The sequence below is a fragment of the Artemia franciscana genome, chromosome 5, assembly GCF_032884065.1.
Source record: "Artemia franciscana chromosome 5, ASM3288406v1, whole genome shotgun sequence".
NCBI classification, from domain to species: domain Eukaryota; kingdom Metazoa; phylum Arthropoda; class Branchiopoda; order Anostraca; family Artemiidae; genus Artemia; species Artemia franciscana.
In genome coordinates, this window is record NC_088867.1 from 28,422,931 (window position 1) to 28,533,975 (window position 111,045).

Consider the following 111,045-nt stretch of genomic DNA (forward strand, 5'->3'; position numbering starts at 1 on the left):
GGGAATTATTTCCTAGTGGAATAGAAACACTTGATCCATTTGTTACGGGAAAAGGGGGAAATGTCATTAAGATCAAGAAGCTTATTCCATAGAATCTATTTCCTAGAACAACAAACAAATATTATTGCCAGCTCAGATGACTAGGGCGTCATTCGTTTGGGAAATCTCTGGTCTTACATTCAATTCCTACACTGGAAAAAAACCTTTGATGACGGACTATAAAATTTCCCTGAATTAAAACACGTCTTGTGTAAGTGGTTTGGGGGATGTCTTGAGGAAGAGTAAGCTCTATCACAACAATTGTGGCTGTTTCAGGAAATTACGACATCCTCATTAACATCCAGGGGTTCCCCACTTGACTAGCAGCCTGTTAGCTCTATCAAAACAGGTATCGTGGACAGGTAAAATTATATTATCCTCAATAAATTTTCATTGGTAAAAAATGAATTATTAATTAACACCCACGTGTGCATAATTGGTGGATAATCAATAATACCAGTTGGTTGCTAGGGCCCAACATGTTGAAGAAGCTTCTGAGGGGGAAAACAAAAGAACCCTGAGGAAAAACCATCTCCTATAGTGTTACGTAACAACCAGATGTGTCTAATAGATCGATAGTCAATCACACTTGTTGGTTGCTAGGCCCGTCGGAACTGGTTGTTAGGGCTTTACATAATTAAACAACAATATCTCCTAAAGTATTACATAGCAACCACCTTTGTGCAATAGATCATTAATCAATAATACCTGCTGGGTATTAGGGCCCGTTGGAATCGGTTACTAGGTCTCCGTTGGAACTTGGTTGCTAGGGCTTTGCATAGGTGAACAATTAAACTATTACAAAGCTAACATGTAAAAAATACATCCCCTATATTATTACATAACAACCAGGTATACACAATCAAAAATACCTACGTCTTGAACGATTAGCAACTTTAGGTATAACCCCTATGTGTCTGGTCAAATAGATTGGGTCTCAACTACTCCATCAGGTCTTCCTGATATTTTTCTGATTAGCCCTTTTCGTAAGCAGCTTCGATATAGTTTGCAGTTATTCTGTCCATACCGTAATACTCTAGGCCTTTTTGGAGACCTAGGATTGAACAATCCCCTTCCTTTCCTATCAACGAGCCCTATGTGTAAACAATGGGCAGTTTGCACATTTTACAGCCCTTGCCCTAGTGACTGTGGGGGACCATGCTATCTCTGTAGGTATAGTTTTTTACCTTTATACTTTATTTGAACGAAATCTGCTACCTTTGAGGGAAATGCAGTTAAAAGAGTTATGGGACTGGCTGCTCTTTGATCACGTTTGACTATTCAAAAGGCTTCAGAACTTTTAATTTCCAACAGAATTAGTTCATTTCAAAATAAATTTATTATGAAATTATAGGCCAAATAAACTGTAAAATTAAATTATAAAACACTACGAAAAGAATATATATTACTGTCTCTTTCACACAAAGTGGCTCTGGAAAAAAAGCTAAAAATAAAACTGTATAAATATAATTAACCAATACAACTAACGACTAATAAATATGCAAAGATGCAAAAGTCATAAAGATACAATTTAAAATAGGCAAATTGCCACGCTTTGCACATGCAAATGAAGTTTATGATTGCCTTTAGATTTACCTTTCCAGAAGTACCTTTGGAAGATGTATATTTCCACAATTGGCCTTTGGTTCCCATTGATGAGATTTTCTAACGCAAAATAACTCACAGACAGCGGATATAGGAAAATCGAAAAAAAATCACACAGAAACCGTTCACTACAACCTTGGTTGACTATGTGAAATCGACAGTATAATTGTTAACTTGTATGTTCTATTTCCTTGAAATATCCCTCAAGCCGCTGAGGATTTAAATTTTGAGTTTAAAAAACATGACCTTCGTGTTCTTTGTCAAATATTAATGAAAAACTTTTGATAAGTATGGTTAGTTTCTCAGTTACTTTCAATTTGCGGTTCTAAAAGGCTTTCAATCAGAATAACGGATGCTTGTTTCAATGGCTCATTAGAAATATTTCAACACAGCCGTTGAACCCTTGTGACGCATAAACTGACAGCTAGTGGTCATGCAAATTGGGTGATCATTAGATTTGTAACATAGTGCATATCCACTTATGCACTAAATATAACTCTAGAGAAAATAAAATATAAATGTCTCCAGAACCATCTAGACCATATCTAGTAAGACTAATAGAACTGAGATGTCCCATTACAAAGCTGCTGCTGCTGCTTGTGACCGCATAAATCTAGTGGTCATGCAAATTGGGTGATCATTAGATTTGTAACATAGTGCATATCCACTTATGCACTAAATATAACTCTAGAGAAAATAAAATGTAAATGTCTCCAGAACCATCTAGACCATATCTAGTAGACTAATAGAACTGAGATTTCCCATTACAAAGCTGCTGCTAAAAGTAAAAAGCTAAGTAAAAGTAAAGCTGCTAAGTAAAAAGCTGCTTTTATGTGACGCATAAAATGAAGGAAATCTGCTGGTTCGCGCAAAATAGTCGTTTTATTGCTCCGTTTTTGTGTAAATTTAAAGTAGGTTAAGGAAGAAGGAGAAAAAGCATTGAGGGTATTTGTGCTTGCAGTTGATGAACAATTTCACCCCTTGCAAAGACAAAGTAAGTAAACCTAGTTGGCAAATTTGACAGGGCCTGATATCAAATAAATATTTGGGTTAAAATGCATCTTTCATTAACATGGACAGATGGCTCCTAATCTTGGACATGATGTTAGATAGTTGGGATCAACTTTATGTTTTGACTTTGCTAGTTATGATTGACTGATTATAGAAAGACTTTTATTTGAACACTTTAACTTGGATATAGTTTTTTTTTTACTTTGTGACTGCTATTTTTTATTTATTTATTCATCCAATAGCTTGTAAGCTTAACATACAAAATGAAAATCAAACATCAAAAGAAAATTTAATGTTGTAACCATTATTTGCTTAGCATTTTTCCTTCAAAAGTGGCAGGCCACTTAATATGTATTAACAATTATTCTGCTTACAGAACTTGCCTTTGTAAATATTAGTGATTGGCCAGCTTTTGAAATAAATAGACTAAACAAATAAGCCAAAAAGTTACACCATAAGATTTTTTCTACTCTATTTTAAAATATCATAGTTGTTTACTGAATTTAAACCCCATCCCCCCTGATGGGTTAAGATATAGGCTAGCTCCATGAATGTGCAGGGTCATAATTTGCTATGAAACAGGGACTTTATTTTGCCTCAATGAGCTTTTAGTTTGAATATGTTTTAAAAGCAGCAGCATGAGCTCTAGGATAGGTGGGGCTCTAGGGTAGAGCTACCTTACCCTACAAGGCTATGGAAGCTGAAACTCCCAACTCTGGTTTATAGAAGAAGATGGAGTGATGCCATTCTGGTTCAAAAACTTATTAATTCAAAGGCAGTTCCCAGTCTTCTTCCTCTGGCATCTCAGGATTCTTGTACAAGGGGACATAACTTGAAGTTATCCTGGCATTTCTCCTTAAAGCAGCAATGCACCCATTTTCTTACCAACCATGTTGCCAACCTCTGGAACAAATTACTGCCAGATACCATTGCTGCCCAAACCACAGACAGCTTTAAGAACCATCTTAACAACAAATTTTCAAAAAAAGAATGGAAGTATAACTGGGAAGCACTTGAATCAGCAACATGAAATTACTAGTCAAGTGTGTGTATTCAACTATGTGTCATGTGTTATCAACTCTGGAGTTTCTATGAGGAAAAATCCTTATATTGCTCCAAGCTGGAATTTAAGGTAAAATGAGCTTTTAAAAAACAGAGCTTTTTGAAAAATGAAAAGCAGAGCCCACTGGTATTTTCAGACAAAATTTGCCAATGAATTTTACTGGGCTGCGAAAACTGCCAAATAGCATTGCTACTATACTACTCCACTTTTTGCATGGTGGAGCACTATTTGTGTTTTGAGAGCTTTTCTTTGAGCAAAAATGATTTTTACATGTAAAAATGGCATTTCTAGACAAAGTCTGCCAACAAATCTAAAACTACCAAGTAGCATTGCTTTTTTTGCATGGTGGTGTCAGCCCACAGGACAATTTTGTTGGCACACTCTTTGTATCTTCCTCCTCAAACTTAAAACCCAAGGTGCACCCCTGCATAACATAAAGTAAGAATTCAGTTGTTTTTGGGGTTTTGTTTAGTATTTCACTCATTTAATGGCTTTACATGTGAAAGTCAGAGGAGGTAGAGTACATTGTCAGAAAAGCCACTATGATATTTGAAAAAAAAAACAACATTTTAATAAATCAGATTATCATGCTTCCTTCTGTTGTTGCCTATATTTGTAAGTTATTTTCAAATAATGCTTTCATCCAATTCTCTTCTATTGAAATTACTTAGGCCAAATACTTTTCACAGATGAGGAATGGTTTTAGCTATCAACAAAGGCATACAATGCATCCCAAGATTTAAAACAACAAAGAAGCACATAATTTAGAGCTTTATATTTATTTATTTATTAATACCAAATACGGTAAGCTTTCAAGCTTGTCGCAATAAATATAATAAATAGAAGTTATGACAACATAATACAACTGACAACATAGTACACACATATAAATCAATGAAAATAACGACTACAACAAACACTGACAAATAATACTATAAATTATTTAAAAATGATTTACTTTGAAAATTTGTTTCTGCTAGTCTTGTTTTGAATTTATTTATGTCATCTGTTAGAAATGTTTTAGGTGGAAGGTCATTCCATGGCTTCCACACCCTGCTGTAAAATGAATGTTGGCCTATTTTCCTTTTTGAAAGTGAGGGGTACAATTTATGTGGGTGATAACGGGTCCTGTTAGTGTCATTAAATGTGAAGAACTGTGATGTACTTATATTATCAATGCCTTTGATTATACGGAATGTGTTATTAATGTCTGCCCTATCCCTTCGGAATTGAAGACTTGACAATCCTAGCCTGTGCAGTCTATTTTCATACGGCAAATGTTTCAAATAAGGTATAAGCTTAGTTGCTCTTTGCTGTATTTTTTCAACCCTTGCTCTGTCATTTTTATTCAATGGATACCATACTGACGAATTGTATTCGAGTATAGGTCAAACTGTTGATTTATAAATGGCAATGAATGAACAGAGATTAAACTTACGGAAATTCTGTCTAAGACATAATAGCTGATAGTTTGCCTTACGAGTTACTTCAGAGACATGCTTGTCAAACCTAAGACTAGAATCAAAATGAACACCAAGGTCACGGACATTTTCAACAGCTAAGATTGAATGTCCAGCAAGATGGTATTGGTAACTTTGTTCTACTTTGCCAAAGTAATGGACAACCCTACACTTATTTTCGTTGACAAACATGGAGTTAGCATTACACCAATTGTGCACTGCATCCAAGTCTTTTTGAAGCAACGAAGCTCCATCTGAATTTGTCAAGGAGCAGTAGAGCCTTACATCATCTGCGAACATTTTAATTGTGGAATGGTGGACAACAAGAGGCAAGTCATTGATGAAAAGGCAGAAAAGTACTGGACCAAGGCAACTACCTTGTGGAACGCCATTTAAAACTATCTCAGCAGAGGACAAAGTATCACCTACAATCACTTTCTGCATCCTGCCTGTTAGATAATCACCAATCCAATTCAACGTTCTGGCACCAAGGTGATATACCTCACACTTTTGAAGTAAAAGCGGAATGGAAATTTTATCAAACGCCTTAGAAAAATCTATATAGATGCAATCAAACCTGAGACCTTCATCTGCCATCCTATGGAAGTCAGTAATTACTTCCAAAAGCTGTGTATTACATGAATGTTTTTTATGGAATCCGTGTTGAGATGGATGCCAAAGAAGATTCGATTCAAAATAATTTTGTATTCTCTTGACAATTAGTTTTTCCATAACTCTGGAAAAAATTGAAGTGTTTGATATTGGCCTATAGTTTTTAAATTGCGTTTTTGTGCCACTTTTATACAGGGGTTTAATTATTGCTTTTTTCCATGCCAAAGGGCAAGTACCAGACGCCAGACACTGATTATACAAATGTGTCAGTGGTTCAGTGAGCTCACACCACAAATGCTTCAAAGGGCCTTCCACATGGTGTGGTTTAGGCTTTGGAACCATTCCTGAAAGTTCTGTTCAACTAACTTGACCACTTTTCAAGATAGCAAAAAGTTACTCATCTATAATGTAACCATATATAAGCAGGGTAAGATCTCCTGGTTGTCATACAGCTAATCACCATTTGAACAGACAAATTGCTGTAAAATCTCTTCTATACCAAGTGGATTGTTTTGTACATGGTTTTCATGAATATTTTCACCATATTTGTTAAAAAAAAATCCAAAAAGAAGTGTTTCAAAGAAAAGTAAGTTCAGAATAAAATATTTGTAATATCATTTGTTTTCAGTAAAGCACCAATGATTCGTAAGGCTTTATACTTTTATGGCTAGGGGAGGGGGGCAGTAGCCAAACACTTGTTTGTAGTGATTTTGTTTGTTTTGAGCTTGATTTGCATATTTAATTTATGTTTTACTCATTTTAAGACTTATCTATTAATTTATATATGTCAACAATAGTAAATGTACATAAGTTAAAACACTTGCCCTGGGGACTATCAGGGAATTTTCCTCCAATAATATTAAAGTAACAATAAGCAACTTACACTCACAGCCCTTGTCCCTGGGGCTGGTGGGGCTCAACCCCAGAGGCATAGTTATTTGGCATTTGAACTATTTTGATCAAAATGGCTGTCTCAAGATTTTGACTGGATGCCTTTGGGGAAAAAGGAGTGGGGGGATGGTTGCCTTTTGATCATTTTGAATCTTAAAGAAAGAACTAGAAACTTCAATTTCCAATCAAATAAGCCCCTCCAAAGTCAATACAACCACCCTTTCCACAAAAACCTTACATGCTAGCAAAGGACAACTTGCATGTTACAACCCTAGCCTTGGGGGCTATGGGGGATTTTTAACCCATAATTTATAGCCATTTGAATTTTGGATTATTTTGAACAAATGGATGCATTTGGGGAAGAAGTGCAAGGGAGGGGAAGCTTACTTTCTGATTTCAACTCCTAGAAAGGGCAAAAAATTTCAAATTCCAATTGAATGAGGCCACCTCCAAAGTTTATACAACCACGCCTTCCATAAAAACATTATTTGTCAACAATGGGTAACTAGCATAATTTATAGCCCTTTCCCCAAGGACTGGAGGGGGAGGGGTTCAAACCTGGAAGTATAGCTATTTGACATTTTGAGCAAAATGGCTATTTCAAAATTTTGATCCAATACATTTAGGAAAAAGAGGGCATGGGGGGGCTAGTTGCCCTCCAGTCACTTTTGACTCTTAAGAAGGAACTAGAACTTTCAATTTTCAATCAAATAATCTTCCTCCAAAGTTTACATAATCATCACTTCCATAAAAACCTGATATGCCCCTGATGCATAAGTTACAGCTCTTGCTCCAGGCTCTGGGGATTATGTCAACTCCAAAGGTGCTGTTATATGATCTTTGGACTATTTTGAACAAAATGGTCATCTCAAGCGTTATATCAGATGCATCTGGGGATATAGGGGCTGGGGGAGCTATTTGCCGTCTGATTTTTTTGGTACTTTATAAATAAGTGGAGCTTCCAATTTCCACCCCAATGGGCCTCCTCCAAAGTTTATGCACCCACCTTTACCATAGAAACCTTATAGGTCCCTGGGCATAACTTACAGCCCATGCCCAAGAGCCCTGGGGGTTGTATCAACCCTGAAGGTATTGTTATATAATCTTTGGACTATTTTGAGCACAATGACTATCTCGAACTTCTGATTGAATTCATTTGAGGAAAAGAGGTCCTAGGAGGCAATGTTGCCCTCTGATTATTTTGACTTTTAAATTGGAACTAGAACTTTCAATTTCCAATCAAATGAGCCTCCTCCAATGTTTATGCAACCATCCCCTTCAACAAAACCATATATATCCCTGGGGAATAACTTGCAACCCTTGACCCCAGGTTTTCCAGGGCTTTGGCAACCTTAGAGGCATTTTTATATGATACATCGACTATCTTGAACAAATGGCTATTACAAAATTTTTATCAGATTCATTTGGGGAGAGGGGGCGTGGGCTATTTGCCCTCTGGTCACTTTTGACTCTTAAAATGGAACTAGAACTTTCAATTTCTAATCAAATGAGCTCCCTCCAAAGATTATGGAACCACCCTTTCCATAAATACCGTACATGCCCCCAGGGCATAGCTTACAATGTTTGTCCCTGGGCTCTGGGAAGTTGTGTTGAGTCCAAAGTTTTTGGTATCTGATATTTGGACTAAATGGAACAAAATGACTATCTTAAAATTTTGGTTGGATGCATTTTAGGAATAGAGGGTGTGGGGGAGGTTTAGTTGCCTACTAGTCCCTTTTGACTCTTAAAAAGGGAGCTAGAACTCTAAATTTCCAATCGAATGAGCCCCCTCCGAAGTTGATATGACCACCCTTTCTATAAAAAACCTTATATGCCCCCAGGGCATAACTTACAATAATTACCCCTTGGTTCTCAGGGGTTGTCTCACCCCTGGATTTTTTTTATACAAGGTTTGAACTATTTTGAACAAAGTGAGAGTCTAAAAATTTTGATCAGATACATTTGGGGAAAAGAGGGTGTGAAGGGGGTCTAGTTGTCCTCCAATCATTTTTGACTCTTAAAAATGGAACTAGAATTTTCCAGTTATAATCAAATGAGCCCTGTCTGAAGTTTATACGGCCACCACTTCCACAAAAATCTTATTTGCCCCTGGGTCATAACTTTCAACACATGCCCCTCGATTCTGGGGGCTTGTGTCAATTACAGATGTTTTGTTGTCTGATGTTTGACCTATTCTGAACAGAACGGTTGTCTCAAAATTTTTATTGGATGCTTTTGAGGAAAGGGGGGGGAGTGGGGCAGAGTCTAGTTGCCATCTGATCAATTCTGAATTTTAAAAAGGGAATTAGAACTTTCAATTTCCAGTCAAATGAGCCCCCTCTGAAGTTTATACAGCCATCCCTTCAATATAAACCTTATATGCCCCCAGGGTATAACTTTCAACATGTGCCCCAGACTCTAGGGGCTTTGATTTTCCCCCGAGTTTTTGCTATCTGATCTTTGAACTATTTTGAACACAAGGCCTTTTTCAAAATTTTGACTTGATACATTTGGGTAGAAGAGGGTGTTGGGTGGGGGGCTAGTGGCCCTCTGACCACTTTTCACTCTTAAAAAGTGCACTAGACCTTCCAATTTCTAATCAAACGAACCCCCTCCGAAGTTTCTGTGACCACTCCTTTACTATAGTCAACGCTATAGCATTGCCTATTATACAACACTATCAAATTTAAATGTTTTGATAGTCAAAAGTGGAGTCTAATATGGAAACCTAATTTAAGCTTGCAAAATCTTGCCCAATCTTTGGCATAATGGGGTCTTAAACTTGGAATGAAGTATCAGTTCAACTGCAGAATTCTGGTTCCTCTATAGGAAGCACTATAAAACAAAAAGTAGTAGCCCACCATGGAAAAAGTGGGGTAGCATAGTAACAATGTTACTTGGCAGTTTTTATGGCTAAGTGACATTTGTTTGCAGGTTTCGAAATTTTGTCAAATTTTGCTACTGGCAGCTTTTGAACTTTCTCCATATATGGTAGTACCATTTCATTCCTTATTTTATGTTCTTAGACTGAAGTCAAAATGATAGCAAATGTGTTTTTTCCCAAGGTTAAAACAGGCATAGGCTAGCCCTATACTTTGTCCAATTTTCTCAGGCTTAAAAATATGGATAGAATAGAGATAAAGCTTGAAAACAGCTTCTTAGGGCATTGCTTTATTTAGGGATAGATAGATAGATAATTTTTTTATTTGCAACAATTACATACATAAATATGACAAACCAGTGCACATGCCTGGTGGCATACTTTAGCACTGACAATGTTACACAACGAAAATAAAAACTAGCACTGACAGTGTTACATACTTTAGCTCTGACAAAATAAAAATAAATCAAGCCAAAGTAAATACAAGCCTACAGCATCAACATAAATATACAAAAAAATAATTCTCGGCAACACATTAAACATAAATCACCTAATCATTTGTTATTTATTTAAATATTTGAAAACCCGTCATAACTTAATATAAATCCGTCATACCTTTAATCCTCGCACCCAATAATTTTGACAAATTTCAACTTTGTGATTATGTTTTGCAATTTTTTGATAAATAGTAAATAAATAGTATGAATTTTTTCCTAAAGTCCCAGTTCCCTAACTCAACTTACCTCAACTTCTCTAACTCAGTTTATATCATTCCTAAAGGCAAATTGCTTCACTTTATCCTCACTACCCTCCTCCCCTAATGAATACATAAATAGTCCATTTTTTATATTGCCATTATATTTTACAGCAGCACTACTCTTTTCTTCTTTAGAGTTTGTACTGTCAATTTTTTTGCTGTTTGCTATTATAAAATGTAATGGTAGTATATTAAGCAGACTGTTTTTCCCCAAGGTTAAAACAGGCATAAGCTAGCCCTATAATTTGTCTAATTTTCTAAGGCTGAAAAATATCGATCGAATAGAGATAAAGCTTGAAAAAAGATATAAAGGCTCTTAGGGCATAGCTTTTTTGGGTATGAATTTATTCCTAAAAGTTCCACTTCTGTAACTCTGCTCACTTCAACTTCCCTAACTCAGTTTTTCTCATTCCTAAAGGCACATTGCTTCACTTTATCCTCACTACCTTCCCCCCCTAATGGATAAATAAATAGTCTCCTTTTTATATTGCCATTATATTTTACAGTAGCACTATTTTTTCTTGGTTCGAGTTTGTACTGTCAATTTTTTTTGCTGTTTGCTATTATAAAATGTAATGGTAGTATATTAAGTAGACTTAATGGTAGTATATTAGTCACTAAACAACATGAAAATCTTCAAAAGAAAATTAGGTTGTTCCAAGCCGCAATTTGGGGTAAAATTAAAACGACTTACCAGCTTGGTCAGCTCCATGAGCAGAGCATTGTTGTGGGTAAAAATATATTTTGAAGAAAGAAGGTAAATAAGCCCATCTTCATGTTTGAAATCTATTAACACCAGAGAGAAATCCAGAGTTTCTAGAAGGGCATTGTGCAAGTCTACTTCAAATGTAAAGCCAGTGTTGCCTGAGATTATTCATCAGCTAATTGGTAACATTCTAATTTTTCAACTAGAAAATTAGCAACACTTAGCCCACATAGCAATTAATATTTTTTTTTAGAATCAGCATTGCTTCATGATATAAAGAATGAACTAACACATTACACATTCATTCATCGAAAGTTGTCTTAACCCTCAAAATGGTCTAGAGCTCTACATCTGCCACCCTAAAAAGTCAGATTGTTTGCCAGTAAAGTTTTATATTTTTTCCCAAATATTACAAAAGATTTGTATAATAAGGTTTTCAGGAGATAATCTCTCAGGAAGGTAATGGTGCTTAGTAACATGATTGATCAATTCATTTCATGTTTATGTTTTGCCTGGATGTTGAGACCACAATATTTAAAAATGCTGCAGGTAGTGATGGCCCATTAGCTATAATGTATTTATTTCATATCTCTTAAAAGGAGTTTAAAAAGTAACAATTCTTATCAAAAATTGTTTGCATGTTAATTTGCTATTTTGTACATTTGAGCTATAGCAGCTTTCAGTTGTTTTGCTACCTTTAAGTAATTCTTTTTTATTTTACTACTAAAATTCATAAATCATCAAGTTTTTTCCTATTTTAGGAAATATTTCCTGTTATCTGTTCAAAAGAAGATGACTGCTATTAGGTCATTTAAATGTGAAGATTTATTCAAGTTTAATAATGTGTAAGTGAAAGCTTTGATTTTTATGTCTAGAATTTAGTTGCTTTAGTACTCATCTGTAGTGAAATAGGTATTACCACAGTAATAAGAATAAAATTAGCTAATATCAAAGCTTTTGTTGTATACATTGGCATAGTGGTCCGAGGGAGGTGACGAGATTCTCAAATACTGGCTCAAAGACCCTCGCACCTCGTGGAAAAGCAATGGCCTTAAAGCAAACTTCCTTTGTTTTTTGAATCCACCTCCAAAGAAAATATTTTGACCCATTCCTCTTAAGTATTTGACCTTCGTATACCAATTTCTGTTGACATGCACATTATTTCAGGATATAATGGGCATAGAGACTTCAAAATTCAGGTTAATTCTTTTCTTTTATCTTTTTCCTTTTTGACATTAAAAGAAATTCTCAACCATATGTACTTAATGATATTGCAGTAAGTATAGACTGCTTGTCAAAATATTCTAGTTTTGGAATTGTCAAATGCTACTATTAAACCCTAGTTTGAAGCTCTGATTGTTCATCAGTCTGGAAGCCTTTTTTTTTTGGTGATCTTTCCCCTAATGGGGAAAGGGGGATAGAGAAATTAATTTCTATCCCAAGGGTCGACTTGAATTGTCTGAACTGATCTAGTACCTTCCTTCCCCTAGCCCCTTTATTTACAGATAAGATATGCTTAAATGGAATGTTTCCAGGAGCGAACATTTTTACCTTTCAGTTTGTTTCAGAGGCAACAGAGCAGCATTGATTTATTTTCGGGCGGAATCACTCTCAGTCCACTGTATGGAAGGGATAATTGTAAAAGCTTTGGAAGGTGCTCTTTTGATCAAAAGCCCTCTCCTGCGCTCTTTTTTCCCGTGGGTATTCCATATTCCTATATGACATCAGATCTAAATTTCCAAAAAGTCATTCTGCCTAGAACTGTCAAAGATCAATAAAAATGTTTTTGAGGATGAACCCATGCAGTACCAGGAGCAAGGGCTCTAATTTAAAAAATCTGTTTTTTCACAGATCGATTTTACGGTAGAAAAGGGTGGGCCTGTTTGCTATTTGCTGTCTGATCAGCATGACGCTTTTAGGGATTGTTCCCTGAGTCAAGGGGATCTCGTACTTGCAATAAGAGGGGAGATAGGGCGCTAAGTGTCTAAAAATAATCAGAGCATGCTGAAGAATAATGCACATTAGTTCTCTTGCAAAGGAAACCCTAATGGACAACCAAATTTAGGCCGTGTGCACACTCGCCACAAAAATAGGCCCCCAAAAAGGGTCAAAAAGCTTCTTGGTCCGGCTAGCTTGAAATTTGAACCATTAGATTTGCGTCAAGCAAATCCGATTGTACAAGACAGGTTTGGGAAAAATAATTTGTCCAAAAATGTGGCCTAAATTTGACCAAAACGCTTTTTTAAAGGCTAGTAACTGCTAAGGCAGATAAGCAAGCATATTGGTCAAATGTAGCCTGTGAAATGGAAAAAGCTGCTGCACGCAATGATTCACGGAAACTCTACCAGCTCCTAGGCGGATCAACCGGGAAAAAGAAGCAAAGATCTACCCCAGTAAGGACAACAAGCTCCTCACGAGCGAAGACGATCATATCGAACGCTAGCGTACTCACTTCCAGGAGCTCCGTCACCCACCAGAAAATGACCATAGCCAGCCCATTCCATCCCACAACAGTTATGAGCCACCATCCGTGTATGAAGATTGCATCATCACCCCTCCAAGTAGAGAAGAAATTATCCATGCCATAAAACTATTAAAAAATAACAAAAGCCCTGGCATTGACGAATTACCAGCTGAACTTCTCCAGGCCCTTCCAGAAGCGGCTATCGATGAGCTCCACAACTTACTTACGGATGCCTGGATCAATGAATACATTCCTGGAGAGTGGAGGACCTCTGTAATAATTCCTGTATTTAAGAAAGGGGATTGAGCCGATTGTACAAATTATAGAGGAATTTCCTTGATACCAGTTTCTGCAAAAGTTTTTACCATAATAGTATCAAATAGGTTCAGAAATATAAGGAACGGTCGGAAGAGGCCCAATCAAGCAGGATTCAGACCTGGTATGGGATGCTGCGATCACATTTTTAGCCTGAGACAGATCCTGGAACACCGCCTTATACACCAGTAGGAAGCAAAACAAGTCTTCATCGACTTTGTAACAGCATTTGACTCGGTGAAGAGAAACGCTATCTGGGATGTAATGAGGGATGATGGAGTGCCGGAAAAAATTGTCCGTTCAATTAAGGGGGACGAGGGCATTTGTTAGTGCAGACGGAGAAATCTCTAAAGGACTATCAATTGAGGAAGGAGCGCGATAGGGTTGTGCAATATCGCCCATTTTATTTAACTTTGTTATCGACCAGATCATGAAGACCCTTGACAAATACAAAGGGTCATGTCCCCATACTAAAAAAATGGGGGCCTAAAAATTGTCGAACTAATTTTTTCAGTTGATATGAAACTTGTACCCTGTATTGTAAGTCCTCGGCCACGCAAACCCTGACGCACAAAAAAATAGAAAAAAACATGATTCCCTTGGCCAAATGGTTGCTAATGTAGAGGTAAAAATTTGCTTGGGGTCTAGGCCTCCCTCCATCTGAAAATTGGGATCGAAAAGAGCAAAAACACTTTCTTTGGTTTTTCATGTGATTTTTCGTGTGGACCACACTTTTTTTTTAGAAGGAATAGGGGGCTATAAGTGCTGACATCCATGGGTCCCTGGGTCAAGGGGAACCTTATGTAAGGAAAATTGTGTTGGGTCAAATGGGGCCCAAAAGGACCAAAACTGTTTTTCGATCACAGATTTGGAAAACCGCTTAGAGGCTCTTCGTGATTATGTTTAAAGTTATGCTTACATAGGGCCGCAAGAACCTTACTGAAGGTTCACTTAACAACAAATTAAGAAAAAGATTGTATGGATTGGTAATGCTAGAAGATAGACACAATATTTGTCTGGGTCTCTCCCAGGGGTGGCTCGAAGGGGGGGATTCAGCCCACTGCTTTTAGTAAAGTCACATAAGTCGTTTATTTTGACCTAGCTGAGATCCAGCTAGGTCAAGCTCAATTCGACACAGTCCAAGTTGTATTTTCCTTCTGCTAGAAATACTTTTGTATGTTTAAACTTCTCGGTTAAGAAATTCTCAGCTTCAGTTGTAGATACCGAATTCACATGTAAATAGGATAGAGTCGTTTTATTTTATCGTTTAACTATAGTTTTTATATTTTTGTTTTTAAACAGAGTCGTTTAAATTGAACCAAGTTTAAAGGGACTGTGCTGTTAGCATTTAGCGCCTTAAATCTACTTATACTCGTGTATGATTTATTTTTGTCTGGTCGTTCAGATCTAGCCGCTTTTTTTGTGAAGTCATATAAGTTGTTGATTTTGAACTCGTCCAGTTCCCAGGTGCTCAATTCAGTCAGAGACAGTCTACGTTGTATTTTCTTTCTCCTGAAAAGACTGGGATTTTAAGTTCCTCAGTAGAGAAATGGTTGATTTTAGCTAGCTTCAGCCGTAGATACTGAAAACAAAATTTTCATGTAAATAATATAGAGTCGTTTTATTTTATTGTTTAATTACTATATATTTCTAATAATTTCGGATTTAAACAGGGTCGTTTCAATTAAACCAGATTTAAAAGAACTGGACTGGTAGCCTAGTAGATCGCCTTATGATTCATTTCTGCCGAATTGCTCAATAGTTCGGGAAAATTTGAGTTAAGTCTGACTAAATAGCGTGAACAAACCAAAAGCAAAAGACTAGGTTACCTGCATGGAGTTTGGGTCGAACTTTGAACTTTGGAAGCATAAAATTTTCAAACACAATGGAAAATTAACCAGAATTCAAAGAAAAGGAGTCTCAGTAAACCCTTTCAAAGCAAGTATATCCAGGACAGGGAAAAACTCGATTGCAAAACAAGGTTCAGACGGATAGAACCCTTTAGAAGGACAAGCAAGATTTTACTATGTATCCAGAATTTGTTTCCCAAGATAGGGGTGCTTTTGAATAGTCTGGATAGCTCATTCAAGTCGGGAGGTAAGTTTTGTCTAGGACTAGAGTAATGAGTTGTGTTGAAACTCATAACAAACAGAAATTAAATAAGAAATCATTTTAAAGTTGTGCCTTCGGCTTTTTACAGTGTTTTTTTCATATCACGCCATCGATCAATACAAATGACGAAAAAGAGTCAAGATAGGGCAAGACCTCTCCGGTCAAAGACCCAACGGGGTATTTTTTACATGTGCTACTATGCTGGAATACATTATACGAGTAGTTGCTAGTTACATTGCCATTGTTAAGACTGTCCAAGAAAATTCTATGTTGAATGCAAGATATATCTTGGTGGAAATACAATCCAGATCATCTTCTGTATTTGAGCTATTTAACAAGCTAACAGTCGATTGCACTGAAGAACTTTTAACATTTAAACAATTAGTGGAGTTGTTGTCAAAAGTTACTGTGACTATTTTGAAAATATAGTTTCCAAGGATCCAGGAATAAGGAAGCCAGTACCATAGGTCACCTTATTTCGTGTGGTCCTAATCAACCAAAACTGGGTGTATTCCCAGATGAACCTTCAAAATCAAAAATGAAACAGCGGGCGTTTTCATCTAGGATGGCATGCGGATTACCAGTTCTTAGAATACAATATCGAGAAAGACTTTTCCTGCTTTGTGTATTTCGTTTTCTCCAATGGACCCGGGAGAGAGCAATTGAAAAAACCTTGGGCGGAAGACGGTGTGTAGCAATGGCACAGAAGAGAAAAGCAAAGTCGAAGAAACAAAAACTGGCAAGTGATTTTTCTTCCGAGTCACACAAAGCAGCTTGGTCTGATTTTTGTCACTTCGTCTATAACAGTGGTCAAGCGGGTTTTCCACTTGATGAAAGAACCCGAACTAAGGTTTTGCAACAAGCAAAAGATAAGAGACAAACAGAAAAATTGAGGAAATTTTTTTTGACGTTGCAAGGGCCCTAGCGAGACAGGGCATTGCCTTTATTAGAACTGAAGAACAAACTGACAACTTTGTTCAAATTGTTCAACTTCTAACGAGATATATGGCTGCTCTTGATCCCAAAATAGACCATAATAATTTGCCTTACGCACAATTTCCAGAACGAGCTCATTTACTTGCTTTCAGCAAAAGTCTAGGAGAAGATCTTCGACAAAGTCTTGGATTCAAATTTCAATCTGTGATGGCGGATAGGACACCCGATTCTTCACATTTTGATAAGCTTGCGATCGCAACCCGCACTATCAGCTCAGAAGGGATGCCTAGAAAAAGACTGCTGTGAGACTAATGACAAAACTGGGCAAGGTATGGCAGGAAGTCTAATAGGAACATTGTCAAGGAGAGGGATTCCTCTGGATAAACTAGCTTTCTAGTCTTATAACTATGCAAGTGCAATGGCTGGTCAATTTAATGGAGCCCAGTAGAAAGTATCTGAACTCCTTGATTGTTGTGTGCCTTGTATTCCCTGCCAGGCCCACAAACTAAAGACTGTTATGGCACATAGTGCAATTCAAGTCTTGGTGGACTGCAATGGCTGAAACCCTACAAGCAGTAGTTACTTCGCTTGAAGCAATCATTTCAGTCATTGACGAATTTAAACAGATACAGAACGCCATTACGGAGTTTTTAAAGGCCAAAAGTAATCTCAACGTAGTCAGTCCCCTTTTCTGCTTATCACCCCTGCAACCTCCAGGATATTGGATCAGAATTTTGAGATAGTCATTTTGTTAAAAAAAAATATTGTAAGATCTAATTGGTATATTCTCTGGGTCAACATCACTTTTACAGCCCAGGGCAATGGCCAAAATAATGCAAATCACTAATTGCTTGCACAAATGATTTTGCTTGAAAAAGTGGCCACACTTGGTCTTGGTTTTCTATCGGCTAGGTACTCTCTAGGTCGTTTTCTAGACCTAATTCTCAGTTTCCCAAGGGTATACTCTGGAAACGAAACGTGTACTTAAGAAAATCAAAAGACGCAAAATGCACCTGAATTTTCAAATTATCTGCAATATCTCGGGAATGGTTTTGGGAGAGGGGGGGTGAACAGGAACTGCCAGGGAATCTTTAGGGTCAGTTGGGCCAATAACTTTAACTCAGAGGAGAATGTAGAGGTAAATCGAAAGTCACTTAGTGTAACCCGGCTATCAATATAGCATATCTGCATCATCTGGAGAATGGCTTGGAGTTCGAACTTAGAACTTACACATAACCTAGTGTTGGGGAGCGGGAGAGAATATGAGCAACGATTGGGTCGCCAATATATGTAAAAATTTTAGCGCTCGGATCCCCTGTTGGACTAGGGTTTAATCTCCAGTGAAGTTGCATTAAAGACCAAAGAAAAAGCACATTTAACTAGGCCATCAAAATAACATACTGTATTATCTCAGGAACACCTTCTGGGATTGACCTGAAATTTTCGGGTGATGTTGGGGGACCAAATGGACTTCAAATTTTGACTTTGAGGGAAGGGTAGAGGTAAATCGAAGGGAAACATGTATCCAGGTTATCCAAATGGCATATCTGTAACATCTTGAGAACGACAAAAGGGTCCAAGCTGAAATTTCTGCCATGTTAGGGGTGGGAAGGGAAGGGCTCTTCATTTTTTGTGTTTAGAAGAAGAGGAGGTGGGGGCCGAAAAATTGATGTTTTCGACCTGCGAGATATTTCTTCTCTCTAATCAGCTTGAAATAACATTCATAAGTTTCCTGGTTAGGTGGGTGCATCAACTTTCTTCACCCGAAAAAGGGCCTGTTTTGTCTCTGATAGGTTTGTAACTTACAGGACATGTAGACAAGGCCAGGCAGGCCCCAGTGAAAAGAATATATTTTGAAGGTTGGTTGTATCTGTGCGTGAAACTTGAAGCTGGGCCAACAATTTTTTTCTTCTCAGATATGCTTAGGCTTACCAGGCATGTATACAGTTACAAGAGGAACTCAATGAAAAAAAAAGTCAAGAAAAAATTGCTATATTGGTTTGTAACACACAAACTGTTATGTCTGTAATCAGCTAGCAATTTACTGGGCAATGTATGCTGGGTCAAGCCTACCTAAGAAGAGAAGAAAATTTTGAAACAAGTAGGTTGGAAACAAATAGAAACAGTAACAAGAGACAGCAACAGAAACAAGTAGATTGATTTTTGAAATTAAATTGGAAATGTTGTTATATCGATTCATAGCGAGAAAAATTCGTCCTTTTTTATGGCACTTGGTATCTACCAAGTGACATATAGCGATCGCAAATTCTGTCGGTCTGTCGGTATGTCTGTCTGTCCCGGTTTTGCTAGTTCAGGCGCTTCCAGGTAAGCTAGAACGATGAAATCTGGCAGGCGTCTCAGAAACCAGACCAGATTAAATTAGAAATTGTTGTTTTCCCGGTTCGACCATCCGGCGAGGAGTTGAAGGACGATTAAATCGGATAAATTAGAAAAAATGAGATATTTTTAACTTACGAACGGGTGATCGGATCTTAATGAAATTGAATATTTAAAAGGATATCATGCCTCAGAGCTCTTATTTTAAATCCCCACCGGATCCGGTGACATTGGTGGAGTTGGGGGGGGGGACCTAAAATCTTGAAAAACGCTTAGACTGGAGGGATCGGGACGAAACTTGGTGGGAAAAATAAGCAGAAGTCCTAGATACGTAATTGACGAAACCAGAACGGATCCGCTCTATTTGGGGGAGTTGGGGGGGGGGTTAATTCTAAAAAATAGAAAAAAATGAGGTTTTTTCAACTCACGAAGGAGTGATCGGAACTTAAAGAAATTTCATATTTAGAAGGAACTCGTAATTCATATCTCTTATTTTAAATCCTGACCGGATCCAGAGTCGTTCGGGGGAGTTGGGGGGACCGGAAATCTCGGAAAACGCTTAAAGTGGAGAGATCAGGATGAAACTTGGTGGGAAGAAGAAGCACAAGTCCAAGATACGTGATTGACATAACCAGACCGGATCCGCTCTCTTTGGTGGAGTTGGGGGGGGGGAGTAATTCGGAAAAATTAGAAAAATGAGGTATCTGTAACTTACGAACGGGTGATCAGATCTTAATAAAATTTGATATTTAGAGGGATCTTGTGATTTAGAGCTCTCATTTTAAATCCCGATATTGGGGGGAGTTGGACGGGGAAACCGGAATTCTTGGAAAACGTGAAAGTTGAGGTATCTTTATCTTACGAATGGTTGATCGGATTTTAATGAAACTTGATATATAGAAGGATCTTATGTCTCAGATGCTCATTTTTAATTCAAATCGGATCCAGGGACGTAGGGGGGCTGGAGGGGGGAAACAGAAATCTTGGAAAACGCTTAGAGTGGAAAGATCGGTATGATACTTGATGGGAAGAATAAGCACAAGTTATAGATACGTGACTGAAATAATTGGAATGGATCTGTTCTCTTTGGGGGAGCTGGGGGTGGCGGTGCTAATTTGGAAAAATAAGAAAAATTGAGGTATTCTTAACTTAAGAACGGGTGACCGGATCTTAATGAAATTTTATATTTAGAAGGAATTCATGTCTCAAAGCTCTTATTTCAAATTCCGACCAGATCTGCTAACATTGGGGGAGGGGGGTTGGAGGGGGAAGCTGGAAATCTTGGAAAACGCTTAGAGTGGAGAGACCAGGATGAAACTTGGCTGGTAGAATAAACAAATGTCGTAGATACGTAATTGACGTAAACATACTGGATCGGATCTCTTTGGGGGAGTTAGGGGATGGGTTTCAGTGCTTTGGCGAATTTGGTGCTTCTGGACGTGCTAGGACGATGAAAGTTGGTAGGCGTGTCAGGGAGCTGCACTAATTGACGTGATAAAGTCGTTTTCCCCGAACTCGACCATCTGGAGGGCTGAAGGGAGAGGAAAAACTAGAAAAAATGAGGTATTTATAACTTACGAGTGGGTGATCGGATCTTAATGAATTTTGATATTTAGAAGGACCTCGTGACTCAGGGCTCGACGGGCATCAAGCCTCTGATTTTGCTTTTAAATCAATATTGATTCTTAGAATATTGCTAGAGCTCATACCATATGAGCTCTTGGCTCTTCCGGCCTCGTCACAAGTGCCATATGAGCTCTTAGCTCTTGTTTACGCTAGTGTGCTGGACAATGTAAGGTCGCGTAGACATTCAATCAAATTTTCAGGACCAAGGGAAGCTCAATTAAGATAAAAATTAACGAAAAAAAAAATCTGGTTGTATTGATGTGTGACATTGTCTTTTTTTAGACAACAAATCCATGTTTTTTGAAAATATATAACCTTGACATGTATTTATTTAAACTAACCAAAAGTTAAAAGAAAATATAACATAAAATGGTTATAATAAAAAATATTGTTAGACAGTGATATTGTTAGACTGTTGTCTTGTTGATGATGATGTGATAAATAAAAAACATTTTCCTCGAGATTCAAATCGTTTTCACTGAAAGGCAAAGGCAAATGGTGGTCTGGCCTTTAGAAGACTTAACAGTTGGTATTCCTACTCCTTTTTGTCGTAATTTCTGTTCGTTTTAAGTTTATTCTTCTAAATACGTGTACATTATAATTTCTGTACGATCATTCTTTTTAATTCCTGTACGTCATTTAATTACCTATAGAAGTATTTTATCTTTATATTTAATGTGATTATTCACTTTGTTTTAAGTTTGATTCCTTATATTGCTATATTTCTGATTTTCTTTGGTTTTAATATGGCGTCTTACCCTTCTTTGAAAAACTTTTTTTTGGAAAACGTCTTTTAAATTAATAATTGGAATGAACTCGCAAATCTAGCTAAGTTGCAGTATAGAATTCAAACAGCTTTGAAAATTAATTCTTTTTATTAGACTAATCTTGGTAAATATTTGTTACAGGAACTTCGACCCTCTGACAGAAACTGTATCCTTTGTATATCATTGATGGTAAACTCGAATGAAAAGTTTGCAATGTGAAGCGACACCGCGCTGCCAACTTGTGTGGGTCATCAGTTTCTATCTCTCATAGAATTGACTTACCAAGTTGAATGCTTGCTATGTTTAAAGTATATTCAGGTACAAATTTAGGGTTATAATCCCCCTCCGTAAGTATTCAATCGTTCCTGAGTTTTCGCTTGTTTAAATCAAATATTGTATCAACAGTTCGCTTTGTCCAGAGCTCAAATATTAGGCCGAGTTTTATTTAATCTAATTACTGACACGTCGGCTCTATGATCATTTGTCTGTCTGTCTCTCATGTCTGTCTGTCTGTCTGTCTGTAGGACTTTTATGGAATTTTCATCAATCCTCTATCTCTCCTTACTTCTCTAATTTAGAAGTGAGACAGTGACTATTGCAAGAAAAATGCATCAGAACTAGAGACAGGGAGTTTAGTTATCTCATAAGCTTCAAACTATTTTTTGGGGATTGAAGTAAGGTGTTGACAGGCTGATTTATCCATAATAATATACAATACGACATTTATTAACAGTGAAATCCTTTTTGGGCCATGCCTATTACAAAAATACACAGCCTCATAAACTTTATAAACAACAACATACCCTTAAATCCAAACTAATGAATAAATATATTAAAGAAAATGGCCCCTATGTGCCATGACTGTGCTTGCCAACTTTACCAACTTCTTAAACCCCCTAAAATTTCGATAGCAATATAAATTCCACTCATTCCTCTCTTTTATACCATCCCAGGAAAATTTTTTCCCTCTGTACATTTAATCCCAAAAAATCCAGAAAATAGATAATATCATCCTCCTAATCTCTAGACGTTGGGTAAAAATAAGACCTATCTTAGATCTCACCCTTTTCAAATACTTTCTTTTATCACTAAGGGCTAAAAATTGCTTTTCTTAATCCTAGCATGCAGGGAAAGAGAGTCTGGGAGGCTGTTCTCTCAAATTACCATTTCTAGATTACTCGGTTCTTTAAATTAATCCATACTTGATGGCACGCCTCATTTTAGCCCTAATCCTTTCCCGTTATTCTACAGCCCAACTTCTCCGAAACTTTTAAAAAATATCTTACTTCGCTAGTTCAAGAAACTTTTCTCCTATTTCTAAAGCACTCTTGGTAAGCCGACTTTAATAGCCTACCCTCTTGTAGAGAAGTGGTTTCTCCAAACAACTTCACTGAATTGTCTATAGCATATTCCCTTTTTAGAATCTTCATATTTCACAACCGTCACTGAACCCTGGTCTCAAATATTTTCTTCACTAACTTATTGTCATCAATAACGCCTGTATTTCTTATACCGCTATTTAGTACAATCCTCGCTCCCCTTTGTCCTCTATTCACAATAAAACCGACATGACAACCCTATCTGCCATTTGATGAAACCTTGCACCCTAGATATGAAGACTTCTAGACTTTTTAATTCATCACCATTCACATTATATATATAAAAAAGAACTTTTTATCTCCAAGTGTAGTAAAAACTAAAAAGCAGTAAGGAATAGTTGACATTTATAAGGGCTAAAAATGAAAGCCTAAGGCAATCATGGTATTTTGTACCTATACAAGAATACCTTTTATGTCATGACTACCCTATGCTTTTTTTAGTCTTAGAAATTTGTTTTTCTTGAAGTAAGATTTTTTGATCATTTTGGAGATATAAGCGTTTTGTTCTTTAACTTAAATTTACTCTTTAGTCTTTTGGTAATACTTTTTTTTTTACCCTTCAAACCTATATAAGAAAATCCTTAATTTTTTACCATTAATAGTGGGACCTGAGATTGATTGATGTTTACAGACGATATAGATACAAACATCTTTACTCGCCCCTAATACTTACAAGAATTTGTACAGTTACTATAAAATATTCTAACATTATGTATCCAGAATTATTCACTTTTCGCAAATTGGGTCTCGGAACCTTAAGAGCAGAAACAGACACTAGTCCCGAAAACAAAAATCACTAGTGCCATCTAGCTTTTAATAGCTTGTTTGACCCAAAACCGCTACATACTTGTCTTTTCAGGCTCTCTGTGCTCCGTGAGAGTTATTGAAGCGTAATTTCCTTTTTCCTTTTCTTTATTGGTAAAGGAGACACAACGAATTGCCTCTCTGTCTCCTTTGTAAAAAAAAGTTATATGTAGGGTTTTTGTTCAATAAAGTCAAGATCAAGTTTAAAAAGCAAGTGAGGGTAAAGCCAGAAAAATTATGCTCACAGCAGGCCTACCGACTTAAAGTCAACTAACCTGCTTAACCCGCCAAGATTTTCTTCAGCTAAACTAAGCCTACTTTAGGCAGACTATATTTTGACTTTAAATAATTCTTGTATATAAAATATTTTGATTGATTTTCGCTTAAAGATCAATTTGAGCTTGAATCCTCTTGCATTGCAGATTAATCTTATCAGACATAAATTTTCGTTGAAAATTTCTATTTTTTAAATAATTAATTATCAGCGGTGCTACTATTCTTTAATCCCCATTTCTCCTGTCAAATCCTCGAATAACTAAGAATCGTCTTCCAAGAATTATCTTCATTATTTGAAAAGAAAAGTGGAAAGAGGAATATTACCAAAGTCCAAAATTAAAGCTCGCAGAATGATGTCGCTAGTAGTTACCACAAATCTATTCAATGGGGACATCAGGCTAAGTATATGTTTCTTATCAAGGACATTCAGTTTCCATCTTGTCAATTTATCAGCTTATTTAAGTTGCAAAACCTTTAGTTACGCCATTATTCCTAGCTTGGCTTCATGGCTTGGTAGAACAGCAGGGAACAGAACAAGAGCAACTACTTACACTTTATTATACGTTAGTCCGCATCTAGCATTCATTCAGTGCAGTCGCATTTCGCTAGCTCTGATAATTTGTGACGTGTGATTTGACCAGTCAACAACTAATTGAATTTAAGCCGGATTAACTCTGTACCTGTTTGGAATAAATAACGAGTGAAATACTTTTGAACTTGTAATTGAAACTTGTTCGATAAATTTATAAACTTGTATACGATTACGGCTTAAGGATTATTTATGGATTGTGGCTGTGAGTTAGTATTCAGCACTACTATCATCTGAGTCGTGCATTGAAATATTCGGATTACTTGCAAATCACTGGATTACTAGCCCCACTCAAAGATAAGTTATTATTTATTCTCATTGCATTCATTTAGCCAGTGCGGATCATTTCATAATTGTGCTTATTGAGAACTTCTCTGTGGATATACCTTTTTCACTTAATTGTTTTTGGACTGATGCCGAGCCGTGAGTGAAATTTGCTTATCATGGACAATTGGAATACCAGTACGCTTTATTATTGCCCAGTTTTGAATTTTGCTCAGCACAATCTCGATGAGGGGTTGGACCATCAGTCTATTGTGAAATACGCTAGTGATTTTTTCCCGTATGAAGATGTTCTTGGAGCTAAGAAACTTTTATATAGCAATTGCTTCCCAGATGAGCCTATACCTCGTCGTTCGGGACCCAGTGCTAAGAATAGTTCATTGCCGGACATTATCGCTACTCTTTCTCGCTGCTCTGCAGAAAATATTGATATTCCAGAGTTCGTGATCAAATCCCTCTCTGAAGTCCCTAGCATTCCGGCGTCAGCTTATTCTATCCTTACCGCCAAAGTCAACCAGTGCCTTGATCAGTTAAAATCGCTTGCTCACCTCAATAGTCCAACAACGTCTATTAATAGTTCTTTGGTCTCAGATAGTAAGGGTACCAATCACAAACCCTCGTACGCCGTTGTTCTTAAATATCCGCCTCCAGAACTAAGAGACCCCGTTTCTCGCAAGGAAAAGCTTGATTCTTTCGCCGGACATGACGGTATTGTGTCGGTAAAGTCCGATCCAGTAAGGAAAAGATGGGTTGTTGTTACGCGGGATAAAGTTTCCGCCAATTCTCTTGCCGCATCTGCTATTGCGAGCTATCCAAATATTCTTGCTAAAGTGATTGATCACAAACCTCTTGGAGTAATTAGGGGACTTCCCGACAGTGTTTCTAGCAGTATACTCATCTCCGTTATTCCTGGTCTTGTTGAGGCCAGCCAGATCGGCTCTTCTCATACATTCCGTTTAGAGTTCCTTGATTCCGCTGCACTAAAATCTGCCATCGCTACAGGTCTGCGCTTGGGTTACGAGTCTTTTAAAATATCGGAATACAAAGAATTGCCCAGACGGTGTCTTAGATGCCAAAGTATCCATCATTCGTTAGCTCACTGCCCATGTGCCCCGAATGAGTTGAAGTGCTCTAAATGTTCTGGATGCCATTCCAATACTAAAGACAATCCTTGCTTAGAGGCTCCGAAATGTGCCAACTGCGGCGATGCTCATGTTTCCTACAGTATGAATTGCCCAGTGATAAAACGCGCTCTGAACTCTGCTCCAAAATGAACCAAGCCACTATTTTAAGTTTTGCTTCTCTTAATATTAACGGCACAAAAGACAAAGACTTGTTAATTAATGAATTATTAGTCCATGACATAGTGTTCTTGCAAGAACATCTTTTGACCAAATCAAACGTTTCTAGCCTGAAGCGATCTTCTGTCCACCATTTCTTTTCGCAAGAGGCCAAGCAAACTAGAGGCCGCCCTTCCGGTGGCCTAGCAATTTTTTTCCGTTCCCCATCAAAGCCCTCTGTGATTCATTGTGATGATAACATCTTAGCGATTCAATGTGACAGTACCGCCTTTATAAACGTTTACTTACCTTGCGATCGACGTTCTATAGCATCGTTCACATCTTTCGCTAAATGTTGCTCCAGTTTAAAGTCTCTACTCGAAAGTCTACGTTTGAAAGACCTAAATTGGGTTTTAGCTGGTGACCTTAACTGTGACATTCTTGGTACCTCCGATAGATCAATCCTCTTGCTAGAATCACTTCCTAGCATATATCACGTCGCAGTTAAGAGCCTCCCATTCACGTATATTCATAACAGAGGCTGTTCAAAATCGAACCTGGATCACGTGATCTCTTCCAGTTTAATATCATCGATTGTCAGGGTGGACGAAGAGAAGATTGACGACGATCACCTTATTCTTAGCTGCAATTTGTCCTGTGAGCTATCTGGCAAAATACTTTCGGCTCAGCCGAAGTGGCATATGAAGTTGAATTGGGATCGTGCTAATGTCCCACTATACCTTGCTAGGCTAACTGCTTTACTCTCGACCATAAAAGCGCCATATCACCTGCTGCAAACGTCAGTTTCCTCGCCTTCAAGTACAGTTGATCTAAATTTCTATTATTGTCAAGTCGTCCATTGCCTTAAATCAGCTTCCAAAGCTGCAGTGCCTGTGGATAAAGTTAGGATTGGTACAAGAAAGCCTAATTGGAACGTTGATCCTGAAGTAAAACGTGCTAAGCAAAAAGCCAAATTTTGGCTACGTATGTGGATATCATGTGACCGACCATCTTCCGGAGCTGTTTTCTCTGTGAAACAAAAGTGTAAACTTGAATATAAGGCCAGTTTGAAGAGGGCACGCTTGAATGCATGGCCAGGCCCCACCGATAAGGCCTCCTGGAATAAGGTTATTAATAGTGAGAAATGTTCCCCATCTACCCTATCTTGTCTCCAGCTAGCTAATTTTGTTGATCATTATAAGCGTGTGTTGAGTGTATTTAATAGTTTTCTTCAGTCTTTTTATTATAAGTTGCTTAAACCGCTTTTACCATACCGTCTCCTGCAGGCTCATGTCCAGCCTGTAGCAATATCTGAAATTCGCCGGGCTTTAAGAAAAATTAAGCGTTCAAATAGCCTTGATGGTGACGGCCTTTCTTACCGATTTTTTGCTTATGATTGTCCTGCTCTACTTAACCATTTACAAATATTTTTCCAGTCTTGCTTAGCACAGTCGCTTGTTCCTGATAGTTTCCTTTGTGGCCGTGTAACGTCTATTCAAAAGCGAGGCAAGGACCCCACGTCATGTATGAATTATCGTCCCATTACAGTATCGTGTTTCTTAAGTAAGTTGCTTGAACATTTGTTACTACCAAAAATTGAGTCGAATTGTGATTTTACGCCTTTTCAATTTGGTTTTCGGAAAAGTTTCGGTTGCTCCCATGCACATCATGTTTTAAGCCGACTCACGAAAGATGCCGTAAAAGCTAAAATGTCTTTATACTGTCTTACTGTTGATATTTCTGGAGCTTTCGACAATATTGTACACTCTCAGGCTCTATTTTCCCTTGCGTCTTCAGGTGTTAATCCTTCCGTACTAAGTTTATTGTCTTCTTGGTATTCAAAGTCTAAAATTCAAGTTACCTGGAATGGCCAAATATCTGACCCGGTAAAAATTAATAAGGGAGTTCGGCAAGGTGCCGTATTGTCTCCTAGTATATTTAAATGCGTGCTTGCATCGTGCCTGCGTCCCCTTAGAAGTTCGGTTTTTTACGGTAATACTGGTTTGTCTTCTATTGCATATGCAGATGACGTTCTTCTTGTTGCCCGGACTCGCCGTGGACTGCTTTCTAATTTTACTATATTAACCAATGAACTAGCTAAGATTGGACTGTCAGTTAATGCGTCTAAATGCGAGTTTATTTGTTTTAATAGCCCTTATGCGGTCGCTCCATTCGTTACTGGGACTGCAGTTCTACCATGTTCTTCTTTAGTTAGGTGGCTTGGTCTGTATTTCGGCATAACACTTTCCGCTACCTGTTCATCCCTAGTGAATCAAGCCGTGAAAAACCTACGCGTCGCTTACGGAAAAATATCCCCAAACAAAAGCCGTTATAACCGCAACGGTTTGTGCATGATTTATAACGCTTATTGCGCCCCTGTGCTTTTGTTTTTATCAGGCATGGCTCATCTGTTTCGTAAGAAAGATCGACATACTCTACGTACGGCTTATTTCAGATATTGCAAATTCCTCCTCCGGCTTCCTAGATGGCACCGAAACAAAAAAATAATTGCTCGATTTGGTTTAGTAGATGTGCCTTCTCGGATTCGGTCTTCCAGTGATGATTTATGTAAAAAGACTGTCAACTTTATTCACGTTTATGACCCTCTGCAGCCTTTTTTCCATATTGATACTGGTTGATTAATCCATATTGTCTTTTATTAGTTTCAATGTTGTATTTCTTCGCTGTTTATCGTATTTGTTTTTGTTTATTTATTCATAATACTCCGTACTTTGTGTTTTTTATACTTTACGGGTAATAAAGTTCATTCATTCATTCATTCATAATGATGAGAGGTACGAAATAAAATAAAGTTATAATTCCAAAACCACGAAGAAATGAAAAATTATTCAAGGTTCAGAGAATTTATTGCTATTATTTCAAAAACCAAAAAAGATTGAAACCTAGAAGCTGACTCAGGAGCTATGTTCCAGATAATATGAGATGTAACTAAGATTTTAGGATTATATTTTACAAACGAAGTAAAAAGGAATTTGAATTTCATAAAAATTTCGTAGAATAAGTGAAGAATCATAAAAAAAAGTGTAGGCTACTTAAAAGCCTTATGGAGCGTACACACAGAGAAGATGCATGATAAAAAGAGCATAAAGTAGTAAAGAGATGAAGTAGCCATTGAGTTACTGATGAGTTCTTGCTTTATGATAAATCTTGGAAAATGGCCTCAGAAAAGAAGAAAAAATTGACATCTATATAATCTGGCACCTGTGAAACAATAAGAGATGGAAATTTTAAGATAAGGTTCTGGTACTGGGTTCATGAAATGGACAAGAAAAGTTCTTCTGAAGTTTGAAAAATTTCATTTGTTTTAGCCTACTAAATTTTTATAAAGAACAAACAAACTGAAATTTTCTAGGTCCAAAAATAAACTTTTTAGGGGTCATATAGCGCCGAACTCCACAGAGCAGGGAAAAATCTCTTCCAGTCCAGAGACTGAAAATTTTGTATTGCTTTAGATGTCTAGGAGATAATTCAAATAAGATTAGTCATCGCTGATAATGTGTGTTTTTTTTTATGAAATTTTTAATTTGGGCTTTCGTATGAATAGAAGACTTGGCCCATAAGTAGACTAAAGCGAGTGTAGTTGTGGCCCAACCCATAGGTTGGGAAAAGGGATGGGTTCCCCAAATCTAATCTTCGGCACATCTGTCAAAAAGGTTGTTTGATTTACTTCAAACTCTGTTGGAGTTTGGTACTCCAACGGAGGGTCAACTGAAGTACACACTAGTGTCATTTGGCTGTCCTGGCACAATCCCACCTCTGCTAAATCCTTATCAGGATATCTTTCAAACAGCATTTTTTTTTATCTTACGAAACTTTGTGAGAAGTCGGACCAAATGTTCTTAATGTGCTTTTGTGGACCCGAACTCGGCTTGGCTTCTTAACGGGTAGAAAGAAGGTGGAGGACGGGGGCATCCTAACTTCCATCGTTATAACGTCTAATAGATAGAAGGTCTGATCTCAACGAAGCTTGGTGGAAGGTGAAAGCAAGTATCTTAGTAGGATTTCTTGGAGGCTCATAAATTCCTGCGATTAGAGCAAATACCAGAAAGTAAAAGTATCTCTTCAACCAGGCGTTGTAAGAGGTAAGGAATAATATCCTTGTTATGTTTTTTCGATATATGTTGTCTATTGCAACCTCTGCTGGAGAGTGATCCCTGAATTCTTATCTTCAGGACATAGGAAAAGGAGTTTCTAGATCTCAACTAAGCTCGGTCAGAGAGAAGAAGGAGTGCTTAGTTCTGTGTTTTTTTAGGGCTGTTGACAGTTTTTACCTTCGTAGGGGAAGGGATCCTTGAATTATTTTTCTCGCAGTATCTACTCAATTTTGAATAGACTCAACTAGTAATTTTGACTCAACCAAACATGGTGGGAAGTAAGAATAAATGTCTTATTTGTTTCCTTTGAGAGTTGTACAGGGTTTGACCTGCGTGTAGGGGAGGGGGTTCCTAAATTCTTATCATTAGGACATTTACCAGAAGCAGTTGTGGGATCTTAAAAAATATTGGCGGAAAGTAAAAGGTAATGTCCGGCACAAAGGCATAAAGATAGGGGAGGCTTTAAATGTAAGTGTTTTAAAGCTTACAAAGTCGCAAGATAGAGCAGTTTCTTTTCCAATGAGCGCTTAAACGCCTCTCTATGATGTTTCATTGCCCTACTTCCAATGACAATAAAAAAAGGAAGCAGAACAAAAAGGAGGCATATCATTACTTCCCGTCTAAAAGTGATTTTTCTTGTTCGTCACGATGGGAGACTAATTTTCCTAAATGAGGTTTTCGGCTACGGTAATTCCAATGGTGCAGTTTTCATTTCGATCTCATATGATTTTTATGGGTTGCTATGACCTTTGGTTCACTCCTGGCTATCCCCGAAGGGGCAACCAGGAGTTCGTTCTTCACTAGTTTACCCCTCGTCTTTTTTTCTTCTTTGGATATGGTAATTGGTTCTTTGCCTTTGAACACCTTAGACCTTATTCAAGGTAGACTATAATGGCTTTTGTGGGTATACTATAGCCTGTCTCCTCACCCACTGTGGCCATGATAATATTTAGGTTCTTTCTTTTGGAACAGCTGAAATCGTGGTCTAGATAGACTCAATAGTTTTGTGGATATAGTTCTTCCCCGCACCCTCTTTGGTTATGTCAATTGTTTCTATGTAGGATTGGTGAAATAAAAAGGAACAATTGATAATAATCGTCAAATTTGTCGAAAACGCTGTTTATTGGTTGGGTCAGGCTCAATACCTTCTAGGAGCTTATGCATTATTTTTTGCTTTTTTACCAAAAGCTATATTTGGTATTGAAGTTTGTTCCTTAATATTTGAAATAGTCATTTTATTATTCTCACGAAAACTTTGTTAGTAACCGTTTTTTGCAATCGCGTTTCTTCAGTCGTCAGTTTTAGGTTACAAACTTATTCAGGGTGTCTCTTAATTTTTATACCAATTTAGGCGGATCAAGAAATGCTTTGATTGCTGCATACCCAATATATTGACTCGTTTATTTGTATTATTTTTTAAAGATGTTCCATTTTACGCTTTGTTTCTAATTCCTTAACCAATCGACTTAAGTATGGACTTTCGTTTTACCTACAATACATGGCACACTGGCCGGAATATTTCTCAGCTGCGGTGGCACCTGGTGGTGAAATAATGGGATATAGTAAGTTTCTTTTCTTTTTTCCACCTTGAACTGTTATCATTTATCGCATAATTTCTAGCTTGTTTCTTATAAAAGACTATGCATTTGCAGTGGCATTTTTGATAAGTCTTTTGTAGCTTTGGTATGTGAATCATGGTGACGAGTTTTATACTAGTCATCAGTGTACAAGTGTTTACTTAACCTTTCTTCCAATGAATTGAAAAAGTAGGCACATATTACTTGTCAAATTATCCACAATGGGTGTATTCATTCGTTCTTGGTTGGTTAGGCTTTGAATTAGCAATTATAGAAGTAAGCATAGTATGGGTAGTAGAATATAAGATATGGTGGAGAATATTAATGGTCAGTATACAGAAAAATTTAAAAGGGTTGAAGTTAGATTGCAGGTAGATCATTGAAACAATTTATAATAATAAGCTTGTTCTTTTGATGTACTGTGTACCGATGTTAGAAAAAACATTCCGTTTTGTAAAAAAAAAATATAAACTGCAGGATTGATGGTTCAGAACCTGCTCGGCATTCCTGATGTAATTGTGTCTGAAAATAGTTTGATTTAACCTAAATACGTTGGTATCTGTATTGATGGATATCGGTCCAAGTCTGTCTGCTGTTAAGACAACGAAGATCTGCTCCATTATATGAATGTTGTTTTTTAGGCTACTTAATTACTTTTCGACTGCTAATATAACATTCTTTTTTTTTACTTTAGTTTTTAAATGAATTAAATCTAATGCTAAAAATAATCTTCCCTGTTGAACATTTCCCCTTCAATAATCATGTCGATCCTTACATTGGGACCGCCTCGAAATTATTGGTCCTGTGCTTCAAAACCCAATCTAACTTTGATATTATGAATTGCAATGGTTTCACATCGGGTAAATGGCTCATCAAGATCGCTTGACGTTTTAGGGGTGTTTACCCCCTTTTTCAAAATTGGGCAAATTCTCTCAGACCTGTAACTTTGACGAGTAAAATTAAACTTAATGCACTTCATGCATTTTGAATCAACATAAAAGTTCAATCAGCACAAAACTCTCTTTTTTAGAGTTTGGTTACTATTGAGCCGTGTTGCTCCTTAGTTTCAGTTCGTTATAACGAATTGATGATTTCTTAAACTTATACTTGTATAAGTTAAAATGCATCAGAATGATTGATTCTGTTCTTTTTCTTTCTGACCACTGATAATCTGATGAGCCCTTGAACATGTATCAGCCTTTGAAATTTTATGCCTGAGTACCTTAGTATGCTTGAGTTTTAATTATCGGTTCTGTCACTTTTTAGCCATGTCGCTAACAAGCCTTCTTTTGTTTAGTAATGGGTAAATCTGAGGGACATGGACAAAATTGGCATGGTCACGTGACGTGTCTGAGTGTAGCTCCTGAATTCAGAAGGATACGGCTTGCTGCTAGATTAATGGCCGAACTAGAAGATGTATCTGAAAAGTAAGTATTGGCCTAATCATTTGTACAATTACCTATGCATTCTGGGGTAATTCATACTGCTGTCAGCTTTTACTTCTCTTGTTAAATTTTTTCCCGTGACCCACTTACAGTCCAAGCGGTATTGCCTCTTTCGAGTCTCTACTTGTGTGCACTGGTGTTAGTAGAGTCTAGAGGGAGTTAAGCACCCCCGGTGGCTGGTTCAGCTTCCTCTAGGAAATTTTTAGGTCCTATGAAAAATTTCTTTTTTGGATCTGCAAAGGCTTCACCAAGTTCCTTTTGATAATTATAATTAAAACATAAAAATGCAGAAACATAAACTGTTAGTTGCGAAAACAAAAATCAGAAACTATCTTTGTACATAACTTGTAGTATTTTGTAGTCACTTGTCATAGCATGGTACAAGTTTTAGTATACCTTCATCTTAAAAAGCTAAATCATGCTGACATATGTTCTTTGATTTCGTTTTTGGCAATGGATTTCTGAGCATCAATAAAGTTTTTCAAGTTTAAAAAGAGATGGAAGTCACTAGGGGTGTGGTCAGGGATGTGTGGAGCGTGGTCAATATGTCATTAGCCAAGTCTTGGTAAAGTTTTCATGTTTGTTTTCTTCACAACCTAAGGTTGTGATTAAGGCATTGATATGCATCAAGACAAAACTTTATGAAAGGTTTTGAAGAATTCTGTGCACCTTGAGAGATTGTATACATAACGACGCAGTTCTTTAAGTTCTTAACGTTTACAATGATTGTTTATCAGATCGGTAAAACAAGATCCTCCATTTAACAGTGATGAAAAGCTCAAAGAATATATACCATGAGCCTCACAACACTAGTGGTAATGTTTATGAAACAGGTAAACAAAACTTGTGCCACAAAATGACAGGTGCCTGCGGAATACACCCGTGTTTCGAAGCACTTGTGTATACAAATCTGTTCTCGTGTTTTTTTCTTGTTTTTTTCTTTTACCCAATGAAATATATTTTGTGGATGCGTCTCTTGTAGAAACTTTTGAAAAAGGTTGGTTCATTTGGTGAGAGGGAATAAAATAACCTCTAAGTTGTATTAATGACTATGCCAATTTTTGCATTGTCTCAAGATATAACTTACTACTGCTAAGACAGACTTCTCATGACTTACATGTATCTTTTGAAAAACAACCCATTTAGTTTAATTTTAAAAACATTTTAAAAAAATGTTCAAACAACGCTAAGAAACGATATTAAAATCTAAAACAAGCAGAATAAAAAGTCACACAATAAGTCAAACTGTAAAAAAACAGAAATAACTATGAATAGATTAAACCTAAAAGTGACGGGTAATTAAATTGAATGATTGAGTCAAATGTAAAACAAATAGAGATTATCATAAACACGGGTGGTACGATCGCCCTCTCAAGCCTCTTAAATGCTAGAGTGTCACTTGAACTTTACTGTACACTTTTTTTATTTTTAACTGTGTACATTTTATCTGTCATGATAGGCAGCGCAATAGCGCTGCCTAAGTAAAGAGCGATGTGGGCGCAATATATTATTTTTCTTTTTTGTTTTGTTTTGGTCTTAGGCAAGGGGCACTTTGTGTCGAAGAACGGGTAATTAAAATGAATGATTGAGTCAAACGTAAAACAAATAGAGATTATCGTAAACAAGGGTGGTACGATCGCCCTCTCAAGCATCTTAAATGCTAGAGTGTCATTTGCCCTTTACTTAATGCCGTTTTTATTTTTAACTGTGTACATTTTATCTGTCTTGATAGGCAGCGCAATAGCGCTGCCTAAGTAAAGAGCGATACGGGCGCAATGTTTCTTTTTTTTTGGTCTTTGGCCAGGTCACTTCATGTCGAAGAACTTGTCGTAGAAACTTCGAAAAGGGCTCATTCGATTGAAAATTGAAACGGATAGTACCCTTTTTAACAGTCAAAAATGATTGGAGGGCAACTAACCCCCCTCCCACGCCCATCATTTCCCTAAACATGTTCAATCAAAATTTGAGATAGCCATTTCGTTCAATGTAGTTAAAAAGTCTGGAGATTATGTATTTGAAGATGACAACTCCCACAGCCCTTGGGGCAAGGGTTGTAAGTTACGCCCTGTGGGCATTAAAGATCTATATAGGAAGGCTGCTTGTATAATCTTCGGAGGGGGCTCATTGGATTGCTGATCAGAAGTTTTAGTACCTTTTTGCGATTCTGGGTGATTGGACGGTGTATACTCCCTCCACACTCATCTCATATTATCCCGGATGCATCTAATAGAAATTTTGAGATGTCCATTTTTTGTCGTAGAAACTTTGAAAAAGACTCATTCGATTGGAAATTGAAAATGCTTGTGGTCTTTTTAGTAGTCAAAAGTGATTGGAGGGCAACGAACCCTCGTCCTACGCCCACCATTTCCTCAGACATATCCAATCAAAATTTTGAGGTAGCCATTTGTTCAGTGTAGATGAAAGGTCCGGAAATTATGTCTTTGACAACCCCCATACCTTCTCAAGACCAGAGCATAATTTGCAATTTACTGAAAAGAAAATGGCTGTGGATTGTCAGTTTAGTGTACACATACTGATATATATTCCTTAAAGTTTTAATAATTTTTAATTTATTAAAGTTAAAAAAATTAAAACATAGTGTTTTGTTTATTTAAATCTTACAATAAATAATCGAGTCAAACTCAAAACGAGCAAAAATCAACATGAGTTGGGCTGACAACCCCCATGCCTTCTCAACAGGACATAATTGGAAACAAAATACATTTAAAGTGTTTTCACTTTGTTTTAACTTGTTTAAATTTTTTACTAGATATATGAAGGGGGAAGTCCTCCCCCTTGCACTCCAATTACAACGCGAGTGTCTGGTGCACTTTTTAAGAGTAACAAGAGCTTGGAGAGCAAGCAGCCCTTCTCTCAAGCCCATTCATTTTCCATGTGCATCCAGTCAAAATTTTGAGATAGCCATTTTGTTCAGTATAGTAGAACGGTCCAGCAATTATGTCTTTACGGATATTAGGCATGTCAACCCCCCCTCCCACAATTATGCGATTAGCCTTTTATGATTAAAACTAAATGTTGCTTTAAAATAAATCAAAAGCCATAGTTTTAAATGGTTGGCAATAAGACACCTCAGTAATATATCAAGAACGACTTGGGGTATTAAGTTGAAACTTTTGGGGATACTACTACTTCTGCTCTTACAATTTAAATAAATAAAAAGAGTGTAAGTGTATCGAGGTTGTCAAAGAGCATAGACAGAATTTTTTGAGAATGATATTCAGTTGTTTTTTTTGTTTTTCAGGTCAACTTCAGAAGCAATAAAACTAAATTCAAAAATACTGTTTGTGTCAGGATTAAAAATTGTTGAAAAAGTTTCTCCAACATACAAATAGCAACCCATACTATGGATTCTTATTTAAGAAAACTGAAAAGACATACAATATATTTTTTTCCATGAAAAAGAAGACAATGTCAATAAAAAAACAAACAGAAGTTAATTTAAAAAAAAATTTGCCACAAGACAGGTTTTTCAAAGAAAAGTAAGGAGCTCCATTAAGCCAAGTATAAGCAAAAATAAAGGCAAATAATCTTCCAAGCGTAAAACTACCACAAATCACTGTCAATAAATAAATGAAACTCAGAACGAACAGAAATTGCAATAAATAGCCGAGTCGATATCAAAACGAGCAAAAATTAACATGAGTAGGGTTGTTAGCCTCTATGTCTTCTCAAGTCCAGAACACAATTTGCGCTTTACTGAAAACCAAATACGTTTTAAATGTTTTCACCTTTCTTACTTTCATAAATGAAAAATTATCAAAACCCTAACGAAGAAATGTCAGTATATGTCAATTTAATAGACAATTCGCGGTCATTTGTTTGCTTTTTGTTCAGTAAAGCGCAAATTGTATTCTGGTCATGAGAAGGCTTTGAGAAGAAGCAGTGGAGTCTCTAAACTCTTGTCGCGAGAATAGTAACCAGTAACGTTTGTCAAATCTCAACCAAACTTAGTCAGGAGTAGTATTTTTTGTGCCATTTTTCCTCTTTGAAACGTGGGACTAAGTTGACACCACTGGAAGGACGAATTGCGACCTTAATATCTTGTAGTCAAGAAGTCTTACAGAACAGGTCATCAGATTTCAGCCAAACTTTGCCAGAAGTAACTTTTGATGTCCTTTTATACATTTTTAGAACCAAGGGTCAATTTATTTGGAACAAGAGGGGCGGGCTTTTCGATTATTTTCTCACCATTAAGATTATTTTCATTCATTAAGATTCTCAGAAATACTCTCTCTCTCTCTCTCTCTCTCTCTCTCTCTCTCTCTCTCTCTCTCTCTCTCTCTCTCTCTCTCTCTCTCTCTCTCTCTCTCTCTCTCTCTTTCTCTCTCTCTTTCTCTCTTTCTTTCTCTCTCTCTCTCTCTCTCATAATCTCTTTGCTTAGAAACTGCTTTTGTCAATAAAGTTATCAATTTTCATTTTCAAGAGAAATACATTAAAGTCTCCGTAGTTGAAAGTCTAAGTCTGACTGTTCATTAGAGACATGATACGTTTAATGATTCTTTTTTCCTAGAAAAAGAGCCTTCTTTGTGGACCTCTTCGTCAGAGTATCTAATTCGGTAGCTATCAACATGTATAAATTGTTGGGATATAGTGTTTACAGAACTGTCCTTGGATACTATTCTGGAGATCCTGATGAAAATGCATACGGTGAATATAACTTGTTTGTTGTTTTCATTTGGGTCAGAGTATCTAATCTTACCTTTTTACCCTTCTTCTTCTTTCTTTCTTTTTTCTCCTTTATTTGTTACTTGAGGTGACCTTACAACTCTCATTTTATTGTTTTCACTATCATTTTCAAGGAGGTAAGGCTTTTACCAAGTGGTATGAATCTGATGTATAATTCTTTTCTAATTTCACATTAAAAGTCCCCTCGTTAAGGGTACTTAATGTACGAATAAAAAAATTTGCTGGGATCCAGGGCCAACATTTTTTTCTAATTGGCTTGGAGCTGCTAAAAAAAAAAAATTCGATCAGCTTTTAACTTATATCCTCAAGTTATAGGGAAAGAAAACCCCAATGCAAAAGAAAAAAGGTTTGCCGGGCAATGGAGCCAAGAAAATCGTCAAAAATGTTTTCTGATAGGTTTGAAGCTGCCATAAAGGACCCGCAGTTCTTCTTTTTTTTTGTCTGATCGGCTTGTGATTTATATCTTTAGATCTTAGGTCCAAGAGACTTCAATGTAAGAGGAGCAATCTAAATAGATATTGGTTTGCTGGGCAAAGAACCCAAAATGACGCAAAACCTGCTTTGTTTCTAAACGGCTCAAAACACATCCATAAGAATCTGGACCAAGGAAAGCTATGTATAGGAACAAAGGTTATTTAATTTGGGGGGTGGGATTAGCCCCTGAAAATGAGAACAAAATTCAGTCGACTTTAAACTAGTTTCTGTAAGTCTTTGGGACAAAGGGACCAAAGTGCATGAAAAAACGTTGGTCTAAAATATTTATTTTCAGCTCTAAATTTTAAGAGATCATTCCTTAGACCAAGGGAATAATTAGTTTTTGTTTGTGTAGGGGGATGATGTTTAGGAGCCTGAAAGTAGGTCCACAAACTTTTTGTCTCTGATTTGTTTGAAACTTATGCATTCAGGTCCCTGGGCCAAGGCACCCTAATTAATTTTTTAGATAACAGTGCCTATTTATTTGAATTTAAAGGAAATGAAAGCACAAATAGGTTGGAGAATGGGCCCCCGGAAATGAGGTGCAAAAATTAAACAATTTTTTTATTTTGTAATCACTCCTTAACAGCATGTTAGTTGGGGATGGGTAAGGGTTTGTTTTCCAAAATCCCCCCTTAGGTTTTAAGAACAAATTGTCTTTTAATTTCTACTTAAAAGGAAATAAAAACATAAAAATGGATGTTCTCTTATCATTCAAAGTATAAGGGAAGCTTTATGTAAAAAAAAACAACAAAAAACATTAGGTTTCGACCAACGTATCTCGAAAATTAAGCCTAGAATTTTTTCCAGTTGATTTGAAACTTGCATCATTGAGCTGAAGGGCCCTATGACTGTATTACTGCTCGCTTACGTTTTAATATTGCTCTAGTTTCTTCAGGAAACTTCTTTGGCAAACATTTTTTTTTTTTTTTGGTAATACAATTTAAAATTGGCAAAGCTTAAAACTTTTATGTTAGAACAAGTAACTTGGCTGTTGATTTTTGGCAATTAATTTTATATCCCAAATATTGCCAAAAAAATGCTTGCTGAGTTTGATATTGTTGACCGCAATATTACAAAGTTAACTCTGGACTCTCTGAAATTGTGTTTTCATTGACAATCTGACCTAAATCTAAATTGAGATTTCAGAATTATCAATGGATATCCCTTTAAGTGTATAACATTGGTTGTGATTCCTTATTAATATTTTATACGGAGAAGCTTGTTTTTTCTCTCTAATACCGTTGTCAGTATATTTTCTTTTATATGTAAAATTAAAGAATGCATTTCTCAAAAAGGTGGTAGTACTTTTTTTTGAAGGTGGGGTGAGGGTGACTAGACGTTTATAGCTATTTGAAAAGCACTTTTCAAAACTGGCTGTTTTTTGCAGCGAAGCAAAGAAAGAAACATGAAGATGTCGAAAAACATTTTAATATATATTGATTTATGTCTATTTTTGTTGTAAATTTATCTCACGAGACTGATTTTTTAAGTGTAGTTTATTTTTGCAATGCTGAACATGGATTTGTACTTTATTATAATGTTCAAAGTGCTACTATTTTGAAACATTGTTTTTGTAACTGGGAGGCTGGAAAAATCGGTGTAAAATTCCTGCGATACAGTTAAACTAAATATGTCCAACTAACAAGCTCTAATTAGTACCCCCTGTAACCGGAATTATGTAATTATTTGCCTTTTGCCGCCTCTTAAGATCCACGATTGAGCCTCAATAAACCGACAAAACGAATTTTAATCAGGCATGATATTGTCAGGCTAAGTGTAAAATTGGCTTACTTTTTAATCAACTAATCTAGCATGTGGATTTGAAATTCATTGTCAAATCTAAGACGATTAAATTATTTTCAAAAAGTACAATTTTAGGGTTGCATTCGAAATGAAAACATGAGGTATTTGACACCCTATGATTTTTAAAAGTCTAATTTATGGCTTTGCTTTCTAAATGAGAATTTTTATAGTATGTGTTAAGAAAAATGTCATAAATTCAATTTTGTAGAACAGATGCACTTTTGTCGTTGCGGTATAATCGCATCTGCATTTTTTTTCTTCGATCTAACAAAACTTGCAATGACTAATATACCGTTATGACTTTCATTGTGTCGTTCCTCAGTACTTTTCTTGAAGAATACATTCTTTTTCAGATATGAGGAAAGCATTGTCAAGGGATATTGAGAAACTTTCCATTATACCGCTAGCTCATCCAGTGAGACCGGAAGATGTTGACTAATATCTCAAACGCCTATGAAGTTTTATTTTTTTTTTAACCTGTGTTATTTAATGCATATTTGACCATTGACAAAGTATTAGTTAGTGTCCTTCTCTGTTACTTTTCTGGAAGGATTAACCTACAAAAATATTATATTGACAACGGGGCACTGTTTTTACATTTGGCATCCCAGTAACTTTTGTCCTGCCTAAATCCCTTACTCTTCCAGAAAAAATCCCAAGCTATGACTGGCTAAGATAATATTTTAACGTCTGAAAGTTTCCTAATTAAGTGATGTAGAAATGCACCTACTTGCACAACTGTCAAATTCTTTCTCGGCTTGATCAATTTGTACACTAGGTTAGTTCTATGTACAATACTCTGTGAAAAAAGTAGCCAAACAGGAATAATGGCTTCCACTATGTTCGATCTATTAAACTTGGCCTAGTCAGTTGTCATGACCTATAGTGTTGTTTAGTAAATTCCTCATAACTGCAAGTTCAAGCCTTTTTCTGACTTTTGTTTCTTAATATAGTATTCCCTAACCATAAAGAAGTATATTGAAAAATAATAAATAAATATTCAGGATATCGAATAATAAAAATTTGTCTTGAAGCCACTGTGCCTAAATCACACCGAAATGTGATCAGCACATTCTCTGTACTCAGACACAATTTCTAGCATACGTCATGTGTTCAAGACTTTTTGCGCTAAATCATTCATATGCTGAAATCTAAGCCAGTAAAACTTGTCATTGAGCTCTCTACATTTTTTTTTCACCACTAAATGAATTTACCCCTGAATTTAATTAAGGGTATAAATTCAATTTAGCTACTTTATTCCTCTATGAGTGTTACAGTTCCCCAGCCTTTTATATCACAAAATATTATTTTAAAGTATTCCTAAGAAGGTGTAATTTAGGAAGGGTAACTACCTTCCAGAAAGCTATGACATTGGTAGACTCCAGGATGAGAATTCGAAGGAAGATTTTCAGAAACAGTTGAATACTAAAGTGGTTAGTCTAAAATTTGACAATGTGGAAAATGGATGGAGTAATTTTAGGAAAGGAGTTTATGAAGTCGCCGATGCTGTCTTTGGGAAGAAAGTTAGAAACGGAGTTAGGAATATTAGTGATAATGATTTATGTTTAATAAGCAGGAGGGGCTTGTACAAGGATTATTTGAGCAATAGATCATGTAAAAACAATCGGAGTGTAAAGAAAGTGGAGAGCATTAATATATTAATTTCGGCATAAAAGTAAAATATTGTACTAGCATGTTAATAAATCGAAAGGGAATAGTCAATCTGGACTTGTCCCAGTAAAAGGTATGAATATGACTACAAATGGGGATAAAAAAATGAGTTAAAGAGAGATGGGCAGAACATTTTGGAAATGTGCTAAACCATTATAGAGTTGCAGGAAAAGATATAGTAAAGAATGAAAAAAAATTTACACTTTTAATGTGAGTGAAGATTTATTTTGTGAGAAAAAATTAGTCACAGTACTAAAAGGATTAAAAATAACAAAGCCCCAAGTGTTGATAGTGTGATATTTTTTTATTTTTTTTTTAATATAGTAGTTATGGAGTTACGGATAAATTACTGAAGATTTGTGAATGGAATTTCTGAAAAAAAGGGAAGTACCTAGCGATTTTTAGGAAAACTATAATTAAACTCCTCTACAAGAAAGGTGGTAAGAGTGAGTTTGGGAATTATAGAGGCATTATCCTGGTTTCTGTAGGTAGAAATTTACGTAGTAAGATGATAATTTTTTAACTTAGAGATGCTGTAGATAAAGTTTTAAGAGAAGAACAGAGGGGTTTTAGGAAGGCGAGCTAATATGAATGAATGATCTTTATTACCCGTAAAAGTATAAAAAACACAAACTACGGAGTATTATAAATAAATAAAAACAAAAATGATAAACAGCGAAGAAAAAAAAATTCTACCTAACAAAAGACAACATGGACTAATTAACCAGTATCAATATGGAAAAAGGGCTGCAGAAGGTCATAAACGTGAATAAAGTTGATAGTCACTCACTTAAGTTGATAGTCACCTGTAGTACTCACTTTTATTGACTATGGGCAAGCGTTTGATTCAGCTGATAGAAAAAATTTAACAAAAATCCTATGCTTGTATGAAATACCAGAAAAGCACATTAAAGTGATTGGTGCTATGTATGAGAATAGAATTGGTGCACTTAAGGTATCAAATGAGGTTAGTAGCTGGTTTTGTATTAAATCAGAAGCTAAGTAGGGTTGCGTCCTATCCCCATTTATATGGATCAGTTTGATGAATTTTTTTCTAAGGAGGACAGCAAAGGCAATTGGAGAACACGGAATCAATCGGGGAATTAAAACTCTCTTAGACTTGGATTATACTGATGATTTAAGCATCCTAGATGAAGTGTTAGCAAACTTAATGATTTTTGGAGGTTTTGAGAGTTCATGGCGTAAAATAGGCTTAAAAACTAATGTTAAGAAGACTAAGTCGCTAAGTATAGGAATAAGTGAAGGTTAGGAAGTGACGCTGAATAATCAGAAGATAGAACAAGTAGAAAACTGCACATACTTAGGTAGTATTATTAGTAAAGAAGTTGAGTGCAGTGGAGATTCCAAATATAGAATAGCCAAGGCCCAAGGTGTCTTTACAGTTAAAAATAGTTTGGAATAATAGGAAGGTAAGTTTGCCAACCAAGATTCGAATTTTGGACGATATTGTGGTGACAGTGGTCAAGTATGGTGCTGAAATGTGGGCGGTCAGAAAGACGGATGGGGATTTGTGGCGTTTTCCAGAGAAATTTCTTACCGGTCGTTTTGGGTACATGACTGACTGTATCTCAAACAGTAAGCTGTAAGAAAAATGTGGTTCAATCTCGCTTTCTAGGGCTACAGTGAGAGAAGTATTGAAATAGCTAGGCCATGTTTTGCGGATGAAGGATGAAAGATTGCTAAAGATGGTCCTTGTCAGTCATACGTCTTGGGCCAAAAGAAAAGCTGGTTGTTCCCGAATGGGATGGGAGGATGTTGCAAGGAAAGATTTAAGGCGAATGGGAACTATTTGAAAGGGTGTATAGAGAGAGGCTTTAAGTAGAATGGGATGGCGGAGGAGCGTGCGTAGCTTTTTTGACCTCAGGCGGCTTGGTGCTGCAGTGAGTTTTTAGCAGTAGAAGTAGCTAAAAAGAAAGTTTGTTATTATTTTTGTAGTTATTTATCTACTATTTTTGTTCCAAGACAACAGATGACATAAAATTATATAAATTTGTATTGCTAGAAGTGCAGAACGGGTCGCAATATAAGCCCCTCTTATATGTTATTAAATAATAGAAAAAAGAGTTTTTTTTTAACTGAAAGTAAGGAGCGACATTAAAACTTAACGCTAACGGAAATTACTCCGTATATGAAAGGGGCTGTTCCCTCCTCAACGCCCCGCTCTTTACGCTAAAGTTTGACTCTTTCTCTCAAATCTACTTTTTAGAACAGTAAAAAAACTTTAGCTTAAAGAGCGGGGCGTTGAGGAGGGAACAGCCTAAGTGAAGAAAAAGATGGCGTTGGGTAACGAAAAGATTGATCAGGTGGATAGTTTCACTTACCTTGGTAGTATTATAAGTAAAGACGGTGGGAGCAGTGAAGAAGTTAAAAGTAGAATAGCAAAGGCTCAGGGTGCTTTTTCACAGATTAAAAAGTTTGGAAAATGTTTTCCAGAGAAATTACCTACGGATTTTTTGGGTACCCGGCTGACTGAAAGTATTTCAAACAGTAGGCTGTACGAAAAATATGGTTCAATCCCGCTTTCTAGGGCTTTAATGAAAGGAATGTTGAGATGGCTTGGCCACGTTCTGCGGATGAAGGATGATAGATTGCCGAAGATTGTCCTTTTTGGCCAACCGTCTAGGGCTAAACGGAAAGCAGGTCGTCCTCGTCTGGAGTGGTGGGATGTCATAAATAAAGATTTAAAGGAAATGAGAACTTTCTGGGAGTGTGTAATGAGGGATATCTTGTATAGATTGGGTTGGAGGTGGATCATTTTGATGGACTTCGTCTTAAGGAGCACAGGAAAGGCAATTGGAGACCATGGAATCAAATGGGGAGGAAGAACGCTCCTGGACTTAGATTATGCTGATGATTTAAGCATATTAGATGAAAGTGTGAGCAAAATGAATGAATTTTTAGAGGTTTTACGAGTTCAGGGTGCTAAAATAGGCTTGAAAATTAATGTTAAGAAGACTAAGTCACTAAGGTTAGGAATAAGTGAAGATGAACAGGTGACCTTAGGTAACGAAAAGATTGATCAGGTTGGGAGCTTCAGTTACCTTGGTAGTATTATTAGTAAAGATGGTGGGAGCAGTGAAGATGTTAAAAGTAGAATAGCTAAAGCTCAGGGTGTTTTTTCACAGTTAAAAAAAGTTTGGAAGAATAGAAAGATAAGCCTACAAACCAAGATTAGAATATTGGAAGCTACAGTGATGACAGTGGTCAAATATGGCTCTGAAGCATGGACACTCCGAAAAGCAGATGAAAATTTACTAGATGTTTTCCAGAGAAATTGCCTACGGATTGTTCTGGGTACCCGGCTGACTGACCGTATTTCAAACAGTAGGTTGTACGAAAAGTGTGGTTCAATCCCGCTTTCTGGGGCTATAATGAAAGAAAGGTTGAGATGGCTAGGCCACGTTCTACGGATGAAGGATGACAGATTACCGAAGATTGTCCTTTTTGGCCAACCGTCTGGGGCTACACGGAAAGCAGGTCGTCCTTGTCTGGGTTGGGAGGATGTCATAAATAAGGATTTAAAGGAAATGGGAACTTCCTGGGAGGGTGTAAAGAGGGAGGCTTCAAATAGATTAGGTTGGAGGAGGAGCGTGCGTAGCTGTGTTGGCCTCAGGCGGCTTGGTGCTGCAGTGAGTTATTAGTAGTAGTAGTAGTAGTAATTGTGTGATGTTGCTTTGAACAACTTGCATAGCCTCCATTATTCTGCTAAAATGTTGACTTTTTAAAAGTGGCTGAAGGCTCAGTCTCTACCTCAAATCATACAATGATTTTGAATTATTTTATCAAAACTACACTAGTTAAACGCGAGCAAATCATTAAACAGGCTTTGCATGTTCATTTTTACCAACCTTCCTTTCTTCCTAGTAGGTTCAAATAGATGGCAATTGAAAAATTTACATTTAAAAAAGTATCAACGCGTCTCTGAAAAATATATAGAAAATGGGCGAGCATGGCAATACTGGTTTTATGCAAAGGCTTTCTTCTACAGTGGAAGATCATAAATGGAAGTTAGCCATGGCATTAGCGGCTGTTGTTGGTGTTGGCTCTGTCTACTATGTTTATAACAAAAACAACCAAAAGGATCCCTCAAGGTCAAGCAGAAAAACAAATGATGAAGGTTAGATTACAAATAAGCTTATTTTATTAGTTTTTACGTACACTACTAGACAAATGGATTTATAATGCATGTAGTAGTTGCTGAGCTACTTGAATACAACTTTCAGGAATGGGACCTGATACTAAACTTTGGTCTTTGAAGCACCTACCCTCTCCAAAGAGCAGTAATTTTTGATGAGATTTGATGAAAATTGGGGTATGAACTTCAGATGAAATTATAGATAATTACCTTAATTTGCACTTTGGAGCAAATTAAGATCTGTAGATCTGTTGAATGCTCCTGAGTTGAGTTGGTGATGTCTCATAGCAGGTATGAGCAGGACGGAATGTCCCACTCATACTTCCAGTCTTTTGTGGCCCACTCTTTATCCAGTGCCTTCTTGAATGCTTTGGGGGTGGGGGCTGAGGCTGTTGCTTCACACAGTTCATTCCAGGGGTTGACGACTCTGTTGGTGAAGAAACTTTTTCTGGCCCTGGTTCTGACTGACTGCTTGAACAGCTTCTTTGAGTGTCCCCTGGTGCACTGTGGGGGGCCTGGGTGGATGGGCAGGATCTTGGCATATGATGAGTTCAGCAATTTGCGGGTCATCATCATGTTGCTACAGTTGCACCTGTACACGAGGGTAGGGAGGTTGAGAGCCTGTAAACGATCTTGATAAGGTTTGTCTCCAAGGTTTGTGATGGCCTTGGTTGCTCTCCTCTGGACTCCCTCAATTAGCCTGACATCTCCTTTGTATGTTGGGAAGGCAGCGCACATGCCAAAATCCAAAGCGGGTCTGACTAGTGCCTTGTAAAGTTTCAGGAAAACTAGTGGGGATCTGCTGGTAACTGTTCTTTTGATCAGACCTAAGTTTGTGTTGGCCTGGGACACGCTCTTGATGGTGTTGGCATGGAACTTGAGAAGGCTGTCAACGATGACCCCAAGGTCACGTTCCTCTGTGCTGGTCTTGATGGGTGGATTGGAGTTGGAGGCATGTTCATGCATATGGTATTGGGCGCATGGGTTTGAGGATCCAAAGTGTAGTGTGCTGCACTTGCTTATATTGAATGATAAGAGCCATTTGTCTGCCCACAGCTGGATTTTCTGGACGTCTGTTTGCAGGGATTTTACATTCACTGCTCCAAATAGCTTTGAGTCGTCAGCATAGAGAGACCAAGTTGTTTTCCACCTCGCTGAATATATCATTGATGTAGATGTTGAACAGTGTAGGACCAAGAACAGTTCCCTGCAGTACTCCACTGATGACATCACAGGGCTCGGAAAAGACCTTTTCACTCCAGCACCAAATAGCCTGACTCTCTGGGTTCATCCTGACAGGAAGTCCATAAGCCAATCAACCAGGTTGGGGTGTAACTGGGCAGCAGTAAGCTTTTCTCTTAGCCTTTTGTGTGGGACTTTATCAAAGGCCTTAGCAAAGTCTAGTAAAACTAGGTCCACTGGCAATCCTTTGTCAAGCAAATCTGTAATGATGTCATATGTTTCCAGTAAATTTGTTTCAACTGACTTTCCTGGTTGAAACCCATGCTGATTAGGGGATAGGATATTGTTGACTTTCAGGTGTTCCAGTATTGTATCATTGACCACTCTTTCAAGGATTTTTGCGACTACTGATGTGAGACTTATAGGTCTGTAGTTTTCTGCTTTAAGTCTGCTGCCTTTTTTGAATATTGGGGTCACAAAAGCAGTTTTCCAATCAGATGGGACAGATTTGGCATTAATAGACTTTTGGAATAGGTCAGACAGTGGTCCTGCGATGATGGTTGCCAGTTCCTTCAGCAGTCTTGGGTGTAAGTGATCTGGTCCAGCCAATTTATTCGTGTCAAGATTTTGAAGCCGTTTGAGGATGTTGGAGGGGTCGATGCTGACTTGCTCCATTGTTGTGGGGGCTTCATAGCCCGGGCAGTTTGGCAGGGGGCCTTCCAGTTCACAGGTGAAAACTGAAGCAAAGTGCCTATTTAGTTCGTTTGCTACATCAGTTATGTTGGTTACAGTAGTGCTACAGGGTTTCACCAGTTTGGAGATAGTTTGACGGGAGTGGTTCTTGCTAGAGACATAATTCCAGAATTTTTTAGGATTTGTCTTACTTTCTTTGGCAAGATTGGACTCCAGATTTTCGTAGAGTTTTTTGATGAGGTTTCTCAGCTTGTTTCGTGTCTTGGTGAATTTTGTGTGTTGCTGCAGGTCTCCTGACTGCCTGAACTTTTTCCATGACCTCTTTTTCCTGTTTATTTCTCTTTTGATGTCTTTTGTCATGTAGGGGAGGGATCTAGGTTTTGGTTTGAAACTGGTCTTTGTGTGGGCATCCTGAGCTTTCAGCAAAACACCCTTGAATTTGGTCCATTGTTCGTCAACTGTGCCACTTAGTACATTCGGCCAGTCTGTAGTGGATAATTCATTTCGAATAGCAATGTAGTCGACAAACACTTTTTTGACTAGCTTGTTCTTAAGTACCTTCACTTTCAGCATGAGCTCTATAGTTAGGTGATCGCTTTTACCAAGGGGTATAAGAGAATGTGATGGAGTTTAAAGAATCCAGACACCAGGAATGAGTTCAAAGCCTAGACTAAATTATGCTCTGAGAAGGTGGTTTCAAGCTACTATATTTTTTCCTTTCATATTTTGAGTACTTAGAAATCTACAGAGAAGACAGGAATAGTTTTTGTGTGCTTCAATTTATTTTATTTTGCTTGGTAAAATATGAACATGGCCAACCAGTTTATCCACCTTTCCATGCTCTTTCCAAATGTTTTGGCCAAATTTTGTCATCAAAAATGGCTTGTAGACCCTAGCCCTGCTATTAAGTTAGATATATGATCCTAGGCAGTAAAACTGTAGTTTGGCCACTTTTCACTAGCCTATCTTAGAAAGACATTAGGTTAGAAAAATGAAACTTTCAGCAATGAATCCAGGGCAAAAAAAATACTCTGAGAAGGTATTTTCAAGCTTCTATGTTAATCTTTTCTGATTTCTAAGCCTACTTGACAGGTCTCTACCTATTGAAATTTTGAAAAAACTACATTTTACTTTAATCTTCTGCTATCATTTTGTTTTTCTTTGGCTTTAGTTCTGGATATACAATTCCTGTTATTTGAGTAGAATTTTAAGCCATATCAATGTTTTTTTTTTCAAAATGTAGGAGATGTATTTGTCCTGAAAGTTTCATTTTCCTAACTTAACTGCTTTCAAAGATAGTGAAAAATAGCTAAACAAGAATTTTACTATCCTAAGCTACATAAAGTTTGTTGATTTTGTAGGTTTGCATTATTTTGAGGCTATGCTAGGTTAAAAATTAGTTCACAGTGCCAAATAAAGCCTAGCCAGTTTAAAACAAGAAGATCTAAGCCCATCTTAGTTATAAAAAAAAGGGTTTTAAAGAAAATTTTTGCTTAAGAATAATAATCTTTTGCTAAATTTTTAAAACACTATTCCAAGGATTTGAATAGGGTAAGACCCCAGTACTCAGCCAGTATCTAATCTTTGCCAGATACTATTATTAAAAATTATGTGTCATAAACATAGACACCAGGCTTCTAATCTCAATGTGTATTGGGCTGAATAGTTGTGATTGGCTGATGATTAGGACTAGACCAGTTGGAATCAGCTGACTGTAATCTTGGAAAACATCTGGTCTTTCAAAGTTTGAATTTGGACAAAAATTGGCTCTTAACTCTAGTTTATATAAATACAAGAAAAATTAAGCAAGAGAAAATGGGTTTTAATTTTGACAAAGAAGTTAACAAAAAATAAAAACAAAACTACACTTTAACTAAAAATATTCAAAATATTTTGGGCCCACATCTGGGAGCCTTTCTCAACAGAAAAAAAAAACACAAAAAAGAAAAAAAAAATTTTTTTTAAACATAACACACACAAAAAAAATAAACAATAAATAAATAAGAACAACTCACATTATAAACAAAGCTCCCAGCACAGCACTGATGATAATAACTTGAGAAAAAACCAAAGCAAACATTTATAAGTGAAACCATGGATCTCTCTTCTCTACACAATCACTGCATAAATGAGAATCTATTAAAAGTGAAGACTATATTTAATTGAAAAAAACAAAAAAAAGGTCACTAAACCCCAGGTCCATCACCCCTAAAGAAGTCTTACAGGTTAATGAACAAATTCATGAATTATAAATTGATGGATTTTTTTTATTTGCTAATTTAACTACAGTCCATTGACTTTTCACAGCATTGATCTCATTCCGACTTTTGTTTCACTTATCACTTGTTTCAGGACAATTATATAAATTGCTACTTGTTGAAGTTTTTACCTTGTCTTTAATTAAAGACCATTTATAAACTCAATTTATAATAGTTTAATTAAAGACCAGGTAAGATATGTCAATGAGTAGTGATTTACATAATTGCTCTGAAACAAGTGATAACCTTGCAAACAAATTCAGAATGAGGTCAATGCTGTGAAAAGTCAACAGACTGCAGCTAAACTAGTAAACAAAAAAAAAATCCATTCAATTTATAATTCATGAATTTGTTAATTAACCTGTAAGACATCTTTGCAATTTATCTTGTTGACAGTGGACACTACATAAGCAGCAATCTCTTCATTGCAGGCAGGAACTTCTTGGGGCTAAAAAATAACAAACTGAGGCAGCTGTCTGTTTTCTTTGGCACAGCAAGTGAACATCTTTGCAATGTCCAGCAAGTTGTCCCTGCCCTTTACATGTTTAGTTACATGTTCTCCTAAGTCTGACTTGCAATAGATAATTTCCTTTGCTTCTAAAATTGCTTCATAGGTGAAAAACTCTTGTCTTTGCCTTGTAAAAACATTTGTTTTCACAACTGCTATCATAGCTCTTGAGATAAAGTTCAGTACTGCATTCCACACTAGGTTATCACCCATCACAAACCAGTTTTACATCAGAAAAATTAAGTGCAACTTCTCTTGTTGAGAGCCAATGCTAGCATAATGTTATATGTGTCTACTGATCTACTGACCTAGTTTCTGGACATTTATTTATAGTGTGCCAAGCCATTTTAGTATAGGCCCACCCCACTTGGCAAGTAGAAGAGGGGCAGTTCCCTGGTGCAAGTGCCATTGTACCTGCTGGGATATTCTTCCTTAAACTGCAGAGATTAGGTGGAATGGGGACTGATGCTTCTCTTGTTTGTTCGGGTACATCCTATATGCAAGTGGAATGAAATGAATCCAAGCACTACAGTGCAATGCATGTATTGTCTAACCCGGAAATTTTTGCAATAATCAGTTAAACAAACTGATTATACATAGGATTTGGTGGTGCGTGCTCAGAAGTTCTTTATTGACCAATTTTTGTTCAATGATTTAAAAAAGGACAGTCACTCTACAATCAGTGCCAATATTTTGCTGGATGATATGTATGAGTGGCTTATAAAAGCTAAAACATAAAAAGTGTTGCAAGTAATTTAACACTAGGCTATTCTAAACTGGAACAAAAGAACATAAAAATGGATAGAGAATGAATTAAAGGGTATCTTTTAGGGTAAGGAGCAGAAGTCATTAGATATTATTAATATTTTTGATTAAGGGTGATATAATGCTATTGTTGTTCTTTTTTCTGAGTATGATCATTACATGCTAATATCTGGTTTTCTGAGCATAAGGTAATGTCTACTTGGGCACTCTTTTGCTCCAACCCTTCATGCCAAAATCATTTTTAGGCCACGAAGGTATGGAGGTATTTGTTTTTATGGAGGTGTGCCATTCCTAAAGACTGAAATGCTGTTGTAGGGTGTTACTATTTTTAAAGGTAGTAATATTTGCCAGCAAAGGCAACCATATGAAAGACAGATGTGCTACCTTAAAAATAGCCTTTGTGTGTTTACTTTGTTTTTTGGGATAATTTAATAATTTGGGTACAATTAATGTTGTCATTGGTAAGCTATAAAATCCAGCTATCACATGTAACTTGAAATTGTGCATTGAGCAATTTCTCTGAAGATTTATTTATTGCAGAATCTTTCTTAATGCATTTAATGTCATTTTTGAATCATTCAACAATCTGACCAAAAGTTGTTTATAACCAACTTTCACTCCAAACTATACATTTTATGGCAGCATTTTATGATGAGGCTAGATTGTCTGTGTATTTTGACGATTTTCAGTCACAAGCTGAGTTTGATTAATATCCTTTCAGGTGCAGGCACAAGCATAGAAGTGGATACAAGCTCATCTTTTTCTGTGGAAAATGTAAGTTAATCTATGTTTACCTTAAAGTACTAGAGTAAAAAATGATAATAATAATAATGCTTGTTTGAACAATTTGGAGGTTTGAAGGAATAAAATGGAGCATTTTTTCTACCAGAAAAAAAAACCTTCGTCTGTATTACAATTTGTAGGTATACCATATCCACTAATTGAGTATAGGTGAATTTAATTCCAGAACATGATTATCTAAAATATTTTCAATATTAATAAAGAGAAGCTGAAATATGTCTGTAATTGAATCTAAAGAAGTCTACTCAATACTTGCTCAACTGCTTGTTGAATTGCCCTACTTTAAGACAAGATCTTTCTTCAAGATGGTACATCAGCTAAAGAAATATAAATATTAAACACTGCTAAATTAAAAATGCAAATATTAAACACTGCTAAATGACATCATATTACCCAACATAATTGGGTCAATCGATATTGGCAATCTATTTTATTTTAAATAGTCTAAATATACAACTCTTTAAAACAGGCATTAATCCAATAATAACACATTCTGTAGGGTAGTATAAATACATATGGAAACAATATTGACTGCTTTTGGTAAAGCAATGCTTCAATTTATATCTTTGAGCTCAAGCTCTTGATGTGAGGATGGGTGCAGACAGTAATTTTAGAAAAATTTGATTCAGGTATTATATAAGAAAGGTGATGAAAATAACTTAGGTAATTATAGAGGCGTTAGCTCCATTTTAGTTGTTTGCAGATTGTTTAGCCTAGTGATACTTTATTACACTATGGAATGCTGTGGTTAAAGTCTTAAGAGAAGTATAGTTTGGTCTTAGGAAAGAGAGATGATGTGTTGAGCATGTTTTTATGCTTAGACTAGTGATTGAGTACCCTATAAAGTATCAAACCCCTTTAGCCCTGATTAGATTACTCTTCGGTTTACACCTTGGTAGGAATTTAAATCCAAAGAAGCGTCTCAATTTGGGAGTGGGGGCAATCATCCGATTTTGGAGTATCCTTCATTTTTGATTTTCATAAGACAAATTGCCCCCTCCCTGCCTATCCCAGAATTTGGAAATATATTTTATCCTAAAAACACAACAAAAGCTGTGGGAGAACGCGGTATCACCTGGGAAGTTAAATCATCCCAGGATTTAGACTGTGCAGATGATCTAGGTATCCTAGTTAAAAGTGTTTCTGAAATAAATGTATTTTTGGAAGTATTGAGAATCCAGGGTACAGGAATAGGTTTGAAAATTAATGAGAAAAAGATCAAATTGCTGAGATGACCAATAGATGGGTGTGCTGTGAGGCAATGAGGAAACTGACCAGACAGATAGCTTTCTTCACTTTGATGATGTTATTTCAGAATAAGCTGCTGTGAAGACATAAAAAATAGAATAGATAAGGTCTGAGATAACTTTTTAATAAATAAGTTTGAAATAAGACACAATTGGGATAGTGACAGTGTTGGCTCAGAATAGTTCTGAAGCTGGGGTTCTTTGAAAGCTAAAGAAAACCAGCTAGCTGTTTTATAGAGAAATTTTCAAAGGATAGCTTGAGGCACCCTTTTGAACATTTTTATATCAAACATGAAGGTCTACAAAAATATGGCTCAATCCTGCTGTCTTATTCTGTAATAATCGAAAGATCTTCTTGGTTAGGACACGTGTTATAGGTGGAGAATGGTGGACTAACTGAAGTTTACTTTTCATAATCAGAGTCAAACAGATGTTGTCAGTTGGGTTAGGATAAGGCTATAAATATAGAACTAGCAGAAAGAACGTATTCCATGGAAGGATTAAAGAGTGAAGCTCTTGGTACAATGGGGTGGGACAAGAGTCGGTTTATTTGTGGTGGTGTCAAGTGTCTTCGTGCGTTGGCAAGTTGCCAGTAGAAATAGTTTGGGGTATTATAGTTACAGATACAGCTAAAGTTCTACTGTATATTCCTAGTGTTTTCCTGTTGAAGATAGACTGGTCAATTAAACTAAATAATGTTACAATATACAATCTGTTTTTGTGTCTACTTTCTCAGTTTTTTTTCGAAATCTGTTTAAGGCTGAAATCATGTAATAGGAAGCCATTGTATTAAAATTTTGGCTTAACCTTTTTCTTAAATTATACTAAATAAAGAGAGATAAGTTTTTTTTTTTTTATTCATATTCCCAATTTAGGTAGTTACAGTGGTTCTGAAGTGTTCCTAGAACTTAAAGAAATAAAGCTACCAAAACGTTTGTTTTTCATTTTCATTCTTATGCTCAGTATTATGCTTTTAGCAACCCCTATGTAATGCCTGTTGCTCTTTTTTCCTGTTTTTTGTAGTGCCATGGAATAAGTTGAACATTTGTAATAGCTATTCCACAATTGTTTATTCAGCTGCCGTCTTCAATAACTAACCAAAAATCTTTGAAAATTAAGCCAGGGAATGCTTGTAAACTTTCAACTGATGTTGGATTTAAATTAAGTTGAATGTTATGGAAATGCATTTTTTCATTTTTCGAACACAAGCTGTTTTTTATTAAATTTGTTGGTACCCTAATATTTTTTTCAGTTTTTAGAGCCCAACGTATTAAGATTAGCAAAGATTAACATAAATGTTAAACAAATTCCGAAATTTGTGGGCAGCTCTATTACTTCTGAGCAAGGAAGTAGTAATTAAATAGGCGACTACAATTTTTTTTGTCTATTTTTGTTTGTCTTAAGTTTACAAACACTCAATTTCAACTGCTAGACTCAAATTTCAGAGGCTCAGATTATCCTTCAATATTAGTTGTGAATTTTACCCTTTTGACACTGATCATGCCTCAACAATGGTGAACTTTCTTGCTGTCACCTTCTTTTAATTACCTGTCTTGAGAGGTACATTTGATGTTTCTTGATTGAAAGCTTACTTTCGGCAGCTTGTTAGAGTGCCCTCCTCTGTAATGATGGGTGGCGGTAAGTGTGTCATTGAAGATGGTAGAGTGTCCTTTTTGAAGTTTGTCAGTCAGCATCACGTCGCCACACTAGCGAACGTATGCAAAGATAGGTAGCTTGAGCTGTTTGAGGTGGTCCTCGTAAAAAGAATCTGCATGATACACCCTGTAATAAAAAAAAAAAAAAAAATCTGGCACATTTTGAAGAACTATCAGAAATTAAAGAAAAAGCATGTCTTTTTTCAAATGATAATAGCCAGAATTTTCCGGCGGAAATTTTCAGCAGGTATGGAATTTTCCGGGGGGGGGTATTTTATGTAGAAGGAACTTTCCATGAATAAATATTTCATCGGGGGGGGGGGATAATACAGAGAGGGAAGAGGTGGCTTTGTCAGCATTATTTGGAAAATGATCAGAAATTAAGTAAAAAAGAATTCTTAACTGAAAATAAGGAGCATCATTAAAACCTAAAACGAACATAAATTATTCCGTATATAAGGGTTGGCCCCTCCTCAATACCTCGTTCTTTACGTTAAAGTTCCAGTTTTTGTTCTAATTCTTTAAGAACGACTCCTGAGACACAAGGGCCTTTAAAATAAAATAAGAAGCTTTTTCAAAGTACTAAAAACCTTTAGCGTTAAGAATTTGGCATAGAGGAGGTGGCAGCCACCCTCATATACGAAAAATTTCTGTTCATTTGAGGTTTCAATGTTACTCCTTACTTTTTAGTTGAAATAAATTATTTATTTTTATTTAATACATTTGGGGGTGAATTCGTCACCAGGTGGCAGTGTAACATCTGAAACTGGAAAGCTATGTAAATAGCTTTTCGATATCTCTAAAACAATTCGCTCTCTCAGAATTTTCACTCAATAGCATCTTGGCCCTAGTATGGCCAAAATAGGTATTTGCAGCAAAAATGACAGGAATTGACACCTTGCTTTGGGGTGATCTCTTGTGTTGTTTAGAGAACGACAAGATGGCCTAGAATATCCGTTCAAGTGGTCCATCCCCCAATTTTCACAATCACCGGCAAAGAGTAAAAAACAAAACAAATTAACAAACGTGTATGACCAACCTTCCCATAAAATATATAATATTCCTTGTTTTTTTTTTTCGTGTTAGAACTTAAAGCCTCCAGTATAAGAAAGTCTTCAACACGTGGAATTTAGCGGCATATTTGATGTAAATTAGCCCTTTATTTGAGGATGTTTTATTCCTCCTTTAAAATATGCTATTTTTTATGATGGTTAACTATAAATTGAATGAATTTATGTATTCGAACTCGCAATTAAAATCGATTTTTTCTATATATACGTTTTAAAATATCTTTATTTTGAGTTTGATATGCTGTTGACATAGTTCACTTATTATATACAGTTTGTTGCCATTACCTGTTTGATTCTGAAAATTTACTTATACCAATAATCTTTGGTGGGTAACATTAAACTTAAATTATTGGAAAATTATTGCCAAATAAACGGGGTTTTAAATCCTGTGGGTTGATCAAGTTATCATTATATATTGTTTCTGAAGTGGCAGTTTCATATCTGTTCTATACATTTCTAAACAAGAAACTCGTACTTTCAAATCAAATGAGAGAAATCGATCTTGATCTTTGGAATTTTAGCATTTGGTCTCCAATTATACATTCTTTTCATTCTAGTCTGATCCTCCGGTTTTCTGCTATTGTAGAATGTATCAATTCCTTTTTGTCTTCTCAGAAAAATTTTTTCTTATCATTTTTTTCTTTTTATCCATTTTTCTCTTCTATAAAATTTCCTCTATTTTACTTCCCTTCTTATTTTTATTTATCATGTTTGTACTTTATCCAATTATTTTAACGTTTCACCTTTTTATATTTTGCGTTTGCGTTAGTGTACGAGACACCTCCCCCCTTCCACTGCTTACGTGCCTAACCAGGGCTATAAATTTCTGCAAATACGTTTTTTAATTAGTTTGGTGATACTAGAATTAGTTTATTGGTTAATAAAAACCTTATTTACCAGTGTCATTTTTATTCAAGGAAAAGAAACCTTTAACAAGTGAAGAATGGAAGGCGAAGGGCAATCATGCTTTCAAGGCTGGTAAATATTCTGATGCTATAGATTATTACACAAAAGCCATCGAAACTGGTAGCGCAGATTCATCAGAGCGTGCAACATACTACCAAAATAGAGCAGCTGCTTTTGAACAATTAGTATGCCATTTTCAGTTTTTATATTATTACTCTTTCTGACTCCATATCCAAGCTGTTTCTGTTTAATGCTGTATCCCAACACTGCAATTAATATCTTTTTTCTACCTTTCATCACATCGTATATTTAATTGCCGTCTCTTTTCCACTATTGTACTTGGGGTTATTCTAGATAGAGGGTCTTAGTTCACCCCTCTACCCCCGGGTCTCTGCTCTAAGTTTTAACTTTTTTTTTTTTAAAAATTCCGTCGAACATGCACTTGTCGAGTTGGAAAAATGTATGCCTTCGGCAGACGTGTGCTTTTGAGGCTTCATGCAATTGGCTTACAAAAGCTGAAAATAATTGGCCTATTAAGTAACGACAACTCGTTTGACACCATCATCCTGGTGTAAAAAAGATAAAAAATTGCCTGCATGGCTCTTCTTCCTGGAAGGTATAAAATTTCACAATTTTGACTATAGAAGCTTGATACGTCCGCGACATCAAGTCGCAGAGGTATCAAGATAACCAAAATAACTTTTCATTGTTAATTTTAAATTTTGAACTTCTATTGGCAAAGGTTACTCTTTACTGACCGTTCATGGTAATGAACGTTCATTTCCGTGTACAGTTTGGCCAAGTTTAAAATGAGCAGAAATTGCTCTCAGTGAAGAAGTGAAACCTAAAACAGAATAAACGAAAAGTAGCAATTAAATAAAGATTTAACGAATAGAAGTCAGCAGAAAAAAGCGTGGTGTTCCCAACTCCCTCAAACCCTCCAAAAGCATGGAGCGTAACTTGAGTTTTGCTGGAACTAATATATATTTTGAATGATTTTGCTTTTTTATTTGTTATGAAAAATATTGATTTGAAAATTCAATTTCCAAATTAATTAAAAACGTTAATTTGAAAATTCAATTGGTGCCCAAACTGGTCAGACTCTAAGGAAAAATAAATCAATCGATACGAATAATGTTCTGACAATAACCTTGTTATATTATTTTTTTTACATCGTTCTATTTAAGTTCACATGTATAATAATTTTGTTAGTTTCATAAGACTTTCAGTGGAACGTCGACGGATAATGTTTGGAGCAGTCTGTTGACTGCTCCGAATAATACAACGAATAATAAAGTCAAACTTTGCACCAAGAGAAGTCACCATATAAGGGTGGATTTGCTGCTGCCTCAAATCCCCTTAAGAATGAGTACTGTTTGTGCTTTAATGAAAATACAAAAACAAAACAGCAAAAAAAACGCAAAAACAAAATCCTGGATGTGTTTTTGATATTGGCTGTATCTTTTTTGGTATACAGATCTTTACTGAAAAAGAAAAAGATTGTATTTGGGAGTCCAGTCTCATCTATTTCTGAATCATTGTCTCCTGCTGTACATTTGGCTTTGGTAACATTGGCCTTTGTGTCTTCATTTTATTGTGAAGTTATCTTCCCCTTTTACTTAAAAGCGTTTGCCAGTAACGAGACAATAGTTGTAAAAGTATGATTAGGTCTTCGGTTGGTTTACCTTTTGGAGTATTTATAGGATAGAATAGAATATATTTATTCACTACAATAGCCGGAGCTAGCATTAGCATGTCATGACAAAAATAATTTATACCTTCTAAAACACCCACAGGAAAATTTAAACAAACATTATATTAATCAAACACATATTAATCAAACATTAAATATTAGTCGCGTCAATATTATTAAAATGACGGGTAAAATATGGAACAAATGATTTGCGATATCCCTCAGTACTATAGGCTGAGCAAGTCAGTAACTGTGGACAATTCTTTTTTATTTGTCGGAGTCTAGTAACTGGTCCTTCGGTTGGGGGGCTCTCAATGTTGGGTAGTAGACGACAATGAGTTGGGGAATTCAAACAATTTAGTCCAAATCTATATGTTAATCCATGTCTACGACTATCAAGTGAGTCCAATTTGAGTTGTTTCAGTGCATCCTCGTAAGTTGAGTAGTTTTGTCCAAGTATAATTTTTACAGCTCTTTTTTGTATCTTCTAAAGTCTATCTGTTTGATCTTTTGTCAATCCAGGATGCCAAGCAGGACATGCATACTCAATAGAAGGTCTAACATAACTGCGATATACAGACTTTAAAACCTCAGTTGGTGTACCAAATATTTTTAGGTTGGAAAATAAATGTAAAAGCGATGCCCCTTTTTTAGTCAGATAGTCAACGTGCGAATTCCATCTTAAATCATCGTCCAAAAGTATCCCAAGTATTTTAACAGTTTTCTTTGTTGGCAGCATGGAATTATGAGAAGAGTGGTTGTTACCCTTTAGGAAGAAAATCTTCATATAAGAGCTCTTAGTTTCACTGACCGTCAGTTTTACCTTTTCTAATTCAGCTTTTAGATCATGATAGATTTCGATTAAGTCAGACTGTTTAGTAGTCGAAGGGCTTAGTCGCAGTGATAAAACAGTTAAATCATCAGCAAATTTAAAACGCTCACGAATTGTTGTTAAAATACGGTTAAAAACAATAAGAAAAGAAAGCGGGCCTAATTTAGTCCCTTGCGGCGAACCACAAAAAATATTTACAAATTCAGGTGGCTCATGATCAGGGAGTTGGACACACTGAGATCTTTCAAAAAGAAAACTAGCGAGCATTCTTACAACAAATGGACGGGCACCCATAACCTTGGCTTCTTCTACAGCTACATTATGATCAAGACTATCAAAAGCCTTAACTATGTCTGCAAATAATGCATCAACATAGGCCCCATTATTTTCTAAGTGCTTAAGGATAGTATCCAACAATGCAACAAGATAATGAACAGTACTATGCCCGGATCTAAATCCAAATTGTTGGGGATCAATATTATCATGTATGTCCTCAAATAAACAATCAAAAATAAAACTTCCAAATACTTTTGAGAGAGCTGGTGTTTTTGAAATCGGCCTCATCTCGGTAATATCTTTAGGTGCCTTGCATTTGGGGATTGGCGTTACATATACCTGTTTAAAAATACATAGTTAAAAATTGCCGTTAAAGGAGTAGATAAAAGATCAGCATACTCAATAATCAATTTAATCGGTATCTCACTAGGATAACTAGATTTACGAGAATCAAGTGCCTACAACTTTTTAGCAACTGAACAAATCTCTAGTATAGGGTTATTTGAAACTGAATCATTCGGTGGTAATTTTCTTAGTTGCGGATGAATTTTACAAATTGATGCAAAAAAATCATTAATTTCACTAGGTAACAGGGGTTTACCATTAACATCTCTCACTTCAACTCTAGTTACTTTTATGCCGATAATGTTTTGAACTAATTCATGGAACTTCCTTGGGTTGGATTTATATATTTTGCTTATTATTTTAGACCCATACTGCTTACGTGAAAATCTTATTTTATATACAATTAAATTTCTTACTCTTTTGAAATCTTTTACGGGTCCAGTTAAATGCAATTCGTCTCTCACTTTTATCAAATTCCGAATCTCTTGAGTAGTCCATGGTTTATCATTAGATTTCACATATATTATTTTTTTGTGGGAAAATTTCACAGTATTTTTCGAACAGTTCCTCACAGAATAAACTTGCCATTTTGTCACTGTCAGACAATGAGAGAATATCAAGCCAGTCACGATCTGTGAGCCAATTCTTGTAGAGATTTACTAGTTCAGGTGTGAAAGGCCTCTACACCACACTATTTATTTGTCTATTTGGGATAAAGTGATTGGGTGTCCAAGCAACACACAGGTGATCACTCAGACCTAATGGGGGTAATGTAACTGGAGTATTATAATATTCAGGACAGTTGCTAAAAATGGGATCCAACATACGGTTACCTCTTGTGGGCACATTGACAACCTGCTTAAGTGATAGTGAATTACTTAGCCATTTGGCATCCAAGTCATTAAAGTCACCACACATTATGATACCAGCATTAGGATACAAGGATCGTACATTGTCGGTGCAATTCTGTAGGTAATTCACAAGGTCTTTACGATAGGGGCCATGGGGTGGATAGTAAACAACACATATCACCAGTGATGCCACTTCCTTGGGAAGCTTCTTAGGCCTGCACCACAACCATAATACTTCAAAACCATGCTTTTTTGGTATATTACTGAAAGTGAGAACTCGATTTCTTATAGACGATCGACAAATAATACCAACACCACCACCATGTGTTACTGTAATATCACTGGGTGTCATTCAAGGTTTGAAATAGGTATCATATCCTTCAATTGCTACAACATCTTCAGTCGCAGACCATGATTCACAGATACAAGCAATATCAACCAGTTCATTCTTCAAACAAAGTTCAACCTCTTCTAATTTGTTCATAAGTGACCGGACATTTGATAATAATATTTTCGGAAATATATAGCGATGAAAGAAGGGCTTTACACTGCGGTCTCGAATCTCCTTGCCAGCACATCGAATCGGTTCCAAGTTTGGATACTCGGAAGACATGGTTTGAGGGGTGGGTGAATCTCTGATTTCTTTGAAATTCCAAACTGGTTGATTGCTAGTACTGGATATACTGTCGGAAGGCTGGTAGATGTTGGTTCTTGCCAGTTTCTCCAAGGTTTGACGAGGAGTGGTTGGTATGAGGGGGGAGAGATCTGCATTGGCTGATTTAAGACAGGTGGTTTGAGCTTCAAGCTCATAAGTGGGACTGTAAATTGTTGTCTTTGGCAACCATGTTTTAACAGAGGTGGAATTTTTCGTTCCCCGTTTTTTGAACTTCGCAATTCAGTATTGGAACGTAGCTTTTTCGTTCTGTGGGAAGTGAGATGCACATTAGGACAATAGTTCATGAAACAAAGGCCATGAGCAAATTTTTTACACAGAGATCTGTGAGGCAGAATACAACACTCATCACGGCAGATGCCTTTGAAATAATCCTCGCAAATATGGAGAAACGTGCAATTCTCCGCCTTTCTACAGCCTCGCCTTATGTGAAATCTGCAGACACGTCGTTCAGCAATATGATCTGTTGTAAGATCCTCTTCATCTGTATGCGGAGACTGAGAATACTCTAGGTCTGTTTGTGTTGTTTGACTAGTAACAAAGCTACTGCATTGAACAGATACATTATTACTGAGAACTTTAGAGCTGGTTATATTACCCTGGTTTAAGCACTTCTCACAGGTAAAAAGAAAGAAACGTCCCGAGGGTTTCTGCAGAGCAAGGACTATGTCTGCATCAATTGCAGCGCAGGCCGCATGCATGCGGTGTAAGCAAAGATGACAATCAAGCGAAGGGCTGTCTTTTGTTGGTTCGTCACATTAGAGGCAGCTCAGATCAGGACCTAAGCAGTCATTTCTTTCCTCGGTGATATTTTCTATAGTATCCATACTTCTCAGTGCACCGCCAGGAATGCCTGGAGATATAGATGACAAGTTTTCTATTGGGAAGATAGTGCTCTTTTTAAGATGAACCTGGATTTTATCGTTATTACTTTGCTGTTTCGGACTATTATTTTTCGATCTCAGTTTTTTCAGAGTAAAGGTTTTTGGGGAATCTTTTTGTGTACAAATTACGCACACAAAGGTCTTCTTCAAGTCATTAGAGTATTTAGTTTTTCCACAACTAAAATGAGACCATTTATTACATTTGATACACTGCACGCCGCCTGTTTTGCTTGTAATTCTTTTTAAACAGACACACTGTTCCAGATCCATAATAAGTATTGCTACTGAGTACACCAAGTTCAAATGGCAAAAATGTCAATAGTAAATAAATCTAAACAATCGGATATTAAATCACTCTAGGGAAATCACTCGGGTTAATTCTTAATCAAAGTTCCCAAGGGAATTTTCACTCAAGAAGAAAAATAATCCGCTTATTCAAAATATAATCCCTTTGTTACCGAATTGAATATTAGCTGTAGGTCGGGTAGAGACTAATTTTAATTAATTAAAATTATAATTAATTAAAAATAAAATTTAATTAATTATAATTTATTTAAAATTTAATTATCTTTTGTTAATTTGTTACTAACATGGATTTACTTTTAGAAAGACTATGCAAAGGTTGTTGAGGATTGCTCTCAAGCGATTTCTCTAAATGATAAATATGTGAAAGCCTATTTGCGAAGAGGCAAAGCTTATGAACATTTATTTAAGCTAGAAGAAGCTCTTGAAGATGTGACAACAACTTGCCTTCTGGAGGGCTTTCAGAATCAAAGTACGCTCGGGATTGCTGATAGAGTTTTGAAAAATTTAGGTAAGAAATAATATTGCTACAAAAGTACTAATCCGGTAATCAGAATAAATACGTTTGTGTGCCCCTCCTCTGTAATAGTTGTGGTGACTGTAAAAAAAAAATGAGCGGGAAAAATCCTGGTGCGAAGCACCGCAGTTTATCGGCTCATTATCTGGATTTAATGTATAAGAAGAGTGAATTCAAGAGTAATGAGACAAATGGAAAAAATGGATAAAATGTTGCCATAACAACCACTGAAATTTCGATTTACTGATCTCGGTTGGTAAATGGAGCGACTTAACATGTTTGCTATGCGTAAGTACATTTGATAAGGACTACTGTTATAATCAGAACGTCCTTTTTCGTTAAAGCAAACCTGAACTGAAATGGATTTTAGCGACCAAGCATATTGTAACCAGCCCAATTGCTGCATTAATTCGTTACTTTGTTAACTTGGGAGTTCATTCCAGCAGAAAGGAAGATAAGGCATGCACTAAAACTTCACACTACATATAGACAAGTGGATAGGCTGTCTATATAACCAGCAAGGTTTTACCGAGCTAGCAAAGTGGTTTCGAATCTTGAGATTTTTTCTATATTTTACTTCCAATGTATATTTTTTCTTGTATTTTCTGAATTTCCCCATACCCCAAAAGATAACTCCCCCCAAAAGTCATCTTCGACTCTTTGTAGTGCTATGATGATGCAATTTGACAACAATAATATCAAATACAAAAATAGCAGTAGTGTTTAATTCATAGACATACTTTTTAGATATGGTATAGGGAGTCTTCCCCAGAGCCTTCCCCCTCCTCCTAAATAGGAAAAAATGACTCTGCTCCTTTGCATGTCTGTCACTTCCATCTGGACCAAAATGAGGAAAGGCAATCGATATCAGGACGAAAAGTAGACTGCGCTGCTGGAATAAGATGATGAGCAGATTGACTGAGAAACATGGCAAGTTGAACGAACTTTTCCAAAGGTGAATCCTTACTCTGAAGTTGACTCGTTGGATGAGCAAATTGACTGAGAAACATGGCAAGTTGAACAAACACTTCCAATGGTGATTCCTTACTCTGAAGCCGACTCGTTCGATGAGCAGATTGACTAAGAAACATGGCAAGTTGAACGAACATTTTTAAAGGTGACTCCTTACTCTGAAGCCGACTCGTTGGATGACTGGAAGGTTTTCTATATTATTGAAATTTACGATTTTCTCGATATTATCAGAGCTTATTAAAAATCATAGCAGGATTTGCCTGTTTTTGCAATCTACGCCCGCCATCTTCTTTTCTGGAGGCAGGATACTAAAATAGAATGGACATAAATCTGAAGAATATGCAATCTAATGATAGGTATGAAAGCCTTTCTAAATTAAGAAGGCTGTTTCAGGGGAAAAGTCTAGATCCTGTAAAAATTACGTTAGGTATAAAGACATAGGAATGCTTTTTGGTCTAGGCTGAAGATTTAACCATTGTATGTATTAGGATTCTATTGTGTCCATTTAGTAATGTTCTGTAATGCAAATTAACAAAATAGACAAAATCCTCAAACTTGGGTGTATGACCCAAGGCTATATACCCACATGGGGGAGGGGAGAGGGTTGGATGAATTTAAACTGGAATCGATTCTTAAAATCTTATCAGTTTACATTTTCTGAGCTAGCGAAGTAAATATTATCTTACTCTGCTCTATAGTCTTGGAAAGTGGATAAACTGCACAATTGCTAAATAAAATTGTTCGCCCCAAGGGCTGAGGGGCTATTCTATTCCTGGAGTGTATTTTTTTGGATCTTCGGGGGTTGCATAATAAAATAGGGCACGGGAGAAGTCTGATTGCCTGAAAATGACTTGTGACCTGCAAAAAAGTATTAGAACTTTTGTATTCCAATGGAAAGTTTCTCTATCAAAAATCGCATGAATGCGAAATTGCTGAAAAAATAATACAGGGAAGTTACTTGACTCTTTATTACGGTAATACTCGAATTTGCCCTCTAATGACTTTAAAGAAATATAATTTTGCTATATTGAAGGCGCATTTTCACTCGTTTTTCTGTTTGAGCCATCCATACTATTTTTATGGACAGTGTTAATTTGTTAATTTTTGTTTGTTTATATAAGGTACAACTTTTTGTTCAGCGAAGATAGCAAGCATATGGAATGAATTAAAATTCAGAAAAAAAGTCAAAACATACATAAGAAACTCTGCAGGAAAAAATGTTACAATATAAAAAAAAATATATTACTGAAACTAGTGATAAATCACCAGTGATTGCAAAGATAATTGTATGCAACTGCCAATTTGTTTTTCTTTCACTTTTTCCGTTTATTCGTCAGTTATGAATTTTTGATCCGTTCTTTTTTTCTATCTGAATAAAAATCCAGTCGCTTGAAAGGAAATACATTCATCAGATAATCGACTGTCTTTTAAAATGCCATATCTGGTACTCGCAAATCTTATACCAGATATATTTAGGTCTAGAAAAATCACGTTGTAGAATTATCTTGTCATTGAAGATAATCTCAATTTTATCTAAAAGTTGGGATTGTGGAAATATTAGTCAGCAGCCTGACTAATCTAACCCAGTCCAGATGTATCAAAGAGACCTGCTGGTTTTTTCACTGTCCGGCCGAATTTCTAGGGTAAAAGAACGATGACTTGCATTAACTATTGGATAATACTGGTTGACAAATAGATTGATCTCCCAAAACTCGAAGTACTAAGGACAGGGAAAATGAAACTCGTTTGTGTGAATAGTTTTTTTTTTTCTAATTGAAAAGATCGGCAATTCGATTTTTAACGAAAAAGACTTTCATTTGCAGTTATGTTGTTTGATAGTATTGGGTACTAGAATAAAAAAAAGAAATATGGGTGAAAAGTTAGCGAAAAATAAGCTGAAAACATATGGCACTAGACAGTTTAAAAGATTGTGGTTCCTTAGAAGGTGTAGTTGTCTTTGGGAATCAACAGATTGTTGAGGTTATATTTTTACAGCCGAAAGCTTTGTCTTATTTAACTATTTACTTTGTCTGTTTTTTTTTTCATGGCTTGATGTTCCAACACTGACGGAAATCTTGTACTGCCTTAAAACTTAATATTAAATTTTAGAATTTTGATTAAATGTTGATTTTTGAATTAAAAATGGAATAGTTGTGGGCAAGTCAAGTCATGGCTAATTGTAGAAAAAGCCAAGATAGATAGTCCAATTAAGTGAGAAGAAAAACATGGCATTAATTTTCCCCCCTTCATTGCCGTTGTTATCATCTCTCACTTTATGCTACACCTCTCATGCATGTCACTCCACAATGCCGAACTAGATTCAACCTGTTGGAGGTTCTAACCGGCTAAGTCACGCTGGAGGAGTCAATATAATTGCAAGTTTGCTATGTTTTCATTGCAAACTGTTCACAAAAATGTTTTCATTTTGGTATCCTTGGTATATTCAGTGTTACATCACTGCAAGTATTTGACTCATTTTTTTGAGTTATTAAAGACCATTTTATATTTTAGATTGAGATGAATAAGTGCATTGAGGTGTTTTCTTTGCATGAAAATCTTGGAATATTGTCAAAATACACTAATATTGTGGGAAGTTATTCTAAACGCCCAGTCCCACCTGAATATTGTCTTGAGTCTAAGAATGTAAAGAAAATCCAAATAAGTGTATCGTGCTTCCAATGCAGTTAATAATTGACAATTTGTGCTTAAAATTAGATATCAAATATGTGTTCCGTAAATAGCTTAAATAAAAAAAGTAAAAAGAAATGTTTGGAATTCCTAATTCTAGACAGATCATGAAAGGGCATAAATGTAGCTGCAATGTGTTGTTTTATTGTTCCTTTTACTGTTTTATTGAATAGATGCTCAATTCTCAGTTTCAGGGATGGTAGTAATAGCCAGTCTTGTTTGAAAAAATTGTAAGTTGAAAACTGTGACAATACGAAAATATGTTCTATGCGGTGTGTATGCTATTGGAGAGATACTGTAATTGTTTTGAAATTCTTTTGAAATTCAACTTGCTCTTGAGTTTGAATAGTGGCGCTTACGCATGAAAACGGATGTTTTGTGTTTTTTGGTTAGACTTCATTGTTTTTGGCCTCAACTTCCTGCTTTGTAATCGTTTGCTATGAAATATTTTAACAGATTCATTAAAAAGGCATTTAGATTGGAAAATATACTAAAGGCTTATCAGAAAGTTGAGGCCGAAGAAAAAGAGACACCATTGGTCGGAAGTTATCGTGTCATCTAATGTGAATAACACCAGCATGATTTGTCATGTGGAATGAATAGAAGAATACCATTGTTTTTGCTCTCTACTGAATATCAATTTTTTGTCCGGGCCATTTTCTAGGAGTGACCCATTTTGCGTCGGAAAAAAGATGCAGGGATGTGATCTCAGAGTTGGTTTGTATTTTCACTTCTCAGAAGTGTGTGTGATATGTTTTATTTATTCAAATTTGTATGTTATTAGGACAAAAATGTGCCGCAAAGGAGATGACAACCCGGAGGCCTAACCTGCCGTCACCACATTACATCAAGTCATTTTTTGCTTCCTTCAGTCAAGACCCCATTCAAGAAGCCGTGAATGCAACACTTGACAGAGGAGATGGAATGAGGTAATGGTTTTATAATAGGAATCAACACCGTTTCGATTCGTAGATTTGGCAGAGCTACCCTCTCATCAAACAGGGTCACCCCGAAGATTTCATTTGCGATTTAGTGCTGATCATTTGGTGTAATGCAATGGATAAAAGTTTTTTGAAGTATCATTAGTTAATGGGAAGGCATCTTGATGCCACTGATTCTTCAAATAAGCACAGTGTTTCTGTCATTCTTTACAAAAAAAAAAAAAAAATTGAATGGAGAGCTTAATAAAAAGAACCCCAGATCAATTTTCGTTACCGAAGACTTTTAATTCTAGCGCGTTAATTTTTTTATTTTTCTTATAAAAATAATGACTCTCGGGCTTATAAGCTTGACTTGACTTTATTAAACAAGAAATGATATACATAAATCTTATACAAAGGAGACAGGGAGGCAATTCGTTTTGTCTCCTTTAACAATAGAGAGAGAAAAAAGAAGCTCATGTTTTGATTGTTATTGTCTGTGATTCAATACACTTTGATGCTCAAAAAGGAGACGCCTAATTAATCAAATAACTCCCAGCAGTTTTACGTTTTCAATAAAATTCCAATTGAATTGTTATAAATTTTATTAAGTCTAAAAAAATTCTAAAGTTTTATTAAAGTTTTAATTGTCTCGTTCCTGGTAATCTACATGTTACAAGAGGAAAACAATCAACAAAAATATTTGGTAAAAGCAATGGATGATCTTAAATTTAAAGCAAGCGTAATTTATCTTAAAAATGGACTGTTGTCCCTCAGTCCTACACTTTTAAGGCTAAAGTACGATTTGAGTTTTACTGAAAACTTTTGAGCTATTGCAAATACCCCTTGTTAAGCTAATTCCTTTCTTTTTCTGTTACATTAGAAAAAAAGTTTGACGTGGGTAGTTTCATTTTTGGCTTTTTTTTTGGTAAAAAAACGATAAATGTATGTCCATCTATTCTGAAGTTTTTTTCGAGTTTAAAAAAAAAAAAAAATTCTCAAGAGACGATTGGAGTCATCATTTAATTAAATCAGTTTTGTCGGATGCTGGTGGCAGCCAAGAAGCAGTATGTTATCCCAGTTATAAAAAATACAAAATTCTCTAGAAGCCTTAATTTTTATCCAAGCTAAGACACATTCAAAAAATTAGAAAACAAAATAATAGAAGAAGTACTCGAAAGGAGGCAAGGCAAAAATGCACGGATTCCACCTATCTTTGTCAAACTCTGCAGCGAACAGGCATGTTTCCGAAAATGAGACCCCTTGATTTCGGTTCTACATAATAATGTTAGTATTCGTCTTATCAGAGAATAATTTTTTGCAACCCATCAATATTTGCAACGAAAATGATTTTTATTTTAAGATAGAGCGTCAAATGATATATTTATTTCTTCGCTATCTCCTTAGAGATCTTTACTATCTAATACTCTCTCCTCCACCCCCTGTAGTGTCGCCTGTATGCTTGTAATGTTAATAAAATATATGGAACTCAAGAAACCTGAAAACATCTAAAAAATGCAAAGTTTGTCAAAATCCACCTAACTTCAGTGTCGTTTGGAGGGGAAGGGTGGACTTAGACATATAGAAGACTAAATTGTAGGTTCCAAAGTATCGCCTGGAGAGTGCATAGGAGGAAGAATTTTAGAAAACATTCCAGAAGAAATTTGGAGTTCTTGGGCGAGGAATTAAGGCAAGGGTGAATTTTATATGCATTTTTTGAAAAATTTTCAATTGATTAGCTATTTCAGAATTGTCACTCGCTGGCATTTTTCCCTATTTGGCCAAAATTGTTGTTTTGTGTCAGAAAATGACAATTTGTTGTGGCGCGATCTCTTTAGTGACGTAAGAATGAAGTAGAACTTTAATATCCATTCAAACGAACCCTCTTCTGATTACTTACAACCGTTAATTCAGCATGATTGCCTGAGGGGGAAAAAGAAAGAGAGGATACAGAGGAGAGCTACCCTTCAAAAAGGTTATTTCAGACTTCACTTATAGGATTTTTGAAGTTTATCAATAAAGAAAGGTTGTAAGTTACTCTAAGTTTGAGATCTTACCAAGCCTTCGAAGAAGTTAGAGCACGCTATCATTGCTTAAAAATTATCCTTGCTTAAAAATTAAAAACCTTTAGTATAGCTATTGTTGATCAGGACATCATGTTTTGACTAAATTTGTTGTCCTCGGTAAAGTGGTGTAGATTGCTCCCTAGGCTATCTCCCGTGAAATTTATGTAAAGAATGACAAGCATAGGTCTCAATATACTACCCTGGGGTATGCCTGCCTTTATTATAAAATAGAATATAAACTTCAAGATTGAAACAAAAGTTCTGTGTGTTTATGTACATCTAAGTCAATCTAGGTCAAATTTGTATGTTTATACACATTTAGCTACGTACCTTCATTTGGCAAATCTGTCTTATTTAAAATGTTGGGGGAAAAACTGTTACTAACTTTATAATTCTTACCTTTACTCTTCTATAAAGCTGTAAAAATTTCAGAAGTCTCCCTTGTTTCTTAGCATGATAATACACAATATTATTACCTATATACCCCCCCCCCCCAAAAAAAAAAGAAATCAAGATAACCCTGAGCCATTGCTAGAATTCAATACGGGGCATTTTTTATTCGAATTCATTTTCTTCATAAGGGGTCATAGGCCATTTTGCCAAAAATTTTTGAACTCTGTTTTAGTAACCAAATAATCTATTTTTCATAAAAAAAATTAGGCATATAATTGCAGAGCTCTAACGGAAAATTGTGCTCATAAATAGCAACTTAATATTTACAACTATAAATTACGTTAGAAATTGTAGTAAATCTTCTGAAACACTTTACAGTCTTTTGTCAGACTCATGGATTCATTAGTGTATAATTAGCTCAAACGCAATGTTATAAAATAGAACTTAAAAGTTGAAACATACTCCTATTTTTATAGACAAAGTGAAAAAGAAAAAAAAGATGTCACTGAAAAGTAGACAACGATATTCTGAATAATCGCTGAAAATCAGATACTATGATACACGTTCTAATATTTTGCTATGTTTCTGAGAACGTTCTTTTTGAGATTTTGCTTAAAAAATAGTTTAAAATGTGTTAAGCTGTGGGTTGAGGATGTATGAATACCGGGAATTGATACTAGGTAAGACTAGCAGCTTACTTGGGCAATTATGTTGTGGTTGGTACCCGTTTAACATATTTTTTTTTTACATTTACGTAAAAAAGAGGATCTGAGCAGAAATGAGCAAAGACCCTAACTTTGTTAAAGTTCAACCTGCTTTTAGTACCGCCTTGAGTTTTTGGCTTCTTTTTTTCTTGCAGAAATGAATTTATTCACCTTTTTATTTGTCACTTTTTGTCCTTTTTTTCGTATGACAGTCTTTAAAATCATGGTAGATATAGTTTAACTTCCACCTAAGCGCAATGAATACGAAGTTAGAGGGAGGAGGGGGTGTAAACCGTTTCCCCTTTTGATTCTAAAATGGAACCATATAAAATATCTATTGTTGTATACACATATTTCTAGGCCCGAAGATAAACCTTTACTCTGCTTTCACAAAAGAGAATATGATGAGGTTATCCCTGCTTGTAATGAAGTCCTGGAAGTTCACGAAAACGATGTAATTCGTCTTCTGCGTGGAACATTTAGAATGTTGTCCCTTGATTTAACTGGGGCATTAGAAGACTTTGATAAATTAGTCGCCTTTGGGAGCCCTAAGGTAAGTTTGTGATTGTTGATCAAGTTCTGTACTCTTCTCAAGATTGATCTTCCGATAGTGGTCATTTCCAGAGATTGCAAGTTCAAATTTAGAAGCCCTAAGAAGAAAGTTTCCATTTGATTTATTAATTTTTAAATATGGCTTTTTTGGCCACAAATTTTTAGCTGTATTTCACAGAACGTTTTCTCCAATATAAAAGAAGTAAAAAAATCTTGGATTATTATCTTTTAACATCTAGTAAAACAACTTAAGTCTCTTATTTTTTCTGTTCACCATAAAAACTAAAGTTAAATAGTGCTCAAGGTATCCTCCTAATTGACATCATGGGAAAAACTGATTAGTTTATAAGAGAATACTCAAAAGTTTCTATAAAAGAGTTTCTGTAAAGTTGCAGACACTGCAAGACTCAACGTACCTAGTTTCGAAAGAATTGATCTGCCCGGCTTAAGCCAAAATTTCTTTGGAATTTCCAAGGGAAATTCCTTTGGAAAAATTATCTGAAATCCAAGAATTTTCCGATCTTGACCATATGCTTTGATAATTCTACGTCATGAAACCAAACCTCGGGTCTCAGGAGGTTAAGCCTCTATAGTAAATAAGGTGCATCGAAATGACTGTTTTGAGGGAATGTCAAATGTGGTGAAATGAAAGCTGTTTTCACTTGGCCAACTTAAGCCTTAAACCGGCTTAAGAATTGATCTCTGCTCGGCTTAAGCAAGGGGCCACAAGCAATAATTTACTCTGATATAATATAGAATCCTGAAAGGTCTAAAGCGACCAGCCATGACAAAAACAAAGAGAGAGAGAGAGAGAGAGACAGAGAGAGAGAGAGATAACTCACTGCAGCACCAAGCCGCCTGAGGCCAACACAGCTACGCACGCTACTCCTCCAACCTAATCTATTTAAATCTTCCCTATTTACACCCTCCCAGGAAGTTCCCATTTCCTTTAAATCTTTATTTATGACATCCTTCCAACCCAGACAAGGACGACCTGCTTTCCGTGTAGCCCCAGAGCTATATATATATATAGCTATATATATATATATATATATATATATATATATATATATATATATATATATATGTATATATATATATATATATATATATATATATATATATATTATATATATATATATATATATATATATATATATATATATATATATATATATATATATATATATATATATATATATATATATATATATATATATATATATATATATATATATATATATATATATATATATATATATATATATATATATGTATGTATGTATGTATTTCCTGTATTTATTCCTTACTTTTCGATTTTATTTGCTTTTGGGTCGTTTTAGTTTTATCTTTGTTTTCTTAGCGTTTAAGACGTCTTGTTTCAAACAGACGAAATATCCGCGTAGCTTTAGTTTTTCTTTTCCTTCTACTGGCCGAAGTCCCATTTGCTTTCTTCATCATGAGATTTCTCTCTCTCCTTGTTTTTAATATATACTTCCTTTGATGTGCAGAACGAGAAGGAGGTTTCTGGGCCTAGTCTCCTCGGGGCTATTGTGATTTTACAGTTTTTAAATACCCCTTGGTTTTCACGTAATCTGACTGTTATTTTGCTGTTTGGGTGATTTTCACTCCTTCAGAAAAAAAGTTATAAGTAGTTGCCTACGAGTCTACTCTCTTTTTTTATCCTTTATTTTGAGGAAAATTCTTTTTTCGTATGTTCTTAGGCTAAGGAAACCCCAACGCTGAAAAAAACAAAAAAAAAACAAAAAAAAAACTATGTCCTCCACTGTATCCCAAACACCGAAGCCATTAAAATTTAAAACGAACAGAAATTACTCCGTATATGAAAGGGGCTTTTCCTCCTCAACGCCCTGTTGTTTACGCTAAAGTTTCTTACTGTTTTCAAAAGTAGAGTTAATAGAAAGAGTCAAACTTTAGCGTAAAGAGCGGGGCTTTGAGGAGGAATACGGAGTAATTTCTGTTCGTTTTAAGTTTTAATGTTGCTCTTTACTTTCATTAAAAAAAACTTGTTTTTTTATTTAATCACGTTAAAGATGCTAAATAACATTATAGATGTATATTTCATACGGATCTCTTTTGTGTTTTTGTATAGCATCTAAAGCGTCGTTTGATTTACTTTACTAGTCAACTAATAAGTATATTTTGCCGTTTTTGTTTTGTAATTGTTAGTTAACTTTGACCGTTTTTTTTTTGACAAACGGATTCCTAGTTCACTAAGAAGTCGAACACAAATGAGTATATCATTTCTCTTTCATCTATCGTCTTTTTCCTTTCACCTTTACTCTACACTGGACATGTTGCCGAGCAAGAGCTCAAGTCAATTAAGTCCAGTATCATCTTTTGATAGCGTTAGAAGTAATTAAAACTCCTCATAAACCTATTTACAGATGGCATTCGTGTGGTAACTTTTACTGGCAAAGCATTCGGGAAGTGTTTGAAAATTCAAGTGGGCTAGTGCAAATAGCTCAATAAAATTGTATGCTCGACTAAATTAGCATAACTTATGCCGGTAAAACGGTTTAGGTGTAAAAATAGGATACGACAGGCTAGTCTCTATTATAACCCCGCAGCAGAACAATTCTTGTAAATGTTCCTACCTACAGAAAATTGGTAGGAGTGAAGTTGCATCGAGTTACTCCAGTAACCTCGACACAGGCAAGAATGACGTTGGGCATTTTCTTTTGCAAAGTATATGCTTGTTAAGTTTTAACATAGGTGTAGCGTTGAATCACTTTTGAAATGGCCATGGGGGCTCTAAGAGACTATGGGAGCGTGACAGTCTTACAGCTCAAATTTGTAGTATCAACTGCGGCGTTAGGAATTCCAATTCCAAATTCAGGAAGACAAGTGGGCTAAACCCAATCACGGTCCTAATACAAAGAAGATACAATAGTAGAACAGAACTTCCTGGGAGATTTTTCTGCGCAAGAAATTTCCTGGTCTCCTAGAAAATATTCTCGTGTGGCCAAACGTAAGAGAATTTTTAGTAAATGTGCAAACCTATAAAATGCAAGGGTTACAGTTCCGCGATTTATAGATATTAATAAATATTAATTAAATTTATATGCTGGCCCTTGCTTGAAATTCATGCATTATTTAATAAGAGGCTAGTTCAAAACTGATTAAGGAATCAACTCAAGCTAGGAAAAATCTTGTAGAATTTTAGACATGTATTTAAATTATTAAAGAAATAAGGAATTCTCTAAGATACACTGATATAAATCCTCAAAAGCATATTTGATCGGTAACTTTCCATGATTGAAATGCAAGGTTTTAGCATGTTCTTGTTAGTAAGTCTCGTTTTTTTTAAAGGTTATGGTGAATGCACTGATAAAGCGAGCTTCGCTGCAGATTACACTGAATTCTTCTTTGGACAGTCTAAAGGATTTTGATCAGGCTATCTCTATCGACGGAAACAATGCCGATATTTACCATCATAGAGGACAGGTAATATATTAAATTCTACGACTAATAACTCACGCCTAAGGCCAACACCAACACTAAGCCACGTGATGCCAACATAGCTACCCACACTCCTCCTACGTCCCAACCTATTCAAAGCCTACCTCTTTGCACCCTCCATCCACAAAATAATCTGTATGTAGTATTTACCAATAACTTCCAAATCAAAAATTTCCTAAATTCTGCAAAAGATAAAACCTCAGTTACTCGCCAAAGAGGGGTCTACCAAACACCACGTGACTGTTGCAAATACTATGGAGGTAGAACTCACCAGAATTTAGAGAAACACCTACAACAGCGTAAAGATGACATCATCAAAGCTTTGGATTCTAATACTGCTAATATTCCTTTTGATTCTGCTTTAAGCAGCCATGTTTTTGAAAATCCTAGCCACAAAATACTTCTTGAAGAATCCGCCCTTATTAGCAATGATCTAGGCATAAAGCAGGTAGTTCGAGAAGCAATTGAAATCAGACTTAAGATTAGTGATATTATTTCCTTAAATAGGGACTTGAAGGAATATTCACTAAATGCTCTATACACAAAGTTAATTAAAAACGACCTTACAAAATATAAAAAAAAAAACAGTTGACATTAACACAGAACCAGTTACAAAAAGACCTTTGAGGTTACTCGCCAAAAAGGCAAGATTAGAATTAAAAACATGTTTTTAATTATTCTTCTTTCATCTCAATGAATTGCCTTGTTTCACCTCACTTTATTTATCAATCCTGGTTGAACTTCGCTGAAGTAAGGATGCTGGGTCTGTTTAAAAAAAAATTTCATTTTAGTTTTATTGGTCGTATGTTGTTGTAAGTCTTTCTTCTTTTATATATCTATGTTTGCTGAGGGCGGTTCTTGGACATAGGACCAAAATATTCATTCAAATTAGAATTCCACTGTCTTACAAAAAGAATTTCCCTATTGTTCTTCTTGTTTTTGATTTTTGTCATTTACATCTAGGATGCATAATCTAATTCTAAGAGAGTTTTACTTCCCCATTTGATTCCCTGTTTTCCCGTAGCCTTTGTTGTGCTCCTTTGAAAAAAGTCTATCAAAATAATCCATATAAACGGGAATAGAACGTAATCCACCTTAACTCCTGGTTTACTTCGTAACTAGTAACTAACTTACTTCACTTCCTACCTACCTTAATTTACTGAATGTTTTTTCGTGTTGATATTTTTCTGAATTGGCATATTTGCAGCACCTTGACATAAAACATTTCCCTGTAGTTCCTTTTGTTGTAAATAGGTATTAATGCACAGAACACAAAATTTCTGCAGAAATATATAACGTGGCATAGTATTCAGAAAGAACCACTTAGATATAATCAAAATTCGAAACAGCATGTAGAAAGTCAAAATACTGCTAAAGCAAACTGAAAAACATTAGAGCTCCCATTAATAAAATGAAAATATAGAAGTATATTGACGACAGTACAAAATTTTTAACGAAGACAGAGAATTAAATAAATCGGTTTTAGACTCGGAAACCATTGTTTCCGAAACAATGGTTACGAACAAAAGCTACTAAAACATACCAGAAAATAACCTATGTAGAAAATAACGAATGTTTCAAGACTAGAACAAAAAACTACAGAAGTGCTGAAAACTCCCCTTAATGATACAAATACTGTAGAACACAAACACAAATCAAATGATACATAGTGGAATCAATAAAAATACGCAGGTTCTATACAAAAAACAAACATCTTATGACTATTATTTTGTAATAAGCAAAAACATTACAAGGTATTTTTATTTCTTTCAGAAATGATTAAAGGGAACATATGTATTGTATATTGCGCTAATAAGGCTAAAAACACTAACAAGAAGAAGTCAAAAAAGAAGAAAAAGAAAGGATAAAAGAATTGAGATAGCATACTGGCTGTCTCCATCCATTTTTAGCAATTCTTTCCTTTTCAGGCTACTAATGATTTTATGCTTTATTTTAGATAAACCTCCTGACTGAAAAGATGGAAGAAGCGAGGAGTGACTTCAGCAAGGCTGTGGATTTGAGTAGCAACTATCCTATTGCCTACGTTCAAAAGCTATATGCCGACTACAAGTACTACGCGTTTGTAAAGGGGGACACACGCAAAGCAGACGAAACCTTGAAGAACTTTAAAGAGGCAATGGAGAAGTATCCAAATTGTGTGGAATGTTACTCCCTCTATGCTCAGGTATCTTTCCTTTATTAGTTTTTCCTTCTTTTTACTCATATATCTTTTAAAGCCTTGTTATTACTTGTTTTTTCGAGTAAACTGCCAAGTTACGTTCAAATTAACTTGAATGCAGCCATGCTCAAATAGGTCTATACAGTCTAAAATAGGCTGGAAAAAAGAAAAAAAAAAATCACCATGCGTTTGATGGCGTTCGTAATTTTCTCTTCGATACGAGTACCAGTTTCTACTTTTGTAATTGCCACTCAGTCTCTGTGTTAAGCTTTCCTATTTTTTTAAGTTAATTTCAATGTGTTTTAGGCACACAACAGACTTTTTGATTTTGCTAGTAACTACATCCACTCTTTGTGACCAATAATTGGTGATACGAAAAGAGCACAAGTTATTGACTTTGTGCAAGAAACAATTAAAAAACTTTTCCAAAAAATCGGTAGAGAAAATTCAAAAGCAGATTCTTTATTAGTTTTTTAATGCACTAATCATTTGGTGGGAAAAAATTCCATAGCTATTTGACCTTTGTATGTAAGTGCTGGAGTATAGAGGATTCTCTCAAGTATATTTCAGGATGCAATAGGACACGGTCGTTGTTAAACGTTGATTTAGTCTGAATGTAAATAGTATTTTTTGTGCGTATTTTTGCTTATATCTAGAAAGAATTCATGTGAAAATTCACTTAACTTCACTGACAGTCTAGCAGTTTGACGCTAGGATCTTAAAATGTAAAAAAAAACTACCCTATTAGCTAATAGTACAGAAAGAAAATCCTGAGACCTATTCCTAAATAAAGTGAAGGGGATTTTCCAGGGGATACTTTTTACAGAATTTCCCCCAACGCACCCACACATATTCTTTCTCACTAGAGCGAAGTCTATTGGCTTATTGACTGTCCTCCAAAAATCAATTCTCAGGAAAACCATTAACTTTACCACTGAGGATTTTAACGAAGTTACCTATCTAGTCCATTAAAGGTAAGTCCTATTATATTTGTAATTTTCTATGGTTTCCAAGCAAAATATGGCTCTTGCCTTCAGGATATTTTTAAGGTTCAGACAACTTAAACCTAAAGATTAAGGTAATCGTTTCATGTTCAGGTTTTGACAGACACTGCTAAATTTGATGAAGCAGAGAAACTATTTAAGAGAGCCATGCAAATTGATCCAGAAAACGCTAATCTCCTGGTTCACCTGGCTATGCTGTCCTTACAAACCCGCGGTGATATGGAAGAAGCCACACGATTGCTTGAAGAGGCTGTGGCGAAAGATCCAAAATGTGAATTTGCACTGGAAACGATTGGGACAATTGAAGTTCAAAAGTAGGTTATCATTTCTTTATCTCTCCTCATTTAATCTATAGTGATTTGACATTTGTCAGCAATCATTAATACATTACTGCCCTAACAAAGGCATCAAATTTAATTTTATGTTCATGTGGCCAAGTCACGAAGAAAAATAATGGCCTCTGGTACTAGATCTCCCGGTCCTTCTTCTCTGAAACGCCATAGGGTTGTTTCGTCAAGTCTTAATGAGTCAAGTATTTTGAGTACCAAAAAGGTATTTTGAGTCTCTATATAATAAGAAACTAAATTTAGTAAAAGCTGTTTTTCGATACACAGTTGAAATTTTTGGTCCATGATACCTTAAAAATTGTCACAGGAACAATGCTTGTAGGGTTATAAGTGGCTCATTGGTGTGTACTATGGTATCGATAACACACGTGTATTTGTGTGTACTCGAATTATTGGAGTGAATTTTTAGAGATTGAAGGCTTATAAATAACTTATAATAATAATTCAAATTGGTTATTTAAGTATGTACTCTAATATGATAGTACCTTTAACTGATTATAATTTGAAATCATGCATATTTTTGCTGGTTTGATATTATCGTGTTATATCGTTGAATGTCGTCTCTTTAAAATGGTACTTCATATCGGAGAGAACAAAATTGCCATAATTTTGTTATTTATGTTTTCAAAATGTTTAAAAATAAGTATAAAGTAAAAGTTACAATACACATGACACTCAGCAAAATATTTACAATAATTAATATGCAAGAAAATGAAATTCAACAGGTTAATTGTTTGATTACTGTTCAGTCGCGCGAGAAGATGTTATGATCACGTGTGAAAGATTTTTCAGCTCGCTCCTTGCCAAGTCTGACCAAGAGTCAAGGCAGACAGTTCATAAATTTCAAACAGACCCAGTCATCGTTCTTGCTGAGGAAAAAAAAGCACGTCCAACTTGGGTGTTTACTGAAGACTTGTGTGGTTTTCTGGAAACTCCTCGTGCATACCATTAAGAGAGGAGGTTAAAAAGCTTCTTTTTTGGTTTTGCAACATATTTATGTGTCAGCATCTCTATTTGGCTCAACCATACCGACTAAAATGTCAGCATCATGTATTTACGTTTCCAACGAAAAAGGAGAGTTGGTAGCTTTAATGCCTTGAGTTGTTCAGAGTGTGATATGTTATGAAGACGTCTAACACTTATTGTTATTCTTCTGTGTACGCCTTCTAAAGTTCATGTACTTTAAATGAAGGATCACCAAGAGCACTTTTGTGTCTAAAACGGGTGTCAACAACGGCTAGTGTAACTTCTGGACAACGTTCGCTGATCCATTATTAGCAAATCCTTGAAACATAATCACAAATATTTCTACAGTTCATTCGTTTTGTCAGATTTATTAATCTGTATCATGCCACCACTTGCGAGAAAGAGTCAAAACTTTAGCGTAAAAAGTGGGGCATTGACTAGGGGAGTGCCCCATTTAAATACGGAATAATTCCTGTTAGTTTTAAGTTTTAATGTCGCTCCTTACTTTCAGTTAAAAAACTTGTTTTTTATTTAATTTCTGACGTTTTCAATTAATTCAGGTTTTTAAGATTGCTCACCGCGCATGAATAATTAAAACAAAATCTGTATACTAATGTTACTTTTTTTTAACTAATAATAACCTTACAAAGTTTGATTTTTGTTCCAGTTTTTTAAGAATGACTTCTGAATCACAAAGGCTGTTTAGTTAGAATAATAACCTGTTTTGAAAGTTAAAAAAAAAAAACTTTAGCGTAAGAGCAAATTATTGAGGAGAGGCAAACCCCTCATATACATAGTATTTTCTGTTCGTTTTAAGTTTTAATGTGGCTCTTTACTTTCAGTGAAAAAAACTTGTTTTTTTATTTAATTCCTAATCGTTTTTTAAGTAATGGTGGGAAATCCGGCCCCCCTTTTTCATGGATAATTCCCTTCCCCCATGAAAAATTCTTCCATGGAAAGATCCTTCCACGTAACCTTCTTCCCCTGACCCCCCACCAAAAAAATCCCCCTAAAAACGCCTGTTTGCTTCCCAATAACCAATACTATATGTAAATAATGTGCAAAGTTCACAACTTGCAGCCCTTCCCCCGGTGAGTCTGCGGGATTGTCATCCTCAAAGACATAGTTATTAGATTCGACTATGCTGAACAAATTGGCTATCTCAAAATTTTGATTTGGTGATTTTGGGAAAAAATGAGCGTAAGAGGGTGCCTAGTTGCCATCCAATTTTTTTGGTCACTTAAAAAGGGCACTGAACTTTTAATTTTCGTTTGAATGAAAAAAACACGCTTCCGTGATCTTTTTTCTGGCGAAAAATTCAAAATTCCACATTTTTGTAGATAGGAGCTTGAAACCTCTACAGTAGGGTTTTCTGATATATTGAATCTTGACTAAGATTTTATGACTTTTTAGGGGGTATTTCCCCCTTTTTCGAAATAAAGGCAAATATTCTGAGGCTCGTAACTTTTGATGGGTAGCACTACACTTGATGAAACTTATATATTCGAAATCACCATAAAAACCCGATTCTTTTGATGTATTTATTGGTATTAAAATTCCACTTTTCAGAGTTTCGGCTACTATTGAGCCGGGTTGCTCCTTACTTACAATTAAATAAAAAAAAAAATTCTTTTTAACTGAAAGTAAGGAGCGACATTATAACTTAAAACGAACAGAAATTACTTCGTATATGAAAGGGGCTGCTTCCTCATCAACGCCCCGCTCCTTATGCTAAAGTTTGACTCTTTTTCTCAACTCTACTTTTTAAAATAGTAAAAAACTTTAGCGTAAAGAGCGGCGCTTTGATGAGGAAGCAGCCCCTATATTGGGGAGTAAGTCGTCCCCAAAGACGTAGTTATAATGTTTTTCGACTACGCTGAATAAAATGGCAATCTCAGAATTTTGATCCGGTGACTTTGGGAAAATAATTAGGGTAGAAGGGGGCCTAGGTGCCCTCCAATTTTTTTGCTCACTTAAAAAGGACACTACAACTTATCATTTCCGTTAGAATGAGCCCTCTCGCAACATTCTAGGACCACTGGGTCGATACGATCACCCCTGGAAAAAAACAAACAAATAAACACGCATCCGTGATCTGCCTTCTAGCAAAAAATACATAACTCCACATTTTTGTAGATAGGAGCTTGAAACTTCTACAATAGGGTTCTCTGATACGCTGAATCTGATGGTGTGATTTTCGTTAAGATGCTATGACTTTTAGGGACTGTTTCCCCCTATTTTCTAAAATGAGACAAATTTTCTCAGGCTCGTAACTTTTGATGAGTAAGACTAAACTTGATGAAAATTAAAAATCAGTATTAAAATGCGATTTTTTGATGTAGGTATTGGTATCAAAATTCGATTTTTTGGAGTTTTGGTGACTATTGAGCCGGGTCGCTCCTTACTACATTTCGTTACCACGAACTGTTTGATTCATTACCACGAAATGTTTGATAAGGCCCAGATGAGTTTCTTTTTTTTCCAAAGGTGCATATTTTGTTTTTGTTGCTAAAATTTCTGGTGATAAAAGTAGGTTTTGGAGGAAGGTTAGTTTCACTATACCTCTTTTCAAAATCGCTTCCGTAGTTGCAAAAACCAATCCTACTGAGCCTGACCTGATCCTAAAACCTATTTCTGGCTTATATTCTACACATTTGGATTGTGGTTGTAAATCAGTTATCCTCCATAACAAAAAGTCGAGTGTAGCAGCTGGTTGGAAAGTACAAGGATTGGTTCACCAACAATCGATATGCAGGTAAGTTATGAAAGCAGTTAATAGTGGTCTTCCCCTAGAGAGACTATTCATCGAATGGGTGTGCCGGTAAACATCACACTAAGTTATCTCTGGAAAATTCCGATCACCAGCTATAGTAGAATTACCTCGGAAGGTATACTCGTATATTGCTTTACTAAACATAAAACAAAAGGCACACTCAATATTCGATATGGAAGGTAATGAAAGACTGCGTTATTTATAACGTATTCCAAGACGAGGCTGATTTTGTTCCTTCCCGTTTCTATCAAACCAAATGTATTCGAATGTTATCATAGATAACTTCGAAGACCCCACTGCCTTTCCATGACGAAAGTAAAACAGTTCAAAATAGATGACGAACACTATATATGTGTTCGAAATATCCAGTTAAATAATTTTATATCTATTCACTGTCAATTAAAAGGTTTCATCCCTATTTTGAACTGTTTTACTTTCGAATGTTATCAATTTCATCCACTCCATGTAGTAACTTAATCGACACTAATATGCCACGTTTATAATAATTAGATATGAAATTTTGATATGGGCTAGAGCGAGCTTATTCTTTAGAGTTTTTAGGCGAATCTGTTAACAAAAAACACTCAATACTGTAAATTATACTTCTGACCTCAGTTAAATGTTAGTAAGTTTTTTTTACTTAGTTTTATTAATTTAGTTATTAGATAGCAATCAGCAAGTTTTTCATTAGTTGCAAGAACACACAAATCTGGATTACATATAGGTTCCAATAATCCTTCGTCTTAAGGTTTTGTTCATCATTATGTCTACTGATTGCAAATGATACTGACAACTTGAAGAGGGAGCAAAGTTGATATAAAGCTTTCATATAAAAAGTTGGTAGTTTCAATGGTATTGGTGGTAAGTCTTGATTATATTTTCTGCAGTCTGAAGGATCGCAGTAACTATATTCCATAGAGTTTGAAAGATTTACACCTTAAAATCAGTTCCCTTTTCTAACTTGTCAAAAAACTATTCTATATGAACTTTTTTGTTCTGAGGTGTGCTTTGAGTAAAGGGCACTGGGGTCGGAATGGTCCTCTTCAACTTTATTAAAATTCAACCAACACTGTCTTATCTGTCTAGAATCTCCGTCTCTTTTCTCTGTCTTCCTTATTCTGTGATATCTGTAAAGAGTAAAAAAAGAAAAAAAATGCGAACGTCGCTGTCTGAATTTCACTGTTTCTTCGAAAAAAGAACAACTTCCTATATTTCTTAGTTAGATCAATGTGCTTCGTTCTTGTTTTAAATTATGATGAGCAGTGATTTTATTCAAAGACATAATATTGCTAATTACTCAATAAATATTGCTTTATTGACTCCAAATGTCAGTATAGCTACATTTGGAATCCCGAGAAAACTTAGATTTTGGTTTGGCAGATTCTTTGAGCTTCTCATCATTCCCGTTCGGCTCGATATCGAATTTAAATGTTGTTGAGAACTGCCACCCATAAGGTGCATTCTCCCCCCCCCCTCCACAAAAAATTGCATATAACGATCGCTTAATAGTATTATTTGGTGTTTGTAGTGTTATAAAGTATTCGATTTTATTGTCCACTTTATTACGTTTAAAATTTTTATCAACTACTGATATGCATAGGTGGGAAGTATTTGACAGGTCTACATCACCCACTATTTGCAATTAATATTGAGCTCATCTACACAAAAGAGATCGTCAGACTTTAGTGCTTTTCTAGGGACTAATCAGAAAGTGATTCTTAAGATGCAAAATACAATGATAATAAAATCATATATGGTAAAAAATAACACAAAACGAGTTAAAGAATTTCAATAATAGAAGAAAAATCCACAAAAAAGAAAGAACTACTAACTATTTTTATATCACAACAAACATGTACTGAATGAGGGTTTGCCCCTTACATGATTGCCCAGCATCACGGAATAGTCAATAGCATTCAATATAGTAAAAATAAGGTAGAAAGTGCACACCAGGGTTGCCAAACCAGTTAGTTCCTAAAGTGCTAAAATAGCCCGAATTTGCGCGCTACATAACGATTTTCGGTGCCATAGTCAAAAAATTAAATGTAATAGTGCTAAAATAGCACTTTCGTACTACAGGTCGCAACCCTGAGCACCTTTTATAGTGTTATACAAAATGAAATAATGTTGAATTAGCACTTTCGCGCTACAAGTGGCAACCCTGGTACATGCGTACATGTTTTAGCCTGTTATCATGCCTCAACCCTTCTACCATGAAGTATACGTTCTTAAAGAAATAAGGAATAATCGTCGAATCTCTTTTTTAGGGGCAGACTGGACAAATCTGTAGACTACTTCAGAAGAGCGATACCCTTAGCGCGCTCTGAAGCTGAGCTGTCTCACTTATTTTCCTTAATGAATGCAGCAATTGCCCAAACGAAAGTTGCCAATAACCTTGGACTTCGCGTGCCTCTCTTGTAATTTTCAAGTAAGGGTAGTACTTCATATAAGTCAAATAATTCCACAGTTGTATATTTTATTCCAAACCGATTATAGTAAAAGAGAAAATAAACCTGTTATGAAAAAATCTTTAGACTTCTATTTACTGACAGTTTAATGCAGAATATGAGGGTACAACATAATTTATACACGATATCCGATAACTGATCCTTTGCCTATACATTCACCAACGAAGAACCACATGGCAATTTCAGTAACAATTAATGTATTCAACCAAGCTTCCTGAAAGTAGACAAATATTAGTGCAATGATCAAAACATTAAAAATTTGGACAATTCCTTCCTGGAGATAAGAGTCTGGACTTTATAATTAATAGTGCTTTAAACAACATCTTCCGGTAGAGGTGGATCTTGAGATGTCTACATCTCCATGTGAACAAATGGATGTCACTATATACCTCGACAAACCTAATCGTCCATCAATTGGCATTCTCTCTACAATTGGCAATGCACTACAATGGTGTGCAGCGAGGAAAATGTAACATCAAAGTAAAGTTTTTAGTTGTTTTGACGCCCCTCCCCCATGGTTGGATGACACCTGAGTTCGCCATGGATTAAATGAGGCGATGGCAATGTTACATGTCATACATAAGCATCAGCACAGTTTCTAATAAAACCAAGAAATACGAGACACAGTGGTATAAAAAAGATAACCCGATTTGCTGTCCCTTCTGTTCTTTTGGTAGAACAGAACATGCCTTTTTTGCAGTATCTATAATCGATAAAGTGGGAAACACAGATCATTTACGACCTTAAATCGTTCTGGTAGCTATTCCATTATGTAATAGGCGCCAAATTAAGCTATTATATAGTAAGGGTGCTTGGCTCAACTATATGGAAAACGCTGCCTACAAATTTGATAATGAAGCCCGAGAGTGTTCGTCTAAGCTCAATAAACACGTGCGATTAGATAGACATTGATGTCCAGTCACTCTATTAGCCAAACAGATTTTTGTCCATTTTATAAGGATTCCCGGCTGGTCAAAAGAAAAAACTGGGACATTTATTATCCAAGAAGAAGCTTCTAAGATCCTTAAACAGCAGAGAGAATTCCCTCCCAGTTGTTTTACGTCATTTGCCTTACTTACTGGAAAAATGAATTAAATCTAAACAAATAAAACCTCACTGTATGCAATGACGGACATATAATCACACACAGTGAGACAATGAAATAATGCCTAACACTCCTAAAAATCCCAAGAACCTCTTTAAATACCTGGCTACTAAACTGAACCAATCAACAACAGGTTGGTGCTTTAAATTGTTGGAGAATATGCTCTTAAATCTTATGCTATAAAAATGACCCTGAAAACTGGACCAGTCTTTTCAGATTACTTTGAAAAACAGTTAAAAAAAAAAGAAAAAAAGAAAAACACATAGATATAAATACAACAAAGTCCTCATACTTAATTGAACAAATATATCTTGATATAAACATGGCCTCATTGTAAAGAAAGCGGATATGCCGTTTCAAACAAAACCAAATTGCACTAATTGTATCATTAATGAGCCCTGCTAGGAGGAATAATCAGACCCAATATAATAGCGTGTAATAAGTGAAGAGCAATCTTTCTCTCATGTTACTTTCCTTGTCACTATAAGTAATGGAGTTATAAACGTTGGGGGCAGCACATTTGATCGGAAATTGAAAATTATATAGTCCTATTTAAGGGTTAAAAATGATTGGAGGACAATTAACCCCCTCCCAAGCCAATTTTTAGCCCTAGTTCCCTCCATAATATTGAATTGAGATGTCTGTTTCACTTGGAATGATTTAAAGGTCTATGAAATGTGCCCCATGGAGAGGGGTTTGAGGAGAGACAAGATCCAAATAACCCCAAGGGGTTATTGTGTAACGTAAGTTACACTATAGACCCATTTTTCACAAATAAATTTTTAGCAGAAAATGTGGGCATGTCCCACCTTGTTAAAACCGGAATTATGCAAAGAAAATAGATTTGTATAATAAGAGACACAAGTTAGAGCCTGATCCCTCCAACCCACCAACCCTGCTCTCTGCTGCCAAGTTTTTGCAGAAAGCTAGGCATATTATAGCTTGATGAAATCAGAATTATATGATGATTCTTGATCATAGTGCAAAACCGAGTCGAGACCTGGTTTGAAACAAGCCAAGCCCTTTTGGCTTAATGCAATAGGAAGCTGATTCAGAATTTAAAAAAAGGCAAAAAGAGCAAAGTCCGAGCTACAGACTAACTCCCACCTACTTTCTGCAAGAATACATATACGTTATATACAGTCAGACAGACCTTCCCCCAGAAATTTTAGACCACTAAATATTTTGGTTGAGGTACAATGCAGTTTCAGACTAAGAAACTTTGAAGCCTGCCACTGGCTTTACTGTCAAGGGCTGTGGTCTCCAAGTTCCTGGGAAGAATCTCTTTGTGTGTATGTACCAGCTTGTCAGATATTAAATTTTAAATTTTGTTTACATCTCCAAGTTACCAAAGTTGGGTGATCAATTCAAAGCAAATCATTCAATTTTTTGAATTCCCTATATTGGTCAACCACACTATAGTCCAATGTCCATTGACTGGCTAGCAGTGCAGCAATTTAGTTTAACATGATTATCCTAATTGGAGAAACATGCGTTTGATTAATTGTGGTTGGAAAAAAGAGCAAGACGAAAAACCAAGCATTCAACGCAAAATTTCTTTGAAGCTGAAAAAAGATGAAGTTTTAGACTTAAAGTTCTGGTTTTCAGAAAAAGAGGACTGGGCTGATTCTTGGAAATATTTTTGATTCCCCTCTGGGGGCAGGTTTAATCAAGAGTTGTATGAACTACAAAATACAAGTAAAAGCACAGCTTAGGAATTTGACAGAATTAAAAATATAATGACTCAGAACCAATTTACAAACCACATAATTTTGCTAGGAATTACACAAAACAAACCTCCAAACAAAGGAAGAGATGGAAAACTTCATAGCTTACCCTAACTGAAACCTGCTTCCATTTTCCTGTTTTGGCACTGTGAATCAAATTTTGTATGCCCTCTTGAATTTTAGGAACATCAGCTGGACCTGGTGGGGTTAGTTCAACTTTTGCATATTTCAAAAATGTAGCCAGTTTTGGCCTTGTAACAGCTATTGTGTCTGTATAAAAAAAAACAAAAAACAATTTAATATGAATAGAAAACTCAAATTTAGAAGACACATTTGATTGGATTGAATATCTGAGAGATACAAGTTTTCACTAACAAAGCAACTAAACCTGAATAAAAAGAAACATAAAAAGCCAAACAATGTTGAAAAACGGAAAAAAAAAACAGCAACTAAAGACATGTAAAATTCAAAAAGAATATAAGCAGCTTTCAAATCATTCAAGGTAATGAATGACAAATAAAAAGCAGTCCCTGTGAATAGAAACCTATTTCTAAAATACAGAATGTAACTAACCATACATAGATTCTTAAATGTTGTAAGTCTGTCAGATAATAGACCAGCAAATGCAGCTTATATGGTGCTTTAACAGGCCCTGAAAGTTTCAGTTTAATACCCGTAGCTCTTCCTGAGACATTACTTATATGACCTTTTGACAACCAACATACACTTAGTGTTTTAATTTTCTTTTTAACCTCTCCCTCAACATTTCCTGAAAGTTACACCTTAATACCCTAAGCCTCTTTGGAGACCCAAACATATCTGTTCTAGGAATTTTCTAAAAACAAAACCTGAAGAATAGACAACTTGCATAACTTACTACCCATACTCCAGGGACTGTGAGTAGTCGGGGGATCCCTGAAGAAATAGTTCCTTGACCTTTATACTATTTTGAACAAAAAGACCATATTAAAATTTTGATTAAATGTGTTAGGGGGGAGGACAACTAAAAAGGTCATTGAAGGGGGTGGGTTGCCCTTCTGACTCCTAAGAGGGACATTGTTACTTCATATTTTCAGTTGAATTAGCTCCATTCAAAGTTTCTATCAAAACCCCTTCCATCTGAAGTGGCTCTGGGAAAAAATAAAATAATTAATACATTGAAGGCTTATGTCCCTTCACTATAGGTGATAATAGAATATTGAACATCTATTTTGAGGGAACAAAAGAAAAACAAGAGATAACAGCTTATACGGCATATGTGACGAGGTCGGAAGAGCTAAGAGCTAAGAGCATATATGGCATGAGCTCTAGCGAAATTATAAGAATCAATAGACTTATTTAAAAGGAAAATCAGAGGCTTAATGCCGGTCAGGATTTAAAATAAGAGCTCTGAGACACGAGGTCCTTCTAAATATCAAAATTCATTAAGATCTGATCACCCACTTGTAAGTTAAAAAGACTTCATTTTTTCTAATTTTTCCTCTCCCTTCAGCCCCCCAGATGGTCGAATTGGTGAAAACGACTTTATCAAGTCAATTTGTGCAGGTCCTTGACACGCCTACCAATTTTCATCGTCCTAACACGCCCAGAAGCACCGAACTTTAAGTTCTGAGACACAACACCTTTCTATATATCAAGTTTCATCAAGATCCGACCACTCATTCATAAGATAAAGATAGTTTAATTTTCACGTTTTCCAAGATTTCCGGTTTCACCCTCCAACTCCCCCCAATGTCACCGGATTTCGTCAGGATTTAAAATAATAGCTCTGAAGCACAAGCTACTTCTAAATATCAAATTTCATTAAGACCTCATCACCCGTTTGTAAATTAAAAATACCTCATTTTTTCTGAATCACCCCCCCCCCCCAAAAGAGAGCGGATCTGGTCCGGTTATATCAGTCAGTCACGTATCTTGGACTTGTGCTTATTCTTCCCAAAAAGTTTCATCCTGATCTCTCCACTCTAAGCGTTTTCAAAGATTTCCAGTCCCCTCCCCCAACTTCCCCCAATAACACTGGATCCAGCCAGGATTTAAAATAAGAGGTCTGAGGTACGAGGTCCTTCTAAATATGAAATTTCATTAAGATCCGATCACTCCTTTGTAAGTTAAAAATACCTCATTTTTCAGAATTAACCCTCCCCCCAACTCCCCCAAAGAGAGCGGATCCGTTCCGGTTATGCCAATCATGTATCTAGGACTTGTGCTTATTTTCCCACCAAGTTTCATCCTGATCCCTCCACTCTAAGCATTTCCCAAGATTTTAGGTTTCCCCTTCAACTCCCCTTAATGTTACTGGATCTGGTCGGGATTTAAAATAAGAGCTCTGAGACACGATATCCTTCTAAATATCCAATTTCATTAAGATCCGACCACCCGTTTGTAAGTTAAAAATACCTAATTTTTTCCAATTTTTCTGAATTATCTGTCCCCCCCCCCAGATGGTCGAATCGGGGAAACGACTATGTCTAATTTAATCTGGTCTAGTCCCTGATACTCCCGCCAAATTTCTTCATCCTAGCTTATTTGGAAGTACCTAAACTTGCAAAACCAGGACTGACAGACAGACAGTGACAGAATTTGCAATTGCTGTATGTCACTTGGTAAATACCAAGTGCCATAAAAAATATGTGAAATTAGGCATAATTCTACTTCTTTTTACCTTAAATTGCAGCTAGGAGCAATCTAAGGACCTCTCCTTGTAGATATCCAGAATGATGACTTGATTTGTATACAAAGTTCATTAGTGACCAGGTGCCATTCCATGTTCAGTAGCATCCCATTGAGTTTATACTCTATGCAGGACCGCTCAGCATCTAGCCTTCTTTGAAAATATCAATGGATTTTGGGAGGGTATTAGCCCTCAACAACTTGTAAGCTAAAATGACATCCCCTCTATTTTTCCTGTAAAACAATGTCGGGAGATTCAGTTTTGAAAGTCTTACAGGTAGGAAAGCTCCCATATGTCAGATATCACTTAAGTGACACATCTTTGCACATGTTCAAACATTGTTATGTCTTTTTTAAAATATGGGGAGCCAATAGACATTCCAACTTCAAGCTTAGGATGCACAAGTCCCTTACATAGAAAACTGATGATTTTTGGGGAACAAGTGGAAATAATATGCTTAATCAATACTATGGTTGGAATAGCCCCAGCAGCAGACCTCTGCATGAGTGCTGATTTTTAGTTTATTATCAATAGACACCAAGATCCTGCTCATTTTTTTACAGAGGAGAGTGGGTGGACTAAGAAAAAACAAGAGAAGCAAGGATTCAGTTTGCCAAAGTGAATGATATGGCACTTGGCAACATTGGATTCAAGAAGCCAGGCCTCAGCCCCTTGGCCCAGCAGTTAAAGATTATTTTTTAGCAGGGCATCTTCACAGGACAAAACAGGTCCAAGAAGCTTCAGGTTGTCTGCATAAAGAGTTGATTTACTGCTGATAATAGAAGGAGCACCATTGATGAAGATATTGGATAGTGTAGGACCCAATACACTTCCCGAAGGAACTCCACTCTGAACATGCGTAGAAGAAGAAAGAACATGATTATCAGAATCATTAAATAACTGATTTTTAGTAGTGAAAAATATGCAATAAGTGTTGATTTATATGAAAACGACAGTGGGTTTAAATTGTAAGAAAATTAAGTTATCAGTCAACATAGTAGAACTGACCTAGTAAAAACGAATGTATCTACCTTCTTTTTCTCTTAGCCCCTTTGTACGGACGTGATAATAGAAATCTATTAATGGGCTCATTTGATTGGGTACAAAAAGGTCTATTTCCTTTTGCAAAGGCTAAAAGCTACTGCATGAAAAGCAGTCACTCTCCTGTGCTCTTCTCATCCATGTAGGCTCCTATAGCCTAAAATCAAAATTTCCATATAGACATTTAACTCAACATAGTTCTCAAAAGTGCTTCCATTTGAGATACCACCCATACAGCTCAAGGGAACAGTGCCCCAAATTTTTTAAATAGCCAATTCCTAACAGAAACATTTTAATAGACAAGATGGACATGTCACACCTTGTTGAAACTGCAATTATATGAGGAATTTAAATATATATTATTAGAAGTAAAAATTAGACCCACAAGCCTTTTAAACATGGCTAGTTACTCACCTTGGTGTTTTATTCTATTTATGTTTTTTCTAACTGGTGATATGTAAGTCTGATTCCCTTGAGATTTCAACATTTCCAGATTTTCGAATTTTCTGTCATTGTTGCTGCTGCTGCAAAGTTTCCAATATCATTTTCTTTTGGGCGAATTTGAAAATCCAGCCAAAAGATTGGCATCCTAGTGTTCATTCACTAACTAAGCAAGTAGAAGAGGGTTGGTCACCTGCCACAAGGACCAGTGTACCTGCCGGGAGAATAATGCCTTAAACTCTGGGTATCATGTGAGCAAGGATCAATGCTTCCCCTGCTGAGTTAGCTCTGAAGATAACAACCTGCTTTATTGCACAGAATTCGAAACAGAAAGAATATTGACATTATCCATCTAGTCCAGAGTTTAAAATGCTGCCCAAAACAAACAATAAGAGAATCTGGGTAAGTCCAAAAAAGAATTAGAATGAATGTGGTAGCTGTCAGGTTCAACTTGATGAACAATCTTTGTTCAACAAGACCATTTGTCACAATCTGTAATGGTTGTGACAAATGGTATCAGGATCTCAAAGTCAGAATATACACTGTTCTAAAAAATGACTGATAGTCTCACATGTGAATGGTTTTACCCAATTTATAAGGTTAGTTGAAACACCAGCCTAGGCTCAGACACTATCCAAAAGCTAACTGAAACAACTATATCAAAGCTGTGACTGTTTTGCTTAATCAGTTCCAAGAAGGTCTCAAGTAAGAAATAGTGAACATAAATAGTAGAATTTCAAACTTAGAAAGTGATGTTGCAAGCAAATGTTCCCCAACTGAGGTGGAAAATTAAATTTAAGACACCATTACAAGTAAGCTCAGCCAGTCTCATACTGACAGTAAGAAGTTGGAAAGTGATGTGAGAAAAATTATTCATGATGACAGAGAAAGATAAAAACGTCAGCTTTACATTGTGGTATATGGAATACCAGAATTGTGTGAAGCTGCTGCTGAAATTCAAATGTTTATTCAGGACCATCTTGCCCAATCATACAATCTGTCAATGTTACAAAGCCACAACAACTTGAAAACAATTCTCCAAAACCAGGTGACCACCCTAGGCCTGTTCTTTTCCTCACAGACAGTTACAAGGTTAAAACGTAGATTGTGACTAAATCGAGAGAGCTGAAGGGGGACATGCAGTTTAACTTTGATCCCAAAAAGGCAGAAAGAGAAAAAGAAAAACAGAATCAAACATCAAAAACAGGGCAGTAATTGAGCATTTACTCTATTGCCCACTGAAACAAGCCCAACTGTAAATAGTTTGTCTTCTCGTAGTGTTAGTATTGATGATGATAATAGAGATGCTTTCCATTCCTGCTTGAGCTCTAGCTCTAAAAACATTAGTTACAAAAGTTTACCAAAAATGATGCATAATAACAATCCAGTCAGTGGAAAGAAAGTGCTGGAACTGTTTTACACAAACATTGATAGTGACAAGCAAGCATTTTAACTTTTTTCCACAAGCAACCAAGTGGAAGATATTGAGAAGCATAATTTCTGATGAGGGAAAATGTGATTCTCAAACTGTTGCTCAAGAAAGTATTGGAGCTATTTTGTGCAAATAAAGGTGTGACTTTATCCCCCCCTCACACATACACACACACAGTGAGGGAGGTAAAGCTGTACTTTTACCACAAATGTTATACAGGATTCATCTTATCACTAGCAAGTTTGATTTAAAGAAATTAAATGGTCTAATTTCCATATTTCCCATATAATACATCATGTCTCTGCTGGCAGAAATACAGACATTTATAGCAATGGTGAAGGAGCTTGGACTATTGCAAAACAAGTCCAAAGGGCAAAATTCCTCCATAAACATAATGAGTAAATGCTGACACTTGGAAATTATCCAATTACTTTTCAATGTCACACCCAGCACTTGAGTATAGTATGATACTGGCCTCCCCACCAGGATTGTTACTAGTCATTTTTTTTTTGGAGGGGGGGAGGGAGAAATTTTACCAGATGGCTGGTTATTTTTACTGATTTTTTTTTGTATCAATAATTAGCATAATGTCTATTTTGAATATGATATCTACAATCACTGTACAGGTTGGTAAAACCAATGCATTTGCCAACCAAGATTGATATTTTGGTATATGTCATGACACTATTTTCATGCTCTTTATTTAACCAAATGGAAAATTGTGGCAGCATCTATAAAATCATGACAGGAGTAGGTAAAACTGCTCTGTTTACCAACCAAGTTCAATATTTCTGTAGATGACATGTCAGTATTTCCATGGTCTTAATTTAACCAAACAAAAATTTTTGACAGAGTCAGAAAAATTCCAGTACTTAGCAATACAATTTTACTCTCTCATTTTTTTTTATCAAGTGCCCCAAAACATTGGGGGCACCTCTGCTGATCTTTTGAAACGCTCATAAATTGGAATTGAGCAAAGTTGTGAAACTGAAAACACTGGTCATAAGTAGCAGATCTATTTTGCAATATTTCACCTTTATAATATAAAGATTTTCAAAGGTGATCCAAGTTCAGTGCCCTCTAGAGGCAGAAAGAGTGGAGATAGGTACTTCAAAGTACCTTCCCATGACATACTTTAGTCTGGAGATCTATCCCTGAAAGTTACATTTTCCTAACATAACCCATGTCCTAGATAGCAAAAAGTAGCTTGTCTAGAATTTCACTGCACATATTGACCCTTAATAATATATTTATTTTTTATTCTTTCTATTGATCAATATACTGCAAAATTGGTAACTCTATGATAAACAGAGATATCTAGTTTAACCTGAGCAATAATGCTGAATACTGGATAAGAACAAAAACCCATTTTAAATGAGCTGAAAATGTGAATAACAATAGAAAGAAACATGATTAATAGGTCCAACAATTGGGCTATTGAGAAAGAAACATGTTAAGAAAACAATTCTAACTTCATAAAATGCAGAAACATTGCACTTAAAACACTTTGAAGGTACTTCTGATGTTTCATTATTTATCATGTTTTTGTCCATAAACTTTTGCCACTTGTTTGTTATGTATTGATATATAGATCTATTTTAGATCAGGTATCTTTGTTTCCACATTTGTGGTGTTGCTGTATTGATTCAGACCCCTATAACCTCAGCTTTTGGGGCTGTAATATCTGCCATATTGTTACCCTTTTGTTTTTACTGTATATTGTTGCATTAGAGTTAGGTTTTATACCATTTGATAAATGAATTGAAATGAATTACCACCAACCCCTTCCTAGTGTGAAAATATACAGCTCAAGTAACACATTTCCTATGTTTTTGCACTGCTTGATTTTGTCAGCATTGATTCAATTCACTGGTACACAGGCTAAAACAAGAGTGATAGATGGCAAATTTATGGGAAATATATAATTAGCCTATAGCTATATATTTGTACACTGGGGAGAGAGGGGGGTAAAGTATAGTGGAAGCATATACAAAATGAGTTATCTAATTCTGTAACCCTAATTTCATACAAAATGTAACCCATAAGAATCTTACTTTTCAGAACAACAGGTCCTGAAGTAGCAATTTTCTTTGCCAAAGCTGACATTTGAAAACTAATATTTTATATAAAAGATTCTTCACATTACTGTACTTTAGTGATGCCATGTTCTAGAATTTTATTCCACAAACTCCCTTTTAGCTGGTACTGAACCAGTTTTCAGAAAAAACCATGTTTTTGTTTGTGATTATAATGACTAGGCCCAAATGAACCAGCCATTTGGTAGCTTCTTTTTCAATGATGTGCTGAAAATAGTTTTCAAATGCCAAAAAAAAATCAGGACTTTAGGCAAAAAAAAAGCAAAAAGCTAAGATATAAGCTGTAAATTTTATGGTGGGCATGATTTCTGTAGAAGACATGTCAGTATTTCTATGGTCTTTATTCAACCTAAGAAAAATTTTTGATAAGAGTAAAAAAAAATGGTGGTGCTTTGCAGCATGATTTTACTGACTTTTTTTTTTATCAAGTGCCCAAAAACATTAGAGGCACCTATATTGGTATTTTGAAACCTCACAAATTGAAATTGAGCAAAGTTGTGAAACTAAAAACACTGGTCAGAAGCAGCAGATCTATTTTACAAGGTTTTACTTCTATAATACAAGGATTTTTAAAGGTCATTGAAGTTAGTGCTTTCTAGAGGCAGAAAGAGTAGAGATAGGTATTTCAAAGTACCTTCCCATATGTTTGCCTACTTTAGTCTAACCCCTTTTCTAGATAGCAAAAAGTAGCTAGTCTAGAGTTTCAATGCACATATTAAGCCTTAATAGGCTAATATATTTATCTTTTATTCTTTCTATTGATCAATCTATTTTAAAATTGGTTAGTCTATGATGAACAGAAGTATATAGGGTAAAATTCTAGTTAATTGACCTCTTGCTATCTCAGAAAGGGTTTAGGTTAGGAAAATGAAACTTTCAGGAATGGGTCTACAGGCTATAGTGTGTCCTGGGAAGGTATTTTGAAGCAACTACCTCCACTCCTTCTCCCTCTAGAGGGCCCTGACCTTTGATGACCTTTAAAAATATGTGTGTTATAAAAGTAAAACCTTGCAAAATAGATCTTCTGCTAAACTGAAGTACAACAAAATTGTTTTCAGCTTCATAACTTTGCTTAACTCCATTTCATATAAGTTTTAAGGATATGCAAATACATTTCCTAAATTTTGAAAAAAAACAAAACAACATTGATATGGCTAAGAATTCTACTCAAATAACAGGAATTGCATTTTCAGAACTAAAGGCAGAGAAAAAGAAACTAGTAACTGAATATTAAGATAAAATGTTGTTTTGTCAAATTTCAATAGGTATAGACCTGTCATGTAGGCAAATTTCAGGGCCCTCTAGAGGGAGAAGGAGTGGAGGTGGGTACTTTAAAATGCCTTCCTGAGACATACTTTAGCCTGTAGGCCCATCCTTGAAAGTTTCATTTTCCTAAACTAAACCCTTTCTGAGATAGCAAGAAGTCAATTAACTAGAATTTTAACATATCTAGTTTAGCCTGAATAATAATGCTAGATATTGGACAAGAGCAACAAAACTATTTTGAATGAGCTGAAAATGTGAATAATAATGAAAGGGAACATGATTAATATGTCCCACAATTGAGGCTATTGAGAAAAAAAACATGTTAAGAAAACAACTCTTACTTCATAAAATGTTGAAATATTACAGTTAAAAAGTTTTTGAAGGCACTTCCAATATCTCAGGCTATTATTTTTATTTTTGTCCATAAGTTTTTGCCACATGTTTGTTATGTATTCATGTACAGATCTATTTTATATTAAGTATTTCCCCCCACATTTGTAGTGTTGCTGTATTGATTAAGGCCTCAACAAGCTCAGCTTTTAGGGCTGTAATATCTGCCATATTTATTTTACCCTTTTGTTTTTTGTTGTATGTTGTGGCATTAAAGTGGATTTTGTGGTATTAGACAAAGGAAATGCTATGAATTACACCCTAATCCCCTTCCTCATCTGAAAATGTAACAAGTAACAAATTTCCTCTGTTTTTGGACAACTTGATTTTGTCAGCATTGGTTCAGTTCATTGGAACCTCGGGTTGAAATAAGAGTGATGTATGGGAAATATATAATTAGCCTGTATTTGCACATTGGGGAAGAGGGGTAAAGTAGCCTAGAGTGGAAGCACTTTCAAAATGAGTTTTCCCATTATATACCTCTAATTTAATAAACAAATGTAGTCCATAAAAATCTTACTTTTAAGGACAACAGGTCCTGAAGTAGCGATTTTCTTTGCCAAAGCTGACATTTGAAAACTAAAATTTTCTATAAATGATTTCTTCTCACTACGATACTCGATGTTGCCGTGTTATACAATTTTATTCCACAAACTCCCTTTTAGCTGGTGCCGAACTCATTTTATTAGAGAAACTGTGTTTATATTTGGCATTCTGTCAACGCCCAAATTAACCAGCCAATTGAAAACTTATTTTTTAATGAAGTACTGAAAATAGTTTCCAAAACGCCAAAAAAGGGGCTTTAGGCAAAAAAAGCAATAACCTAAGGTATGAGTTGTAAACTTTATGGTGGGCACAAACTTTGTGCTCAGTTGTATAATAAAACCTGCAAAACTAACGTTAGCTTTAAAAACAAGAAAGTCTAAAATGGTACCTAATCTTTAAAAGCAGTCAATATGCTATGAGCCCTTTTAAACTCGTAAAAAATTATTTACAAGAGATAGGTGAGGCTTGCCAAAGGAACGAAGGGATTTTTCAAGCTCAAATCAGTTTTTGTAAGCACTATCCATTAACACTGGCAAGATATTAAATCGGGCATGTTTTAATAATCAAATATCTTTGAAAAGATCCTGTATGAAAAGACAGCATATTGTTTGTGGCTAGAGGACAAGTGACAATGAGAATCCATATATAAAAGAGTGCCGCGTACCAAGTGCCGGGGCCCGGCGGTTGGTAATTGCGCAACCACAAGATTGATTATATCATTGTTTGGAAAAATCGAAGATTTTTATGCACGGAAAAGTTTACATTAAAGCGCTTAAAGAGCAAAAGACTGGTAATTACAAAATATTTGCATATGTTTAGACAAGGGGTTTCAACAAATAAAAAATCCTAAAAAAGAAAATAAAAAGTTAGCTTGGCAGAAATATTTCCTAGAAATTGGACTTGCCGTAATAATTAAATTTCTTTGAATAGACCTCAGTATGAAAAAACGTTAAATTGCATAAAGAGCAAAAACTGGTAATTGCAAAAATATTTGTGTATTTTTTAACAGGCTATTATAACAATTCAAAAACCTTAAAAAAGAAAACCAAAATTTTGAAACTTATTAGAAATCGTTGTTAGAAAATTAAAAAAAACCTTAAAGGAGAAAACGAAGACTTTGAAACTTAGTAGAAATCATTGTTAGAAAAAGGACTTGCTTTAATAATCAAATATCTTTGTGAAGACCATAATGTGAAAAGACAACAAATTGTCTCAAATTTTCGGCAATTAGAAGACAAGTGACAACAAAAATCCATTTATTGAAATATAGAAGCCCGCGACGTGCCGAGTGCTGAAGCCCGGAGGCAAAGTCGGCACACGGCAGGCTTCTTTTTATGGATTAACATCGTCACTTGTCTTCTAATCGTAGACGTAAGCCTCTTCTTTAATTCAAAAGGACACCATAGGTTCGTTACGACCACCCTAGTATGCTTTTATGGTATATGTATATTCTTGTATATTTCTCAGGCTCATAACTTTTGATGGGTATAACTGACCTTGATGAAATTGATATTTAAAATCAGCATTAAAATGCAATTCTTTTGATGTAACTATTGGTATCAAAATTCCATTTTTTAGAGTTTCAGTTACTATTGAGGCGGGTCACTCATTACTACAGTTCGTTATCACGAACTGTTTGATCAGGCGAATTTTCTCAGCCTCGTAGCTTTTGAAGGGTAGCGTTAAACTCAATTAACCTTATATATTTAGAATCAAACAATTCGTGGTAACGAACTGTACTAAGAAGCGACCCGGCTCAATAGTAACCGAAACTCTAAAAAACGGAATTTTTATAACAATAGTCATATCGAAAGAATTGCATTTTAATGCTGATTTTAAATATACATAAAAAAAACTAGTTTTTTTAACTGAATGTAAGGAGCGACATTGAAGCTTAAAACCAACAGAAATTACTCCGTATATGAAATGGGTTGCCCCTTCCGCAATCCCTCGCTCTTTACGCTAAAGCTTTTAATTGTATTAAAAAGCAGAATTGTGGCAAAGAGTCAAACTTTAGCGTAAAGAGCGAGGGATTGCGGAGGGGACAACCCATTTCATATACGGAGTAATTTCTGTTGGTTTTAAGCTTCAATGTCGCTCCTTACTTTCAGTTAAAAAAACTAGTTTTTTTTATGTAATTTCTGAACGTTTTTGAATTAATGCATGTTTGATTTTGGCTCTCCACACATAAATTATTAATATGAAATTTGCATATTAATTCCTTTTTTGGCTAAATGGCTTTCTCTTAGTTTTGATCAGACGATTTTGAGAAATAAGGGATGGGAAAGGAGGCCTAGTTGCCATGCAATTTTTCGGTTACATAAAAAGGCAACTATAAATTTTTATTTTTAACAAATTTTTTTATTAGTAAAAAATATACGTAACTTAAGAATTATCTTACAGAACAAACTTTTATATTCTTTAATTTTTATTATGTATATGAGAGGGTTTGTACCCTCGTTAATACTTCGTTCTTTACACTAAATCGTAAGTTTTGTCCCAATTCTTTAAGAATGACCCCTGAATCAAAAAAGGCCGTAGAATAAATAGTTGAAGTTACTAAAAATACTATAGCATAAAGAGCGAGGTATTTATCTCCTCCTAAAAATACCTCGCTCTTTATGCTAAAGTATTTTTAGAACCCCTCATATGCAAAATAATCTCTGTTCGTTTTAAGTTTCAATGCTACTCTTTACTTTCAATTGAAAAAAAACTTTTTTTCAATTTTTTCATTGTTTATTTTTTCATTGTTTTTTTATAGAAATTTTAGAAAATCCTGCGCCCTTTTCATTGAATTTCTGTTCCCCCATAACATATTTCTCCATGGAAAGATCCTCCCACATAAGCCCCCTCCCCTCAACCCCACACCCAAAACCAAAAAAAATCCCCTGAAACCGGCTGTACACTTCCCAATAACCATTATTATATGTAAACATTGGTCGAAGTTTGTAACTTGCAGCCCCTCCCCCAGGGACTTTGGGGGAGTAAGTCATTCCCAAAGACATAGTTATTATGGTTTTTGACTATGCGGAACAAAATGGCTATCTCAAAATTTTGATCTGTTGACTTTGGAGAAAAAATGAGCGTGGGAGGAGGCCTAGGTGCCCTCCAATTTTTTTGGTCACTTAAAAAGGGCACTAGAACTTTTCATTTCCGTTAGAATGAGCCCTCTTGCGACATTCTAGGACCACTTGGTCGATCAGATGACCCCTGAGGAAAAGAAAAAAAGAAAAGAAAAAAAACAAATAAACACGCACCCGTGATTTGTTTTCTGGCAAAAAATACAAAATTCCACATTTTTGTAGATAGGAGCTAGAAAATTTTACCAAAGGGTTCTCTGATACGCCAAATGCCATGGTGTGATTTTCGTTAAGATTCTGTGACTTTTAGGGGGTGTTTCCCCCTATTTTCTAAAATAAGGCAAATTTCCTCAGGCTCGTAACTTTTGATGACAAAGACTAAATTTGATGAAACTTATATATTTAAAATCAGCATAAAAATCTGATTCTTTTGATGTATATTTTAACATCAAAATTCCGTTTTTTAAAGTTTCGTTTACTGTTGAGCCGGGTCGCTCCTTACTACAGTTCGTTACCACGAACTGTTTGAAAAGAAAATAATTCGGTATTTCGAAGCTTCTGACATTATTACTCCTTTGCGGAAGTTAGGCTCAAAATTGGAAAAGGATTATATTTTTTCTCTGGGCCCCTTCCACCTCTTATTTCGTTTATTTTCCCGTTAGTTTTCACCTGTTTTCGCTTTATAGTTATGTTATCTCTTAGCAGTTCTTTCGTTAGTTGAGTTATGGTTGTGGTATATATGTTTTATCGCTCGTATAGTTGTGTTATTTTCAAATTATACTCCATAATAGAGAGGCTTCGAACACCCAGCATTGTATATTAAGCTCTGAATTTGATGTTTTTTCTAACGTGACCAGATTCGTCCTGCGGCCTGCGCCCTTTTCATTGAATTTTTCTTCCCCCATGATATATTTCTCCAAGGAAAGATCCTCCCACATAGCCCCCTCCCCTCAACCCTACCCCCAAAACCAAAAAAATCCCCCTGAAAACGTCTGTACACTTCCCAATAACCATTATTATATGTAAACACTGGTCGAAGTTTGTAACTTGCAGCCCCTCCCCCAGGGACTGTGGGGGAGTAAGTCATCCCAAAGACATAGTTATTATGGTTTTCGACTATGCTGAACAAAATGGCTCTCTCAAAATTTTGATCCGTTGACTTTGGGAAAAAAATGAGCGTGGGAGGGGGCCTAGATGCCCTCCAATTTTTTTGGTCACTTAAAAAGGGCACTAGAACTTTTCATTTCCGTTAGAATGAGCCCTCTTGCGACATTCTAGTACCACTTGGTCGATACGATGACCCCTGGGAAAAAAACAAAAAAACAAACAAACAAATAAACACGCACCCGTGATTTGTCTTCTGGCAAAAAATACAAAATTCCACATTTTTGTAGATAGGAGCTTGAAACTTCTACAGTTGGGTTCTCTGATACGCTGAATCTGATGGTGTCATTTTCGTTAAGATCCTACGACTTTTAGGGGGTGTTTCCCCCTATTTTCCTACATAAGGCAAATTTTCTCAGGCTCGTAACTTTTGATGGGTAAGACCAAACTTGATGAAACTTATATATTTAAAATCAGCATTAAAATGCGATTCTTTTGATGTAGCAATTGATATCAAAATTCAATTTTTTAGAGTCTTGGTTACTATTGAGCCGGATCGATCCTTACTACAGTTCGTTACCACGAACTGTTTGAGACCCTGATAAATCTACAAGGCAAAAACCTAATTGATCGTTAAATAGTATTCCAAAAACGGATGATGCTAGAGAAACTAGTTTTAATTGAAATTGAAGAGAATAGCAAATGGTATATTTTTGAAAAGTTTTCAGAAAAGCCAAAAAGGGGTTTGTTTAAAGGGGGATGGTATACTTCTATTTGGTAAATCAAATGCACGATGGAGCAAATACGAGTAAACTTTCATTAGCGATGCAGAGAAAAGTAAAAAAGTGTAATTTTAAAAGACACCCTAGTTCGAGGTGGGAGAAACGAAATTATGTTAAGGTGAGACAGAAATAGCAAGACACGTCCATAAGTCACATTTGTTTTCAACACCTTGAAGCTCTAAATGCCTTCCTTTCTAATCTATGTATTTGTTTTTATTCCTTAACTGCATTCAGAGAGTTCTGCAACATCTACATAGCTTAATTTTTATATAAAAAAGTAATTTGAGCTTCCTGGTGCAACTTTTTTCTTCACAACCTAAACTAGAATGTAGATATAATGAGCTGAAAAAGCTTCAAGGATGTATTTTAATTTTAGCCGGTCTATCTAGCTCATTTATGGTTCTACGAAATATATAGGAACATATTTTTTGGTTCAAGAGGCATGAAATACGTTTTTTATAAGAAAATTGTGAACTAAACACTGAGCATTTAGAATTTTGAACCCCGCAGAGGTAGATTTTAAAGCAAAATGTAAATTTGTTTGCAAAGATCATGATGTTTGGATCAAATAAATAAAACATACTATGCTTTTGAAGGGCACAAGTACTCTAAATAGTTTAATCTATCCATCCTGTCTATCGTATATTTTGATTAAATTTTGATTTGCTGGCTTTTATGTTTAAATCCCACCTCCATATTCTTGTTCTTCTGCTAGCTCTTCATATACGGTTATACGATTGTCTTCAGCTTGTCTTGAAAATACATTTTTAGTATTTTCGCCAAAAAATATTGCAACAAAATTTCTACCATAGATTTTTAAAATTCCTTTTCTTAAATCCTAATAAAACATTTAGAAAAATCCTTGCCTACTCCTATATTTTAGTGTATTTGGCTTCCCCACCACACTTAATGAATGACACAAAACTATTACCGATCTTAAATTTTGCTGACCACCCCTCGGAGTCACTAAATTCGAAGAAGGAAAGAAGAGGATGAAAAAAACATTTTTCTTAGTTTTTTGATGCGAAAAAATTTGAGAAACATAAAATCACCCCCTCCCCTAGATTTTTGAAATATACCAATTTTTATATCTTAATTAAAACAAAAATTAAAGGTGCTTGTCTCTCCCTGTATTTTCGTGAATTATTGCCCCTTCAAGCTTAATGAATGCTATAACAAGACAAATATCTGGAACTTCCTATATCATTTTTCTTTTACTGATCGAGTGAATTCATGGTGGCACCCGCCTCCGTGAAAGGTCATTTTGTGATGAAATATACGAGTTCTTACGAATAATACGAATATAAAATTTCTTTCAAAATCCTTCCATGTTTTTTTTTCTTCATTTTGCAAATTTAAGCCTTACCTTCCGCGATAGTATCGTTATACTGCTGTTGTTCTATGATTTGGGTATAATAAATATTATTTTCAACTTTTGAGTTTTTAAATAGCAAGCTGCAAGAAAATACAATTTTTTTTTATTTAGACCGAATCCATAATTTAATCTTTCGGCTTACTAAAAAGTGCGATTTTGTTGCGATACCTTTCTTTTGTTCTTGATTTTGTTTTATTATTCCACTTTTGTTGTTTCATAGGGGGTCAGAAATGAAACTAACACTATTATAACTGCCTTAGTGAAACATAAGATCAGGCCTTGACTTGGGGCAAAAACAAAACCCACAATTACTACTTTGTCATTTTGTCATCTTTTTAGTTTGACTTAATGTGCGTTGTACTTACATACTCACAGCTGGACCAAGCGTTTCCGCCTAACCCAGGATCCAAACAAAGCCTCTGAATGAGTGTCCTGTTCCCATTCTTCGGTGAACTTAGGCCAGTTCGTGTCCCATTTGTGGCTTAGAAGCCTTCTGAAGGTGCCTGATCTTGCCTAGCTAGCAACCACAAAAGTTTTACTTGCTTTCTATTTCTTCTACACTATGATAAAACAGCTCACCAAAAAAAAATGTGCATTAGGCGTTCATTGGAGTGATGCAGAACGGGTCCAAGCCAGTATAGCTTGGTGATTCTTCAGATTTTGTAGAGGTTGGAACAAAGTTAGCAGATATCGTCCTTTGAAATTTGATCTAACTTCCGAAAGCATAAAATTGAACGTAAGTTACGGTAATCAGAAACCTCTAGAGCACGTCCTTGAGCTGTTTTGATGGGCTAAGATTCAACACTATAGAGTGGGAGAACCCTCACTTTCAGCTAATATATGCTTATCTTTGTTCACAAGGAAATCTCTCGATGGAACCAGAGATGTTTGCGGAGCAGAGCATAACTACTTCAGCTCTAGATTGTACTTTGGATTTTTGTACTCAAAAACAGTAGTTTCAATTTACGCTCATAATTTCTCTTTTTCCTTTTAAAACTAAAAGATACTTACTAGTGGAATTAAGATCAATATTAATTTTGCTAAGAAAACCTCATATCTATTGTTTTGACAAGGGCTTATAAGATTTTCCATGTCCTTTGCCGCATGAAATTTCAGTAGTTTGGCAAATATAAGGAGAGTGCCATTTATGAAAAACGGTTACAGACGAGTGAATACATTTCAGGCTCGAAAAGCATTTTGATCTCTGACATATTTTTCATAAAAGGGGATTATTTTTGTATGATTTACGTGAAAAATGTAATGCTTTCCCCAATAGTATAAAAGGTAAACTTATGCAAACAAAATAAAGGATTAAATCTTGGTCACAATAACTCAAAAGGTGTTATATTTTAAGTCATAAATTTTACACAATGATAAAAAAGACGGCTTTTAGCTTTTGAATGTCATAAGTGACATTTAATATTATCAACACCTTTTCTTTTGGGGTAGAAGAAACACGACAAAAAATATCGATATGAAAGAGATGTATTTTCTGACCACTTCTGAAAGGGAAAAGGAAAGATTGAACGAATAAAAAATGGAAAACCCAGAAAGTGTATGTAAAACCCAATTAGGTATACCTACTGAAAAGCAGATTCGACGTGGGCTACAAAAATCAGTGTGAAAAATCTGATAAGTGAGATGAGTCCCTTTGAGTGGAGTACCTTCTAGAGAAGGCCCTTCCAGATGAGCTCTTTTGCCAAGTCAGAGATAATAGGCAATTCTCTGAAACTGCAAAATGTTGGGTCAACTGTGATTACCTAATCGGGATATAGCCTTTCCAAATTATTGCGCCTAAACACCCTCTCTGACATTCCCAGTTATTATCTATTCATCCCAAGCCCTTATACTTTAGCCTCACACCACCCTTTTACCGTGTGTTGATCTCGAAATTTATTCCATTTATGACTTTCCCATGTGATGTGTCCTAGAAGAGGTTACTTCATGTTTCAGGATTTTGTAGCCCATCTCCCGTACTCATCCCGACGACACTCTGTATCTTTTAATGCGAACAATTTGAAACGAGACCACTTGGCAAGCCCTGCCTTATTTTGTTTGTTTCCACTTTTGAAGATTAAAAGGCTAGTTGAATCAATCCCTCATAACACCTAGTGTTATCTTAAATGCCAAAAACCCACTTCTAGTTTCTGAAATTCAATTTGACAGATGGGGAAAATTCCTTATGTAGTCTTGCTACAATATCGTGATAAGTAATGAAACAAAACCTTGTGTTATTGTGGTTCCTTTTATTTTTCTATTTTTCAGGTGGGTTGTTGGAAATATAAATTCCTCCAGCCTAAGACTGAGATCTTCATCGTTACGTCAGCACAATATGTTTCGCCAATCTCGAGGTTTCAACTCTTCAAAATTCAACTATGGTTTAGATGACTGTAAAGTCATAGAATCTAATCTTTCTACAGATACCTTGGATGGCTCTGGATTTTGGCCAAGCTGATGGTTGTGAGAGTATGGCCAGAGACGGAAGTTTAGTTGCAGTTTTGTAGTTGGTATTTTGTGTTTTGTCTCTTTCTTGCTGTTATTGTTACATTACCCAGTAAGATTTTAACTAGTATAGCACTATGGTTACCATTTATCTTAGAGAGAAGGTTTCAAATCCCTGATCCTAATTATCTGATAAATGTTCTTTTCATAACTTATTACTATTTCCCCTCTAAACTCATTGTGGGCCTAAATGGCCCTAAATATCAGATAAGTCATTTTAATAGTTTTAAGGTAATTCTAAGCTCTTTTCTTCTAAAAATAATTCTAAGCTCTTTTCTTCTTTTTCTATAATAATCTGCCAGTCAAGAGGGAAAAGCCAGCTGATTAATACAAGCATGAAGTTCAACCAGAAAATGACCAATCCTTTCAGATCAGACGGTGATAATGCACCATCTCTAAATTTCGCTCATTTTAAATTTAGAATCCGTCCATTCTTGTACCTACGCTGCTCATACCTTGGGTCAAATACTGACATTAGTTAAAATTTCGAAAGAAAAACTGTCCAAAGTCACCGTGTATTTAGTGTTTTTTCTGGTTTTACAAGTTTTTAGATGTGGATTGTCTTTTTTTATCAGACAAGTAAATATTTAGTTTCTTGTCTTTCACAGATGCCAAATTTTATATTCTCATTTAGATTTTAGGTTCAGTAATCGTATCCCCTTAATACGTATTAGCAGAGCCCTATCCTGGTGTACTATTGGAGTTGCTAACCCCTCGTATCCACTCAATACGTACTAGCAGAGCCCTGTTCCAACGTAGTATTTGAGTTGCTAACCACTTGTAACCCCTCAATGGATCCTACAAGGGCCCTATCCCGGTGTACTATTACGAAATGCTATACCCTTGTATCCACCTACACTTCGGCCAAAGCCAAAGAGATAAGAATGTTTCTTGGCAATATTGTAAGCCAAAGTCTGGTCCTTCAAACAACATTCCTGGAAACATTTGTGTCCCAAGTTCATTTGCGAGTGCCAGTACCATTGCGTAAGATATTTCAGCTTCCCGTGAAATTTATTTGTATTCCAAGTTTAAGGAGTCGGTATTTGGTAAATATTATCAGTGAATTGCTTCCGGGTGTCTTCTTTGGCATCATTGCGAGAATATGCATACCACAGTGATTTGAGATGCCTAATAGACAGACATATTCTTTTGGTGGTCAATGATACTTTTTAGAACCCAGAAGTTGTAATAACCATAATCGCCCAGGTAACCTTTTTTGAAATGCAATGGCCCCGCGTACACTGGGTTTCCATTACTGGGCTTGCGCATGACTTATGGTCCCTAAATAGACAATGAAAGCTCAAATAAAATAAAAAGGGCATTGTCAGACAATAAAACAAAGGACTATAAGGATGTATTAATGAGAAACAAAGCACCTGCAAACGTTACTGGTATCATCGAAAGTTTACCAACAGATCCCATCATCGAGAAAAATAACTTCAATGACAAAATGTGTGATGAGATTGTAACTGAAACCATATTACAAATTATGTATGAACCCAAAATGAAATAAATGTCCTGTCAAGAGAAAACTTGATAATTTATTATTTGGAGTGGATTCAATGCATTCATTTTCTTATGATGATATTTTACATACCATTATTTCAATAAACATATTTTATTACATCATTTTGTTATGTCTCTATTATTTTTAGGGTAGACTAGCGACTCCAACGTCTGGAATGTTCATTCAAAAGTTAGAGAAGCAAGAAAAGGAAGTTTCAGAGACATAGGTACTACCAGCTGGTCTCATAGGAGGTCAACTAGAGTCCGAGCTGGGTTAACAGGGTTTTTACCAGAGTCTGAGAGTGTGTGGATTCTTGCAAACTCCACAAGGACATAAACTTACCCAGAGAGATAGAGAGAAAGAGAAAGAGAATGAGAGAGAAAGAGAGAGAGAGAGAGAGAGAGAGAGAGAGAGGAGAGAGAGAGAGAGAGAGAGAGAGATAAAAACACAAATAAACACACAGAGATAGACACAGATACATGCACAGAGACGGTCAGATATACAGGCATGCGCAACGAGAGGGAGACAGAAACACACACACAAAATACACAAGAACAGGCAAACAGACGGTCAGACATACAGGCACAGAGAGAGAGAGACAGAAACACACACAAAAACACAGGGAAGACAAAGAGATAGGCAAAGAAACGGTCAGACACACAAAAACACACATAGTGAGAAAGAAACACACACACACATACACATAGAAACAGGCAAACAGATGCTCACGCACACAGGCACAGAGAGAGAGACAGAAAAACACAAAAAAACACAAAGAATTGATAAACTAAGAAAGACAAGTGTTTGTCCTTTGGATATCCCGTTTCCTCTTATTAGAGCCTTTGGTGACTTCCTGTCTAAGCCCTTGTCTGTCCTGTTTAACAAAATTACTAAGGCTGGGCAAATTCCAACAATTTGTAAACAGGGTTTCATTACCCCTTTGAAAAAGAAAAACGGAAAGCCTGGCTTTGAAGGCGTTCGACCGATTAGACTTACTTCTATTTTTTCAGAATTGTATGAAGGATTCCTTGCAGATTTACTAAAGGAAAAAATCCTACCTCTTACTAACCTGAAGCAATTCGGAAACCTAAAATCAACTTCTACTTCCCACTACCTCGTTTCTCTTATTGACCACATCGGGAAAATCCTCGAAAAGCCTAATTCCTGTCTAAACTTAATTTCCATTGACCTTCAGAAAGCCTTTGACCTTCTTAGCCACAACATTTTAATTGAGAAACTAGAAAGCCAGTTCAATATCGATCCCTTACTGGTAAAGTTGGTTACCTCCTTTTTAACAAATAGATCGCAGGTGGTTAAATACCAGAACCATTACTCAAATCTTCTCCCTATCTACAATGACATACCCCAAGGAACCACTCCTAGGCCCACTCCTTTTTTCAGTCATGATTAACAGCCTCGCAAAGGAATGTCCTGACCGTTGTAAATTTGTTGATGACCTAACGATTGTTGAAAGTTGCTTCAGAAATTTAATAAGTTACCCTATGAGTATCCTCAATGAAATTGAAAGTGAGGCTTTGGACCTAAATATAACACTAAACCCCTCTAAGTCCATGATAATGCCGATTTGTTTCCTCAAATCCTCGCCCTGTTTTCTTAATCCTATCCCTCCTGAAATTTATGCGTCCTCGGTTAAATTACTTGGAGTCACAATTTTTTCAAATTTAAAGTGGGATATCCACTTTAAAGATATCATCCATAATGCTAATGCGTCTATCGCCCTCCTTAAGCTCCTAAATAAATATAGCGTCCCCCTTTCTCACTCCTTAAGGTTGTACACGTTTTTTGTCCGCCCGCATCTTGAATATGCTTGTCCAGTTCGGCACCCTGGCATCTCTCGTGAAGAATCAGACAAAATTGAGTCAATCCAAAAACGAGCCTTGCGAATAATTTTCAAAGAAGGCAAGGTGCCTTACCTTCTGCTCCTAAGAAAAGCTAGTTTGGAAACCCTTGAGCGAAGGAGGTCGTCGTTGTGCCTCCATTTTTCAAAAAATGCAATAACGAACCCTCGGACGGCAAGTATTTTCCCCAAACGTCACTCACCATCCAGACTACGACAGCCTTGAGCTGTTTCTGAGCCTATCCCAGTTTTGTCCCCCATTCGCTGCGTTACTTCCAGATATGAAAAAGCCTTTGTCCCCTTCATCACAGAAAAACAAATAAAATAACCAACTAGTTTCTCCCCCTTTTTTTTCATGTGAGGTGCTTTAGGTCGTTGCACTAATTTGCTTGCCCCCCGCTGTTTTGGTCTAGTTTCCCTTTTAATTCATATGTGTTTTTCGTGTGTTTTATGCTTCGTTCTTTTTTTTTGAGTTTTTGGACTTTTTTAGCATCCCTTTTAATTTGTAGATATATATGTTTATTTCCTGTTCTTTTCTGTATTATTAGATTTTTTTGTCCCCTTTCCTTTTTTCTGACTTGTATTTGTTCAAGTTTAGTTTGACGGGTTTTTTTTTGTTTGACTGATAATTTGATTATTCATTATTATTTTTTTTTGCTTTGTTTGCTTTGTTAGTCGACCCCGAAGTCCGAATTTGGCCCTTTGAGGGCTTGTGATAGTGATCTTTTTGAAATAAATATCTTATCTTACACAGCGACAGGAAAACAGACAGTCAGACACATGTCTGTTTCTCTCTCTCTCTCTCTCTCTCTCTCTCTCTCTCTCTCTCTCTCTCTCTCTGCTCTCTCTCTCTCTCTCTCTCTCTCTCTCTCTCCTCTCTCTCTCTCTCTCTCTCTCTCTCTCTCTCTCTCTCTCTCTCTCTTACTGTGCGTCTAACCATCTGTTTGCCTGTCTTTGTTTCTTTCATTGTGTGTTTTTGTGTCGGACTCTTTGTGCTTTTTTGTG

General features: G+C 35.9%; 3 protein-coding genes across 3 annotated transcripts; 2 read left to right on the forward strand and 1 right to left on the reverse strand.

The window, feature by feature from the left end:
- Positions 1-2,484: 2,484 nt before the first annotated feature.
- LOC136027219 (N-alpha-acetyltransferase 20-like) lies at positions 2,485-40,834 on the forward strand. The gene is made up of 7 exons (XM_065704255.1): positions 2,485-2,638; positions 11,787-11,870; positions 21,724-21,748; positions 31,779-31,869; positions 33,182-33,311; positions 37,861-37,997; positions 40,670-40,834. The coding sequence occupies exons 2-7, from the start codon at positions 11,818-11,820 to the stop codon at positions 40,753-40,755; spliced, it is 522 nt and encodes a 173-aa protein (XP_065560327.1). The 5' UTR covers positions 2,485-2,638; positions 11,787-11,817; the 3' UTR covers positions 40,756-40,834.
- A 5,043-nt stretch (positions 40,835-45,877) lies between these two features.
- LOC136027222 (mitochondrial import receptor subunit TOM70-like) lies at positions 45,878-85,176 on the forward strand. The gene is made up of 10 exons (XM_065704267.1): positions 45,878-46,125; positions 52,271-52,323; positions 57,240-57,413; positions 63,389-63,596; positions 68,047-68,191; positions 71,706-71,898; positions 75,231-75,365; positions 77,338-77,565; positions 78,657-78,877; positions 84,917-85,176. The coding sequence occupies exons 1-10, from the start codon at positions 45,948-45,950 to the stop codon at positions 85,068-85,070; spliced, it is 1,689 nt and encodes a 562-aa protein (XP_065560339.1). The 5' UTR covers positions 45,878-45,947; the 3' UTR covers positions 85,071-85,176.
- Positions 85,177-85,185: 9 nt separating this feature from the next.
- On the reverse strand, positions 85,186-97,967 carry LOC136027223 (ATP synthase subunit g, mitochondrial-like). The gene is made up of 3 exons (XM_065704268.1): positions 97,807-97,967; positions 88,059-88,219; positions 85,186-85,331 (listed from the first exon to the last, which is right to left on the reverse strand). The coding sequence occupies exons 1-3, from the start codon at positions 97,856-97,858 to the stop codon at positions 85,233-85,235; spliced, it is 312 nt and encodes a 103-aa protein (XP_065560340.1). The 5' UTR covers positions 97,859-97,967; the 3' UTR covers positions 85,186-85,232.
- Between the last annotated feature and the right edge of the window lie 13,078 nt (positions 97,968-111,045).

Excerpts from the sequence above, each read along its gene's own strand:
- LOC136027219 (XM_065704255.1), top strand. The coding sequence starts at position 11,818 with ATGACTGCTATTAGGTCATTTAAATGTGAAGATTTATTCAAGTTTAAT. Across the intron at positions 33,312-37,860 it reads CTAGAAGATGTATCTGAAAA|AAAAAGAGCCTTCTTTGTGG; the intron begins GTAAGTATTGGC and ends CTTTTTTCCTAG. Across the intron at positions 37,998-40,669 it reads TCCTGATGAAAATGCATACG|ATATGAGGAAAGCATTGTCA; the intron begins GTGAATATAACT and ends ATTCTTTTTCAG.
- LOC136027222 (XM_065704267.1), top strand. The coding sequence starts at position 45,948 with ATGGGCGAGCATGGCAATACTGGTTTTATGCAAAGGCTTTCTTCTACA. Across the intron at positions 46,126-52,270 it reads CAGAAAAACAAATGATGAAG|GTGCAGGCACAAGCATAGAA; the intron begins GTTAGATTACAA and ends ATATCCTTTCAG. Across the intron at positions 77,566-78,656 it reads GTTACTCCCTCTATGCTCAG|GTTTTGACAGACACTGCTAA; the intron begins GTATCTTTCCTT and ends TTTCATGTTCAG.
- LOC136027223 (XM_065704268.1), bottom strand. The coding sequence starts at position 97,858 with ATGTCAGCTTTGGCAAAGAAAATCGCTACTTCAGGACCTGTTGTCCTT. Across the intron at positions 88,220-97,806 it reads AGGACCTGTTGTCCTTAAAA|ACACAATAGCTGTTACAAGG; the intron begins GTAAGATTTTTA and ends TTTTTTATACAG. Across the intron at positions 85,332-88,058 it reads GGAAGCAGGTTTCAGTTAGG|GAAGCTTGGTTGAATACATT; the intron begins GTAAGCTATGAA and ends GTCTACTTTCAG.